Source organism: Anomaloglossus baeobatrachus, chromosome 3 (assembly GCF_048569485.1).
Source record: "Anomaloglossus baeobatrachus isolate aAnoBae1 chromosome 3, aAnoBae1.hap1, whole genome shotgun sequence".
Lineage (NCBI taxonomy): Eukaryota > Metazoa > Chordata > Amphibia > Anura > Aromobatidae > Anomaloglossus > Anomaloglossus baeobatrachus.
This window is the reverse complement of record NC_134355.1, coordinates 430904999-431049177: the sequence shown is the minus strand read 5'-3', so window position 1 is coordinate 431049177 and position 144179 is coordinate 430904999. Positions and strand designations below refer to the sequence as shown.

At 46.2% G+C, this 144179-nt stretch overlaps 2 protein-coding genes and 2 non-coding genes across 4 annotated transcripts; all 4 read left to right on the top strand.

Moving 5' to 3' along the window:
- The first annotated feature begins 32535 nt into the window (after positions 1-32535).
- NCL (nucleolin) lies at positions 32536-46844 on the top strand. Its single transcript, XM_075340399.1, has 15 exons — positions 32536-32699; positions 33418-33513; positions 40028-40241; positions 41377-41505; positions 42640-42780; positions 42870-42968; positions 43534-43657; positions 43773-43918; positions 44008-44134; positions 44232-44377; positions 44961-45084; positions 45225-45355; positions 45651-45783; positions 46041-46297; positions 46383-46844. The coding sequence occupies exons 1-15, from the start codon at positions 32682-32684 to the stop codon at positions 46433-46435; spliced, it is 1938 nt and encodes a 645-aa protein (XP_075196514.1). The 5' UTR covers positions 32536-32681; the 3' UTR covers positions 46436-46844.
- On the top strand, positions 37739-37807 carry LOC142297966 (small nucleolar RNA SNORD82). Its single transcript, XR_012752185.1, has one exon. It is a non-coding gene; the product is annotated as a small nucleolar RNA SNORD82 (small nucleolar RNA).
- Positions 41927-41996, top strand: LOC142297965 (small nucleolar RNA SNORD82). Its single transcript, XR_012752184.1, has one exon. It is a non-coding gene; the product is annotated as a small nucleolar RNA SNORD82 (small nucleolar RNA).
- A 13476-nt stretch (positions 46845-60320) lies between the features above and the next one.
- Positions 60321-137678, top strand: LOC142297261 (uncharacterized). Its single transcript, XM_075341515.1, has 4 exons — positions 60321-60695; positions 118379-118474; positions 129617-129788; positions 137014-137678. Exons 2-4 carry the CDS (start codon positions 118451-118453, stop codon positions 137676-137678), a joined length of 861 nt encoding a protein of 286 aa, XP_075197630.1. The 5' UTR covers positions 60321-60695; positions 118379-118450.
- Positions 137679-144179: the final 6501 nt, after the last annotated feature.

Below are 144179 nucleotides of genomic sequence, written 5' to 3'. Positions count from 1 at the left end.
GTAACTTCTCGTCAGCCGGGCAGTCTGTACCGCAGACCGGACACGAATAGCATGAACACCATTGTCCTTGGCTACTGTCCATTGGTGCCACTACACCTTCGTATTTGGGATGCTCCGCCCCTTTTCGTGTCACCACCGTTTTCTTGGACCCCGCCCCTTTTGGATAACCACCCCTTTCCGGGCCTCTGTCCCCGTTTGGGTAACCGCCCCTTTCCAGGACTCCGCCCCCTTTTGAGCGACTACCCCTTTCCGGGCCTCTGTCCCCTTTTGGCTAACCACCCCTTTCTGGAACTCCGCCTCCTTTTGGGGTTTCTGTGGCTTCCTTGCAGTGTCTTTAGACCTGAATTCACACAGTTCCCCTTTATCTCGCTGAGCACCCTGTGTTCGTATTGGCCCCAGAAGGGAGTTCATCAACTGGTCCACTGCTGCCACATCAGTGCGCACTGACGGCTCCTGCTGTCCACGCACAAGTAACTGGTACAGCTCCTCCATAACATCCATTTGTGCGCCCTCCATGCTGAAACAAGAAAACAAACAGGAGGGGCGCTCCAATGGGTAATACCCGGTGGTCTAAAGAGGGGGGGGGGTTAGAGAACCACTAACCTTTCCAGGTTGTACCGCCCGTACAACCAGGATCTCCAGCCTGTGGTGTATCACTGCTCACCAAACAGGGCCCCGCATTTCTGGGTTGGCCTGGAACCTCCAGTCACTGGTCTCTCGCCACTGCAGCACGGAACCCCGCAGACCCGCAGATTCACCGCCAGCAGCTGGAGTACGCTGTCCCTGTTCGTGGACCCACCGATCCACCGCCAGCTGCTTGAGTGCGCCAACACGATTTTCGTGGACCCGCCGATCCACTGCAGACAGCTTCGAAAATTGTTTTCGTGGACCCGCCAATCCACAGGCAACACTTCCTTGCAGTGTGTAGACAGCAGAAAAAAAAAAAAAAAAACAACCTTCGTGGACCCGGCTGATCCACAGGAACAACACCTCTGCAGTTGCTAGACGTGCTGCCTGGATTGCTGCCCGCTATCTAGCACCATATGTGAACGTTGCTTACCGCAACCCGGGGGTTTTACTCGCTTGCAGCGGTGCAGGGTAGCTTAGGCATACACAGGCAACACAGTCTCTCTCAAAAATGCAGCAATTTATTAGTAACCAACATAAACTGCCCTTCCAAAACACAATGAAGCCTCTCCTGGCTTAAAGCAAAATATAACATCCACATACCGTGGGCTTCCAGTCCAATTAAGTGTCCATAGTGGATTCTCCACACTCTGGCTCCAGCCAGCGAACACAAGTCACTGTGGTTGCTTCCTGCAGCCTCCAGCCCTCTCCAGCCAGGCTGCAGTATTTTTCCCCAGTCATCACCGGGACTGATTTCCAGGAGTCTCTCTTCAGTCTTCACACAGACTGAGATCTCCAGCACACATCCTCCATGTGCAGCACTCTCAGGCTTCCCCCTGTTTCTAAAACTAACAGTCTCTTAAAACCCAACCGGATACACCCACAGGTGGAGGTATGTGATTCTCCAGCTCTGTCCATCACACTGGTCACAGTTTAAAGGGAACCTAACCCTTAATTACAACCCAAGTTCTGTGGAACTACAAGTCCCACCGTCACACCTTCAGTTCAATATCACAGGGGGATCCTTCTCCACTGCGACCATCCACAACATTGGTGATCGCTACCTCACAATATATTTAATGTCCGTATACAACAGTCTGTCTCCCTTACAGGATCTATATAGAGCAGTCTTAATGTCTCCTATGTGATGTGTATACAGCAGAATCTGTGTCTCCCATGTTATGTACACAGCAGTCTCAATGTCTCCTATGTGATGTATATACTACAGTAGTCTTAGTATCTTTTATATGATGTATAAACAGTTGTCTTGGTGGCTCGTATGTGATGTATATACAGTAGTCTCAGGGTCTCCTATGTGATGTATACTTCACACCTCCCACTGCTTGAGATCTATAAACACTGCGTGAGCAATTATGAATTTCTCACTCTGTATGCAGTGTAATACACATCTGTGCTCAGAACTTACTGCTGAGAGCAGTTCTTTTCAAAATCCATCGCAAAGTGTCAATTGTGCTCCAGACTGATGGAAATCTGTAAAAGCGGTTGCAAGTAGCATCATCAATACCACTTAACCTCATACATCTCACCAAAAAGTAAAAGTTTCATCCATAACATTAGCGCGAGTTAGTTAAATATTTGACTAAATAGCAGAGTAAATTTCAAATTGATAATTTTGTACGACCCCCAAATGATGGTATAAATATCCAAATGGCCTCTGGCAGAAAAAAGGTTCTTCGCTCCTGCTTTAATGCCTTGTCAGCAAATAAGAAAAAATAGAAAATTTGTATCAACTCAAGAACTATTATTGATTTAACTTTGCTACAAGTGGAAGAGGTTTTAATAACTCCATTCACATTTATTGCACAGTAATTTGTTGAGCATGTTGGAGGCAGAATTTTCACATAAAATCCACAACTTCCAATGGCTCAACCTGACCTAATAGTTACAGCAGATTTAAACATGAGAAAATATATAAGGCTGCCTAGTACCAGGAGCATAAATGTAAGTTTTATTTATATATTCAATTTCAACACAATGGAGTTCTCAGTGTTGACTACTTACATGTTTCAGACAATCCATAGCCCTAAAGACATTTGCACACAAACATACAGTGCCTACAAGTAGTATTCAACCCCCTGCAGATTTAGCAGGTTTGATAAGATGCAAATAAGTTAGAGCCTGCAAACTTCAAACAAGAGCAGGATTTATTAACAGATGCATAAATCTTACAAACCAGCAAGTTATGTTGCTCAGTTAAATTTTAAGAAATTTTCAACATAAAAGTGTGGGTCAATTATTATTCAACCCCTAGGTTTAATATTTTGTGGAATAACCCTTGTTTGCAATTACAGCTAATAATCGTCTTTTATAAGACCTGATCAGGCCGGCACAGGTCTCTGGAGTTATCTTGGCCCACTCCTCCATGCAGATCTTCTCCAAGTTATCTAGGTTCTTTGGGTGTCTCATGTGGACTTTAATCTTGAGCTCCTTCCACAAGTTTTCAATTGGGTTAAGGTCAGGAGACTGACTAGGCCACTGCAACACCTTTATTTTTTCCCTCTTGAACCAGGCCTTGGTTTTCTTGGCTGTGTGCTTTGGGTCGTTGTCTTGTTGGAAGATGAAATGACGACCCATCTTAAGATCCTTGATGGAGGAGCGGAGGTTCTTGGCCAAAATCTCCAGGTAGGCCGTGCTATCCATCTTCCCATGGATGCGGACCAGATGGCCAGGCCCCTTGGGTGAGAAACAGCCCCACAGCATGATGCTGCCACCACCATGCTTGACTGTAGGGATGGTATTCTTGGGGTCGTATGCAGTGCCATCCAGTCTCCAAACATCACGTGTGTGGTTGGCACCAAAGATCTCGATCTTGGTCTCATCAGACCAGAGAACCTTGAACCAGTCTGTCTCAGAGTCCTCCAAGTGATCATGAGCAAACTGTAGACAAGCCTTGACATGACGCTTTGAAAGTAAAAGGTACCTTACGGGCTCGTCTGGAACGGAGACCATTGCGGTGGAGTACGTTACTTATGGTTTTGACTGAAACCAATGTCCCCACTGCCATGAGATCTTCCCGAAGCTCCTTCCTTGTTGTCCTTGGGTTAGCCTTGACTCTTCGGACAAGCTTGGCCTCGGCACGGGTGGAAACTTTAAAAGGCTGTCCAGGCCGTGGAAGGCTAACAGTAGTTCCATAAGCCTTCCACTTCCGGATGATGCTCCCAACAGTGGAGACAGGTAGGCCCAACTCCTTGGAAAGGGTTTTGTACCCCTTGCCAGCCTTGTGACCCTCCACGATCTTGTCTCTGATGGCCTTGGAATGCTCCTTTGTCTTTCCCATGTTGACCAAGTATGAGTGCTGTTCACAAGTTTGGGGAGGGTCTTAATTAGTCAGAAAATGCTGGAAAAAGAGATAATTAATCCAAACATGTGAAGCTCATTGTTCTTTGTGCCTGAAATACTTCTTAATACTTTAGGGGAACCAAACAGAATTCTTGTGGTTTGAGGGGTTGAATAATAAATGACCCTCTGAATAAACTTTTCACAATTTAAAAAAAAAATTAAAAAAAGAAACAACATTCTTTTTTGCTGCAGTGCATTTCACACTTCCAGGCTGATCTACAGTCCAAATGTCACAATGCCAAGTTAATTCCGAATGTGTAAACCAGCTAAATCTGCAGGGGGTTGAATACTACTTGTAGGCACTGTATTTCAAATTCAAATGGAAGAAGATGAATTACAAGTCATTGAAGTGTTGTTTCAAAAGTTCAAATATATATATATATATATATATATATATATATATATATAAAAAAAATCAGTTTTTCTTGACACAAAAATACGTGCTTGCATTTCCCTGCTCCTGTGTCAGCACCTCTGTCAGATACCGATGCTCAAGTCTTAGCAAAGCATTCACAGCAATGCAGGTAGAGCCTCTTCCAATGCTTTGATTGGCAGAGTTTGACAGGATTGCTAGTTGTAGAATCAGTTTTGTTAACGTCTACCCAATCCTATATCTGAAAGAATCCTTCCACCCATGCCAGGTATATTCTATGTTGATCTGTGAGGTGTGGTGTCCCAGACTATCTGGTGAAGTTGTGCTTATTGCTTGGAGTTTACCCCTGTTGTTTTGTACTTCCTTCCTGATCTTATTTTTCCTCCTGAATCTCTTATCGTCTTTACCTTTGTGTGTGCATGTTGTGTGACAGAGTTTTGGTTTTCCCTTGTCTGCCTTTGGTTTTCAACACACTCCTGTCCCGTCCCTCCCTGGGGGGAGGGGGAATCAGATCAGGACTGGTCAGGCGCAGGGCTAAGAAGGAAACTTAGGCCTCTCCACATCAGGATTATTCCTCAGGTTAGGGATATCATAGAGTCCCCTAGCTTGAGGAACAGCTTAGGAGCCCCAGTTCCCCTCTAACCCATAGTCCTTGTGACACAGATACTCCTTTGAACTGCTTCTAGTAGTGGTTGCTTAACCAGGTGACAAACAGAAGAAAATGGGGGAGCACAAGTTCCCATCACGATAATCAGTGGAGGTCACACACCGATTTAAAGGAAACGTATCATAAAAATGAATGTTTTGGGGTTTTTTTAACTGTTTTACTGCCAGTTATTTATGTATATCTGTGCCTCTGGTATCTCACTCATGTCACTCTAACGTCTAATAAAGCATTCCAGGTCTTGACTACAGAGGCAATTCTTGTCTCATCTTGAGGTGGAAACTGCAATTCAGGACGCAATTTGGCCAACATTAGCCAGAACATATCCCGAATACCTGTGGCTAATGAAGTATTCGTATGATTTATACAGCTGGAATGTGTGCCTGCCAGGCACGAGTGGAATAGTTATCCGCCCATGCCTTATAACCCCTTAAATGGTGCTGTTAAAAAGGGTCAGCGCCATTATAACTGCGATTGCGCTGAAACTTTACTTACAGGCCGATACCGAAAGTCACGTGACATGATCACATGACTTCCGGTGGTTGTCATGGTAGCACAGGGTCATGTGATGACTCCTGTGCTCACATGACTAAGGTCCTGTAAACAAACAGAAGAGTACTAGCTGTTACAAGAGATGTTCATTTCTCCCGATCAGAGCGATACAGCACTGATTGGGAGAAATGAATGAGCGATCAGACTGCTGATCGTTATAGTCCCTTAGGAGACCTTGTAAACAAAAACAAAAGTTAAAAAAAAAAGTTTTTTTTTAAAAAAAAAACCTAAAAAGTTCAAATCACCCTTTCGCCCCATTGAAAATTAAAGGGTTAAAAAAATAAAAAATACACACATATATTTGGTATTGCCAAGTGCAGAAACGCCCGATCTATCAAAATATAAAATCAATAAATCTGATCGGTAGACAACGTAGCGACAAAAATATTCCAAACACCAATTACATTTTTTGGTTGCCACAAATTTTGCGCAAAATGCAATAACAAGCAATCAAAACTTAGCATCTGCGCAAAAATAGTACGGTTAAGAGTCAGCTCGAGATGCAAAAAATAAGCCATCACTGAGCCACAGATCTCGAAAAATGAGAACACTAGGGGTCGCGGAATATGGTGCAAAGCGTACACCACTTTTTGATCTTTTTTTAACCCCTTAGATAAAAGTAAACTTATTCAAATTTGGTGTCTACGAACTCACATCGACCTGAGGCATCACACTGACACATCAGTTTTACCATATAGTGAACACTATGAATAAAATATCTCAAAAACAATATTCCAATAGCACTTTTTTGCAATTTTTCCGCATATGGAAATTTTTTTGCAGTTTTCAGTACACTATATGGTAAAACTCTTGGTTTCATTTAAAAGTACAGCTCCTTACGCAAAAAAAGAGCCCTCACATGACCATATTGACTGAAAAAAAAAAAAAAAAAGTTACTTGGATGAAGAATGGCGAAAAAAAACCCCGGAAAGCGCAAAATCGGCTGGTTGTGAAGGGGTTAAGGTATTCTTTTCTTACATTTGTGAAAAAGCATACGTTTTCATTACTCCCACTGTTAGACGCTAGAGGGAGCAAATCTTCACATTTTTCCAGCGAAGCAACATTAATGTGACCTGCAGAACAATTAGTGCAAATGTGAAAACGATCTTAACTCATTCTAATCGTGGCCAAAACTTTTGAAACTGTCACAAGTGTAGGTTTTAACAAAGTGTGCTGCTTCAGTGTCTATTAGTTGGATGTTTCTATAGTTACTAAAAGTACAATTATCAGCATTTCATATGTTTTTAAATCTTTAGTGACAAATACATCAGGTTTATGCAAACACTCAATATGTACAGTGTTGACCCTTATTTTTCAAGACTTCTGCAATACACAGAATTGCCCCAGTCCTTTGCAATCAAATCACTGTACTTACTGCAAAGTTATTTTCTCTGATAACGCTCCCTTCAGACTGTTTGGGACATCTGAAAGAATGATTGTCCTGAGAAGAAAAGTGGAGCACTACTATGAGTCCTGTGTCATGCCATTCATAAAGGATCCTGAGACTGTTTTTTTTTTTTTAAACAATAAATTTTTTATTAAGTTTTGTACACAATACATAACTAAACCATTCTTACACAACAAAAAAAAAAGACAAATTACACAGTAGGAGGAAGAAAAGAGGGAGGATAAAGAGAGAAGAAAAAAAAAAAGGGGGGGGGTGGGTATTGCCACATGGTGTCAGTCCCAGGATTCCTAATAGATTAATGGGAGATATTGGTCAGGAGGGTTTTTAAAAAAAAAAAATATTGGGCTAAGAGATTTCATCTAGATCCATGAAAGGGGTCATGTAATATAGTAGACAACTACTTAGAGTAGGATGGTAGCATAAGAAGAAGAGGACCAAAGAGACCATTGGGCCTCCAAAGCCATAGGGCGTTGAAGGGCCTGGGAGAGGGTGAGTTCATACAACCTACAGGTATTAATTCTATTAATCACCTCCTGGAGAGACGGTATCGTCGCTTGATTCCACAAGGCGGTAATACTTTGGCTTGCAGCAGTAAAAATAAATGAGCAAGTCCATTTAATCTCTTTTGGGAGATCTGAAATTCCAATATTAAGGGGAGCCATAGCCAGGTCAGGAGGGACTTGAACATGCGTACATTTGGCTATTAATCCAGCAGATAGAAAAATTAGGGTATACTTACATTAGCGTATACAGCAAAAAAAATACCTAAAACATAACCTTTAATAAGTCTCTTAAAAAAGAGGTTCACTTTACCTCTGTTAAAACCAATATCTGTCACAAAGACTGTTGTCCTGTGGTACCCACTTCTTCTAATAAGGGATCAATGCACTCTGTTACAGAATATATATAAAACTGACCACCAGGCCAAAAAACTCGGTACAGAATCATAAATTGACAACACACCGGGGAAAAATTAGGTAAATATCCCCACTGATGAATTTGTCTATACAATTATGCAGTAGTCCTTTCAGACAGTTGTGCGGGACTAATGCAAATTAATAAGTGACCAGTTGATTGAATGTCACATATAACACATTTCTGACCAACAAGCACCAGTGGTTCAGAACAAACGTGACAATGCTCACAAATACCCAACCTTCATCAGAGCATTGTGCATATAGAAAGATTGGAACAATCTCACCGGTTCTGGTGCATTCAGTTTCCACAATTTCCAAACAGACAGTTTCCCATCATTATAGGCATCTCCACAGTCCCTTTCACTCTGGATCTGGGATCCCTTTAGATTGGGGTCACTGTCTTTCCCAAATTCTCCTTCTCCCGACGCGTTTCATATGTCCCATAATCATCAGGGGAGTTAGAATGAGGAGATACAGGTTCCTGTTATGAAACCTTTCATGGGTTCACTATAAATAAAGCAAAATTGGAAGGGAATAAATGGGGGATATAGGTACAAATAAACCCCTTACAAGAGGCTTTCCCAGTAAAGGAACAATAGAGAGCAAGTGACTTACCAGACGGTGACAGCACGCATCATCCAGCACACCGCTGTACACAGTCACCATGTTTAAATAGTCACCGCTCTTTTGCCAGCGTGTGACGTCACGTCCGCACATGCGTTCCCCGCCTCCATGTTATGCGGTGGAACGCAGCAGTGGAACGCAAGGTCCCTCAGGAAGTGACTATCACTCGCCCGGCGCCTCAGTGACATTCCCATGCTGGGACGTCCGAGTAGAACGCACGTGCGTTCACAGCGCCCGCCTCCATGACATAATGAGAGCCGAGACGCCTAAGTGGAAGGCAGATGCATCCCTAGTGCCCGCCCTATTCACAGCATAGCAACATCGCTCTGCAAGCGCTTTACTGCACATGCGTGAAGTTCATATTTAAATGAACAGTGCTATCTATATGCTGTAAACCGCCCTATTAATATGCAGTAAACATAGGTAGAAAGCAGGGCAGATTTACTACCAGATGACATGTGCAGGTTTATAAAACCCAGGGAATCATTTAATCAATAACTGGATCTTTTTAGGAAGTAATAATCCCAGAGAAAAACGGAAAGGGATTGGGGGAGGGGAGGAGGGGAAAATGTTGAGGACTAGGACTTAGCCTCCACAATTTTTATTAGAGGACTGTTTAAAACCCATACTGGAGAGACATGGCCTGAATAATTTTAATAGGTTGCAACCAAGAGGGAACTCAGAAACCGACATGAAGCAGTTGTTTGTACTAAATAGAAAAAGGAAGAAAATTCTAGCAACTCCACCACCGACTATTCTGACTAGAAGGGGACTTTCCCTACCTAACTGCGGAGGTTGGCACCCTAAAAGTGCGGTGTTTGGCGCCCCCGCTCATGCGATGGCTATCCCTCCTAACTACCAATAGACCTCCACCTACAGAAAGGGTGCATAGGATAGGGTCTCGTTCAGACCAAGAGGATAAACCGTCTTTAGCCTAAATATCCATCTCGATTCCTTTTGAAGAATTTTTTTTGTCACAGTCACCCCCTCGTTTCAGTGGGGGGAAAATATCAATTCCCTGAAAGGACACATGACCCTCGGCCCCTCCATGAACAATGGTTACATGATTTGCCAGCGGAGTGTCATTTCTCAGTCTTATATTCCTTAGATGCTCTCCTATTCTCCTTCTGAATTCCCTCTTGGTTTTGCCTATATATTCCTGCCCATAGGAGCATGTAGCTTTGTAGATAACCCCTTTGTAGATATTTCAGCAAGACAATGATCCAAAACACCGCTCCAAATCTACTCAGGCATTCATGCAGAGGAACAATTACAATGTTCTGGAATGGCCATCCCAGTTCCCAGACCTGAATATCATTGAACATCTGTGGGATGATTTGAAGCGTGCTGTCCATGCTCGGTGACCATCAAACTTAACTGAACTGGAATTATTTTGTAAACAGGAATGGTCAAATATACCTTTATCCAGGATCCAGGAACTCATTAAAAGCTACAGGAAGCGACTAGAGGCTGTGATTTTTGCAAAAGGAGGATCTACAAAATATTAATGTCACTTTTATGTTGAGGTGCCCATACTTTTGCACCGGTCAAATTTTGATTAAATTCGGATTGCACATTTTCTGTTAGTACAATAAACCTCATTTCAATCCAGAAATATTACTCAGTCCATCAGTTATTAGACATATGAAACTGAAATAGCTGTTGCAAAAACCCAAATTGTTATAAAGAAAAAAGGTTAACATTAATAGGGGTGCCCAAACTTTTTCATATGACTGTATACTCACTGAATATTCACTGCAGTGAGCAGCTGGAAGCAGGGGACCGCATCGCTGGGTGAGTATACAGGTGTGTGTGGGGTTGAGAACCTGGAAGCCGGAGCACCTAGAGGGCTCATCACAGTTCCCAATGAACTCTGATGAACCCGTGAAGCTGTAGCGTGGGTGTCGCAAGGGGGTCATCAGAGTTCATTGGAAACTCCGATGATCTCCTGGAGGTCACTGTGCTTGCAGAAAACTCACCTGTCCCTGTGGTGATGTCCTCAACGGTGCTGTGCCCGGCGCTGTCACCGCGATGCTCCGACTTCCAGGTCCTGAGTGCGGTGAATAATCGATGAATGAGCCGGGGTCAGGAGCGGGAGGCAGCAGGGCCGAAGAAAGCAGGTAAATATGGAAAATCTTTTTATTTCACAGACTCGTGTTTTCTCCGGTACCTCTCACATGTATGCAAACAGGTACCAGAGAAACGCAATCAGGCCCTGTAATGGCGTCACACAGCTGCAGGGGGCAGGGAGGGAGCGCGTGGTACCCGATGTAACTCCAGTACCATTCGCAGTTACAGGCTTTTCTCTGCGCTGATTCTAGGTACCAGACCCGCTCTAGTTATGTTTGAGCTCCACACGGAGCCAATGTCGGGAGCTCCACAATCAAGTGTCTGCTCTCAGCAGCAGGGGCGGACACTGACAGCTTGGGACCCATGTGCAAGAAATTGTATCTGGCCCCCCTTCTATGGCAACAAAGCTGCATATAGTATAAATACACACATATGTGTATATATATATATATATATATATATATATATATATATATATATACACACACACACAAACCTATGTATACACACACACACACACACAAAACGCACTATATACATATATACACAATCCCCGTACACTGCATCACTACACCCCTATATACTACACCTGTAATATACATCACTACATCCCCATATACATCACTACACTCCTATATACTACACCTGTAATATACATCACTACATCCCTATATACTACACCTGTAATATACATCACTACATCCCTATATACTACACCTGTAATATACATTACTACACTACTATATACTGCACCTGTAGTATACATCACTACATCCCTATATACTACACCTGTAAAATACATCACTACATCCCCATGTACATCACTAGACCCCTATATACTACACCTGCAAAACTACATTCCCATATACTACATCACTACACCCAAATATTAGTCACCAGTTACCCCCCATTGTCCCCTCTGGTTACTAGTCACCACACTTCTCCCTCCTCAGGCACCTCCGTACGGGCCCCCGTCCAGATGCTTCTTCTCTTGTACAGGTCCCCGCCGCTGCTGTTCTTGTGCGGGCCCTGGCTGCTGCAGCTTCTTCTCCTGCCGGGAACTTTTCAAATGACACACACGCGCGCCGTACTGACGACATCAGGGCGCGTGTGTGTGTCACAGAGAAAGGTGCCGGGCAGGGAACAGAGGACAGATTCCTGCAGGATCTCTCCTCTGTTCCCTGCCCGGCACACAGCGTGTGAGGAGGGCAATCTGACCGGGAGCCTCCCGGAGCCTGGAGCTCCGGACAACAGGTCAGATTGCCCTCATCACTGATTGGCCAGCAGAGGACGCCCTGAGCCAGGCAGGCCGGTCACAGAGAGTAGGCGGGCCAGATGTGGCCCGCGGGCCGCCCCTTACCCAGGTCTGCTCTATTCGATCCTGTGACACATTACTTGAGCTCACCAATATACAACTTGCCCCCCCAAGATAATATAAAGGCTGTTATTTGTGCATGCATTGGAGCATGTGCAGTTAACACTTTATTTGGTCACAGCATAGGGCCGGATTATGTCCCCGTTTTCCTATGCCCTCTGGGTGCTCTATTCCTGTGTGTTTTGTGCAGTAAGAAACTATGCAGATAAATATAGATGATATGTCAGCCTCCTCTAGGGAAAAAAGGTGTTAAAAGAAATTACTCAACAACTTTAAAGGGAAAGTGTTGTCCAAACAAAATTTCAATAACTGAAAAAATGTAAAGTAATAATGTTTTGTTTAGATATTATTTGTTTTTAATTGAGCAAAATATAACAAAAAATTAAAAAGTTTGATTTTTTCCACTCTTAAACACTAGGGGGAGCAGCTGCTGAAATCCTACAGAAATCCGACTGTAGAAATAGCCTGGATTACAGCTGCAGTAAAGTGGGCAGAATCTGCTCTCCTGTGTGTGATGTCATAGCTCCCCCTCCCAATCTGGGTGTTTCCAAGGGATAACAGAGAATGAAATTTAGGATCACAGTGCGGAGCCATTTTGCTGGTGACTAGAAATGTCTAAAGTGTCACCGAGGACAGCAGACAGTATCACACAGGATAGGATTAGATACACAGCTCTGCAAACAGTATCACACAGGATAGGATTAGATACCCAGCTCTGGAGACAGTATCACACACAGGATAGGATTAGGGTGTTATTGGAGACTGTAGTAGCAGCGGCGGCGGGGGAGGGGAGGGGCGCCGGTAATCACACACTGCTTTGCATGCACGCCCGCAGCAGCTGCAGCAAGGAGAGTGGAGGGGGTGTTATTGGAGCATTGGAGACGGTAACAGCGGCGGTGGTGGGGGGAGGGGAGCCGGTACTCACATGCTCTGCATGCACACAAACACACACAGCTCTGCTGCATGAATGCCGGCAGCGGTGGGGGGAGAGCGGGGCTGGGTAGAGCGGGGGGAGGGGGTGTCATTGGAGATGGTAACGGCGGGGGGAGGGTAGGCGGTCCGGCGCCCCATACTCACACATCCCGGAGGTTGACAGGGGTAAAGTGGAGCAAACAGCATGGCTGTGAGCTCCACAATCATGGCGCTGATCTCCTCCCTCTGCTGTGATCTGGACAGCCCAGGGGGTGCGTCCAGGTCACAGCAGACGCCTTCTCTAATGTTACTAAATGGGGTCGGAGCTCGACTATCAGATTCTATGCCAAGGGGGCGGCCATAAAGGAGGTGAGAAACTGTCGACAGACACCAAATCCAAGATGGCAGCCCCCAGTGCCTTCAGTAAATTTAGAATTAAAAACTAAATAAGCAGTGATTTTAATTTTGTATTAAAAATACTTGATTTAATAATCACTATTATTAATACAAACAAAAATCCGCAACACCCTTCTTTTAAGTTTTTCACATATATTTCATTTTAATAAAAACCATGACATAATCACTTTAAAAATTATTACATTCATTTATCCAGTAAAGGACACCGAAATTACTTGGTTCTTTGATCACTCAATGAGTGCTTTCTTTTTTCCAGAGTGAGTTACTTTTTCAATTACACACTTTTGGGATACAGTGAAGGAAATAATTATTTGATCCCTTGCTGATTTTGTAAGTTTGCCCACTGACAAAGACATGAACAGTCTATAATTTTAAGGGTAGGTTAATTTTAATAGTGAGATAAAATATAAAACATAAAATCCAGAAAATCACATTGTATAAATTATATAAATTTATTTGCATTTTGCAGAGAGAAATAAGTCTTTAACCCCCTACTAACCATTAAGAGTTCTGGCTCCTACAGACCAGTTACACGCTTCTTATCAACTCGTTACCTGCATTACAGACAGCTGTCTTAAATTGTCACCTGTATAAAAGACTCCTGTCCACAGACTCAATTAGTCAGACTCTAACCTCTACAACATTGGCAAGACCAAAGAGCTTTCTAAAGATGTCAGGGACAAAATCATAGACCTGCACAAGGCTGGAATGGGCTACAAAACCACAAGTAAGATGCTGGGTGAGGAGGAGACAACTGTTGGTGCAATAGTAAGAAAATGGAAGAAATACAAAATGAGTGTCAATCAACATTGATCAGGGGCACCATGCAAAATTTCACCTCGCGGGGTATCCAGGATCATGAGGAAGGTGAGAGATCAGCCTAAAAAAAAAACACAGGGAGAACTTGTTAATGATCTCAAGGCAGCTGGGACCACTGTCACCAAGAAAACCATTGGTAATAAATTACTCCGTAATGGCTTAAAATCCTGCAGTGCCCACAAATTCCCACTACTCAGGAAGGCACATCTGCAGGCCTGTCTGAAGTTTTCAAATTAACACCTGGATGATTCCGAGAGTGATTGGAAGAAGGTGGTCAGATAAGACAAAAATTGAGCTCTTTGGCTGTGTTTGGAGGAAGAGAAATGCTGCCTATGACCCAAAGAACACCATCCCCACTGTCAAGCATGGAGGTGGAAACATTATGTTTTGGGGTGTGTCTCTACTAAGGGCACAGAACTACTTCACTGCATCAATGGGACAATGAATGGAGCCATGTACCGTAAAATCCTGAGTGACAACCTCCTTCACTCCGCTAGGACATTAAAAATGGGTCGTGGCTGGGTCTTCCAGCACGACAATGACCCAAAACATACAGCCAAGGCAACAAAAGAGTGGCTCAAAAAAAAAAGCACATTAAGGTTATAGAGTGGCCTAGCCAGTCTCCAGACCATAATCCCATAGAAAACTTATGGAGGGAGCTGAAGGTCCAAGTTGCCAAGCGACAACCTCAAAATCTTAATGATTTAGAGATGATCTGCAAAGGGGAGTGAACCAAAATTCCTCCTTACATGTGCGCAAACCTCATCATCAACTACAAAAAAAGTCTGACTGCTGTGCTTGCCAACAAGGGTTTTGCCACCAAGGATTGAGTCTTGTTTGCCAGAGGGATCAAATACTTATTTCTCTCTGGAAAATTAAATACATTTATACAATGGGATTTTCTGGATTATACTTTGGATATTCTCACTGTTAAAATTAACCTACCCTTAAAATTATAGACTGTTCATGTCTTTGTCAGTGGGCAAACTTACAAAATCAGCAAAGTATCAAATAAATAATTTCCTTCCTTGTACATAATTGACTGTATAAATGTATTGAATAGCTTATTCACTTTGGGGTGAAAAGAAAAAAAAATACTTTGTTTTTATTTGGCTGTATTTTAAGAGCTCCAACTTCTTTGTTCAGTCACAAACTACCGTATTTTTCGGACCATAAGACGCACTTTTTTCCCCCCAAATGTTGGGGGAAAGTTGGGGGTGCGTCTTATGGTCTGACTATAGGGCTGCGGCCAGGAACGAAGGTGCTGCGGTGGAGCGGGTAATCGGGGGCACGAGCAGGCAGCAGCAGCGCCTGCCGTGACCACGTGGGCCCGCTCATTACATATGCACGCCCATCCTCCCGCCCATCTCTCAGCGCAGAAGCCGGCACTGACAGGTGGGCGGGAGGACGAGCGGGGACGCGCGCATAGTAAAGAGCCGGTCCGCATGATCACCCCTGGCAACTACAGCCTGGAATGATCATGTGCGGCTATATTCACTGCTCCCCGCGCGTCATCATCAGCGCGGGGTGCAGTGAATCAGTGTACTCACCCGTCCCCGTGTGTGGAGCCGTCCACCTGCAGCACGCGATGTCTTCCTGTCTGTGCCGGTCAGCTGGTGTGTGCTGATCAGCTGATCGGCACAGACAGGAAGACATCGCGTGCTGCAGGGGAACGGCTCCACACACACAGGTCATTGCCGCTGAGAGGAAGATGATCGGTGCTGGAGGGAGTGAGGAAAAGGTGAGTATAAACGTTTATTTTTTTCTCTTTGCTATAGGATACAGGCTATATACCAGGATGGTATATGAGCACGATGGGGGCATATAGCAGGATGGGAGTATATGAGCAGGATGGATGGGGGGAATATGAACAGGATGGGGGTATATGAACAGGATGGGTTATATGAACAGGATGGGAGTATATGAGCACGATGGGGGCATATAGCAGGATGGGAGTATATGAGCAGGATGGATGGGGGGTATATGAACAGGATGGGGGGGAATATGAACAGGATGGGGGTATATGAACAGGATGGGTTATATGAACAGGATGGGAGTATATGAGCACGATGGGGGCATATAGCAGGATGGGAGTATATGAGCAGGATGGGAGTATATGAGCAGGATGGATGGGGGAAATATCAATAGGATGGATGGGGGGGTATATCAATAGGATGGGGGTATATGAACAGGATGAGGGAATATGAGCAGGATGCTGGTATATGAGCAGGATGGGGGTTTATAGCAGGATCATATACAAGGCAGGAGGATCATTACCAGGATGGGGTACCTTAGTAGAGAATTTGGGGACATTACCCCCATAACAGTGTCAGCAGCAAATCCTCGCCCCATAACAGTGTGTCATGACCACATTTTTTTGTTAAAATTTTATTTTCCTATTTTCCTCCACTAAAACCAGGGTGCGTCTTATAGTCCGGTGCGTCTTATAGTCCAAAAAATACGGTAATGCCCCATTTACATGTCTGATTTTCATGTTCAGGACCTGTTTTCATTTTATTTTATGGAACGAACACTTACATATTGGCATTTATGGGCTTTTTCACTTTTCTGATTTTGATCAGGTTTGCAGATCAAACTTCCCGATCCAAGTGAATCAGCTAGGGAAAAGAACGAACAGCCCACACATGCTGAGATGCATTAAAAAGGGCATTGCTGATTTTGCAAGTTTTCCTACCTATTAAGAATGGGGAGGTCTGTAATTTTTATCGTAGCTACACTTCACCTGTGACAGACAGAATTCCCCCCCCCCAAAAAAAATTCTGAAAATCACACTGTATGACTTTTAAATAATTAACGTGTGTTTTATTGCATGAACCAAGTAATTGATCACCTACCAACCAGCAAGAATTCTAACAGACATGTTATTTTTTTCTTTAAGAAGCCCTCCTACTCTGCACTCATTACCTGTATTAATTACACCTGTTTGAACTTGTTACCTGTATAAAAGACACCTGTCCGCACACTCAATGGATCACACTCCTCCAAGTCCACCTGAATGGTGGCGGTGGTGCTGCTGCTGTGCTCAGGGGGAAGATTGCTAGGATGTTGGAAGAAAATGTAAGTGCTAGTGCCCTGCGAAAGTATTCGGGCCCCCTTGAATTTTTCAACCTTTTCTCACATTTCAGGCTTCAAACAAAGATAAAAATTTTAATGTTATGGTGAAGAATCAACAACAGGTGGGACACAATTGTGAAGTTGAACAAAATTTATTGCTTATTTTAAACTTTTTTAAAAAATAAATAACTGAAAAGTGGGGCGTGCAATATTATTCGTCCCCTTTAAGTTAATACTTTGTAGCGCTACCTTTTGCTGCGATTACAGCTGCAAGTCGCTTGGGGTATGTGTTTATCAGTTTTGCAGATCGAGAGAATGAAATGCTTGCCCATTCTTCTTTTGCAAACAGCTTGAGCTCAGTGAGGTTGGATGGAGAGCGTTTGTGAACAACAGTTTTTAGCTCTTTCCACAGATTCTCGATTGGATTCAGGTTTGGACTCTGATTTGGCCATTCTAACACCTGGATATGTTTATTTATGAACCATTCCATTGTAGATTTTTCTTTATGTTTGGGATCATTGTCTTGTTGGAAGACAAATCTCCATCCCAGTCTTTTGCAGACTCCAACAGGTTTTCTTCAAGAATGGTCCTGTAGTTGGCTCCATCCATCTTCCCATCAATTTTAACCATCTTCCCTGTCCCTGCTGAAGAAAAGCAGGCCCAAACCATGATGCTGCCACCACTGTTTGACAGTGGGGATGGTGTGTTCAGGGTGATGAGCTGTGTTGCTTTTACGCCAAACATATTGTTTGGCATTGTGCCCAAAAAGTTTGATTTTGGTTTTATCTGACCAGAGCACCTTCTTCCACGTTTGGTGTGTCTCCCAGGTTGCTTGTGGCAAACTTTAAACAACACTTTTTATGGATATCTTTGAGAAATGGCTTTCTCCTTGCCATTCTTCCATAAAGGCGAGATTTGTGCAGTTTACGACTGATGGTTGTCCTATGGACAGACTCTCCCACCTCAGCTGTAGATCTCTGCAGTTCATCCAGAGTGATCATGGGCCTCTTGGCTGCATTTCTGATCAGTATTTTCCTTATTTGAGATGAAAGTTTGGATTGACGACCGGGTCTTGGTAGATTTGCAGTGGTATGATACTCCTTCCATTACAATATGATCACTTGCACAGTGCTCCTTGGGATGTTTAAAGTTTTGGTAATCTTTTTGTAACCAAATCTGGCTTTAAACTTCTCCACATCAGTATCACGGACCTCCTCTTGTGTTCCTTGGTCTTCATGATGCTATCTGCGCTTTAAGGCTGGGCTCACACTAGCGTGTGGCATCCGATGCGAGAGCATCGGATGCGATATGCTAATAACCCCCCGCTCAGGCTCTTCTGCGTGAGACGAGTGTCATGTGACTGTGACCCGATATTGCGATCGGGTCACAGCTGTGAAGCTGAGGACGGGCGCTGCGTAGGAGAGGGAGGGGTTAATCCCCCCCCCATCCTCCATTGTCCGCCTGTGTGTATATCGCACTGCACTGGGATAACATCGGAGTGCAATCCGATGATTCTCTCACACAATCACTTAAATGGGTGCGAGAGATGGGGCTCTAGCAGAAAATCGCAGCATGTTGCGACTTTTCTCGCATCCAGATTCTGGATACAAGAAAGCATTGTTGACCTTAGGGAGATCAACATATCCACTGCGGAGACACCATCATGTGTTTCTCAACGCAGTGATTCTAGAGCATTGCCCCCTGGGAAGTATGCAAATAAGAAAGCCGCGGAGACACCACACGTGATGGTGTCTCCGCGGCTTTCTTATTTGCATACTTCCCAGGGGGCAATGCTCTAGAATCACTGCGTTGAGAAACACATGATGGTGTCTCCGCAGTGGATATGTTGATCTCCCTAAGGTCAACAATGCTTGCTTAAGTAGTCTTTTACTAGGCATTGCCCCCACTAGCCAGATTCCTACTCCACACTGATGAGGGGCAAATACCCCGAAACGGCTGTCTGTGGATGGATACCATGTTTGGTATAGGTGGTCTCCTTGACTGGAGACTGCCCTTCCCGTGGTTGTTCCTTCCCGGTGAAAGACCTGGCTAGTTTCCTGCCAGCGTTGAGAAACACGTGATGGTGTCTCCGCGGCTTTCTTATTTGCATACTTCCCAGGGGGCAATGCTCTAGAATCACTGCGTTGAGAAACACATGATGGTGTCTCCGCAGTGGATATGTTGATCTCTCTAAGGTCAACAATGCTTGCTTAAGTAGTCTTTTACTAGGCATTGCCCCCACTAGCCAGATTCCTACTCCACACTGATGAGGGGCAAATACCCCGAAACGGCTGTCTGTGGATGGATACCATGTTTGGTATAGGTGGTCTCCTTGACTGGAGACTGCCCTTCCCGTGGTTGTTCCTTCCCGGTGAAAGACCTGGCTAGTTTCCTGCCAGCGTTGAAAAACACGTGATGGTGTCTCCGCGGCTTTCTTATCTGGATACAAGAAAAGCTGACTAACTGCTCTGCCTCATTGACTAACATTGGTCAGAGTGCAATGCGAGATTTGCATTGCCCTCGTCCGTTTTTCATGCTCGTGTGAGCGTACCCTTAAGGACTCATTCTCATGACCGGTCCGTTTTTGCGGTCCGCAAAACAAGGTCCGTTTTTTTCACAGATGCATCCGTGTGGCATCTGTTCCGTTCCGTATACGGGCCGTATGACATCCGTGTGCCTTCCGTTTCTTTTTTTTTGCGGACCACAAAACACAGAAGCAGCTAGATAAATAGATGGATAGCCAGATATAGAGTGATAGATAGAGGGATGAATGAATGGAGGGATAGATAGAGGCATAGATAATAGATGAGAGACATATATAATGTCCCACTCCCCAGCATTTTGTAATCTTGCACCCTTTAGTGCCTTTCATGTGGCACTAAAGGGTGCTTAGCCTTGTATTCAGCCCAAAATATAAATAAATAATTAATTAAAAAAAAAAAACAATGTGGGGTCCCCCAATTTTTTGTAGCCAGCTCGGGTAAAGCAGACAGCTGCAGCTTGCAAACCACAGCTGGCAGCTTCAACTTGGCTGGTAATCCATAAAAGAGGGCAACCCACGCTGTTATTTTAAATTAAATAATTTAAAACAAAAAACGTGGGGTCCCCCTAAATTTGATCACCAGCCAAGGTAAAACGGACAGCTGTGGTCTGATATTCTCAGACTAGGGAGATCCGCGGTTCTTGGACCCTCCCCAGCCTAAAAATAGCAGCCTTCAGCCACCTAGGATTACCGCATCCATTCGATGCGACAATCCCAGCATTTTACCCGGCCCTTCCCCACTTGCCCTGATACGGTGGCAATTGGCGTAATAGCCCGGATACGGTGGCAATTGGCGTAATATAGGGTTAGTCACAGCCCACAGCTGCCACTAAGCCCTAGATTAGTAAAGGCCCCATATGACCAATCTGTAAGTGAAAGTAAATCAATAAAAAAATCCTTTATCTGAAACACCAGACCATGGGAACCTCCAGCTGTGACAGCAACTAACCTGAATGACGTTATCGCTCATCGCAGCAAAGTCTCTGCCTGAACCTAACAGTGGACAGTCATGTTCCATGATCGGACGCTTGGCTTTCAGTAATGTACCAGAGCTGGAATCGCTGTGGGACCTTGTGTGGATTACGTCGGACCTGCAGGGGTGTTTTGGGGGTTAATTAAGTGGTGAAAGGGTGTTTTTTTTTGTCTTATTTATTTTGGGTGTTATCATGGCTGGGTATCAAAATTGGGGGACCGCACGCTGTTTTTTTTTCAAATTATTTAAAGAATTAAAAAAAAGCCGCATGCAGTTCCTTTTATTTTGATACACAGTCAAGATAAGTGCATGGCTGGGAGCTGCAGCCTGTAGCCATAGGCTTTATCTATGCTAGTATCATAGTATGGGGGACCCTACAATTTTTTTTTTAGATTTATTTTTACTGTACGATATAGACCCTCATTCAGAGTCTGTGATTGCAAGCGTCAGACATGGTCCTCAGGATGGGGGCGTGTCTTACTGCAACCAGACGCTGGTGGGCAAAGAAAGCAGTGCATATGCATGAGCCTAATGAGCGGCCCCGGAAGTGAATGGGCGGCCGCGAGAGAGCAGTTACAGTTGCACCAGAGGCTCGGTAATATTAAGTGCCATTTGCTTTTTTTTTTTATTTCCTGAGTGTTGGACCATTAGCCGGAATTCCCTGAGAATTCTGGGCCCGGCTACGGCACTCAGATACTTTTGAAACCATGCAGTTCCGGACTTTTACAGTCCAGGTCCACCCATCACTATGAGGGAGGAGTATTTTTATTTTTTTTACTATCTGATCAGTTGGGGACCACTTTTATAAGAGGAAAACTTTTTTAATTTCAAAGGGAACCCATCAGGTGCAATATGCCCTCTAAACCATGAGTAGTTCTGGGTGCATAATGCCAATCCCTGCCTAACCATTCCTATATCTAGTAGCATAGATAAAGAGATCTTTAGAAAAAGTATTTTTAAAGATCTTTTATCATATGCTAATGAGGCCAGAGACTAGTTGCAAGGGCGTTAGTTCCCTTGGCTAGTCTGCCCCGTTAGCATGTAAGCACGCCCCTGTGGGCATGCTAACATGCTAATGAATGGGCAGCGTCACAGGTATGGTCGATCTCCAGTCGTGTACACTATGAAGCTGGGTGTACGCGTCCCGGCTTCAAACTGGTGTAGTGCACATGACCGGAGGTCCAGGGAGGTTCTGATTGTGCACACGGAGCAGAAAACCAGCGGTGGCAGCAGGGTTGAGCCTAAAATGTATGGGCTGCTTCCAGGTTACTGGGCGTGATCAGCTTGGTGGTTGGTGGCCGTGGCAACGTTTCCTCCTGTTCACTATAATTATGCAATTAGGGGCTTCAACCCCCTGCACCCCCCCGCTCGGGGGTCTTACCCCCAGACCCCCGCTTTTATTTTAAACAACTCCATGCCCATGTGGACTTAGGAAAAGAATGTTTATTCAGTCTGGAAAACATTGAGCTGCATTTTGAAAACGCCCACATCACGTGACAAATTACATCATACCGGGAAAGAGCCCATACCTTCTAGCATTTACCATGGCAGCAGAGGTGAGCACGATCATGCCTCTGACGCTGCCCCTTTGGGCATGCTTACATGCTAAGGGGACCAACTAGCCAAGGGAACTAACGCCCTTGCAACTACTCCCTGGCCTCATTAGCATATCATAAAGAACCTTTAGACATACTTTTTTTTAAAGATCTCCATCTATGCTACTATATATTGGGGCAATCATTCAGGGATTAGCAATGTGCACCCAGGACTGCTCGTGGTTCTGAGTGCATATTGCACACGACAGGTTCACTTTAAGATTGCAGTGAAGATATTGAAATTTTATTAACTTAAAATAACAATAATCACTAATATATGTAAAAATAATTTTTACCCTGTTAAAGGTGTCAAAAGCCTTAAAACTAAGGGGTGAGGGGAAAGAAACCTACACAGAGGGATGGATAGTTTATTTAAAGAAATTACACCTATTAAAGTTGTTTTCTATTGTTTTTTGACTCCGCTGGTTGGCATACTTGCAGTCAAGTGCTGACTATCTTCTTCCTACTTCTGTGTTCCTGCATCTCTCAATATCTGCATACTCGCTGTCATGTGCCAACTAGCTTTTCTTCCTGCATCTCTTGATGATGATTGAAACAAGCAGGCGAAGAAGCTAGATTACAATCTATTAGCTTATTAGGAGAATAATGCAGAAACGACACTCATAGTGTCATCATAGCACGAGCGGAGAAAGTACTGTCTCTAGATAGTCATGTGATGCTGTACTTATGCAACATGTCATTAATATCAGAGCACGGAGCAATTACATGGTTGAGCATTAAGAATCAAAAGGGAGGTGTGTAAGTGTACATATACAGGTGTATCTAGGCTTTCCGACGCCCGGGGCAAGAATTCAATTTGGTGCCCTAACCCTTCCCAAGGCGGTTTGAGTAGTCATCATGTTACTGCTCATTCATATGTGATTGGCACACTGACAGTTACGTGACGATGAGCCACTCTTCAGAATTCTCTCAATGATCTGCAAAAAAAAACCCCAGAGAAGCAGAAAGAAAAGCCAGTTGTCACATGACCAAAAGTATGAAAATTGCCTATAAGTGGAGTGGACATGTGATGACTGCTGGAACTAACAAAGAGTCCTGACATTGAATATATTACACAAAGATAGGATTGGGCATGCTACACTAATTAAAGGGCTTGTCCAGGTTTGACATGAAAGTCTGCACTCACTCTAGGTAACTGCAGGTTTCTGAATTCTCACAGCCTGCACACTGTACACTTTTAGGATTCTCCCTTGCTAGTGGCGAGAGTGGATGATCATGTGAGCACAAGTATGCGATTTTGCATACCTCTGGCCACAACCTCCCAACAGAGGTTAGACACCTTAGGAGAATTCAGATGATGCCCCAGTTCCACAGTAGCTAACCCTTGCCTCTCAATAGTAAGGTAATTAGGATAGAGGACAAACAAATAAACAGGTATAGCAGTCAGACTGCTAGGGACAGAAACAGAGTGATGCAAAAACACGCAATAGAATTTGAAAGGCTGGAAAAAATGATGACGCTGACATAACAGCAACCAAATTATTGGTTATTTAATGGGTCGGGGAAAGTGCTGGCCGTGGCCATCTCTGGCTGTTTTATTCCGGCCAACGGACCGAGACAGCTGAAGGGCTAAAAACAGTGGACCGCACTATGCCCTTCCCCACAGCCCTATGTCACCGCTATCCGCAGGATGAAGATAGTGATGAATACATTGATGGAGGAGGGGCCGCCGGCGCCTTTTTCTACCAATCATCATGTGGAGCTGTGGTGAGGAACTGCAGAGAAGGGAATGTTTTTTTTTCTCATGTGTATGAGCACATAGAATAGTGTATTAGAAGGCTATGCAGGGTCATAAAGTATATAGGACGCTATGTGGGCTACATGTATAGAAGAGGCGAAGTGGGGGTCAAAGTATATAGAAGGCTAAGTGGGGGCTAATACTCTATATAGGACGCTATGTGGAGCTCACGTACAGTATATCACAAGTAATTATACCCCTCACATTTTTGTATATTTTTTTTTAGATCTTTTCATGGGACAACACTAAAGATATGACACTTTGATCCAATGCAAAGTTGTCAGTGTACAGCTTGTATGAGGATGGAGTCATACTTGCATGTGACTTGAGCAAGGTTTGCATCGCCCAGACAGGCCGGCGGCTCTCCTGACAGGAGCAGGTCAGCGTCATGTATTTCTATGCAGCTGACACGCTACTGTTAGGAGAGCCGCCAGCTGGTCCAGCTTAACAGTGTAAATGTGGTGTGCCGGCTAAATAACATAACAGAGCCATGTCTAAACCGCTAGCAAAAAAAAAAAAAAAGTGAGTACACCCCTAACTGAAAATGGCCAAATTATACCCATTGTATCAATACTTTGTGTGGTCACCATTCTGTTTCAGGATGCCCCACAGACAATGGGTTTAGGTCTGGAGACATGCTTGTCCAGTCGAGCACCTTTACCCTCTTTCTTTAGCAAGGCAGTGGTCATCTTGGAGCGGTGTTTGGGGTCGTTATATTGGAATACGGCCCTGCAGCCCAGTTTCCAAAAGCGAGGGGGATAATTTTCTGCTTCAGTATAATCAGTCGCAGTACATGTTGTCATTCATGATTCCCTCAAAGAACTGTAGCTCCCCACAGCCGACAGCACTCATGCAACCTCAAACCATGAAACTCCCACCACCATGCTTGCCTATAAGGCTATGTGCCCACGGGACGCTCGTACCTGCGGATATATTCGCAGATACGGCCGCATGTTTCCCGCAGCTGCCCGCCGGCATCCGCAGCTATTTTTAGCTGCGAGTTTCCAGCGGAATAGCTGCGGGAAACATGCGGCGTTTCACGCGATTTACCTGCGGACGTCCCGGCCTCTATCTCCATAGCGGAGGGCCGGGATCTCCGCAAGTAAATCCGCATGAATAATTGACATGCAGTTAGGTGCGGCTGAGGGATCTCCGCAGATTCCGCAGCCGCACTTTCTGCAGCGTGGACACAGACACTCCCCATGTCCCATAGGGCAACATGGGGAGTGCCTGTACATGCTAGAACCTGCGGATTTATCTGGAAAATCCAGAAAAATCCGCAGGTTTTCCGCGGCAAACTCCGCAGCAAAAAGCTCCCGTGGGCACATAGCCTAAGCAAGACACACTTGTCTTTCTACTCCTGACCTGGTTACCACCACAAATGCTTGATACTATCTGAACTACATAAGTTTATCTTGGTCTCATTTCCAGGGAATCATAGGGCACTCAGCTGATAGGTTCTTCTAAATGTTTAATAAAAGTTAAGTTTTAATACTATCCCATAGTGAGAATCTCATGAAACCACAACACAGTTCCAGGAATCAAAGTCCTTAGTCTGCTTGTCTTCTGTAAACTGTTTGCAGGCTTTCTTGTGCATCATCTTTAGCTTTCTTCTATGACAGCCGTGCAGACCAATTTGAGGCAGTGTGTGACGTATGGCCTAAGCTCTGACAGGCGGACACCCACCCATTTGACCTCTGCAGCATTGCTGGAAGCACTCGCACGTCTATTTTGAAAAGAGAATCTCTGGATATGACAATGAGCATGTGCCCTCAACGCCGTTTTTGGACGACCATGGCAAGGCCTGTTCTGAGTGGAACCTGTCTTGTTAAACTGCTGTGTGCTCTTAGCCACTATGCTGTAGCTGTTTCAGAGTGTTGGCAATCTTCTTATAACCTGGGCCATTTTACATAGAGCAACAATTTTTTGGATCCTCAGCTAATTCTTTGCCATGTTGAACTTTCAGCAACCAGTAGAAGTGTGTGACAGTTATAACACCAAATTTAAAATAAACCTGCTTCCCATTCATACCGGAGATAATCTTTATTTCTATAGCGCTATCATTCTACACCGCTCTTGACTATCCTCTGTAGGGACAAATGAGAAGGTAGAGGTGGGAGAAGTCATTGAACCTGTTTTTCTGTCCCAGCAAGGGTCAAGGAAGACAACGTCCTGCTGTGCTGTCACAAGTGACATACACTGCAGAATGGCAGCAATAAATAAAGGCTCTATGTGTATGCCTTCTTCGCGTTCTGTTAGGGACTTCTATTTGAAGAAAGAAGGGGATATTAAAAAGATTGACATTGTTGAATAAATAAAAATTAGTTTGCCTCATCATATTTAACAGTCCTGTATAAATTCTGTTTTTCGAGCATCAGACACCCTGAACAGAGACAAGAAGTACCAGTGTTCTGTTAAAGTACCCTTAAAATGAACCATTTGCATTGTATGTGCAGGAAAGAAAAAAAAAAAAAAGTGATCCAGCAACTCAACTAAAAATATTTATATTGTGGATGAGTTGCTGGATAACTTTTTTTTTTTCCTGGATCTTGCTGTGCTACAGCATTGGACAAGGCGCTCCTTCCATGCACCATCCAGACCTTACAACCCACATCTATCGGGTGAGCAGAGAATCCCCCCCCCCCCCCTTGCGTTGTATGTCCAGTCTGAGCTGTAGACAGCATAATACAGACAAGCTGAGCAGAATGATAGGCAGGGTGTGTTGGAACAGATATAGGACAAGTTATTTTATTATTAGAAATCAATGGTGTATGCACGAGTTTAGTGGCCAGGCCAAGTAGCGATAGACAGTTTTACATATTGACCAACTATTCTCTACCCTTGAGAAAGTCACATTGTGTGGTGATACGTGTTGGACTGCCTCCCTCTCCTCTTCCAAGCCTCATTCATTTTTTTCTGCTGCACACAGACACCTCATAGATCCTACTTACCGATGTAGTATTTACTATTTGTGACATTTCTGGTGTGTGTTATTTAAGACTTTCCAGCTACCACCACTGGATTAGTTTCATCCATGGTGGAGCCAAGCGATTGTTCATTTCCCTGGTATTGTTTAGTGACATGTGTCTTATATTGATCTATATATATATATATATATTAAGTCTCCTTTGCTGACTTGAATGATATTTTATCATGTCCCTAATTAGAGGTTTGTATTAATAATTCTAGTGCATGTATGTATGGGTACCTTTTCATTGGCATTGTATATGGAGTTTCTATTGTACTGTATCATAAGTGCATATGGAGGGATGCATTTTCTAGCCTAACATTTAGGCACTAAATATTTTTAATTTGTATTGCTCTTAACTTATGTCAAAGTTTGTCGTCTTTTTGGGTGATCCCTTTGTGTCTGGCACATCTCTTTCCTTTAGGGGAGTAATGCCATCCGTTGTTCTTTTCCTTTTAAGCGCTAGATTAGTAGTCGGAAGCGTGAATGAGACCCCCACTCATTGTTAATCTGTAAAATAAAAGAAATAAATACAACCACAGAAAAAAAAAATCCTTTATTTGCAATAAAAGACAAGAGCACCCTCTTTCACCCATTTAATAACCTCAAAAGTACCTCTCCGATGTAATCCACATGAGGTCCCACGACGATCCTGGCTCTGCTACATCTAAAGTGACAGCGAGCGCCCATAGATCATGACCGGATGCTGTAACTTCAGGCAGAGAATGTCTGAGGCGCAGCGATGAGTGGTGACTCAGGTTAGTTACAGTCAGTGCTGGAAGTTCCCATGGTCCTCCACCTGTGTCCGCAGATACCTTGACCTGAGGTTACTAAGTATAATGAAGTCACCTGAGGTCAACTTACCTGCGGTCACAGTTGGAGGACAATGGGAACCTCCAGCTGAGTGCAACTAACCTGAGTGAAACCGCCGCTCATCACTGCGGCTCAGACATGCTCTGCCTGAAGTTAGTGTGCATCATGTTCTATAGCTGCTCGCTGTCATCACTTTAGATGTAGCAGAGCCAACCAGGATCGTCGTGGGTCCTTGTGTTGATTACATCAGATCTTCGGGGTATTTTTGAGGTTTATAAAGGGATGAAAGAGGATTTTTTTGTCTTTTATTGCAAATAAAGCATTTTTTCAGTGCCTGTTTATTTCTCTTCATTTACAGATTAGTTATGGGAGGGAGGGGGGGGGGGAATCTCAGACACTTCCCATTACTAATCTAGGACTTAGCTGTGAGCTGCCATTAACCCCTTATTACCCCGAATGCCACCACACCAGGGCAATTGGGAAGAGTCTGGTAAAGTTCCAGGATTGTCACATTTAATGGATGCAGCATTGCTAGGCGGCTGCAGGCTGCTGGGGAGCCCAATAAGCATGGGTCTCTTCAGCCTGAGAATACCAGGCCCCAGCTGTCCGGCTATATCATTGCTGGGTATCAAAATTAGAGGGGGGGTGGGAAGCACGACTGTTTTTTAAATTTAAAGATAATGAAAAAAAATCTACACTGTTCCTCTTATTTTGATACACAGCCACGATAAGAGCAAGGCTGGCGGCTGTAGCCTGTAGCCGTATGCTTCATCTGTGCTGGATGTTATACGGGGAAGGGGGGACCATGCGCCACTTTTTTCTTATTTTTGCACCATGATCGTGACCACAGACAGGGTCTGTGATTGGTTGCAGTCAGACACGCAGTCACACAGGCTGAGGGCACGTCTGACTAAAACCCATCATAGATCATGAGCAATAATAAGCGGCCTTGAGAAAAGCGTGAGTGGCTGTGAGACAGTGTTACAGACGTTGGAGACTTGGTAAGTATAACACATTTGCTTTACTCTTATTTTCTTTATTTGTTTTATTATTTCCTTGAGTTGCCGGACCATTACATAGGGTTCCCTGAGAACTCCGGGCCAGAGTACGGTACCAGGATACTTTTGAAAGCGCACAGATCCAGACTTTAGGCTGCGGCCACATGGGCATTAATGTGAGTCAATCGCATGACCCTCAGCTCCCGATGTGCTGCAGTGTAAGCAGAGTGTCATGCCACTGTGCTGTGATCACAGCACTGTCACGGATAATGGGGGGCGGGCACTGCAGAGGAGAGGGAGTAATCTCCCCCATTGTCAGCTAATGCAATTCTCACACAAGCGCATCGCAAGACACCAGGCTCTGCCTCCCACTCTGCTGGAGTATAAGCCGAGTGTCATGCCACTGTGATGCGATCATGCGATAGCACCACAGTTGTGAAAGAGTGCGCGCACGCTGCAACGGAGAAGGAGGGACTAATCTCCCCATCTCCTCCATTGTCAGCTGATGCGTATATTGCACTATACTTCGGTGTAATGTGAGTGCAGTGCGATGTTTCTCTCCCACCCATTGACTTGTATGGGTGCAGGAGAAAATGAAATTGGCGCCCACCCACAGCATGTTGTGATTGTTTTCTCGGTCCGATTTAAAAATCAAAAATAAAAAAATACGCGCATGGGAACAGCCCCGTAGCGTAACATTGGTCCCAGTGGAATGCTTTTTTTTTTTTTTTTTTTTTTAATCGCATTCCACTCGCTCCACTTTTCTCGCCGTGTGTCCTTAGCCATAAAGAGACAGCTTCCAGGACATAGATGTTTCTTTGTATCTATTTCTTTGCATTAGTAGTTGGTACTTGTCAGATTTTTTTTTTTTTTTCTTTTTCCAGCATGCATTGTACCTGCCATAGTTCTGTGGCTTCACTGTCCTGACCCGAAGGTTGTTCTCATTACGCCTGTAGGAGCGTCCGATTTTTGCCAGATGCGACATATTTAGCCCATGCGGCGGCCGGATGGAACGTTGCCTGGCACGTTTTTTGGTGCGGCCAAAAAAAAAAAACCGCATCACGCTGGATCCGGCGCGATTCACAATGCAAGCCTATGGACGCCAGAAGCGGCGTCCTGCGGCAAAAACCGCATCCGGATGCTGGAGGCGGTTTTTTGCACTGCGCATGCTCAGTATCAAGCCGTATCCATCAAAAACCAGACGGGCCGCATGGAAAAACTTATGCAACGGATCCGTTTTTTTTCGTTGCATAGGTTTTTGAGCTGGATTGTGCCGCTCAGCACAAACCGGATGTGTGAAAGCAGCCTGAGGCTACTTTCACACATCCAGTTTGAGCAGTGCGGCTCAATCCGGCTGTGAAACCTATGCAACGGATGCAGCGAAAACACTGCATCCTTTGCATAAGTTTTTACATGCGGCCCATCCGTTTTTTTCCGGTTGCGGCACGCTACTGAGCATGCGCAGTGGAAGAAACCGCATGCGGCGGCGCAATGCGGTTTTTGACGCATTGCACTGCATCCGGCGTCCATAGGCAAGCATTGAAAAATGCGCCGCAGCGGCCAGATGCGGCGCGATGCGTTTTTTGTCGGAGCAAAAAATGTACCAGGGAACTTTCCATCCGGCCGCCGCATCAGCTAAATCTGCTGCATGCGGCAAAAACCGGGCAGAACGCAAGCCCATGCGGCGCCAATGCAAGTCAATGCTGAAAAAAACGAAACCAGCGGCAAAAAAAAACAAAACTTTCGTTTTTTTCAGCAGAGCGCCGGATTGTGCCGCACTGCTGCAGCCGGATGTGTGAAAGTAGCCTAATATGGACAGCCTTTTGCTCCATTTTTGGAGCTCTACATCTCAGGTAAAAAATATCAGGCTTGCATGTGCTAGGGCAGGCCCTTTTCCTATTGGAGCCTCAGCAAATGGACTAAAGCTATGTGCGCACGTTGCGTACAGTCACTGCAGAAATTTCTGCAGCGATCTGAAGAGCACGTGCTCTTTAAATCGCTGCAGAAATGTCCATAGTGAAAAAAAAAAAAAAAGCCGATTCCATGCGCTCTGCCTGCAGCTCCTGCCATAGACAGAGCAGGAGCTGCCGGCAAAGCGCACGGAAAAAGTGACATGTCACTTCTTAGAACGCAGCGCTTCGGCAGCAGCCGAAGCGCTGCGCTCTAAAACGCCACGTGCGCACAGCCCCTGCACAATCTCCATAGACTGTGCAGGGGACGCAGGACGCATGCAGTTACGCTGAGCTACAAAGCGCAGCGTAACTGCATGTATTTACGCAACGTGCGCACATAGCCTAAGGTGCTGTGCTTCACCCTCTGCCCAAAAGCCATGCCAAAAATATGTATTTCATTCATCTTAACTTGCATGCCATAATAAATTAATCCATATTTTATTTTTTTTTGCTAAAATGGTACATGCCCATGATCAGGGTTATGTGGCAATCTAGATGAACATACATACAGCGGATATGAAACCTGCATCACATAGAAAGGAAGCTTGGTGGGCAGATTTCTAGAAGTCCCATCCACTGTGCTTGTACTGTACACTGCAGGGTTTTGCAAGAAGAAAAAAAAACACGCTGTGTCCAGTACATTACTAATCCAGATCATGGACACAGACCCTAGGTTTTGCTAGATACATAAGGAAATAGGATTCATATCCTTTATGTAACAGCTGATGCCTCATCCTCACCTAGCGGCTGCAGTGCTGGACTCTGGGATTACTATATAGGCAAACATCAGAAATTTACCTCAGGATCAGCAGTGTCCACCTGCTGAGGAGAATCAAGGATAAATACCGCTCGAAGCAGACCTGTGAGATAAGGATACGGGTGTATACAGTTGTTGGAACCAGATTACGGTTATATGGCAATGACCACAAACCACAGTGTAGTCACTAGTTATTAGGTAGTTATTAGGCACCAGAAAAGAAAAAGACAAATCCGATGCGGACGGTACTGCAGTCCCGGACCATGCCTGCCGGGCTCACAGGGCTGCAGCTTCCTGCCCACGGCCCCCCATTATTACAGCCACATGTTGCACTTTTTTCCCAGTGAAATCGTCACCGTCCTGAATGGAAACTTAGGACACAATTATAGTGCATGGTTTGTGCGGCGCCATGACTCTGTGGTAGTGGAGATATATTCCCTACAAAAGCAGGACTATAGGAATAGAGAGCAGTGACAGGAGATGGCAGCACTCCCACATCCCCGAGTAACGGCCGGCAGCGGAGTGTCCTGGGGGCACCGGACTGTCCACACTATGGCCGAGCGCCCCAGCACAGGAACCTCAGCAGTTACCTCACACCAGACGGGGTTACAGAGGACCACACAGACCCATAGTCAGACCGGCGCTCTCCTGGAGCAGGCCCTACACCTACTGAAGCCACAGCCGTAACTCGCGGCACTTCGTGGAAATCTGCTAAAGAGTATAGTACACACGTGGGAATCCCCCACCGGGCGGCCATCTTGCAGTCAGTAAGAACCACATGGTAAATAAGCCCAAAATGGCCACGAACAGCGTCGCGCTCGGCTCGCCTATAGGTCCCTTACAGACTCGCACCCTCATTGGTTGGAGGTGTGCGTTCCAAATCGGATCTCTCGCCTGTCATTGGTCACACGTTCGCACAGGATGAGACGCGCAGAAAGAGTTGGAGGCGGTGACTATTTCGTTCCTCCGCCACAGATTGGCTGGAGGTGAACACGTGACACGGAGCCTTTATTAGCGCCTTCTCAAGATCCCCGCCGCCACTCGGTTTCTTGTCACAGGCACTTCGTGTCCTCTGGAACAGCTCAGACACGTGATATCTAAATCCACGGGAACAACACATCGACTGCCGACATGGTGAAACTAGCCAAGGTAAACGCATGCGCGGAGGGAGCTAGCATTTAAATATGTAATTAATGTCGCCTGCATTTATGTGCTTTTGTCATAAATTCGTGCACATCTGTGCAGTCTGTACTCGGCTGGCTGTTGGCCGTGACTGTACACTGATTGCAGCGGCTCAGGGAGGGCGCAGCGCTCCGTGGCCTGGTTGCTCGCAGCTACAAGAAAGGAGTTTGGTAGTACGCATGCGTGTTTGAGAATACCGCGCGCGAACGCTGACGTCACTGGTGTGTAGCGGTGGGCGCTCCGGGCTCGGGGGCAGCAGTGCAGAGGTCGCCTGTGAGTGGTGGCTGCCGCCGTGTGATCGCGCCCACGGAGCCGGAGATTCTCGGACGAGGTGTGCGCGGCCCTAACGGCGCCATTTTGTTTTCCCGCGAGCGGAACTTGTGCGTGTAGTCCGCTGCTCTCACTTCCGCCCCCACGCACTTTGTGCACGTGGTGCTCGAGTAAGTGGGGTGTTCCACGTGGCTGAACAGGGCGCTCCCACAGGTGTCCTCAGTGGGGGTGCTCAGGCCGGCGCTGCATACCGTCTCCCCCACGTGTTGTGGTGGCCGCTCCCAGGTCCTGTCCCACAGTCTGATATGGCGTGGATCACTGCAGCTCGGTGGGTGCGCGACTCCTCAGTGGGCTTTTTTTGTTGTGTATATATTTTTTTTTTTTATTTGAACTATTTTTTTTTCTTTTCTTACAGGGAGCAAAAGCACAAGGCAAACCTAAGAAGGCCCCTCCCCCCAAGCAGGAGGAATCCAGCGAGGACGAGGAGATGGAGGAGAGTGAGGACGAGCTGGTGAGTTCTGCCACTTGTTGCTTTGTGAAGTGGGTTTCCACTCAATTGTTCCTTTGCTATTTAACTCTTAAACTTTGGACAACTCCATCTCAGTCCGTATGTTTCCCCTGTATAAAATAATAAAACTTACTCCGGTCCCATTCCTGCGGTGTCGGCACCATGTGCCGTGGGGTCACTTACTAGTCTGATGTCACGTGGTCCCGGCATATACTTTCCTTTCCTCGCCTTACGCATATATGGATTAAGGAGAGCAGCAGTGCTCACTACCTCCGAATGTAAAGAAAATGTCCGAAGGCAGCGAGGGTGGAATGGCCACTGATTGACTGGTGCGATTGCATGACACCGCACTGGGAAATGTCTCCCGAGATCATGTACAACACCGCAGGAACAGCACCGAAAAGGAGCATTAATATAAAAAGGGCAAACATACAGATTGAGACGGGGTTATCCCAGTAGTGGACAGCCCCTTTAAGTGATTATGTCCATCTGTTGCATGTGATATGGATCAGATTTGTTTTTACAAGGAGCTAGCAGAGATCTGAAACAAATTTAAAATGAGTTTCACTTTTAGACCGCAATTAAAGGGTACCTCAGGTCCACTATGCCCTCCAACCCAGCGGCATTGATATCTGGATGCCCAAATTCCCTCCCTAACCAGCCCTATATAACACTACTCACTAATATGAATGTTTAAAAAAAGGCATTTATAAAGCGCGCTGTTCCTATGCTAATTTGGGCCTGTGACTAGTCAAAGGAGCGTTTCCCCAGACTAGTCAACCCTCTTTCCATGTTACCAGGTCTCTACGTGTGATAACGTGATTTCCACAAGACCACCAATAGCTCCTGGAAATTTTGTGCATGCACGCTGCTCACTTGGGCCTCGTCAGTGTGCCTGTGAAGCAGGGTGGACGCTTCCCGGGTTCATTAGGCACACTGCATGACCAGAAGTTCAGAAGACTTGCGTATACGTCTTCTGAATGTCTGGTCATGCACAGTGTGCCTAAGGGTGGTTTCACACATCTGGCATTTTGCTGGATGCAGCGCAATACGGTACAATGGCATTGTGGCAAGCTTTGGTCACATGCTGTCATGTGACCGGAGCTTGCCACGATGCCATTGTACTGTATTGCACTGTACTGGAGTGTGCCGGATCCAGCAATATGGCAGATGTGTGAAACCAGCCTAAGGAAGCCTGGCTTCAGTAGCACACTGACTCAGCCACAAGATTTCCAGGAGCTGGTGGTGACGCCGGTTCGTTGAAATCATGTTGGGCTATGTCAGTACATTGCAGTTTTATTGTAACCATAAAGTACCATGTGGACATTGTTTTTGAACTGCGTTTTTGCTGTTAAATCGGTTTCACACATCCGGCTTTTCGCCGATTTGGGCGCACACCAGTACAGTGTATACAGTACAATGGCAGCGCCACAACTTCTGGGTCACATGCTCCGGTCGCATGACAACATGTGAGCGGCGCTTGTCGCACTGCCATTGTACTGTATACACTGTACTGGCGTGCGCCGAAACCGGCGAAAAGCCGGATGTGTGAAACTAGCCTTAGTGTTTTTTACCCATTGGTGATAAAAAAAAAACACCAGAATTGACATGCTGCATACTTATGGTTACCACAAAAACGCAGCCAAAAAAGAAACGTACGCACAGCAAATCTGAAATATCATACACTTTGCTAGGGAAGGAAAAGCATGCAGTTTGTGGTGACTAAAAGGTCATTACAAACTGCAGCACGTGCATAGGGCTTTATCACGCCTGCAGGAGCAGACTACTGTAGGGAATTAACGCCCTATCGACTAGACAAGGCCCTAATTGGCATAAAAGTAGCGCACTTTATAAGTCGTTTTTATAACCCCTTTACGACCTTGGATGTACCTATACCAGGTCTGTCTCTTTTTTAATGTGGGTTCACACTGCGAGCCCACGTTTTTGCCCCCATGTCAGCTAATCCAGATCCAGAGATCCACCTGTTAACTAGTTAAATCCCACTGTCGGTCTGTGACATTGAGATTTAGCACGCTCCAGTGGGTAGCCTGCCATTCCCTGCTGCCTTTTGGTGCTCCTCTGCCGCCATCACGTGCCTGTCATGACTCCAGTCACTGTTAGGATGAGGCCACACGGGGATTTGGAGACGTGTTATCAGTAGTTTATAGAGTAAAAAAACACTTCACATTTTACTCAAATACCTATAAAGACAAAATCTGACAATTTTGCAGTGGTCTCTTAATTTTTGTCAGAGCTGTATATACGTTTGGCATCTATGAACTCACTCACCTGAGGAGTCATATTGCCAGCCGAGTTTTACCACATGGTGCTCAGGGTAAATAAAAACAATCGTGCAATTGTATTTTCTTTCTTTTTTTGCAATTTCACCACACTTGAAATTTTGTTCCCGTTATCCCGTACAAAATATGGAAGAATTAAGTCATTCAAAAGTACAACTCATCCAGCAAAAAACAAGCACTCGTATAGCTATATTGAAGAAAAATAAAGTTATAGCTCTTGGAAGAAAGGAAGCAGAACTGAAAATCGATAGGTGGTGAATGGGTTAATTAAACATTGATATTAGCGAATAGCAGCATACAGGGCCGGTTAGGCAGGGAGTTTTGGCATACACGTGAATGCTGCGGGGTTGCAGGGCATGAGGGATCGGACATTTGGGAGATCACAGCAGTTGTGATGTGTTTTCAGTTTGGAATTTTTATTTAATACTGTTCTCTGAAGCCAGAACTAGATTTAAGGGAACCTGTCATCAGAAATTGAGCTTTAAACCTAAAAGATTCCCCCTCTGCAGCTCGTGGGCTGCATTCTAGTAAGGTTCCTGTACTTTGTGCCCACTTTTAAACCAAATTTAAACACTTTATAAAGTTGTACCTTTTTTGTCTGCAATTCTTGTAAATCGTCCATGGGGGCGGTCTCTGTTGTGTCCGTTACTGTCCCTCCTTCTGGTTTACGCCGTCCCCCATTACTTCATTTCATAGATCAGGACGCCGCCCACTGCGCCCGAGGTCCCATGCACGCGAGGACTGCTGGTGACGTGGTCGCAGGCACGATATTATGGGTGGCGCTGTGAATGCATCACAAGTGCCCGCCCATAATACCGTGGCCGCGCTCTCCCCTTTGCCTTCTGCGCAAGCGCTGGCCAAATGATCGACGTCACCTTTCCCATCTTGCCCTGCAGCAGGAAATAGATGGGAGGAGCGGATCAGGCAACCACAGGTTACGAGGCGACGCTTGCGCAGAACGCAGGAGGCAAAGGGGAAAGTGCGGTCAAGAGGTTATGGGCGGCACTTGCTGATGACACTCACAGCGCCGACCATAACCTCGTGCCCGCGCAAAGCGTCACCAGCGGTCACACGTGCACTCAGTGCACGGCACCGCTACAGTCACACAGTGCATGCGCGGGACCAGGGGCGGCGTCCTGAGGTTTGAAATTCAGCATTCGGGGGCGGCGTAAATCGGCAGCAGGACAACAACGGACATCAGGCAGCCCGCCCCCATGGATAATTTTCAAAATTTGCATACGAAAAGGTACAAGTTTATAAAGTATTTATTTTGGTATAAAAGGGGCCACAAAAACTATAGGAAGCTTGCTAGAATGCAGCCCAGGAGCTGCAGAGGGGGGAACATTTAGCTTTATAGCTAAATTTCTGATGACCGGTTCCCTTTAAGGGAGTGGGTATACAGGACAAAAATACTTTTGCTTCAAAAGCAGTTTCAAAGTATCTGAACAAATCCTTAAATGTGTACCTGTACGAGGGGTGAGTGCAGTAATCACTGTGGCTATAACAGAATTCACAGGGGCATCACCTGCCAGAATAATCTGCTACACCTTTGTGTTTCTAGTGCAGAATTGTCACAAAACCTGAAGGGTTTCCTTATGCCAGTACAGTGAATAGCAATGCTGAAGTCTCAGGCACACGTTGAATATTTTCTCTTTGCAGACCTTTATCTGTAGCATGTCAATTCTTCCAGTATTTTTGCTATTGATTTCACCCATGCTAATGATTGGGGAAGAATCTGTACCAGAAACATGCATATTTTAACCGTTTTTCCTGCTAAGTGATGCAGAAATGTCTGCATCAAATACTTGACATGCGCATATATCCTAAACTTCTCCAACATATAGAATTGTAAAAGACCTTTGACCACTATATGGTGTCTTGACCAATTCCATCATATGAGCAGGTCCATGTACTGCATCTGAAAATACAGCACAGATGATGATTTTTACTATGGGACTTAATGCTGATTTCATTGATGATCTTGTTAACTGATGTGCTGTACGTTTGTCATTGGTCATGAGGCTCCATGTCAGTGCAGTATAATCTGCAGGGGTCATGTTATAGAGCAGGGGAGCAGAGTAGATTAGTATATTTTGTGAAAAGTTTCAGTACATTTCATCCTGCCTGGATTTGTGGTCCAGTGGGCGGTCCTATAAGTTGACAGCTATCTCTGTACACTTATACAGTGGTACCTCGGTTTTCGTTAATCTCGGTTATCGTTGGTTTCGGTTTTCGTTGATTTTTTGTTTTTCCCCCCACTAAAAAGTTGCCTCGGTTTTTGTCTTTGTCTGCATGCCCGCATGGCTACGCTGCTATGTTTGCAGAAACAAAGGGCGATCCATGCATTCTCCTGCTGTGGCATTATTTGAGGGTCACTCCGCTCGTCAGTTTAAAAACCTATGTACAAAATGTAAGCTAAAATGTATGTATGCTTTACATTAGTGTTTTATATTCATTTAATATTACTTTTATATTTCTTATTGTTTTTAGTATTAAACACTAGCTTTCCTATAAAATGTTTTTGTTATGTATTTTAGTGTCCAAGACAAATTAATTGGATTTACATTGATTCCTATGGAAATAATTGCTTCGGTTTTAGTCGGTTTTCATTGATTGTATTCAGATGGATTATCAATGAAAACGAGGTATCCCTGTACTATCACTAATAGACCACCCACTGGACCGAAAATCCCAGCATAAGCAAAGGTTTAATTGATTAAATCAAAGATATACTGAAACTTCACACACAACTACACAGCAGTCTACTCTGCTCCCCCTCAATAACGTCCCTACAGACTGGACAGCCTTTTAATGTTGATGGGTTCCTTTTTAACCCCTTAACGACCGCGGGCCGTAAAATTACGTCCTAAATGACATAATCTTACTGCCCGCGGTCCTCCGGCGGCAGCATGCCGCGATCGGCACACATCTCAGCTGATTTTCACAGCTGAGATGTGTGCCTGCTAGGCACGAGCAGAATCGTTATCTGCTCGTGCCGATTAACCCCTTATAATGGTGCTGTCAATACATGACAGCGCCATTATAAGCGCAATCGCGGTAAAGTTTTACTTACCGCCGAAACCGGAAGTCACGTGACGCGATCACGTGACTCCCGATAGTTGTCATGGTAGTACAGGGTCATGTGATGACTCCTGTACTACACATGAATTGGTTTCACTTTCGCTGTGCCCGGGGCACAGCAAAAGAGACAGCGTATCTGCTGTTTACAGCCTTCCAGCTGTGATCAGCAGATACTGCAGAGCGATCGGAATGCTGATCGCAATAGCCCCCTAGGGGGACTAGTAAAATAAAAAAAAAAAGTAAAAAAATAAGTTTTAAAAAATTAAAAAAAACCAAAAAAAACCTAAAAGTTCAAATCACCCCCCATTCGCCCCATTAAAAATTAAAGGGTTAAAAAAATAAAAAATATACACACATTTGGTATCGCCGCGTTCAGAAACGCCCGATCTATCAAAATATAAAATCAATTAATCTGATCAGTAAACGGCGTAGCGGCAAAAAAATTCCAAACGCCAAAACGACGTTTTTTTGTCGCCACAACTTTTGCGCAAAATGCAATAAGAGGCGATCAAAACGTAGCATCTGCGCAAAAATGGTACCGTTAAAAACGTCAGCTCGAGACGCAAAAAATAAGCCGTCATTGAGCCTAAGATCCCGAAAAATGAGAACGCTACGGGTCACGGAATATGGCGTAAAACGTGCGCCACTTTTTTCGGACAAACTTCCGATTTTTTTTTAACCCCTTATATAAAAGTAAACCTATACATGTTTGGTGTCTACGAACTCGCACTGACCTGAGGCATCACACCCACACATCAGTTTTACCATATAGTGAACACAGTGAATAAAATATCTCAAAAACCATAGTGCTATCGCACTTTTTTTGCAATTTTTCAGCATTTGGAATTTTTTTGCCATTTTCTAGTACACAATATGGTAAAACTGATGGTTTCATTTAAAAGTACAGCTCGTTCCGCAAAAAATGAGCCCTCACATGACCATATTGACTGAAAAATAAAAAAGTTACGTCTCTCAGAAAAAGAATGGCGAAAAAAAACGGAAAGCGAAAAATCGGCCGGTCGTGAAAGGGTTAAGCACTGTATGGTTTTTGTTTATACTGCATTTGATCTTCAGAGGAAATCCACAAATTTGTCAAATAGACATTTTTGTTCTTATAATTGGTTACCTTTCAATAGATGGAGGTTCCTGTGAAGACTCCTTCTAAGAAAGCAGCTACTCCAGCCAAGGCAAAACCAGGGAAGAAAGCTACCACTCCGGCGAAGGCTGCAGCCACACCTGGGAAAAAGCGTGCCACTCCTGCAGGAGCCAAGAATGGTAAAAAGGCAAAAAAGCAAGAAAGTGAAGATGAAGACGACGAAGATGATGATGAAGACGAGGAGGAGGAGTCTGGTATGTATTTTGAAAATAGTTTAAATTTGAACATTTAACACTAGAAGTCCCAGGAATTTCGAGCTCCATAGGGTTCCAATGGTAGAAATGTTAAATGACCCCTCTCTGGGACTTCTAGTGTTAAAGGGAACATGTAATGTACAAAAAAAACTCCATTCACCTGTAAATTTGGGATTAATCTGCAGGTTATAGCGATCTGAACCTTGCTGATGCCCCCACTACCTCCATGTGCACGCTGCTTTTTTTATGATGCAGATTGTTGTGTAAAACTGCATGTCTGTCTTTCTCCCAGCAGTCGGAGAATTCACTTTTGCTGTGCGCACGTTGCTTTTTTTTTTTTTTTTTTTTGCGCCTGCAGTTTTGGGTTGACAAACTGCAGCATGTCAATTCTTAGTGCTTTTTTGTCTTGCGTTTTTTATCCATTCCAGCCATTGACTTCACAAAAAAGACGTGTTTTTTGTTGCGCTATCTGGCACAAGGTGTGTTTTCTGCCGGAAGGTGAAGTTTAGTTAACATACTGCAGCGTGTGGACACAGCCTCACTGCCACGCTACTGGAAGGAAATTAACTTTATTCCTTCTGGCAGCGTTCAGTTACAGTTAGAGGGGTGGCACTATTTCAGTCATTACTTAAGTATACAGCTAGCAGCAGCTGTAACTGCGCCCTGACACTGAGTGACATCTGGCTCTGCATTAGACCCAGCTGTCAGTTGGGGGCGGAGTTACAGCTGCTTCTCCCTATACATTGAGCAGTGACTGAACCTACAACAGCTCCACCCTATGACTGGAAGCCAAGCGATGCTGGGAGGAATAGTCCATTTCTTCCTGGCCAGCGGGGGCTAAGTGCAGGTGCCAGGCTGCTTCAGAATGCCGGAGTTACACTTGCGAGAGACTCGCATGAGTAGCACATCACCCGCCTAAGCCTGCAGCTCTCGGGACTGGAGTGTCTCGGCTGCATAGAAATACATGGCAGTCGACCCGCTCCTCTCGAGTGTGCAGCTGCGCCAGGTGATGTAATGTGAGATTCACACCAGTCACTCACAAGTGACTCCAGCCTAACCCTATATCTGCAGGTTAGTAGCATGGTTTTAAATGCCAGGTTTCCTTTGATCTCACATCCATGTTTTTCTCCTGTAGAGGAAGAAAAGCCTGTTGCCAAGAAGCCAGCTGCCAAAAAACCTATAGCTAAAAAGGAAGAATCTGAAGAGGAAGATGACGATGAGGATGACGACGAAGATGACGAGGAGGATGAGGAGGACTCTGAAGGTATGATTTATAAATGCACTACAGCTTGTAAAGACAAGGGCATCTTTATTACCTTCCATTTTAAACATATTGCTATGCACAGTTAGTGGTTTAAGTACATATAAATGCGGTGTCCAATTTTCTTAAACTGGAGAAGCCCTTTAAAAATGCCTGAGCAGGTACTTGGTGCCCCAGTCAGTGTTCTGGATCCAGTGGTAATGTGAGCTGTCTTAAGTCGTGTCGCGCTGCAACTGACACAGAAGGCATAGTAGTGGCTGAGCAGCACTGGCCCTGGGGTACGCAACTACTTGCTCAGTTACATTAAGTATGTAAAAAAGTATTTTACCTTCTGTTAACTTTGTTAAAAAAAAAAGTTTAAGGAAACCTATTTGTCTTAAAACTGCATGTAAACTTGACTGTAGTTTAAATAAAATCTCACCATAGCACAAATGATGAATATTTTATGGGACTTAATACTGATTAACCCGTGATGAAATATTTTACTGATGTGCTATTTTGTTGGTTAGTAGCCACTGATATTTAATAAAACATAATAAACTCATCTTTATAGTCGTCTACGTCTGAGTGTCTGCCCCCAATAGGCGTATACCCCCGAAAATGGTGCACAACAGACCACATGGTGACTCAATGGGCCTGTCGGTGCATATGTCCAAATCCTGTTTTGTGGGCGGTTTGGACAGAAGCCCTGACAGAGCCATTGAATGGGGAGAGGAACGCAGTGTGAAAACACTTTTTTTTTTTTTTTTCTTTTTTTTTTTTCTTGGACTAGGTAACCAATGACCGGTTCTACTTGGAGATTGGGGTATGACATAAAGGCGCTGGTCAATTGCTATTGCTTTTTTTTTTTTTTTCGCCCCCATTTCCCTGCCCTCTCTTAACAATGATTTTTCCCCAAATCGGAACATTACTAAAAAGCTCTCCTGTACATGGCCAATCTCACTGCATATTAGGCTTAATATTCAGTGTGAAAATTGCAATTTTATTTATTGGTTGTGATTACCATTTTAATGCATATCATGTAGCTGATCAATGGTTCTGGACTGCTAGAGGCAATAATAATTAGTTTGCCAGCAAGGCCTTCACATTTACATTGTTTGACTTTGTATGCTAACCAAATATCAAACTGTAATGCAGGTGATGAAGAGGCAGCAGTGGCCCCTCCTGTAGCTAAAGGAAAAAAAGCTGCTGCACCTAAAAAAGAAGACTCTGATGATGACGACGAGGAGGAAGATGATGATGATGATGAGGAGGAGGATGACAGCGATGAGGAGGAAGGTGTGTAATAAAATTCTTTACTAGCATGGTTGGTTTTGTTTTGTTTTTTATTTTGTTTTCCCCATTCTATTAAAATCTTTTTCATTTAGTACCTGTAAAGGAATCTGGAAAGCGCAAAAAAGAAATGCCATCAAATAAAGGTGCTCCAGAAAAGAAGAAAAAGACAGAAAAGACCGAAGCATCTGAAGGTATTAATCCTGAATAATTTGATATTGCACATGTCTGCAGTAGCAGAGTTTATGTAGTGTAAATGACAGGTTTAGTGATTGTGAATTATGCCCAGAGTGTGAGCAAATGTAATTTTATTACGGATCCTCTGCAGCTGATCATATACTATGTGACCTGCTGTCACTAAGTGGACCAGGTCACTGCTGTAGCCAGTATTTAGCTGCTGTAGTCATGTAGGAGGATGACTTATGATTAGCTGCAGGGACCCAGCAAGGAACAAGATTGCAGTTTTGCCTAAGATGGTGGCCACCATGAAGAAATACAAAACAAATTACCATTGTTGGGTCCAGGAAGTGTTGTCATAAGTGGCTTCCATCATTGCTGTTCCTATTGATCTGAAGCACAAATGGCAGGAATGTTAGAAACTGGATTTCACAATTGTAGATTTTAATCTAAACTAGTAATATGCCGATCTAAACCTGTAGACCCGCTAGTGTCCATTTGCATGTGCCCACACTTGCTTTTCCCATTGTTGACATGACCAAAAGCATATTTTTATGCAGCGTTTCTTTTTCTCCTTACCAGGCCTATCAGTCTTTGTTGGGAACTTGAATGCTGCTAAGGACTTCAATGAGCTAAAGGTTGCTCTGAAAGACTTTTTCTCTGAGAATGACCTAACTGTGCAGGATGTCCGTGTTGGGGCTAAAAGGTAGGTGTATTGAGCTTAGGTAGTTTTTTTTTTTTTTTTTTTTTTTTTATTATTTATTAATATTATTTATTATTATTATAAGACCAACTATAACTGCCTACTATTTGCACTCTAGGAGATTCGCCTATGTAGATTTCTCCACTGCAGAAGAGGTTGAAAGGGCAATTAAACTGTCTGGGGAGACTGTTCTTGGTTTTGAAATTAAAATACAGCTGCCAAATAACCCTGATGAAAAGAACAACAATGCCGAAAATCGGAAAGGTATTTAATTTGTCGGTTTACATGTTGTATGTACTATCTGTTTAGTTTCTCTCAACTAACTTGTGTGTGATCCCAAATTTTCTGTGCAGAAAGGGATTCTAGAACTCTATTTGTGAAGAACCTGCCTTATAGCACAGGTGCTGAACAGTTGCAAAAGATCTTTGAGAATGCCAAAGATATTCGCCTTCCTGTTGGAAAAGATGGGTCTAGTAAAGGGTGAGTTAGACAGAAAAAATAACTCCATTTTGTAAACTACAAGATGCACACCGTATATGATAAATATTTGCATGCTTAATTCTGTGCTTTAATTTAGGATTGCATATATTGAATTCAACACCGAGGGGGAGGCAGATAAAGCCATTGAAGAGTTGCAAGGATCAGAGATTGAAGGCCGTGCAATGGTTATTGATTTCACTGGAGACAAGAGGCAGAATGCTGGAGGCAGAAGAGGACCAGGAGGTTGGTGTTGACTTGTATATATTAACAAGATCTAAAGCAATAGTGCTATGTAGGTGCTGGGAGAAAGTGCTGCAAGTACAAGTGTCTGTAGTCCCCACGTGCAGAGTCCGGGGTCCTTCACTAAAGACCCTTTTAAATTATCTATATGGCACTGTCAGAAATTGGTATGTCAGACTTGCGGACAGGTTTCTGCTAAAGCTCTGTGCAGGGGGCTGCTGTCCTCCACTCGGGAAGTTCAGATAATTGCTCACGGTCAGCTGGAAATGATGACAGTTGAAAGAATCTGAATGCTTTTGTTGAAATCAATTTAGATAGTCAAGTTCTGATCCTGCTGACTTAAAGCAAAATTGTTGTTCCTTTTTGATGACAAAATTGAGTGGATCTGGAAATCCTTAAAGCAAAATAAAATACAAACCTCTGTTCTGTTTGAAATGCATATTTCATTTGAGAATTCTTGACACATCTGTCTGGTATAATGTTTAACACCAGTTGCAGTAAGCTAAACTTTAACAATGTGAAAAATGTGTACATGGATGGGAATTATCTACTTAATTTTATTTTTTAAATATTTGTCTCCCTTAAGGTGATTCCAAGGTGCTTCTTGTGAACAACTTGTCTTACAGCGCTACAGAAGACAGTTTGCAGGAAGTCTTTGAGAAGGCAACGTCTATTAGAATACCACAGAATAACCAGGGAAAACCTAAAGGGTGAGTATCGTGCTGCGGTTGGTAGTTACTGCTTGTCAGTTGGTTTACATTCCCAAAGATCTAGGTCTGATCATCGTTTTGCATAAATTGACAATCTGTATTTGTAATCTGAAATTAATGGAACTTTCCTTATTCCACAGGTTTGCTTTTGTTGAATTTTCATCTGCGGAAGAAGCAAAGGATGCCTTAGACTCTCTTAACAACACAGAGATTGAAGGCAGGTCAATACGTATTGAGATCAGCCAAGGAGGTGGTCCTCATGGTGGAAGAGGTAAATTGTCTGCCCTAATGACTTGGCCTTGTTTATTTATCTGAACTGGTTCAGCTGGTGACATTGTTTAATATCCTTATTATTTTACAACCACTTTGAGGCAGATAAAATCTTTTTGCTTGCAGTTAAGCTCTGTTTTCACATTGATGGCTAGGAGTTTCTGGGTAGTGTCAGCTGGCAAACTGTAGCTAGAGAACCATGTTGCATTACAGCAATTACAGATGCTCTGACTGTATCAAACTGTTTTTACACAATCCCAATTTTAGGGTTTCTAATCTTTCTGAAATTGTTTTAGGAGCAACTCAATCAAAAACACTGTTTGTCAGAGGTCTTTCTGAAGACACATCGGAGGAAACCTTAAAAGAAGCATTTGATGGTTCTATTAATGCCAGAATAGTAACAGACAGGGATACTGGGGCATCAAAGGGGTAAGTGATGTAAAAAATTAGCAGATGTACAATTGTCTTAAATGTTTAAACTCAAGACCTTCTCATTGAGCTCCGTCCAGCCAATTTATATTGTGGCTGTTGATGGATTCGCAAGAGAAGAATAAAAAAAGCATGTTTGGTTTTGTGCCCCTCAAGTGAGGGTTGAATTCCTTGCGTGCAACATGAGAGCTAGAGTAAAAGGAATTATATAGCCTTTCATTCATTGATTTAATTTTCTATCTTGTAATTGTCCACAGGTTTGGTTTTGTAGATTTTTCTACAGCTGAAGATGCTAAAGCTGCCATGGAAGCAATGGAGGATGGGGAAATTGATGGAAACAAAGTTACATTAGACTTTGCAAAGCCCAGAGGAGATGGTGGTCGTGGTGGATTTGGCGGCAGAGGTGGTGGCCGAGGTGGATTTGGCAGAGGTGGTGGCCGAGGTGGATTTGGCGGCAGAGGTGGTGGCCGTGGTGGATTTGGAGGAAGAGGTTTTGGCCGTGGTGGATTTGGAGGTAAGCTTATTGCTTATGAAAATGCACTTATGAAAATGCCCTATTTGTGTTTAGACAAAATGACTGATTTGTGTTTCATTTTTAGGTAGAGGAGGTGGAAATATGGGACAAGGAAAGAAGAAAAGGTTTGATGACTGAATGGTTTGATTCCTCTCTCCAAGCCTCAAGCAATCTCCCTTTACTGAAAGGACTCTGAGGGTAGGAGGGGTGCTACTTGTTCCCTTCCCTGTGCCCCTCCAAATTAAACTAGCATTTGAAGAGCCTTCGGTGTGGACATTCCAATGTGGAGATGAACCTTTTTCCTGTTGACACCTGGACATTGTCATTTCATGGAATGTGACTGTATCTTACGGACTTTTTTTTTTTTTATTATTTTTAAAGGAGTGTGTGTGAGACCCCGTATTGAATTTGTCAACTTGTGTTTTACCTACTGTACATTTATATTTTTTCCCTCCAAATCCTGTAGTATTTTGCTCTAAATGCAGAATGTTCTGGTTTGTGCTTCAGCAGCTTGTCTTCAGATTAAAGGACCTCATCTGGTTATGTATTTTTAGTATAAATGTTTTCATATATTCTGCTGTTAAAACAGTTCAATGTATCAATTTATCATTTTAGTTAGCTCGATTGATTTAAAAATATTAAATGGTCTACAAATTGTCCTCTGCTTAAAGGAGTAATCTCATCTCTGACACGTATGAGGGGCATCTGTGGGACCCATATTTATCTCAATCAAGGATCACTCACAGCTTTTAAATAACTTTCTATTGATCTGTGAAGTTACACAAGTGTGTTCTCATAAATTATCTTAAGATACAAAAAAAATAAAACTGAATATCTTGTCAGGGAGTTAATTTTGAAATGCTGTAAGCTGCGGACTGCAATAGTATACGACCAAATGCAGCAGCATAGGAGGTGTGCTAGGTATGGAATATGGAACTTACTGCTATGTAGACTCTGCCAAAATAAAGGTACTTGGTATTCAAGTTGGCCAATTTGTTTGCTGACCCACCCTAACACCGCATATACCACATCAGGGAAGGAAACCTATGCTATCAAACCTATCACCAGGGCCTACAACTCTAGAGGGCAGGGAGGATCTAGTTAGAAGTGCTCCATATTTTCCTGAGTGTTTAAGGCCTGTTTGACACACCTGAGTTTTTCAGTCTACTTGTACAGTGAAACACAGCAGTGTAAAACCAGCTTTAAGTTGTTTTTTAATCACAGCTGAATGCTGTCTGACTTTAAAATTTGTAGGCCTCAACCCTGAAGAGGCAAGTTTAATAGTGTAGGTTCTCTTACAATCAGATAAATGGGTGGTGCACAAATTGGCCAACTGCTACCTCTATTTTAACAGTAGTGTCTAGAACAGTAGTGCAGTTGCTAATTCATATAATTGATGATCCCACAAATCATTTTTTTTTAATGCTCATTGTGCTGCGCTGTCTGAGATGAGAATACTCCTAAGTGATCCAGTTATAAGATACTCACACATTGGGCTACTTTAAAAGTTATGGTGGTGCACTTCTTAAATGCAATTGCTCACTTTGTTTTGCCTGTGTTCTATGGATGCAGAGGCTATTGTAAATAAAGCGGCTGTCCAGTCATGGCCAAAAAAACTAATCAAATTCCATACCTATCACAGGCTACGTGCCTACATTTTATGTTCTGGTTCCATAGTGTATTTCGTTCACCTGCAGTTCTAACGCCTCTTCACTAGGGAATCGTGTGACTAAAGGATATCCACAAGACTGAGCTACATGCTACACATAGAGGGCAAAGACTAGAAAAAAAAGCTTTAAATGGTCATAGTAATACCACTTTAATAAGGTGCAGCCTGGAGAGTTTAGATTTGCACATTGGGTTGAATTCATCAAAGATTTCACCACTGAATTTTTGCACAAAAGCTTTTAACATGCTGTAAAAGTTAAGTGCAACTTAGTTGCGCTTAAAGCCTGCTTTACACCTTACAATTAAGCATACGATATCGTATGCGATGTGACACGCCCCCATCGTATGTGCGTCACGTTAAATTTGTCGACCGTGTCGCACAAACTATTAATTGCCGTCACATACGATCTCTATGTGGGCAGCGAACGTCCACTTCCTGGAGTGGGAGGGACGTTTGGCGTCACAGCGACGTCACAATGCGGCCGGCCAATTGAAGCGGAGATGAGCGGGACCTAAACATCCCACCTTCCTTCCGCATAGCCGGCGGGAGCCGCGGGACGCAGGTAAGATCTGTTCATCGTTCCCGAGGTGTCCTGCAATGTGTGCTGCCTCGGGAATATTGAACAACCCGACGTGCAATTAAACGTGTATGCGATGAACGGTTTTACGTTCAATCGCACGTAGCTGTCACATGCTAAAACACCACTAACTATGCCGGATGTGCGTCACTTACGTGACCCCGCTGACACATCGTTAGATATGTTGTAGCGTGTAAAGCCCACTTAAGGCTTGGGGCTACACAGGGATTACTGCGATCCCCTCGCATGACACTGGGCTCACGCTGGCAGCAGAGCTGAGTGTCATGCAAGTGTCCCTGCAACTAAAGTCAGATTGTGCAAGCGGACCTCAGCTGCGGGGAGCAGGCCAGCACTGAGGGGAGGGATTTATTTCCCGCTCTCCTCCGTAGCTGCCTATTGCCATTTCCCCCCCCCCCCTCTCTCTTCCCCAACACTTGAATGGGTGCGAGAGAAACAATGATTGCATAACAATCGCGGCATGCTGCGATTGTTTTCTTGCCCTAATTAGGGCTGAGAAAATAATAGCTCATGAGTGCTAACACAGGCTAATCTTGGTCTGAGTGGAATGCGATTTTTATCGCACGCCACTCGCACCGATTGTCATGCCGTGTGTCTTGGGACTAAATTCTGAGCTTTAGTGTTTTCATGCCAGTTTGGGCAGAGCTGGGGTGGGACACCACACTCTTCTAATTCATGATTAGCTGTTGAGTTCCATAATCCAAGTCTCACTCCAGTACCTGACCTGGAATGAGTTTTGTATTATGGAACACATCAGATAATCATTAATTTGGTTTCTGGCGTAGCATGCTACTTGTCAGTTGCTCCAGGTGCATGGAGTGGTGCAGCTTTCATGAATAGGGGGCATCTAACTTGCACCCCCATCAAGACTGCTGTGAACTTTCATGGTCTTAATAAATTTGGCCCATTGTGTTAAACATTGTAGAATACATTTTTTATGCATGGGTAAATTCCTACTTTTGTGTAATCTAACAGTTTGCACCTGTTCACACTTAGGCTATGTGCCCACGGGGAAAGTGTCCTACGGCTGTAGCCACATGAGATTCCGCAGGAGCTCCCAGAAATCTGCAGCACAACTTTGTTTCCATGCTGCGGTGGTATTGCAGAATGTCCTGCGGATATGCTGTGGTCATTCTGCATTGAGGATACAGTACCATAGCTTGGGCACTGCATCCTCAATGCAGAACAAGTGCTGGAGTGATTGGAGAGTTCATACTTCCATCTCGCAGTACTTTACTCTCTGGCTATGTCTGTCTGCACTTTGCAGGAGAAGGTGGGTGGGCATGAACTAGCTCTGGCTGGCACATGACTGGAGCTTGTGCAGGCCCTGCCCACCTCCTGCTCCTAGCTCCACTGCGCTCCTCCCGGTGTATTCTATCAAGGCAGTTAAGTATGGGATTGTGCGGAAAAATCTGCAGGAATAATTGACATGCTGCAGATTTTTCTGCAGGGATTTAAAGCCGCATTATTTCTGCGAGAAAAAACGCAGCATGGGCACATTAGTGCCGAAATGCCATTGAAATGGCTGGGGGACTGACTGTACTGTGGATTTTTTTTTTTAAAAAAAATCTGTGGAATGTCTGCAAAAAAAGCAGCAAATTCTGCAGCGTGGGCATGTAGCCTTAGAGATACTAGTCAGTTGTTTTTGTTTTTTTTTCTCTTAATTTCTAGGCTGCTGGTTTTGGTGCAGAATTTTTTTGTAAAAACTGTGTGTTTACCAGAATGGGATATGTGACAATTTTCTGCAGTGGGAAATTTTACCCAAAGGATTCCTAAATTTTAAAGCCTTTGTCAGAAAGGTGTCATGACTGGGAGGGGTTTTAACAAGTTGATGTAGTTAATGGTGATTATGCTGGTATAGCAGCAGCAGCAGCAGAAGCACTGATGGGAGTTTGGTTTAACGGACAGCTCTTGCATTAAAAGCCCTGATTGATCCCAGCGCCATCCCTAGCAGTTTGTCTCCTAGGTGGTCTGATCAATTGTAATTGTGGTATTTGGAGGTTGGAAAGAGCTTTCTCTTAACCCAAACAGACATGATTATGGGAAAGTGATGGTTATCATAGCATTTGGATAGGGAATGTCTGGAGTTTGCCAGGTACGGTGATTTGCAAGGTCATACTACAGGTGGGGTATAGTGGAAGTCTTGTCAATGTATTAGATCACCAATGGGATAAAAGTTGAAGTTACATATAGAGGCAAAGTAAAACAAACTAAACGTAAAAAAGAAATTTCATTAAACCCTTATGACCTGGCCGGTACAACCTATTTGTCGGGTTCTTACCTACCAAGGACGTACTGGTACATCCTGGTAGTCGTGGGGAGAAGGTGCTGTGTACCTGTGATTGCTGCTGGGGACTCTGCTTACCTGAGAAATGAACATCGTAAAAATATAAATGGCAACTCTTCATCATACAGCTGAGAAAAGTGATAAATAAGAGATTTAAAAAAAAAAAAAAGAAGGGGTGGCATCTCTCCATAGCCCCAATGTGTTTCCTGTTCCTAGGAGTGGATACCTACGCATTGTGCTTCCTAAGGAAAGTTCTCCAGACCTATCTGGATCTCTCTTGGTCACGCATAAGAGGGGATAGATGCGGTGTCTGCATCTCCTTGTAGCAGCTGCCTCCATCCTGGAGGCTGGGCCGGAAGGGGATGTATCTACAGCATGCACCGGCACTCGTCCCCTGGGTCATTTCCGGCGAATATGATGTCACAGGCCAGGGGTGCGGTATCCTGATACTTCCGGGTGGATGTAGTCAAAGGAGCTGCATGTAGTGCACAATATACTTAAAAGGACACAACCAGTGGCGCCCAGTCACCTGTGGACCTGCACGCCGACCCGAAACCCTCTCCTACCGTGGTAGTGCCAGGATAAATGATGGGTGAGTGCCTACTCTGTATTGCCATACTCATGGCCTTATTATTGTATTTTATTTAAGCTAGGAAAACAACTAAAACAAAGCATAAAGAATTTGCTTTGTGCAAAAGAAAGTTAGACGGAGTATGATAAAAAGCTATGCCGGTCTTGTATTGAGAAGATGGTGGCAGAGGAATCCCCCTCTATCTTTCAAGAGAGAAAAACTGATCAAAGACAGGGTTAGGGCGACAGAAAAGAAAGTAACCAAATTAAGGCCCATCCCCGAAGCAAACAACTGCCTTCAGATGTTCACTCTGAGGACGAATCAGGACAAGTATTACACTCAGAGAGGTCAGAGTCAGGCTCCTCAGATGAGGAATACGGCCGCTCATTTTTTTCGGCAGAGGATACCAACAATCTCCTGAAAGTAGTCAGGCTTTTGGCAGAGGATACCAACAGACTCCTGAACGTATTCAAGCTAACCATAAGGGTTGAGTCCCCTAAAGAGCCTAGATTTATACAGGATGCCATGTTCGGGAACTTGGAGGAGCAGAAACAGAAAGTGTTTCCAGAACATGAGAACTTACTGGCACTGATTAAAATGGAGTGGGAAAAAACCTGTTAAAAAAAAAAATTACCATCCCCCACTTTAAAAAGGAAATATCCCTTCAGCGAGGATCTATGTAACACCTGGGAAACATCCCCCCCTAAGATTGATGCAGCTTTAGCCAAAGTATCCAGAGGTGTGGCCCTCCACTTCAAGGACTTGGGATCCCTAAGGCTGCTTTCACACATCCGGTTTTTGCTGTGCGGCACAATCCGGCTCTTTGCAGAAAAAACGCAACCGTTTTTTTTTTTTTGCCGCTAGTTGCATTTTTTCCGCATACACTTTCATTAGTGCCGGATTGTGCCGCATGGCCTTGCGTTCGGTCGGTTTTTTTGCCGGATGCGGCGCTTTTTCTAATGCATGCCTATGGATGCCGGATGCGGCAAAAACCGCATCCGGCCGCCTCATGCAGTTTTTTGCACTGCGCATGCTCAATAGCGTGCTGCAACCGGCAAAAACTGGACGGGCCGCATGTAAAAACTTATGCAAAGGATGCGTTTTTTTCGCCGCATAGGTTTTAGAGCCGGATTTAGCCGCACTACTAAATCCGGATGTGTGAAAGCAGCCTAAAAGACCCATTGGATAAAAAGAATGACCCGTTCCTTTAGGGAACATGGGAAGTGGCAGCGTGGTCCTTCAAATCCAGCATAGCAGTGACATGCACTGCTCGAGCTATAATCACCTGGCTCAATGAGTTATGTTCTCCCATAAAAAATAAATGCCCTAAAGAACAGCCACTAGAGGCACTACTCATGATTCAGAAAGCAACAGCGTTTCTACTGGATGCCTCGGTGGAGAGTGTAAGGTTAGTCACTCGTGCATGCGCCTTGTCCAACTCCAGCCGCAGGGCTCTATGGTTAAAAAACTGGGCAGCGGACTTTTAGTCTAAAGTAAAGCTCTGCTCTTTCCCTTGTCAGGGAGTTTCTGTTCGGGCCTGCGTTGGATGAGATCTTGAAAAACCTGCAGACAAAAAAGGGCTTCTCCCTACCAACGATTTAGGAGGTCCTTTCGTGGCTCAGGGAGGAGAGGACATAGAGGGGGCCGAACAAAAGACAGATCAATGGAGGGGTGTGCCTGGATGGGCAAGGATAACAAAGGGTTCCTATTCAATAAGGCTCACTTTAGGGGGAATCCCAGATATCAGCAATGACGCCAGGCAACAGGTGGGAGGGAGGAAGATTGAAACTCTTCAATCAGCATTGCGCTCAACTCCCATCATCCAGATGGGTAATAGACACACTATCTCAGTGCCTAAGACTAACTTTTTCCTCTCTCCCCTGACGAAGGATAATAAAAACCCGAACAATCATAAACAAGCAGGGGGTGTGAAGGCCCAGGCTATGAATCAATTGTACATATAATAAGATAATCTGTGTTTGTATAACCATTGCTTAAATGCTATCATGTATACTAGGATGCATCTTATGGAATGTATTATTGAAACTAATTATGCTAAGTTGAACAATGCAGACATTCAAGAGACCACCTCAAACTGGTCCCTTGAGTGTCAGTAACAAGCTGCTGACTTACATGCATAGACTTTTGCTTATCTCCAGGTGCCTTATCAAGGACAGTATAGTCTTGTAGGAGACTCTAGCCAAATAAGGAAATAAGTAAAACCAAGTTAGATAATTGTTCAATAGCAATACGGATGTACTGATTGAACTATATAACTGTGTTGTTTTTTTTTACAGTACACGGCTTAGAAGAGCACTGTGCTTCTCCCAGATAGAGATACGTCTCTGTGTGGTCATTTTTCCTAATTCATATACATCTGTGCAGATCTGATTTGGAATCCTCCGAGACCCGGAGGTCTACCCCAACAGCTTGGTGCCCAAATCTTGGGGCCCCCATAAGGAGCACCCTGAAAACCTGGACACCCCGATACCCGGATTACTCGGACCAGGACCTCCCTCCGCTCCAACCGGACTGATCATCCCACAACCCCGGTAAGTGTTACATACTGTGTATTCACTGACCACAAGGTTGTTCTTGGAGAGGAGGGGGTGACAGGCCTTGTGTCCTCATCGGAGTTAAAGGTACTCGATAGTGACTCGGTGGTGGTGCCCGCTGGGGGCCCGGTAGGCTGAATCCCGCCCTGTCATGTGGATTTCAATTGTCACAAGGGACGAATGAGGCAATAGCAATGGCCACCTTCCCCTTAGTCCTGTATACATCTGTAGCACAGACACAGGCTGGTTCTATGGTGACTGTCAAAAATCCACGCCCCAAGCCTATGCTGAGAAGACTGCTGTAAGAGGGTACTAGGGTATACATGAACCGCTCTGTGGGAACTGAGGTGAAGACATTGGGAAAGGCCCGAGAGCGTGACTAGCATGTATCTATATATTGTAGCGTGAAACGTAAAGTTTCCCTGGGAGATCCCTCGATTTAAGATAAAGGTAGACAGATAATCTTATTAAGGGGGGACTCTGAAGGCCCAGGCTATGAATCAATTGTCCATATAATAAGATAATCTATCTTTATATAACCATTGCTTAAATGCTATCATGTATACTAGGATGCACCTTCTGGAATGTATTATTTTTTATTTTTTTTTAACTTCGTTTTATTAACAATTTCAAACATGGTACAACTGACATTTGCCATATAAAGATAGCTCAGTATATAGATAGTAATATTTAAATATAACAATAAACAGTCATATAAAGTCCATAATATCTTTAGCAGTTAAGATAGAACAATGTTATTATCCATACTACTTATCATTTGCATATATATCTAATTTTATATTGAGCATAAGAACAGCTCTATCAGCATGACCATATTTTGAAAACAAGATAGAAAGAGGAATAGAAAAAGGAAGAAAGAAAGAACAACAACAGCCACATTGCATTATTATACCTCAATATACCATTGGACAGTGTTTCATATCCCAACATCTAACGGGAACCACCATTATCCGCATAATCTCCCTCAAACCTCCGCAAGTGTGTCTGGAGAAGAATTCCACAAACCCCAGATTTTGTTAAATTTTCCCGGGCACCCCCTATTATAATATACCACCCGCTCATAGACTATGGTTGCATTGACTAGTTTAATCCAGGACCGCACAGTTGGATTCGAATCTCCCATCCACCTCAGAGCTATTAATTTCCTAGCCAGAAACAATGCCTCTCTGAGGAATATTGTCATGTAATGATCCCAGGACTCTTCCTCCACCACCCCAAACAGGCATATCAAAGGGTCACACAAAACAGGAATCAACACAATCGATGTCAGCAGAGATGTCACTCCCCGCCAGTACGAAGATATATTGGGACAGCTCCAGATCATATGTATGAAATTTGCCCCTGAGAGATGACACCTTGGGCACTCCGATGTACGAGAACGGCCCATACTAAATAATCGAGTTGGAGTAAGGTATGCCTGGTGGACAATGTAGCATTGAATCAACTTATTATTAACCGAAGGGGATACCGCAGTCGGAGATTCCAATATCTCTTCCCATTCCTCTCCCTGTAGAGAGGGAATTAGAGATTTCCATCTATCCTGGGCTGGCAAGGGGTCCGACTCCACCCCCACCGACAACAGGTAAGTATATATAGCTGAGATGAGGCCTCGAGGTCCTTGTGATTTTAGAATACCTATCATAGGAAGTGATGATATCAATTTCCTCACTCCAATTTTCTGTATGTGGGATTGAATCGCTGTGCGAATCTGCAGGTATCTAAAAAACTGTGATCTTGGAACATTATATTCAATCTGGACTTGTTCAAAGGACTTGAAGGTTGTGGTTCCCGGGACAAAAAGATCACCTAATGCACTGACGCTGTGAGTGGCCCAGAATTGCGCCGAGTGGTGATCTCTCAGAGTATGGAAGTAGCTATTCCCCCATAATGGGAGTTCCGCCACCACCCCTTCGAAGTGTACCACCCTCTTGGCTTGTTGCCAGACTAATCTTACCAACCTGAGGAGGGGTAATTGCCGTGGTGTTCTCAGTCCTTCTGATTCGAGAAAACACACTAAACAATCAGTCCCAGCCGCGTGTGCCAAGTGACTCTCAGAGTTTGGCAGCTGACATCCAGGCATCCAAGTCTCTAGTGCCCTAAGCTGTCCCGCGAGGTAGTAGAGGAAGAACTCCGGTAAAGCCATCCCTCCCAGTCTTTTGGATCTCTGTAAAATGGATAACCGAAGTTTGGGTCTGGATTTCCCCCATATGAAAGAAGTAGTAAGAGAGTTCAACATTGAGAAGAAGGATTTGGGTACTGATACTGCACTATGTTGTAGTGTATAACTAAGCTTTGGAAGTAAAATCATTTTGATTAAATTTATTCTGCCAACCACTGACAGGGGTAGCTTGCTCCACAAGTTATATTTAAGTTTAACGTGCTCCAGAAGTGGTGTTATACTCGTCTGCAGGTCTAGTGTATGGTCTTTCTGTATGTGTATTCCCAGGTATTGAAAGCTAGTTACCACTTGCAAAGGTGACCTACCCTCCATTGAAATTCCAGACTCATGCATTAATGGCATCAAAGCCGACTTATCCCAGTTGATGCGTAGTCCCGAAAACTCCCCAAATGTATCTATAGTATCTATAACCACCGGTAGAGTCTCTTGCACTCGATCTAAGAAGACAACCATGTCATCCGCATACAATCCTATTTGATCTGTTCGGTCGGCTATAGTGATTCCAGTGATCTGTGGATGAGAGCGGATTCTAATTGCCAAAGCTTCAATAACTAGTGCAAACAATGCTGGAGACAGAGGGCATCCCTGTCTTGTGCCCCGATTCAATGCGAAGGGTGTAGACATAGCACCATTGACTAGTATCCTGGCTGTCGGGGACCTATACAACATATGAATCCAGTTACTGAATTTAGGCCCAAAAGCGAATCTCTGGAGGCAGGCAAATAAAAATGGCCATTCTACCGAGTCAAATGCCTTGGCCGCGTCCAGCGAGGCCAAGGCCCACTCGTTCTCTTGGACCAGTGTGCTATATTGCACTATGGACTGGACCCGTCTTATATTTATAGAGGTGTTTTTCCCAGGCATAAATCCGGTTTGATCTGGGTGAACTATACTCAATATGACTGAATTAGGCCTGGACGCCAGTATTTTGGTAAAGATCTTGTAATCCACATTCACTAGGGATATAGGACGGTATGAACCGCAGTCTAGTGGGTCTTTACCCTCCTTCCTCAGCACAACTATATGTGCTTCGTACAAGGAGGCAGGTAGAGAGTCGCCGGCTGAAAATTGTGAGAAAACCTCTAAAAGAATCGGGGCCAATACGTCACAATATTTACTATAGAATTCTATGGGAAGGCCATCTGGACTCGGAGATTTCCCCTTAGCCATATCCGAGATGGCAGTAATCACTTCATCCAGTGTGATGTCCGTCTCCAGAGACCCCCGTTGTGATTCACTCAAAGTGGGAAACTCCAAATCCGACAAATATGTCACACAACTTTGAACTCCATGAGGATTTCTAGATGTGTATAGGGTTTTATAGTATTCACAAAAGCACTCTAAAATATCCTCAGGGGATGTAGCTATTGAGCCATCCATCCTCCGTATACCCAATATTGTATTTGAAGTGTTGTGTTGCCTAACCAAATATGCCAATAATTTACTGGATTGATTTCCAAGCTCAAAATATGATTGTCGGGTAAAGAACAATTTGCGTTTGGACTTGGTCTCAGAGTGCTGCATATATAACCTATATGATTGCATCCAGGCCGCTCTATTTCCATCGGTTGGGGCCGATATATATATTGCCTCTAAGTCCCTAAGTCTCCCCTCTACTATATCATCCTCAGTTTTAGTCACTCTTTTAAGATATGTTATGGTTGAAGACAAACACCCTCTAAGGTAGGCTTTAAGAGTGTCCCACACCAAGTTAATATTCCATGGTTTAGGGTGTGCTTCCAGGAAATCCTCTATTTGGGACAGAGTTCTATCACTTTGATCTATTAGTTTCAGCCAAAAGGGGTTTAACCTCCAAAAGGGTTTACCAACACCTTGGTTAGTCTTCATAGTAAGAATCACTGGGCTGTGATCTGATATGCCCCTGACCCAGTGTACCACATCATCCACCCAGGTTGCGATATTGCTCGACCCAAAAATATAATCTAGTCGGGACAGCGTGCGTCTAGTAGAAGAATGGCATGTATATTCTCGGGTGTTAGGATGCCGGAGTCGCCAAAGGTCAATCCACCCACCTCCCTCCGCGCATTGGTGCAAATCAGTCAAGTGTGTGGCCGAATGTTGTCCCCCTCCATCCATCCGAAACCTGTCCTGCTCCTCATTCATCACAAGATTAAAATCCCCCATACATAACACATACGCATCTGGATAATTGAGGGCAAAGCTCATTGCTTGTTTAAGAATGGAGATGCGAGCTGGCGGGGGGTTGTAAATACATAATAGCACATAATCTCTAGAGTTTATAGACGCATATATAAACACAAATCGCCCCTCCGGGTCACGCCTCACCACCTTCACTTCCCAACGGATATGTCTATGGACCAATAGAGAGACACCCCTGGAGTAGCTGGTGTGGAACGCATGTGCCGACCATTGTACCCACGGTTTGTTTACTATTCTGGCTGTGTCCCGTGTGAGGTGAGTCTCTACCAGTACCACCAGTTGGGCCTTGACTTGCTTAATTTGGGAGAATACCTTAATACGTTTTTTGGGCGATTTAAGGCCTCTGACATTCCAGGTCATAAATATTAGCTCTGACCCCATATCACATAGATCTTTTTATAGAACCAGGATCCCAGGTATAATACGCTTTCTGCCCTGCAATTAAGTGTGGTTAACCCTCCAACAGTAATAAGCCTGTCCCTGCAAAGAAATAAAGTTAATGCAATTGCAGCTGTAAACATATAGAACCAATATCGAACTTCAGGACCTTTCCGATAAGTCCTGTAAAACATTTCAAACATCAATGGGGATACCACCACTGAATACAGTGTCCTGGTATAGGTGGTATAAGGGTGCACAAGATAGGGCTCCCATTTCACAAGAACCAATTCCTGGCCAATTCCTCCATCATTCGAGGCACGGGGAAGTCCCATCTGTCTCCAAAGGGGGCTTCAAGCAACCATGGAAGAAGAGGGTCGCCAGGGGGCACAGAAAATGTCACTTAGGAAAGTAATCTCATGGCTTCTGCCCCTTAGGTTTCGGGTGTACCTGTAGCCAGTCCTCAGCCTCAGCAGGTGTAGTAAAAAACAGAGGCGACCCTTCATGCACTATGCAGAGCCGGGCAGGGTACAGCATAGAGTAGATGATGTTCCGCTCCCTTAATTTCTTCTTCACCTCCATGAAGTGGGCCCTCTGTTTCTGGAGGTCCACCGAAAAGTCCGGAAAGATCGAGAGGGCAGCATTATTGAACTTGAGTGGGCTCTTCTGTCGGGCCAGACGGAGTGCTGTGTCTCTATCTCTGTAGTTGAGCATCTTTGCTAAAAAGGGACGTGGTGGCGCGCCTGGAATAGGAGGCCTTGTTGGAACTCTGTGCGCCCTCTCCACCGCAAATGTCGAGGAGAACTCATCTCCGAGATTACATTTCAGCCACTCCTCCAGGAATTGTTCCGGATGCTGACCTTCCGAGCGCTCTGGCAGTCCTATGATTCGTATATTGTTTCGACGCATGCGGTTCTCCAGATCGTCTGCTTTCTGGCGCCATGCATTTGCCGATCCGGCCATTGTGGTCATTTTTGTTTTGAGTGTTACAGTTTGATCCTCAAGTTCAGACACTCGCGTCTCGACTTCCGCTGTTCGGGCCCTCAAGGATTGCATGTCCTGACGCAGGAGGCCCACCTCTGAATGTACCTGCTCAATTTTCCCTGTGAGGGAGCTGTTGCTTGTAGAAATTGCTTGTAGAAGCTGTTCATACACCTGCCTCAGGGTTAAATCATCTTTATCCTCTGACCCGTCATCCAATAGTGCCTGACCTTTTGGGGTGGCATTTCTCTTGGCTTTAGGGGCATCTGCCTGACCACCCCTTGCGAACTCCTTAAGTTTGTCAATAGCTCCACTTTGTTTAGGGGGACTCATATTGATACATTGGGGATTTGCTGATTCTGCACCCTTCTCTTATCGTGCCCCCGTGCGTCTGAATCTGTGCCTTTATAATGTATATTTAGTAATATGTCTGTCTCCACTTCCTCACCACGTCCAGAGAGCCGGAAAACAGCCACTTATATGGTGGATAATAAGAATGAAGGGAGTCCCAGGGCAGCACAGCACTCAGGGTGTATTTATCAGGATGATGCAGGCCTGTGCAGCGTGGGGACTTCAATATGTGTCACTTATTTGTTTTAATGTGTCAGGAAAAATCTGCAGGGCCCGTTTTTCAAGGCACACACTCCAGACCCTCCAGCACTCTATGGGTTAAAGTCTTCCACACTGCAGCCGGCCCCCCTAATGTGCTGCACACTGACTGCCAGTTACACAGCTAAGGGAGAATTAACTTCCCTGTGCTCACCACTCCCGGGTCTTCACCTCTGGCCATAAATCTGTCACTCCTCACTGCTCTCCGGAGTCATGCTCTGCTGCTGACTGTGGAAATGCATGCTGTAGGGAAGATGGCTGCTGCTCCACACTCTCCAGCTTCAGGAGATCCAGCAATGCCGTGCAGGAGTCAGAGAATAGCTCCAGTGGGAATCTGCAGCGTCCAGATGGTGTCTCCTGTCACAGCAGCAGGTCAGTGAGTAAATGGGTCAGGTAACCGGGTGTAAATGGCCAGGATAAGATCAGGATTATAGGAGCTCTCTTCCCATGCGTCCTCTCTGGTTGGCTACATCGCCCCGCCCCCCCTGGAATGTATTATTGAAACTAATTATGCTAAGTTAAGCAATGCAGGCATTCAGGAGACCACCTCAAACTGGTCCCTTGAGTGTCAGTAAGGGTACTTTTACACTTGCGTTAGTCACAATCCGCCGCTTTGGAAAACAGTGCAATCCATTAACGGCTTGCACTGTTTCCTATAGACTTGTATGGACGCATTGCGACTAATGTGTCTGTGTTGCATCCGCCGCGTGACGGATTAGTCGTGGAACAACTAACCGTCGGGAGGCAGGAACGCAGCATGTAGCGTTTTTTTGAGCGGCGGAATCCCGTTTTTTTCCACTGCCCATGCTCAGCTCTAATGTTTAATAATTGAAATCAATATTTCTCTCTCTCTTGGCAGCCGAACGATCAGCTGATCGCCCGGCTTTTAAGTGCAATCAGCTAATCGCCCGGCTTTTGAGAGTGATCAGCTGATTACCCAGCGGCCGCCTTTTGAGAGCGATCAGCTGAATGCCCGGTGGCCGGCATTTGAGAGCGATCAGCTGATCGGCCAGCTTTTGAGAACGATCAGCTGATCGCCCGGCATTTGAGAGCCATCAGCTGATCGGTCGGCTTTTGAAAATGATCAGCTGATCGCCCGGTGGCCGGCTTTTGAGAGCGATCAGGTGATCGGCCGGCTTTTGTGAACGATCAGCTGATCGGCCAGCTTTTGAGAACGATCAGCTGATCGCCCGGCTTTTGAGAGCAATCAGGTAATCGGACGGCTTTTGTGAACGATCAGCTGATCATTCACAATAGGCTGCCCCCGGTACAACTGTAAAAAAAAAAAACGGATCGTTGTCTTGCAGCATTTTTGCAGTCGGTCGCTCTCTCTCTGTCTGTCTGTCTCTCTCGGTCAGTCGGTGTCTCTCTCTCGGTCTCTATCTCTCTCTGTCGGTCGGTTTCTCACTCTCACCCCCTTTCTCATACTCACCGATCACCAGCACGGCGCTGCACAGATGTCACAAAGCTCCGGTGGCTTCTCCTGCTTTTGAAAATGCTGGCCGCTCATTATTCCATCTTGTATTTCCTGCTTCCCCCGCCCACCGGCGCCTATGATTGGTTGTAGTCAGACGCGCCCCCACGCTGAGTGACAGCTGTCTCACTGCAACCAATCACAGCCGCCGGTGGGCGAGTCTATATCGTGCAGTACAATAGATAATTTTAAAAAAATGGCGTGCGGTCCCCCCAATTTTGATACTAGCCAAGATAAAGCCACAAGGCTGGTATTCTCAGGATCGAGAGCCACACGTTATGGGGAGCCCCTCCCAGCCTAAAAATATCAGCCAGCAACCGCCCGGAATTGCAGCATCCATTAGATTTGACAGTCCCAGGACTCTATCCGGCTCATCCCGAATTGCCCTGGTGCGGTGGCAATCGGGGTAATAAGGAGTTAATGGCAGCCAATAGCTGCCACTTAGTCCTAGGTTAATCATGGCAGGCGTCTATGAGACACCCCCCATGATTACTCTGTAGTGAAAGTAAATAAACACAAACAACGAAAAAATCCTTTATTTGAAATAAAAGACAAAAAAACACCCTCTTTCCCCACTTTATTAACCCCCAAATACCCCTCCAGGTCCGGCGTAATCCACATGAGGTCCCACGACGCTTTCAGCTCTGCTACATCGGAAGTTGATAGGAGCGGCAGTAGAACACCTCCGCTCCTATGAGCTCCACGCAGCAACTGAAGTGAATCGCGCTGTCAGCGGGGACGTCACTGAGATAGTGCCGGTGTGTGCGGTGATGATGGGTGCGGTAGTGCCGGGGTGTGTGTGGTGATGATGGGGGTGGTATTAAAAAAGCAACAATAAGAGGATAATGTCCTCCAAAAATCAAGTATTACTCACAGCAAGTTGGGCTGCAGTGTGTACATCGCCCTGGCCAAAAACTGATGCTCTAGCAGGATACAGCTAAACCCCCACTAAGTGGAGGCACCACAGGTGCAGGAGAAGCAGATCACACACACACCTTCATGGAATGGAGGGGAGGTGACTGCTAGATGATAAAACTGCACACAAGTGGCTTGCATAGAGCGCTGTTCACATGCAGATGACACAGTCACAAACCCGCAGCCTATTAGGTAACGCCCTTCTATTAGATCAGGCGGGCTGCCAAGCCGTACTCCACTGTATATCATGCACGGACAGACACTCTACAATGCAAGGCCCAACAGAAAGGGGCCTGGCTGTATCCTGTACAAACAAAAAAATATGAGGTTTTTGTTGGTATTTATGGCCATAAAACGTAAGCCTACACCCTCGTCAAGGGACCTCATGTCTGTAGGTCCCTACACTAAATATAAAAAAAGCAACAATAAGAGGATAATGTCCTCCAAAAATCAAGTATTACTCACAGCAAGTTGGGCTGCAGTGTGTACATCGCCCTGGCCAAAAACTGATGCTCTAGCAGGATACAGCTAAACCCCCACTAAGTGGAGGCACCACAGGTGCAGGAGAAGCAGATCACACACACACCTTCATGGAATGGAGGGGAGGTGACTGCTAGATGATAAAACTGCACACAAGTGGCTTGCATAGAGCGCTGTTCACATGCAGATGACACAGTCACAAACCCGCAGCCTATTAGGTAACGCCCTTCTATTAGATCAGGCGGGCTGCCAAGCCGTACTCCACTGTATATCATGCACGGACAGACACTCTACAATGCAAGGCCCAACAGAAAGGGGCCTGGCTGTATCCTGTACAAACAAAAAAATATGAGGTTTTTGTTGGTATTTATGGCCATAAAACGTAAGCCTACACCCTCGTCAAGGGACCTCATGTCTGTAGGTCCCTACACTAAATATAAAAAAAGCAACAATAAGAGGATAATGTCCTCCAAAAATCAAGTATTACTCACAGCAAGTTGGGCTGCAGTGTGTACATCGCCCTGGCCAAAAACTGATGCTCTAGCAGGATACAGCTAAACCCCCACTAAGTGGAGGCACCACAGGTGCAGGAGAAGCAGATCACACACACACCTTCATGGAATGGAGGGGAGGTGACTGCTAGATGATAAAACTGCACACAAGTGGCTTGCATAGAGCGCTGTTCACATGCAGATGACACAGTCACAAACCCGCAGCCTATTAGGTAACGCCCTTCTATTAGATCAGGCGGGCTGCCAAGCCGTACTCCACTGTATATCATGCACGGACAGACACTCTACAATGCAAGGCCCAACAGAAAGGGGCCTGGCTGTATCCTGTACAAACAAAAAAATATGAGGTTTTTGTTGGTATTTATGGCCATAAAACGTAAGCCTACACCCTCGTCAAGGGACCTCATGTCTGTAGGTCCCTACACTAAATATAAAAAAAGCAACAATAAGAGGATAATGTCCTCCAAAAATCAAGTATTACTCACAGCAAGTTGGGCTGCAGTGTGTACATCGCCCTGGCCAAAAACTGATGCTCTAGCAGGATACAGCTAAACCCCCACTAAGTGGAGGCACCACAGGTGCAGGAGAAGCAGATCACACACACACCTTCATGGAATGGAGGGGAGGTGACTGCTAGATGATAAAACTGCACACAAGTGGCTTGCATAGAGCGCTGTTCACATGCAGATGACACAGTCACAAACCCGCAGCCTATTAGGTAACGCCCTTCTATTAGATCAGGCGGGCTGCCAAGCCGTACTCCACTGTATATCATGCACGGACAGACACTCTACAATGCAAGGCCCAACAGAAAGGGGCCTGGCTGTATCCTGTACAAACAAAAAAATATGAGGTTTTTGTTGGTATTTATGGCCATAAAACGTAAGCCTACACCCTCGTCAAGGGACCTCATGTCTGTAGGTCCCTACACTAAATATAAAAAAAGCAACAATAAGAGGATAATGTCCTCCAAAAATCAAGTATTACTCACAGCAAGTTGGGCTGCAGTGTGTACATCGCCCTGGCCAAAAACTGATGCTCTAGCAGGATACAGCTAAACCCCCACTAAGTGGAGGCACCACAGGTGCAGGAGAAGCAGATCACACACACACCTTCATGGAATGGAGGGGAGGTGACTGCTAGATGATAAAACTGCACACAAGTGGCTTGCATAGAGCGCTGTTCACATGCAGATGACACAGTCACAAACCCGCAGCCTATTAGGTAACGCCCTTCTATTAGATCAGGCGGGCTGCCAAGCCGTACTCCACTGTATATCATGCACGGACAGACACTCTACAATGCAAGGCCCAACAGAAAGGGGCCTGGCTGTATCCTGTACAAACAAAAAAATATGAGGTTTTTGTTGGTATTTATGGCCATAAAACGTAAGCCTACACCCTCGTCAAGGGACCTCATGTCTGTAGGTCCCTACACTAAATATAAAAAAAGCAACAATAAGAGGATAATGTCCTCCAAAAATCAAGTATTACTCACAGCAAGTTGGGCTGCAGTGTGTACATCGCCCTGGCCAAAAACTGATGCTCTAGCAGGATACAGCTAAACCCCCACTAAGTGGAGGCACCACAGGTGCAGGAGAAGCAGATCACACACACACCTTCATGGAATGGAGGGGAGGTGACTGCTAGATGATAAAACTGCACACAAGTGGCTTGCATAGAGCGCTGTTCACATGCAGATGACACAGTCACAAACCCGCAGCCTATTAGGTAACGCCCTTCTATTAGATCAGGCGGGCTGCCAAGCCGTACTCCACTGTATATCATGCACGGACAGACACTCTACAATGCAAGGCCCAACAGAAAGGGGCCTGGCTGTATCCTGTACAAACAAAAAAATATGAGGTTTTTGTTGGTATTTATGGCCATAAAACGTAAGCCTACACCCTCGTCAAGGGACCTCATGTCTGTAGGTCCCTACACTAAATATAAAAAAAGCAACAATAAGAGGATAATGTCCTCCAAAAATCAAGTATTACTCACAGCAAGTTGGGCTGCAGTGTGTACATCGCCCTGGCCAAAAACTGATGCTCTAGCAGGATACAGCTAAACCCCCACTAAGTGGAGGCACCACAGGTGCAGGAGAAGCAGATCACACACACACCTTCATGGAATGGAGGGGAGGTGACTGCTAGATGATAAAACTGCACACAAGTGGCTTGCATAGAGCGCTGTTCACATGCAGATGACACAGTCACAAACCCGCAGCCTATTAGGTAACGCCCTTCTATTAGATCAGGCGGGCTGCCAAGCCGTACTCCACTGTATATCATGCACGGACAGACACTCTACAATGCAAGGCCCAACAGAAAGGGGCCTGGCTGTATCCTGTACAAACAAAAAAATATGAGGTTTTTGTTGGTATTTATGGCCATAAAACGTAAGCCTACACCCTCGTCAAGGGACCTCATGTCTGTAGGTCCCTACACTAAATATAAAAAAAGCAACAATAAGAGGATAATGTCCTCCAAAAATCAAGTATTACTCACAGCAAGTTGGGCTGCAGTGTGTACATCGCCCTGGCCAAAAACTGATGCTCTAGCAGGATACAGCTAAACCCCCACTAAGTGGAGGCACCACAGGTGCAGGAGAAGCAGATCACACACACACCTTCATGGAATGGAGGGGAGGTGACTGCTAGATGATAAAACTGCACACAAGTGGCTTGCATAGAGCGCTGTTCACATGCAGATGACACAGTCACAAACCCGCAGCCTATTAGGTAACGCCCTTCTATTAGATCAGGCGGGCTGCCAAGCCGTACTCCACTGTATATCATGCACGGACAGACACTCTACAATGCAAGGCCCAACAGAAAGGGGCCTGGCTGTATCCTGTACAAACAAAAAAATATGAGGTTTTTGTTGGTATTTATGGCCATAAAACGTAAGCCTACACCCTCGTCAAGGGACCTCATGTCTGTAGGTCCCTACACTAAATATAAAAAAAGCAACAATAAGAGGATAATGTCCTCCAAAAATCAAGTATTACCTCATATTTTTTTGTTTGTACAGGATACAGCCAGGCCCCTTTCTGTTGGGCCTTGCATTGTAGAGTGTCTGTCCGTGCATGATATACAGTGGAGTACGGCTTGGCAGCCCGCCTGATCTAATAGAAGGGCGTTACCTAATAGGCTGCGGGTTTGTGACTGTGTCATCTGCATGTGAACAGCGCTCTATGCAAGCCACTTGTGTGCAGTTTTATCATCTAGCAGTCACCTCCCCTCCATTCCATGAAGGTGTGTGTGTGATCTGCTTCTCCTGCACCTGTGGTGCCTCCACTTAGTGGGGGTTTAGCTGTATCCTGCTAGAGCATCAGTTTTTGGCCAGGGCGATGTACACACTGCAGCCCAACTTGCTGTGAGTAATACTTGATTTTTGGAGGACATTATCCTCTTATTGTTGCTTTTTTTATATTTAGTGTAGGGACCTACAGACATGAGGTCCCTTGACGAGGGTGTAGGCTTACGTTTTATGGCCATAAATACCAACAAAAACCTCATATTTTTTTGTTTGTACAGGATACAGCCAGGCCCCTTTCTGTTGGGCCTTGCATTGTAGAGTGTCTGTCCGTGCATGATATACAGTGGAGTACGGCTTGGCAGCCCGCCTGATCTAATAGAAGGGCGTTACCTAATAGGCTGCGGGTTTGTGACTGTGTCATCTGCATGTGAACAGCGCTCTATGCAAGCCACTTGTGTGCAGTTTTATCATCTAGCAGTCACCTCCCCTCCATTCCATGAAGGTGTGTGTGTGATCTGCTTCTCCTGCACCTGTGGTGCCTCCACTTAGTGGGGGTTTAGCTGTATCCTGCTAGAGCATCAGTTTTTGGCCAGGGCGATGTACACACTGCAGCCCAACTTGCTGTGAGTAATACTTGATTTTTGGAGGACATTATCCTCTTATTGTTGCTTTTTTTATATTTAGTGTAGGGACCTACAGACATGAGGTCCCTTGACGAGGGTGTAGGCTTACGTTTTATGGCCATAAATACCAACAAAAACCTCATATTTTTTTGTTTGTACAGGATACAGCCAGGCCCCTTTCTGTTGGGCCTTGCATTGTAGAGTGTCTGTCCGTGCATGATATACAGTGGAGTACGGCTTGGCAGCCCGCCTGATCTAATAGAAGGGCGTTACCTAATAGGCTGCGGGTTTGTGACTGTGTCATCTGCATGTGAACAGCGCTCTATGCAAGCCACTTGTGTGCAGTTTTATCATCTAGCAGTCACCTCCCCTCCATTCCATGAAGTTGTGTGTGTGATCTGCTTCTCCTGCACCTGTGGTGCCTCCACTTAGTGGGGGTTTAGCTGTATCCTGCTAGAGCATCAGTTTTTGGCCAGGGCGATGTACACACTGCAGCCCAACTTGCTGTGAGTAATGATGATGGGGGTGGTAGCGCCGGTGTGTGTCCGGTGATGATAGGGGCGGTAGATGATGGAGGCTCTCTCTCGGCTAAAGAAAACTAAAAGAATTCAACACGTTATTTCACAGGAATCCGCTGCCTTTATTATCACACTATTTACAACACATCAGTCACATGCGTCACACAACGCATTGTACATAGGTAAGGATGGTTGACCTTGAGGAGATCAACATCCAACACCGCGGAGACACCATCACGTGTTTCTCAACGCTGGCAGGAAACTAGCCAGGTCTTTCACCGGGAAGGAACAAACACGGGAAGGGCAATCTCCAGTCAAAGAAACCGCCTATACCAAAACATGGTATCCATCCACAGACAGCTGTTTTGGGTATTTGCCCCTCATCAGTGTGGAGTAGGAAACTGGCTAGTGGGAGCAATGCCTAGTAGAAGACTACATAGGTAAGGATGGTTGACTTCGGGGAGATCAACATCCAGCATTCTTGTTTTGCATATTTTCCCAGGGGGCCTTGTTCTAGTGTCACTGCGTTGATAAACACGTGATGGTGTCTCCGCGGTGTTGGATGTTGATCTGCCCGAGGTCAACCATCCTTACCTATGTTGTCTTCTACTAGGCATTGCTCCCACTAGCCAGTTTCCTACTGCACACTGATGAGGGGCAAATACCCCAAAACAGCTGTCTGTGGATTGATACCATGTTTTGGTATAGGCGGTTTCCTTGACTGGAGACTGCCCTTCCCGTGGTTGTTCCTTCCCGGTGAAAGACCTGGATAGTTTCCTGCCAGTGTTAAGAAACATGTGATGGTATCTCCACGGCATTCTTGTTTTACACAACGCATTGTGACGAATGCCGCACAACGCAAGTGTGACAGTACCCTTACAAGCTGCTGACGTACGTGCATAGACTTTTGCTTATCTCCAGGTGTCTTATCAAGGGCAGTATAGTCTTGTAGGAAACTATAGCCTAATATGGGAATAAGTAAAGCCAAGTTAGATAATTAATTGCTTAACAGCAATACAGATGTACTGAGTGAACTGTATAACTGTGTTTTTTCTTACAATACACGGGTTAGAAGAGCACTGTGCTTCTCCCGGATAGAGATACGTCTCTGTGTGGTCATTTTTCCTGATTCATATACATCTATGCAGATCTGATTTGGAATCCTCCTCTGAGACCCTGAGAGACCCGGAGGTCTCCCCCAATAGCGGCATTAAAGCTGAAGGTTCTCCTCCTGCTAGAGAAATAGAAGTCGTCTTACCGGTAATTCGGTTTCTAGGAACCCTCCATGACAGCACCACAGGAGGTTTCCTCTCCACCCTGATAGGGACAGGAAACACAGAGGTCAAAAGGCCCCTCCCCGCTTCCCTTGTCAGTGTTTTTTCAAGGATCACATTGTTATGAATGGTTAAATCTTTACTTTCAAGAAATAAGCCATTACACATATTACAGTGCCAACAAGAAAGGGAGAGAAACTGGTGCTGTCATGGAGGGTTCCTAGAAACCAAATTATCGGTAAGACTAATTTTTTCTCTCCAGTCACCCTCCACGACAGTACCATAGGAGCAGTACCAACGAAATTGTTAGAGGGGGACAACAGCCTGAAGGACTTTCCTTCCAAATGCTAAGTCTCTATTAGAAGCCAGGTTCAGTCTATTTTGACAGATGAATGTGTGGATTGACGACCATGTGGCGGCCCTGCATATTTGTTCAGTAAAGGCATTCGCTCTCTCAGCCCACGAAGTAGAGACTGATCTGGTGGAATGGGCTGTGAGTTTTAATGGAGGCGTATGCCTCGCATATGGCCCTCTTTATTCAGTTAGAAATGCTATTTTTTGCTGCTTTTTTGCCTTTGTTTTTGCCTAAAGCCTGGATAAAAAGATTAGAGTCTTTCCAACAGTCACTTGTTTGTTTAAATTACATGAGTTAGGGCAGAATGTGACACCATATCAAACAATTATAAAGACTACACCCTAGACTAGAATTTACATAACAAGAGAACTAAGGGGTAATGGTCCTGTGCGTGACCAAATAACCAAAAACACGTCAGACAAACTTCTTGCAAAAATATCAAAAGTGTTTATTACATAGTTCAGTTACAAGAAGTGAAATACAACAAGAAAAATTAGAGAAACGCATAACAATTATCAGGCTTTTAATGAGTGTCACCGATGCAAATCACATAGGGCCAACACACCACATATGGTGAGAGTATATATTAATGGACAGATACTAAATAGTTAAATAAACCCAGTATGGATGCAATTAGGTTACTGAAATATAGAAGACTATAAGCATATCTTTTAATTGTTTTTACCATACATTAAAGTACAGCCATAGGTTAAAAAGGGACTCCATAGAGAAAATCCCCTAATAGTATTCATTCCAGGGTTAACACAGTGTAAATTTCCTAAGCCTATGAGCCGGACGTACAAAATTATTCACTCACCCATAGTGGCCAGTGGTGCCCAAGAAAAATGTGCCCTGACACGCACGTTTCGATCTCTTCTTCGGGGGCCGTAGTGTGATATATGCACTTATTACCGTGTTTAAATAGCCCGCTTCAAACGCCGTCGAGACTACCATTGGCCGCAGGTGGGGCGGGACTCCGGCACAGATCCACGTCATCGGGCACTCCCGAAAGTGACGCGGGCATTTCCTGTATTGTCACACAGGATGCACGCGTCATGCCGAATGGAGGCCGGCCGATGCGAACATGGAGTGCCACCGCACATGCGCGCCACTACGGCGGCCATTTCAAATAAGGGCAGGCAGATGGGCAAAGGGAAAAATATGACACATATAGAGAAAGTGACCACCTAAGGATGTGGATCACATCACGGATATATCTAACAAATACTGCACCAGGTGTATCACAAGATTTACACAGCCTAGAGTAAAAAATGCATATTTACTCAGAATGTCAATTGGAGATTTCCACTGGAATCATATAAAAGGAAACACAAACACAGCTCCCAATATGTTCCCCCAGCAATGCCAGGAGTAAATCCAGATCAACCCCACAATACAAATTATACAGTTATATATTTTTCATATGAACATGGAATAATAAAATATAGAAAAACATAGAACAAGCTCCACATAATTCGGCTACAGGTCCTTTATAGGTTAATATTCCAGATGAATATTCCACACATCCAAGGTTGGTACACAACCCATATTCCAGTATGTCAATCAATCCCATTTGATATATGTCAATCAGTAGAGGATGGAACTCCATAAATAAACACGGTATAAGAAAACCTACAATGAAGAAAGAAAAAAACCTAGAAGACAAAAAAAGAGGAAAACACATGCACACCAAAATTAATACAAAATTAAAAGAACTACCGAGGCAGCAATTAAAATTTGTACAATCAATATGAATCTCAACCAAAAACTGAGTCTGAGGAAATTCAAAGAAATGGTGAGGACAATTTTTCACTTAGTCTTGACATTGTACCCAGCGTAACTATCCATCTGCATTCGAGGCGCACCAACGCCTGTTGGTGATTACCACCCCTCGAACCCAGGTGGCGTTTGTCAATACCCCGTACCTTGAGGGAAGATGGATTACAATTATGATGTACTCTGAAATGTCGGGGGATGGTTTTCAGGGAGTCCAGATCGACAGCATCTCTCGCCGCTAGAATGTCCCTGACACGTTCACGCGTGCATACATGCAATTGTCTAGATGTTAAGCCGACATATGACAGGTTGCATCAACACTTTGCCAGATAGATCACATAATCTGTGCTGCAAGAGATGTACTGTCTGATCACAAATTCCCTTTTACCATCCGCCGACATAAATGAAAAAGCCCTTTCAATGTTCCTACAGGATAAACATGAACCGCAAGGGAAACATCCCCATTTTGGTTTTCCAGTTTTAAAAGGAAGGATATCCTTATGCACGTAATGACTATGCACAAAGATATCCCTCAGATTCCTTCCTCTCCTTGCCGTCATCAAAGGCCGATCTGGAAAGGCATTCCTCAGAGTGGGTTCAGTCTTCAATATGGACCAATGTTTATCCAGGATGCGTCTGATCTCCGCCCACTGGTTGTTATAGGTGGATATGAATCTGATTACTGGGGTCTTGTTCTCCTTTTTAACAGGTATGGATAAAAGTTTGGTTCTGGAAGTGGCTCAGGCCCTGGAATAGCTTTGTTTGATGTTACGTGCACTATATCCTCTGTTTTTGAACCGCTGGGAGAGATCCCTCGCCTGACTATCAAAAAATTTGTCCAAAGAACATATTCTTTTGATCCTCAAAAATTCTCCCACAGGGACAAGCCCTATTGGTTGAGGATGGATGAGAAGATGTTGCATGTAACAGGCTGTTAACCGATGTCTCTTTCCTAAAGACGTCGGTTTGTACAGACCTGTCTGGTTGGATAGTGATCTTAATATCCAAAAAATCCATAACCTCTGTGTTACTCCTGAAGGTCATCCTGATATTACGGTCATTATGATTTAAATCAGATAAAAAGGACTGTAATTCAAGGTCGGTTCTCCCCCAGATCATAAGCACATCATCAATGTACTGTAACCAGTACTGCAAATGGGAAGTGGCGCAGGCACCGTCACCGAAAATCTCTCTCTCCCAGTAGCCGAGAAAGAGATTTGCATACGACGGTGCGCACGCCACGCCCATTGCAGTATCGCGTTTCTGAAGGAAGAACCGATACTTGAAAAGAAAAAAAATCTGTGTCCGGATGAACTCCAGGAGTTCAAGGATTAGGTCCTGCATAGAAATCTCCCAGCGGCTCATTCGCAGAAAAAACTTAACGGCTAAAAGGCCTTCCTTATGCTGGATACATGAATAGAGGGCCTCCACATCTGCTGCCACTCAGATAGAGCCTTGATCTAAATATAGCCCATCAATTCTCCTCAGGACATCTGAAGTGTCTCTGACATAAGAGGATAGCGTCTCAACTAAGGGATGTAAATAGTATTCTATAAACTTACAGACTGTATCGCATAGCCCTCCAATGCCAGAGACAATAGGACACCCTGGGGGACAATGGGGATTCTTATATATCTTGGGCAGCAGATAGGACGTTGGTGTTACAGGAAATTTTGTGTGGAGACCCTCATAAACCTTTTTAGTGATAATTCCTTGAGCCACTTGTTTGTTGTAGGTAATGAAGAACCGACCGTCGAACATCCAAAGTATGGAATTCCGCCTCCTTGTCATTAGACAGCTTGTCTCAGAAGGAGAGAAGGATAATGACCTGTGATTGGTGGAAGTCTGAGACTTTTGTCAGGAAGGATGGATCAGGACGAATCAGGACAAACGATGATCCTGTCGTCTAGAATCCGGAGGTACGGTTCATTGGATGAAAGAGCCTGAAGTTCGCTAACACTTCTTGCTGTGGTAATTGCTACCAAAAATGCCGTTTTCCATGAAAGCATCTGCAGACTTATAGAAGAGATGGGTTCAAAGGGTGGTTGCGTCATCCCTTTGAGAACAATGTTGAGATCCCAAGGAGTCAGATTGAGCTGTCTAGGTTGTAGTCTGCTGGCCGATGAGAAAAACCTTTTAATCCACTGGTGATTAGCCAGGTTTGTGTCAAAAAAGGAGCTTAAGGCAGAAATCTGTACTTTTAAAGTACTAGGTAAAAGGGAAAGCCTAGGCTAGTTGGAAGTTCCATGGGTGAGCAAACGCATCTACAGCTAGACACTTGTCCCTGGAGTTTAGGGAGACGTAGTGATCCACCTTGGTGTTCTGACGGGATGCAAATAAGTCCACTTTTGGTTGGCCCCATTTCTTGATCAGCATCTGGTAAACGTCCGGATTCAGACTCCACTCTCCTGGGTGGAGGTCTTGTGTGATTCCCCTGGACTATCAGGTCATCACAGGGTATTGTGCAATTTGCCCTTCTGTGCAATATCCACCTCCTCCTTGGTTATGGGTCCCCAACTACATGGTTTTGCCAACATCAGTCAATTAAAGTCCTAGGTACACTGTGCACCACACCCACCAGACACACCAATGGACGGTCTAAGTGGAATAGGGTCGCCCACCCACTTGTGGGGGGTTGGTTAAGGGAAGGTCAGGAGTGTCAGTCGTCAGTATAGTTTTGGAGTTTGAGAGTGAAGGTTGGAGCAGTGAAGTGTAGGACGTGAAGGAGAGAGGAGGTCAGGAGCCGGGCTCCTTGGAAGCAACTAGGTGGCAGACGGTGGACTGGGCCTAGTAGGAGCTGGACCCCCGATCGCAGGGGATCGTGACAAGGGGCACGGAACTGTCGAGGAGGACAGCCGGCGGCCTTGTACCATCACCGGGCTGGGACCAGGGCACGACGGGGTACGTGGACCCTAGGTCAGGGAGTAGCTTCAGGCAACCTGACAATTTACCCGACGAGGATGGAGCCTTCAAGATCGGCTCTCCACCCGCTCCAAAATCTGGGTACTAGCGCGACGAGGGGGATAGGACTTTCCACCAAAACGGTCCAGAAAGTCTCAAGCGTAAACCCTGAGAGCAAGCTCCCACAGTTAGCCACACTGGGGAGCGGGACCCGACTAGTTTTATGCTACCGGGACCAAAAGAAGAGAGAACTTAGTGCCAGTAGTAAGGTCACAGATCACCAGGCAACACCAGCGGGGATGAGACCCAGACTAGCTCCCCTCAGTGGCAGCGGTGTCCAGAACTTTGGTTTATCCAGTTGTCGGTGTCAGCTTTTTGGACTGAGTGACTCCCTTCACTCCCCACGGCACTCCCCTGAACACCAACACAGAGTCCCGGGGTATCCCCCCTACCCGTGGAGGGTTCCAACATCTGGCTGCCCCACTCCATCGCCCCGGATACTCCCAGCTGCAGCGGTGGTACTCCGTGTTACCACACACCACAGGTGGCGTCACAAACTCTAAATACTATCCCCTGTAAATAACCCCCTTCATTTGAGTGGCCGCACGACCCCCGGGTCCGGACGCCCTTTGAGCCACCGCGGATCCAGATCCGAGCAGCCTGGCTGCTGACACGGGGGCGGCACACCTGTCTGTTAGGAAGTCTGCCTGTATGTTGGCAGATCCCTTCAGATGGAAAGCTGTTAGCAATAAAAAATGTCGCTCTGCCCTGGAAAATATTCTTGCGGAGATCTGTTTCAGATCTTCGTGTTTCGTGCTTCCCTGGTGGCGTAGATGAGCAACTGTCGTCACGTTGTCGGAGTAGACCCTTATGTTGGACCCCTGGATCAGGGTAGTTGCTGCTTTGATGGACTCCTCTACTACCTTCAGCTCTCTGAAATTTGAGGAAAGGCGGCTGATGTCGGGTGTCCAGACACCCTGAAAGGTTGCCTGTGCTACCACCGCCCCCCAGCCTCTCTTGGCTGGCATCTGTTGTGACGGAGATCAGTGGGTCCTGGTGCCAGGTTACTCCTTTCTATAAGTTTTTCAGATTCAGCCACCAGGTCAGGGAAGCCTTTACATGACCTGGAAGGGGAATCCTTTTGTTCAAAGATTTGGCAAGACTGACCCTGGAGGATAAGATATGAGTCTGGAGGGGCCTTGTATGAGCTTGTGCCCATACTACTGCTTGGATGCAGGCAGTCATGGTCCCCAGCATAGACATTGCAGACTTGATGGTGGGCGACCTCTGGTCCTGAAAAGACAAGATCTTGTAGTGTATTTCCCTTTGTCTGTCTTCTGGAAGGAAAGAAGATTGTTCGTGGGAATTCAAAAGGATTCCCAGGAATGTTTTCTCTGTTGCAGGGCACAGGCCTGATTTACGTAGGTTCACCAACCAACCTAGGGATCGAAGGATCTTGAGTGTATTCTCTATGTGATCTTTTAGGAGTGAGGCTGAGGGAGCGACGAGGAGGAAATCATCTAGATATGGTATGATGCAAATGTTCAGCCTTCTGATAAAAGAGACCACCTCCACCATGATCTTGGTGATGACTCGGGGTGCAGATGGTCCTGTAGTACTGCAAATCTTAAGAATTTCCGATGGGAGGGATGAATGTGCACATGATAGTATGTGCCGTGTAGATCTATAGTTGCCATGACAAAATTTTGACCGATCAGAGAGGTAGTTGATCTGATGGACTCCATTTTGAAGCGTTTGTAGACAACATACCGGTTCAGTAGTTTTAAGTTTATTATTAAGCGGTATGAGCCATTTGTTTTTTTTCACCAGGAAGAGGTAGGAGTAATGACCCTAGCCGACCTCTATTATTGGGACAGGAGAGATCACTCCAGATCTTTGGAGGTCTCGAAGATTCGCGTGAAGTAACTCTTGGGATTCCTAGGTTGGAAGGGTGGTTACCTTCAAGCAATGTGGGGGGTAGGAAAGAAATTCTATTTTTAGACCCTCTTGGATTGTTTGTAGAACCCATTGGTTGGATGTGATCAACTGCCATTGGGGAGGGAATCCTGAAATGCGACCTCCCACCTGATTGGCATCATTTATCCTGGTTAGGGGAGACAAAGATTTTTTTGCTTTTCCCTCCTTTTGGGTAGCTCTATCGCCCAGTTTTACCTTTTTCCTTGTACGTCTGGGAGGACTGCTGGGCTGGTTGGTTCTTTGGGGGGCGATAAAACCTTTTCTTTATTAAAGGTTTCTGTTTGGGCAGGGACTTCTTTTTGTCAGCAGCTTTTTCAAGAAGATCATCTAGGGCAGGGCCAAAGACAAAATCACCTTGAAAAGGAATAGAGCACAGCTTCATCTTAGATTGTCGTATCCCTGCTCCACAGTTTTAGCCAGAGAGCCCGTCTTACAGAGTTTGACAGGACCACTGATCTTGCTGCGACACGAACGGACTCGGTGGAAGCGTCAGCTTGGAACCCTGTGGCCTTTTTCAGAATAGGAAAGGAGGTCAAGAGATCTTCTCGAAATGTACCTTGGGAGAGATGTTCCTCCAACTGTCTTATCCAGTGTGATAATGCTCTGGCCATGCAGGTAGATGAGACATTGGCTTTGAGGAGGGCCGCTGAAGTTTCCCAGGACTTTTTCAGCAAACCTTCAGTTTGTGTCCATGGGATCCTTGAGATGAGATGAATCTTCAAAAGGTAGCAATGTTTTCTTTGCTACCTTGGCAATTTGGACATCAACAACTTTTGGAATTTGCCCATAGAGAAGAATCTCCTTCTAAAGGAAATCTATTTTTCATCTCATTTGGAATGGTCAGATGTTTCTCCAGAGCTTTCCATTCCTGGAGGATGAGATTTTGGATATTCTCATGAACTGGGAACCCTGATCTCTTTTTGGGTTTTAATCCTAAAAAACAGCTGAACCTGGATGGAGTGAGATTTTTTTTCCTTTTCCATCTCCATTCCACAGGTGCGCTCACTATGGCCTCTACTAATTCCTCCATGTCTTATGAAGAGAAGAGATATTTCTTCCCCTCGGTTTTCTTCGATATATACTATGTCCTCCTCTTCCCATGCCTCGGAGGTGGAGGTTGGGTGGTCAATAGAATCGGCATCTGACTCTTCTAATATATCGATCTCCCCTTTCTTAGCAGTAGGGGGCAGAAGTGACTTGGAGAGGGAGGCTATATAAGTCTGCACCTCCTGGCGGATTAAACCTCTGATCTCATCTATCAGGGACGGATGTTCCTCCCTGATAATGTTGTTTGCTTGGCACAGTTTCTTAGTGTAAGGCAGACCTGGGCAAGGGGCGGCCCGCGGGCCACATCCGGCCCGCCTGCTCTCTGTGACCGGCCCGCCCGTCTTCAGCCGGTGCAGTGGAGCCGGGCTGCAGCGTGCCGAGCAAGGAGAGATCCTGTGCAGGTCCGCACTCCGCACAGTCAGTGCAGGCAGCGGAACGCAGGAGTCTTTCCTCTGTTCCCTGCCGGCACTAATTGTCAGTGACACACGCGCGCTCTGACGTTGTCAGTACTGCGCTGCGTGTGTCATTTCAAAAGTTCCCGCCGGGCAGGAGAAGGAGCAGCACAGCAGACGGAATAATTCATCCTGCACTGTAGGACCTGCGATGATGTCACGGCCATGTGACTGTGTGGGAGGAGACACAGGATGCCGGGCAGAAAGCAAGATACTGAATCCTGAAGGAGATGTGGACACATGATGACTGGTAATGAGAAAAGAGGGGACATGAGGGGGAGGGGGGCTGCAGGGTGAGTGCATATGTGGGAACATGGAGCTGCAGGGTGAGTGGCATATGTGGGAACATGGAGCTGCAGGGTGAGTGGCATATGTGGGAAGATGGAGCTGCAGGGTGAGTGCATATGTGGGAAGATGGAGCTGCAGGGTGAGTGCATATGTGGGAACATGGAGCTGCAGGGTGAGTGGCATATGTGGGAACATGGAGCTGCAGGGTGAGTGCATATGTGGGAACATGGAGCTGCAGGGTGAGTGCATATGTGGGAAGATGGAGTTGCAGGGTGAGTGGCATATGTGGGAAGATGGAGCTGCAGGGTGAGTGGCATATGTGGGAAGATGGAGTTGCAGGGTGAGTGCATATGTGGGAACATGGAGCTGCAGGGTGAGTGCATATGTGGGAAGATGGAGCTGCAGGGTGAGTGCATATGTGGGAAGATGGAGTTGCAGGGTGAGTGGCATATGTGGGAAGATGGAGCTGCAGGGTGAGTGGCATATGTGGGAAGATGGAGTTGCAGGGTGAGTGGCATATGTGGGAAGATGGAGCTGCAGGGTGAGTGCATATGTGGGAACATGGAGCTGCAGGGTGAGTGCATATGTGGGAACATGGAGCTGCAGGGTGAGTGCATATGTGGGAACATGGAGCTGCAGGCTGAGTGCATATGTGGGAACATGGAGCTGCAGGGTGAGTGCATATGTGGGAACATGGAGCTGCAGGGTGAGTGCATATGTGGGAACATGGAGCTGCAGGGTGAGTGCATATGTGGGAACATGGAGCTGCAGGGTGAGTGCATATGTGGGAACATGGAGCTGCAGGGTGAGTGCATATGTGGGAACATGGAGCTGCAGGGTGAGTGCATATGTGGGAACATGGAGCTGCAGGGTGAGTGCATATGTGGGAACATGGAGCTGCAGGGTGAGTGCATATGTGGGAACATGGAGCTGCAGGGTGAGTGCATATGTGGGAACATGGAGCTGCAGGGTGAGTGCATATGTGGGAACATGGAGCTGCAGGGTGAGTGCATATGTGGGAAGATGGAGTTGCAGGGTGAGTGCATATGAGGGAACATGGAGCTGCAGGGTGAGTGCATATGTGGGAACATGGAGCTGCAGGGTGAGTGCATATGTGGGAAGATGGAGTTGCAGGGTGAGTGCATATGAGGGAAGATGGAGTTGCAGGGTGAGTGGCATATGAGAGCTGCAGACTGACAGAAGGATGTGAAGGGGTGCAGAGTGTTTGAGAGGGGTACGTTGGGGTACAGGCAGGGTGAAATATGTGGGCAGGGTGTGTGACATATGGGGGTGTAGTGTGTGTGATATGGGGGTGCAGGCTGTATGGGGAGCAGGGTGTGTGACATATGGGGGTGTAGTATAATACAGGTGTGCTATATAGGGGGTGTAGTGATGTAGTATATTACAGGTGTGCTATCTGGAGGTGTAGTATATTACAGGTGTGCTATATGGAGGTGTAGTATATTACAGGTGTAGTATATGGGGTGTAGTGATGTAGTATATTACAGGTGTATATAGGGGTGTAGTGATGTAGTATATTACAGGTGTACTATATGGAGTTGTAGTATATTACAGGTGTGCTATATGGGGGTGTACTATATTACAGGTGTAGTATATGGGGTGTAGTGATGTAGTATATTACAGGTGTACTATATGGAGGTGTAGTATATTACAGGTGTGCTATATGGAGGGGTAGTATATTACAGGTGTACTATATGGAGGTGTATATTACAGGTGTATATAGGGGTGTAGTGATGTAGTATATTACAGGTGTGCTATATGGGGGTGTACTATATTACAGGTGTAGTATATGGGGTGTAGTGATTTAGTATATTACAGGTGTGCTATATGGAGGTGTAGTATATTACAGGTGTGCTATATGGAGGTGTAGTATATTACAGGTGTAGTATATGGGGTGTAGTGATGTAGTATATTACAGGTGTATATAGGGGTGTAGTGATGTAGTATATTACAGGTGTGCTATATGGAGGTGTACTATATTACAGGTGTAGTATATGGGGTGTAGTGATGTAGTATATTACAGGTGTGCTATATGGAGGTGTAGTATATTACAGGTGTACTATATGGGGGTGTACTATATTACAGGTGTAGTATATGGGGTGTAGTGATGTAGTATATTACAGGTGTAGTATATAGGGGTGTAATGATGTAGTATATCGGAGGTGTATTATATAGTGGTGTAGTATAATACAGGTGTATATGGGGGTGTAGTATATTACAGGTATATGGAGGGAATGTAGTATAATACAGGTGTATATGGGGGGTGTAGTATAATACAGGTGTAGTATATAGGGGTGTAGTGGTGTAGTTTATTACAGGTGTAGTATATGGAGGGGGTGTAGTGATGTAGTATATTGGGTAGAACTGAGGTAATTATATTAGTCCGGCCCTCTAAACCAATCCCAATTTCTCATGCGGCCCCATGGGAAAATTAATTGCCCACCCCTGGTGTAAGGGGTACTTCACACACAGCGAGATCGCTACTGAGATCGCTGCTGAGTCACGTTTTTTGTGACCTCATTAGCGATCTCGCTGTGTGTGACACTGAGCAGCGATCTGGCCCCTGCTGTGAGATCGCTGCTCGTTACACACAGCTCTGGTTCGTTTTTTTATTGTTGCTCTCCCGCTGATAAGCACACATCGCTGTGTGTGACAGCGAGAGAGCAACAATCCTGAATGTGAAGGGAGCAGGAGCCGGCGTCTGACAGCCTGCGGTAAGCTGTAACCAAGGTAAACATCGGGTAACCAAGGTGGTTACCCGATATTTACCTTCGTTACCAGCGTCTGCAGCTCTAACGCTGCCAGTGCCGGCTCTTGCTCCCTGCACACGCTAAGTTAAGCGGTGTGAGCTGGTAACTAAGGTAAACATCGGGTAACCATACCCGATGTTTACCTTAGTTACCAATGTCCGGAGCTTCCAGACGCCGGCTCCGTGCAAGCGCAGCGTCGCTTGCACGTCGCTGCTGGCTGGGGGCTGGTCACTGGTCGCTGGTGAGATCTGCCTGTTTGACAGCTCACCAGCGACCATGTAGCGATGCAGCAGCGATCCTGACCAGGTCAGATCGCTGGTCGGATCACTGCTGCATCGCTAAAGTGTGAAGGTACCCTAAGATGATGGGAGCTTCTTATGACACACAGCACACTTCTGAGTAGGGTTTTTGTCCTTCTTAGGGGCAGGAACCTTGTGTCCCTAAGAGAGGGAGAAAAGGGAGTTACTACTGTTAGTTCCCATAGGACATAGGGGAGGGGGCCTCCCCCCTGAAAGTGACCCAACCAACCTGTACCAGACTCACTGAAGCAGGGATGGTGCTGGGCTCTGCAGAAGCAGAGTTGGATGAATGTTCACCTTCCATATCAGGATGGGGCTCAGACATGATCCTACCTGGAGGTGTCTTCGGGGCCGAGTACTTATAGCGAAGTACCGGTCCCCAGCATCCAATTGAGCCCCTCCTCCCTGAGTCACATGAGGGTAGGCTGCGGAAAACCGGAGCGAACCTAGCGGTGAAAAATTAAAATCTCCCGTCATGTCCCTGCCGGCAGATCGTGAGCGCTCCTGTGGAATGCATGGAGACCAGAAGTGACGTTGATGGGACACTTCCGGGCATTCACAGACAGCATCTACCAACACGGGGAGGGATGAGGTGCCGGAGAGCTCAGGGAGGCCTCCGTCGGGGCACCACATCCAGCTTTACTCCGCAGGAGGGAGGGGAGAGGTTCCGAATCCAGGGAGATGGGAGCAGCAATGGAGGAGGAATGCAGAGCCCCCAACCTTGGCTGCCCGGCTAACAGGTAACCGCCGGTGGTATTCCGCTCGCCGGCCACGGAGCACCACAGTTAACCTCTTCATCCCGATAGGGACAGGAAAAACACTGACAAGGGAAGCGGGGAGTGGCCTTTTAACCTCTTTGTGTTTCCTGTCCATATCAGGGTGGAGAGTAAACCACCTGTGGTGCTGTAGTGGAGGGTCACTGGAGAAAGGGGTGCTAACCGAAGGTCTACAATCCGAGGTTAGAGAGGGGTGTTACAGCAGACTCATTTTGGCCAAGAAACCAAACTGGTCCTACAGGACCATAGTCAACTTGAAACCTCTGAAGCAATACATCAAAGTTGAGAGGTTTAAAATGGAGACCATAAAATCAGTTGTAAAACTCCTTTACCCTGCTTGTTACATAGCAGTCATGGATCTAAAGGAGGCGTACTACCACGTCCCTATTTACAGAAAACATCAGGGTATTGGTAGACGTCGACTGAGTCCCGAACCACCTACAGTACCAATGCCTCCCCTTTGGGATCTTCTTAGCACCAAGGATATTCACCAAGATAGTGGCCGAAATGACATCGTATATAAGAAAGTAAAGGTACCGTCACACATAACGAGATCGCTAGCGAGATCGCTGCTGAGTCACGGTTTCTGTGACGCAGTAGCGATCCCGTTAGCGATCTCGTTATGTGTGACATCTACCAGCGATCAGGCCCCTGCTGTGAGATCTCTAGTCGTTGCAGAATGGTCCAGGCCATTTTCTTCAAAGGCGATGTCCTGCTGGGCAGGACACATAGCTGTGTTTGACACTGTGTGACAGGGTCACAGTGACTGCTGAGATCGTTATACAGGTCGCTACTGCGACCTGTATCGTTCCTGCATCGTTCGTAAGGTCTGACTGTGTGACATCTCACCAGCGACCTCCCAGCGACTTACCAGCGATCCCTATGAGGTCGCATCGTTTTCGGGATCGCTGGTAAGTCGTTGTGTGCGCCTGGACCTTAAGGCTGGTTTCACACTACGTCTTTTTAACATCCGTTGAAAACGTTATTTTAACGGAAGTACGGATCCTGTGCAAATCCGTTTTCACTTCAATGCATTTTCAATGGACTCGCGTCCACCTGCGTTCGCATGCGTTTGCGTCCGTTAGACGCAGGATCCGTCCTTTTGCGTTATTTTAACATGTTTCAAAAACGCAACATGTAGCGTTTTTTTTGCTTTGTCAAAATAACGCATCTCACAGGATCCTTCACATTGCGCCGCGAGCTGCAATGCATTTCAATGAGTGCTGGATCCTGCCTAGCAGAATGCGTTCAGTTGCGTTGTAACAGGATCCTGCTTTTGTACTGAGCATGCCCAGAAAGTACTGAGCATGCCCAGAACCAGTCTCCAGTGATCTGTCTATCTCTCTACTCCCTCCCTCACCCCCTCTCTCTCTATCTCTGTCTTTCCCCCTTCCTCTCTCTCCCACCTGAGAGCTGCGGACACTCGTAACCAAGGTAAATATCGCGTAACCACTTATCTTAGTTACCCGATGTTTACGTTGGTTACGTGTGCAGGCAGCCCGGCTCCTAGCAGCTGCAGACACTCGTAACCAAGATAAATATCGGGTATCCAAGGCCGATGTTTACCTTGGTTACCAGCGTCTGCAGCTGTCAGAAGCCTCCTCCCAGTCTAGCTCCCCTCACTCCCGATCACATGACTCCAATGCCCGCCCCTAAATATCCAGTGCAGGATCCTGCAAAATAACATATGCGTTTGCATACGTTATTTGCTGTAAAAGCAGGATCCGTACTTCCGCTAAAAAAACGTTTTCAGCGGATGTTAAAAAGACGTAGTGTGAAACTAGCCTAAGACATTCTTATCTAGACAATTTCCTGATAATGGGCAAATCAAAAGAAGACTGATCGGCGGCAATCAAGCAGGTCCTGGCAATATTGACAGACCTTGGCTGGCCCATAAGCAGAGAAAAATCAAAAGTAGACCCCTCTCAACAACAAGTCTTTCTAGGAATCAAACGAAATTCAAGGCTCAACGCTGTTTTTTGCCTGAGGAGAAGAGCTTAAGGCTATGTGCGCACAGTGCGTATTTCGCGGCGTTTTTGCACGTTTTTCGGGTGCGTTTTTGTTCAGAAAACTGCATGACTTTGCTTCACTAGCAAGTTTGCTGTCGGCACACAGCGTATTTTTTTTAGTTGCATTTTTGAGGTGCCCACAAAAATGCAGCATGTCAATTATTTTTGCGTTTTTCACTGCGTTTTCCACCCATTGAGTTCAATGAGATATTCAAAAACGCAATGAAAAATGCAAATTGCAAATATAGCTGCGTTTTAGTGCGTTTCTATGACTAAAAACGCAGCTATAAATGCAAGGGGTGGGTAGTACAGTGACAAGTACAGGAAGAGGACTCCTTCTGTTACTTAAACACAGAAGCGTGAATCCTCCCGGTACCACCACCGCTGCTTCCACCTCCCGTCCGGTGCCATGGCCAGGCGGGAGGTGGAAGCAGCTGCGAAATCAATAGTGAACAGTAAAAAAAAAAAATGTCATACCTGTCTGCAGACTCCCAAGACACGTCCGCTCCCAGCTCCTCTTCCCGGTACCACCACCCCTGCTCCAGCTGTGTGCAGACTCCCGGGCACATCCGATGGCTGCAGGACCTGCCGATGATCAGCTGATGCGGTCACCTGACGCATCAGCTGACAGTAGAAGTCTCGCGGTGAGGCCGGCTTTTTACCGCCCGGCCGGCTTAAACTATCAGCTGATGCGGTCAGGAGAATTCATCAGCTGATTACCACCGGGTCCTGCACCGATCGGACGGGAGTCTGCACAGATGTGAGTAGTTGGGTTTTTTTGCACTGATGCATCACCTCAGGGCTGCCACTAGGAATTTCAGGGCCCCATACTGGCAAAGGTTCGGGGCCCCCGTGAGGCTCCACCCCAGCTCCGCCTCCACCCCAGCTCCGCCTCCACCCCAGCTCCGCCCCAGCTCCTCGAATCTTCCACAGTCCCATTGCCACTCTTGGAAAAACTTCACTTCTGCACTACAACCTCACCAATCACACATTAACCCTTTACATTGAACACCGTATCACACACACAGCCATCAGATTTTGTTTTGGCCAAAAGATTTTTTTAAGCCTGCCACCACAAGAAGGTAGACTCTTTTGGCAGGGCCCTACTCTAACCTTTTTTTTTTTTTTTTTTTTTTTTTAAATCTAACTTCTTTGGTATGTATTTTATTTTGGTATATCTATTTTTTTTTTCTTTTTCATTCTTTGTGAATGTGTCACATACAAGTTTTTAAACTAATTGAAACCAAATTTTAATAATGCAAACTTGTGGATTTAGACCTAACAACCCCTTCAAAGGGAATCTGTCACCAGGTTTTTAACATCTAATCTGAGTGCAGCATGACATAGGGGAAGAGATCTTGATTCCAGCGATTGTCACTTATTGGGCTGCTTAGTATAGTTTTGATAACATCACTGGTTAATCAGCAGGAGATTATCATTACAGGGCTACTTGTCATGCTGCAGGTAGTCCAGCATATTCATGAGGTCTGTATAATTGCTAGATCTGCAGCAGAGAAAACATTGATTTTATCACAATGAAAGCAAACAGCCCAGTAAGTGACACATCGCTGGAATCAGGGTATCTGTCTCTACATTATGCTTCTCTCAGATGGTGGAGAAAAAATCTGCTGATAGATTCACTTTAAGGCTTTTTCAGCAGATAAATAGATAGAATCATAGATAGATAGATAGATAGATAGATAGATAGATCTGTGGCGCCCCTGTGGCTTCAGTCACCACAGGGTACTGCACCTCACTTAAGGTGCAGTACTCATCTTGGATCCAGAGGAGGTCGGTACCAGTTCCACAACACAAACTCATACACACAACCAAGTTGCCCTCCCCATTGGGGACCGGGCTAGGGTCGGGTCTTAAGGTAGTCACCAAACATGGGGGGCAGCCACCCACTAGTGACAGGGAATCGGGGGAGGAGCAGCCACCAGGGGGAGTTAGGAGCTTACACAACAGAGTGTTCACCAGCAGGAGAGAACAGGAGCAGGACCGGTGTGGTTCAGAGTGCGGAGCATTAGGGTGGAACAGACTTCACCTTGTATCACCAGAATATGCAGGACAGGGGGATTGCATGTCCCTCTGACCACCACGAGATCCCGGAGCACAGTGCCACATAGGGTCCGGAGTCGTGATTACAGTCAAGTCCCACAGCGGCCCCGCATCACCTACACACGGGACAGGAGCTCACACCACACGAATCGGGATCCCCAAGCAGCTTCATGCCACGGGGAACTATCTTTAAAGGCACAACAAGGAAGGGCCCATCGACCACCGTACCGGTTCTAACCTCCGACGGATCCAGGATCGGCTGGGGCCCATCACGGCTGGAACCACAGCAGCTGATTCAGCCTTTTGATTGCCGTCGTCGCGTGCTTCGGCGCCAACGGCCAATACTCTTCTCATCATCCTCCCCGGGGCCTCGCTCCACCTGTGGGGAGCAGAACCATCCTTGCTGCAACACCATCCACCCCGAAGGACAGTGACAGCAGCGGCGGCTAATCCCTGACCACGTACCACAGGTGGCGTCACAAAACTATCATCCTCATCATTCCCCACCATCATCCAAATCCCCTTTTACTGTACACCTTGGGGCCACAAAGCCGGTCAGGGCCACCTGTGACATCCCTGACCCGACATCACCGACCCGGCTGACGAGTAACATTTAACCCCTGCGCCGTGGGAATGAGGGAGGGGGGCAGCGGCTGATGGGGGAGAGCGGTGGCAGATGGAGGGGAGGCAGCAGATGGGTTCAGTGGCGGTGGATGGGGGTCAGTGACTTCTGCAGCCAGCGGCTGAGGGGCGGCTGAAAGGAGACAGTCTATAACTTACCGATCGCTTCCATCGGCTTCCACAGACAGAGTGAAGGTGAGGGGAGCGGTCTCCGGCCCCAGATCCACAGTGATTGGACAGATAGGTCAAAAGGCCGATCTCTCCAATCAGAGCTGGGGGCGGGTGAAGCAGCGATCACCCAGCTCAAGCCAATGATGATGGCTGGATTTCAATGTTTTAGCCATTTTCAATGGTTGAAACATTACAGTGGCTGTGATTGGCTGACGAACACCACTCAGCCAATCACAGCGTCCTTAGGTCTGGGGAGGAGACACCACCCCTCCTGAGGTCAGGCAGAGGACCCCTCCTCCCCAAGTCTAAGATATTTGCAGTGATCACAGCCACCGGGGCTCCGGGGCCACGATCTAGCCATGACGTACTGGGTACATCATGGGTCCTTAAGTACCAGGGAGCCATGACGTATCCAGTACGTCATAGGTCGCTAAGGGGTTTACACATTTTCAGGCTCTAGGGGCCCGCTCCCGCTTGGGGCCCCTGTGCGACTGCAGGTGCTGCACCCTGATATGTCTGCCAGTGCAACATCCCCGCCCCCTGCCCATGGGGCCCGGTGAGCAGAAGAATGAAGGGGGAGGGGCCCGGGCTGTCAGGCCCCCCCCTCCTGCCTGCTGCTCACCGGTCCCAGTACAGGAGTCCCAGTAGTAATGCCCTGATGGCGGCCCTGCATCAGCTGATTGTATAAACAGCTTTTATACAATCAGCTGATGTGTCATCTGATTCATGTCCTTGAACCTGACACATCATCTGATCGCTTTGCCTTCCAGCAAACCAATCAGATGACATTGGATCCGGATTGGACGGCGCAGGACCCTTGACCTAGGATTACTGCGGGGGCGGGGGGATTCTTTATTTCAATAAAGATGGAGTCACTAATTGTGTTGTGTTTTTTTTCTAATAAAAATATTTTTCTGTGTGTTGTTTTTTATCTGTACTAGAAATTCATGGTGGCCATGTCTAATATTGGCGTGACACCATGAATTTCGGGCTTAGGGCCAGTTGATAATATACAGCTAGCCCTAACCCCATTATTATCCAGCAAGCCACCCGTCCCCAGGGCAGCTGGAAGAGATGGATAAAGCGCCAGAAGATGGCGCTTCTATGAAAGAGCCATTTTCTGGGGCGGCTGCAGACTGCAATTCGCACCAGGGGTGCCCAGAAAGCTTGGGCACCCTGCACTGCGGATTCCAATCCCCATCTTCCTAGTTGTACCTGGCTGGACACAAAAATTGGGCGAAGCCCACGGCATTTTTTAATTATTTCATGAAATTCATGTAATTTAAAAAAAACAAAAAAAGCGCTTCTCTATATTTTTGGTTCCCAGCCAGGTACAAATATGCAGCTGGAGGTTGGGGGCAGCTCGTACCTGCCTGCTGAACCTGGCTAGCATACAAAAATATGGCGTAACCCATGCCATTTTTTTGGGGGCAAAAACCTCCTGCATAGAGTCCTGGATGGAGGATGCTGAGCCTTGTAATTCTGTTCCCCCTGCCTCTCCCTTCGGCATACAGTCCTGGATGGAGCATGCTGAGCCTTGTAGTTCTGCATCTGCTGTCTGCTCTCCTGCATACACTAGTGGATGGATCATGCTGAGCCTTGTAGTTCTGCAGCTGTCTGCTCTCCTGCATACACTAGTGGAGAATGAAGAACATATTGAAGAAGGAAATGACATCGACCTTTTTTTTTTTTTTTTTTCAACAATCTTTAATGGCATTGTTCACTGATAAAAAAAACGCATAAAAATGCGGTAAAAACGCATGCGTCAAAATAATGCAGTGTGTGAACTTACCCTAAAAATCTAGGAAAAATTTACACAGCAAAGAATATCAGTAAGAGAGGCTATGTCTCTGTTGGGTTCCCTGATGGCTACAATTCCAGCAATCCAGTGGGCAAATATAAACACGAGGGATCTGCAATGGCAGATCTTGTCGATACAGACAACAAATCCAAACAGTGTAGACCAAATGTTCCAGGTAAGTGCGAACGTGATAAAATGTCTGGGTTGGTGGCTAGACAGGAAAGTCTAAAGGTAGGGGTTCCTTGGACAGTTGGTCATCCAATTGTGCTCATCACGGATGTAAGCCCTTCGGGGTGCAGAGATCACTTGGAAGATCTTTTCGTCCAGGAGAGATGGGACCCTGCCGTAAAAAATTGCTCTTCCAATTTAAAAGAACTATCGGAAATAGGCTCTCCAACAAGCCTTAGAACAAACCTCAGGGAAGAATGTGGTCATACGGTCCAACTACAAGACAGCGGTGGCATACCTAAACCACTAGGGGGAACCAGATCCGTGATGGAATAAGCAAGAAGGTTGTTCTGGCTGGCAGAAAAGAACAGATCATCCCTAACTGAACAATATATAAAGGGAGCGGAAAATACAATGGCCAACTTCCTAAGCCATCATGTTCTCAGCCAAGGAGAATGGTTCTTGGATCAAGACATCTTCACACAAATCTGCATAGCTTGGGGATGGATGGAAATAGATCTATTCGCCACCAGAGATAACCGCCAAGTAAGAAGATTCTTCTTCCTGGATCCAAGGAAATTCCTATATGGTGTAGACGCACTCCGCCAGAAATGGGACTTTCAGGTGGCCTGTGCCTTTCCACCATTCCATCTGATACCGGTAGTGCTCAATAAAATCCGGGACCATGCTTCACTTGGCTCAGGCGCATGTCAGTATTGGATCCCTGGATTCTACCTCACATCACCAACTTACTATCCCAAGGACCAGTCCTGCACCCCCTTATTCAGGGATTGCATCTGACAGCGTTGAACTTGAGAGGAGACTCCTTGCCAAGGGGTTCTCTGATAACTTAGTCTGTACCATGCAGGAAAAAGGGTGAAGTCTGTCAAGTACTGGGAGTGAATTATGGATCTGCACATTATGCATTGAACAGGAAGAGATACTGTATATATCCTGGATCTATACATTATATTGTGATCCTTAGCAACAGGAGAAAATTGTCAACTATAGAGTGGGAGGTTAATCATACTGATTTTGCCCTGTGCTGGGAACCACTACATGAGCCCATCATTTGATGAGATCTTTCCATATCGTATATGTCACGGGCGGAGCAGGGGACGCTGCGCTCTCCCACTGCTCGGGTCCGGCTGCCGCTGCTGCTGCGGCCGCTGCTGCTGCTCGGTGGTGGCTCGAGCGGTGGGCCGGATCCCGGGGACTCGAGCGGCGCTCCTCGCTCGTGAGTGAAAAGGGGATGATTGGTTGTGGGGGTTTTTATTATGGATATTGTCCGTGACGCCACCCACGGTTGTGGTGATTTTGGTGACACCACCGCTGCTCTGGACGGGGATCCCAGGAGCGGTGACTGGGAGCAGCTTGGTTGTTATTTCTCCCCTCCGTGGGTAGGGGGTTTGTTGTCCCGAGGCCCGGTGATGGGGTAGAGATGAATGGCAGGCAGGTTACGGGGCCTGGGGAGGTGCAGGGGCAGCACTGTGCCGCACGGCATGGAGGTACTCACTCAGCCCAATGATGAGGACACAGTTCACGGTAAAACAAGCGGCTGGATGGACGGGTCCCTCGGACGGCTGCGGTGTTGTTGCGCCCTGCAGGTTAGCGGTGACTGTCTTTTCCCTGCACCTACGCTGTCTGTACGGTTCCAATGGGTTCCCACCGGTAACCCGCTCCCCGACCTGGATATGGGCCGGAGGAGCCCCTTTTGCCCGCAGGCGCTGACCCTGAGAAACGGTTGCCTTGGCGGTGGCGGTGTCTCTCTCACTGGGTTGGACTGTTACCTTCTGTCGGGACTTGACTGTTTGGAAACCCAGGAGGTCCCCTTCACTAACGGATTTGGCAAATTCACGGCGACTCCTAGCCTTGCCGGGGTCCGAAAAGCCCCTGCCACTGGTGCTGGCTTCTCTTTGCGTACCGGTCCGGTACCGCCGGGCCACCACCCGTCCACAGTCCTTACGGTAGACTCCAATCAGCCACTCCTGCAGACGGTCACCACCGTCTGCCAACCTTGCTGTCCCGCCGCCACACACCCGGACGCTATCAGTCAGTTGCTCTGCTACTACACTCTCCTCCTTCCACTGTCAAAACTCGACTGGTTGTTTTCCCGCCTCCAGGACTGTGAACCGCCTGGCCCACCCCCCTGGTGTGAACATCAGCCCCTGGAGGTAGGCAACAAGGGTTTTGTGTCTGACCTTGATGTGCCTGCCGGGAGTGTGGGGTGTGTTGGTGTTGTGCTCTGTGGCCCCTGGCTTTTCCAGGGCGACACATATACACTAATTATCATAGTGAGAAATGATATTTGTTTGGACTCACTAAAAACTTTTCCTTAAGATAAATCCTGTTTTTCCCTTTGGGGACAGTTCCATCTGAGGGCATAAATAAGGATATTTTGAGGTTGCTGATACCATGAGGCATCTATAAGAGCAAACTCAGGAATTGGTCTCTAGCTGTTGCTTCACATGGGTGATAGGTCCGTTTGATCTTAGTCACCTAGCATACATGTGTCATATTTTATATTCACTTTTATTACGACCAGTGGTTGCCTTTTAGCCTTTAATGAGTAAATGTTAAGTTTTAGGAGTCATTATGAATTCTTTCTGATCTTTAGATTCCCTTTACTTATTCTGCTATTTTTTTTTGTATAACTTTCTTTGAGTAACCTGAAATACTTAATTCAGCCATTTCACAGACCCATATATGTAGTTTAGTTGATGTAGCCTAACATATATATTTATGAATGCCTTTGTTTCTTACTAACACATAAGTGTGTGTATATATATATATATATATATATATATATATATATCTATATAATTGCCTTATTCTGTCTGTCTGTCTGTCTATCTGTCTTGGTCTGTCTATCTGTCTGTCTGTCTGTCTTGCTCCAAAATTGTGTCCTTACGGTGACACAAAGCTGATTGGCCGCTGGGCTCGCCATGGCCCTGCCCCCCCGCACGGATTGGCCGTTCGCCCAGGCTGCGCCCCCACACGGATTGGCCGGCCGCTCGCCCAGGCTCCGCCCCCCCCACAGATTGGCCTCTCGCCCCGGCACCCTGCAGGCATTGGCAACTCGGCCACGCCCCGCCCCCCTCACGAAATGCACGCTAGCTCTGGCCCCGCCCCCCCACGCATTCCCCGAACCGATACGATCATGGAGCCACGACTACCAGGTGAGTACTGTACCCCTGGGAGCCCACATCAGCGTACGCCGCCAAACCAGCCGACACATACCCTCGCATTGCTGGGGCTGGCAGGCGTATGCTGGTGTGGGCTCCCGTGCGAGCGGGGGACGAGATGCCCTGGTAACCATGGTAGCATAGTTACCAGCGCATCAAGGTCCTGCAGCGGCGGAAAATACACACACGCACATAACAGCACACACACACACATCAGATTACACTCACTCTCACACACACCTCACACACACATCACATCGCAACCACACATCAAGGTCCTGCAGCGGCGGAACATACGCACACCACACACATAAAAGCACACACACACACACATACACACATCAGATCACACTCACTCTCACACACACATCACATCGCATCCACATACTCACAACATCCTGGGATATCGCTTGCTTCTCGGCGGCGATACTGTGCTGTGAGCTTCCAGGACCTGCCGGAGGATCACATGGCCAGAAGCATGTGGTATCTCCGGATGTTGTGAGTATGAGCGCGTATGTGCAATATCGTCAATGTGTGTGTGTGTGAGTGTATGTGATCGGGTGTGAGTGTATGCGATCGGGTGTGTGTGAGTGTATGCGATCGGGTGTGCGTGAGTGTATGCGATCGGGTGTGCGTGAGTGTATGCGATCGGGTGTGCGTGAGTGTATGCGATCGGGTGTGCGTGAGTGTATGCGATCGGGTGTGTGTGAGTGTATGCGATCGGGTGTGTGGGTGTGTGTGTATGCGATCGGATCTGTGAGTGTCGGCAGAGGAGCACGGCGTGCTGGAGGAGGCTGGGAGGAGAGAGGCTGATCCTGGGGAAGGCTGGGATGGGGAGGCTGAGAGAAGAGAGGCTGATGCTGGGGGAGGCTGAGGCTGGGGTAGGCTGGGAGGAGAGAGGCTGATGCTGGGAGGAGAGAGGCTGATGCTGGGGGAGGCTGAGGCTGGGGTAGGCTGGGAGGAGAGAGGCTGAGGCTGGGAGGAGAGAGGCTGATGCTGGGGGAGGCTGATGCTGGGGGAGGCTGATGCTGGGGGAGGCTGGGAGGAGAGAGGCTGATGCTGGAGACAGAAAAGGCTGATGCTGGAAGGAGAGAGGCTGATGCTGGAAGGAGAGAGGCTGATGCTGGGAGGAGAGAGGCTGATGCTGGGAGGAGAGACGCTGATGCTGGGGGAGGCTGAGGCTGGGGTAGGCTGGGAGGAGAGAGGCTGATGCTGGAAGGAGAGAGGCTGATACTGGGGACAGAAAAGGCTGATGCTGGGATGAGAGAGGCTGATGCTGGGGACAGAGAGGCTGATGCTGGGATGAGAGAGGCTGATGCTGGGGACAGAGAGGCTGATGCTGGGGACAGAGAGGCTGATGCTGCGGGCAGAGAGGCTGATGCTGCGGGTAGAGAGGCTGATGCTGGTGCAGCATGGGGGATGGAGCACGATGGGGGGGTGCGCAGCATGGGGGATGGAGCACGTTTGGGAGTGCGCAGCATGGCGGATGGAGCACGTTTGGGAGTGCGCAGCATGGCGGATGGAGCACGTTTGGGAGTGCGCAGCATGGCGGATGGAGCACGTTTGGGAGTGCGCAGCATGGTGGATGGAGCACGTTTGGGAGTGCGCAGCATGGCGGATGGAGCACGTTTGGGAGTGCGCAGCATGGCGGATGGAGCACGTTTGGGAGTGCGCAGCATGGCGGATGGAGCACGTTTGGAGTGCGCAGCATGGCGGATGGACCACGTTTGGGAGTGCGCAGCATGGCGGATGGACCACGTTTGGGAGTGCGCAGCATGGCGGATGGAGCACGTTTGGGAGTGCGCAGCATGGCGGATGGAGCACGTTGGGGAGTGCGCAGCATGGGGGATGCAGCATGATGGGGAGTGCGGAGTATGGCGGATGGAGCACGTTTGGGAGTGCGCAGCATGGCGGATGGAGCACGTTTGGGAGTGCGCAGCATGGCGGATGGAGCACGTTTGGGAGTGCGCAGCATGGGAGATGGAGCACGATGGGGGGTGCGCAGCATAGGGGAAGGAGCACGATGGGAAGTGCGCTGCATGGGGGATGGAGCATGATGGGGGGTGCGCTGCATGGGGGATGGAGCACGATGGGAAGTGCACACCTCCCCCCAACACACACACACACACACACACACACACACGCGCGCACACTGCACAACACACCACACACACACACACACTGGGAACCACAAACAACTGCTCTACACAGACACCCACACACACAGACAACGCTGCACACACACAACACCCAAACACCGTGGCACACACAAATATACGCACATACCGCACAATACACACATTGCACAAAACATACCTCCCCCCAAAACACACCACACACACACAAACCGCGCAACACACACACACACGCAACAGACACAGCGCTCCACAAACAACGCAACACACATACAACACCGCTCTCACCCCCCCGTCACACCCAGACAACACCCAGAACATGTACAGCGCCCTACACAAACACTTGGTAACTACACACAACAACATCTATATATATATATATATATATATATATATATATATATATATATATATATATATATATATATATAAACAAAAATCATACATGAACTACACAATATGTAAATTCTAGAATACCCGATGCGTAGAATCGGGCCACCTTCTAGTATACATATATATATATATACACATATATACATATATATATACATATACACTAGCTGTACTACCCGGCTTCGCCCGGGTTAATAACTGCTGTTAACAAAATAGAATGTATTAACAAAAATGTATTCTGTATTGGTTGCTATTGGCAGCCTGATAAATCTCCAGGCAACAGAAAGCCCTCCCCCTTGACAGTATATATTAGCTCACACATACACATAATAGACAGGTCATGTGACTGACAGCTGCCGTATTTCCTATGTGGTACATTTGTTGTTCTTGTAGTTTGGCTGCTTATTAATCATATTTTTATTTTTTTAAGGATAATACCAGACTTGTGTGTGTTTAGGGCGATTATGTGGCGAGGTTGGTCTATGTGTGGTGAAATGTGTTCAAGTACGTGGTAGTGTGTGGCGCATTTTGTGTGTGTGTTCATATCCCTGAGTGTGGTGAGTATCCTATGTCGGGGCCCCACCTTAGCAACTGTACGGTATATACTCTTTGGCGCCATCACTCTCATTCTTTAAGTTCCCCTTAGTTCACATCTGGCAGCTGTCAATTTGCCCCCAACACTTTTCGTTTAACTTTTTCCCCATTATGTAGATAGGGGCAAAATTGATTGGTAAATTGGAACGCCCGGGGTTAAAATTTCACCTCACAACATAGCACCCGGCGCTGCCCGGGATAGTAACTCTCTCTCTCTGTTTCTCTCTCTGTCTCCCCCTCTGTATATATATATCTGTCTCTCTCTCTTTGTCTGTCTGTCTCTTTCTCCATCTGTCTCAATCTCTTTCCCAGTCTGTCTATCTCTGTCACTTTCCCCGTCTTTCCCGGTCAGTCTCTTTCCCTGTCAGTCTGTATCTATCTCTTTGTGTCTGTCTCTTACCTTGTCTATGTCTGTTTCTTACCCTCTCTGTGTCTGCCTCTTTCCCTGTGTCTGTCTCTTTCCCTGGCTGCATTGTGACACGCCAACATTCCATATAAGGGCGTGGCTGCGCATTCTTCTGAAGTTCTGGCTGCACTGTGGCTCTGAGCTCCATTCGCTTTAATGGAGGCAGGTTTTTTGGCGAATAACTGTAAAGACTGCGATTAAAACTTCCCCTCAAAACATAGCCTATGATGCTCTCGGGGTCCAGAAGTGTGAGTGTGCAAAATTTTGTGGCTGTAGCTGCGACGGTGCAGATGCCAATCCCGGACATACACACACATACACACATTCAGCTTTATATATTAGATATATATCTATATATATATATCTATCTCTCATATATATATATATATATATATATATATATATATATATATATATATATATATATCTCTATCTATATATTTTAGAGTATGTGTGGGCATGTGTGTGTGTGGGTATATATATTATATATATATATATATATATATATATATATACACACATATATACACAGTGCCTACAAGTAGTATTCAACCCCCTGCAGATTTAGCAGGTTTACACATTCGGAATTAACTTGGCATTGTGACATTTGGACTGTAGATCAGCCTGGAAGTGTGAAATGCACTGCAGCAAAAAAGAATGTTATTTCTTTTTTTATTTTTTTTTTAAATTGTGAAAAGTTTATTCAGAGGGTCATTTATTATTCAACCCCTCAAACCACCAGAATTCTGTTTGGTTCCCCTAAAGTATTAAGAAGTATTTCAGGCACAAAGAACAATGAGCTTCTCATGTTTGGATTAATTATCTTTTTCCAGCCTTTTCTGACTAATTAAGACCCTCCCCAAACTTGTGAACAGCACTCATACTTGGTCAACATGGGAAAGACAAAGGAGCATTCCAAGGCCATCAGAGACAAGATCGTGGAGGGTCACAAGGCTGGCAAGGGGTACAAAACACTTTCAAAGGAGTTGGGCCTACCTGTCTCCACTGTTGGGAGCATCATCCGGAAGTGGAAGGCTTATGGAACTACTGTTAGCCTTCCACGGCCTGGACAGCCTTTGAAAGTTTCCACCCGTGCCGAGGCCAGGCTTGTCCGAAGAGTCAAGGCTAACCCAAGGACAACAAGGAAGGAGCTCCGGGAAGATCTCATGGCAGTGGGGACATTGGCTTCAGTCAATACCATAAGTAACGTACTCCACCGCAATGGTCTCCGTTCCAGACGAGCCCATAAGGTACCTTTACTTTCAAAGCGTCATGTCAAGGCTCGTCTACAGTGTGCTCATGATCACTTGAAAGACTCTGAGACAGACTGGTTCAAGGTTCTCTGGTCTGATGAGACCAAGATCGAGATCTTTGGTGCCAACCACACATGTGACGTTTGGAGACTGGATGGCACTGCATACGACCCCAAGAATACCATCCCTACAGTCAAGCATGGTGGTGGCAGCATCATGCTGTGGGCCTGTTTCTCAGCCAAGGGGCCTGGCCATCTGGTCCGCATCCATGGGAAGATGGATAGCACGGCCTACCTGGAGATTTTGGCCAAGAACCTCCGCTCCTCCATCAAGGATCTTAAGATGGGTCGTCATTTCATCTTCCAACAAGACAACGACCCAAAGCACACAGCCAAGAAAACCAAGGCCTGGTTCAAGAGGGAAAAAATAAAGGTGTTGCAGTGGCCTAGTCAGTCTCCTGACCTTAACCCAATTGAAAACTTGTGGAAGGAGCTCAAGATTAATGTCCACATGAGACACCCAAAGAACCTAGATAACTTGGAGAAGATCTGCATGGAGGAGTGGGCCAAGATAACTCCAGAGACCTGTGCCGGCCTGATCAGGTCTTATAAAAGACGATTATTAGCTGTAATTGCAAACAAGGGTTATTCCACAAAATATTAAACCTAGGGGTTGAATAATAATTGACCCACACTTTTATGTTGAAAATTTATTAAAATTTAACTGATCAACATAACTTGTTGGTTTGTAAGATTTATGCATCTGTTAATAAATCCTGCTCTTGTTTGAGGTTTGCAGGCTCTAACGTATTTGCATCTTATCAAACCTGCTAAATCTGAAGGGGGTTGAATACTACTTGTAGGCACTGTATATATATGTTCAGTGATTTTCCTTAATACAATATGTAAGCATACGTAACTTAAAGATGGCTCCTACATCCTGGACAACACCCAAGATGATGAGCACGAGGAAGAATATCCAAAGTTTGGAACAACCAATCTAGTAAAGAATATGCAAATTGCTACACGCCCCTAGCCCGACCTGCGATATTTGATTGGACTATATTTTGTCTACACCCTTTTTTTATCTAGAACTATAAAAGTTACAGTTAACAATAAACAAGAGAATTCTTTTGGCGTCCGTCATGGAAGGAAGCTCATATTAACTGATTTAAGTCTGTTATTTCTTCCCACCCGTGCACACATGACATTATAATCTGAAAACGGTCCTTAAGAGACCCTTTGTAGTCTCACCTCAACAGTGAGACAAAGGGCATGATGAGACTTTCAAAATGCTCCTCTGGTGTATTGAAAGTCGTTTTCCATTCATCCCCTTCTCTGATTCTAACCAGATTGTAAGGCTGTGTGCGCACATTGCCGAATTTCATGTATTTACGCTGCGTATTGCACCGCAGCATAAATGCATGCGACCTGCATCACCAGCACAATCTATGAAGATTGTGCATAATTCATGCGCACGTTGCATTTGAGAATGCAGCGATTTGGATGCCAAAATTTTGTTCCAAATTGCTGCGTTCTAAAAAGCAACATGTCAATAATTCCGTGCGCTTTGGATGCAGCTCCTGCTCTGTCTATGGGAGAGGCTGCATCCAAAGTACATGAAATCGGCTTTTTTTCTGCAGAAACACTGCATCCATTACGCAGTGTTTCTGCAGTGATTTGAAGCGCACATGTGCTGTCAAATCCCTGCAGAAATTTCTGCAGGGACGCGACGCAACGTGCGCACATAGCCCAAGTCCCTCTTGAGTCCAATTTGGAGAACCAGTTAGCACCCACAATCTGGTTGAATAAATCCGGAATCAGGGGGTAAGGATATGTGTCTCGGACGGTAATTTGATTCAATTTCCGAAAATCCAAACAAGGGCAAAGACCCCCATCTTTCTTCTTAATGAAGAAGAGCCCTGCCACCACGAGCAAAGAGGAGGGTCTGATATGTCAATTTTCCCACTCTCAGCAATTTAATCTTTCATTGCTTTTCTCTCTGGAACAGAGAGATTATATAGTTTGGATTTGAGTAGTTTTGCCTCCCCATCGTGTATATGACTGCCCCATTAATATGCTTCCTGAAGCAAATCATGACACCCCCTTTCTGAAAATATATCCTCAAAACCTGACAAAAATGCAGGTAAAGTCTCCATAGAGACCACAAAGATGGAAGTGTTTAAGCAGTTATCAAGACCGTAATTTCCCCACTCCATAATCTCCAAGGATTGCCAATCTACTATAGGATTACGTTTCACCAACCAGGGTAGACCCACTCCAATAGGAGTCAGAAGGCCCTCAAGGACATAGCAGGAAATTACTTCACAATACAGGGGTCCTACCCTCAGTCGACATATTATGTACAATATAGGTCAGGCATCTCTGAGCAAGTGGCGCAGAGTCAGTGGCATAGATGGAGATGGGATTAGCCAATATACTGCAAGTAAGCCCATGAGTTCTTACAAAAAGAGCATCCACCATGCTGACTCCTGCTCTACTCTCCACAAACAGAGATACTTTCTCAGTCTTGCTCGCTAGAACAACCTCTGCTGTCAGAACAAATCAAGAATTACATGTAGAAGACAAACACACACCCCGATTGTCCACCCTCACACCACCAAAGGTCAGCCGAGCCCCATATGTTCCTTCTTGCTTAGGAATAGAGTGGCAGGCTCCAATAAAATGAGTGTTTACCACAAAAAAAAGAAAACTTTTTTATGGCAGATCTCAGAGGAAACATGCGATGTAGTGGCTCACCCTATCTGCATGGGCTCCTCCAAACCCATGAGTGATGGTTCCCCTACAGATTGCGCCCCCCCCCCCCGACAATGAAGTGCTGCCTCGGAAAAGTGGTCTATCCATTCTATTTTGGTGGTGTCTATCCACACATATAGCCGAGGGCATGGCATCCTCCAAGGTCTCAGGATTTTCATAAATCAAAAAGGCATCCTTCAACCTCTCTGAAGGTCCCTGCAAAATTGGCTTCTAAGAGCCAGGTCATTCCACTTGGTGTCGGTTGCCTATCTTCGAAATTCAGAGCACTAAAACTCTGCCGACCGATTCCCTTGCTGGAGGGTACAAAGCCTTGACTCAGCCAAAGAGACTCAGTCAAAATCATCATAAATGAGACTCATGGCTTCAAAACAATCTATCCACAGACCTGAGGCAACCAAAGCCATGGGGCAAAGAGAAAGCCCAGGATTGTGGATCCCCCTGTAACAGCTAAAGCCTAAAGTACAATTTACAGGCCTCTTTGAATACCAAGAATTTGTCTCTACCTGCTGCAAACCTATCTGGGAAAGCAATCTTGGTTTCAGGCTGGACCTGCCTTCCTGCAGAGTCCCCAAAATCAGGCATCTGTGACCGATGCATCTTTTGAACTGAAATTTTTTTTAAAAAAAAAAAAATAGCCACCAGCCACAGATCAAAATGGCAGATGCACTCGCAGGATGCAGCCGGCCCCTTATGATAAAGGTAGGGGTAGCAGAATACCGATGAGACTGCTGCCAGAGAGATAGAGGGGGAGGGGCGTCTGCACTGCTGCTGCCGGAGAGATAGAGGGGGGAGGGGCGCTTGCACTGCTGCGGACGGAGAAGCTGCTTCTAAAGAACCTCTGAACTCCAGGATTCCAAGGAGGCGAGTATAATGTGAATCATGTATTATGTGCTGTCTATGTGTTATGTATAAGATGTGTGTCCTGTATAGTGTGCAATATGTAGCGGTCTGTGTGTATACTGTCTGTTTGTGTATACTGTCTGTCTGTACATCCTATCTATACAAAATTCCATATGCCTCATTATGAACGTAAACACATAGTACAATCGTTTTATTTTTATTTTCTTTACTGTGTGCGGTGCGGTGTGGGGCTATATACCATTATGAGGGGCTATATAGCATGATGGGGACTATATACCAAGATGAGGGGGGCTATATACCAGGATGGGGGCTATATATCATAACATTGGAGGGCTATATACCAGGATGGGGCCATATATACCAAGTTGGGCCATGATAGAGCCATATATACCAGAATGGGCAATGATGGGGACATATATACCAGGGTGGGGCCATATATACCAGGCTATATCCATGATCGGGGTCTCACACCAGGATGGGGTCATGATGGGGACATATACCAGGGTGGGGCCCATATATACCAGGCTATATCCATGAATGGCGTCATACACCAGGAAAGGGACATATACCAGGATAGGACCATATATACCAGGATATAGGCATGATGGGGGGTCATACACCAGGATGGGTCTATGATGGGGAGATATACATACCTGGATGGGGCCATGATAGTGGACATATATACAAGGATGGAACCATATATACCAGGATATAGCCATGATGGGGTCATACACCAGGATGGGAACATGATGTGAATATTTCAAAAAAACTGACCCGCACATCCTACAAGTGTGTATAGGTGCCAGCTGAAAAAACCTAGCAAATACAAAATGGATACAGCCGCACACTAAATGCCATCAATGTATAAGGGAACTCTGGTACTGCATTACTGCTATATGAAAAAATGAGATTTTTAGTTTATGAATTGGCCAATGCATGTAAGCCCGGAAACCAACGGCAAGGTAAATCTCAATATTCCGGGTCCCTAACTAAAATGCCACTATCTAGGTTAAAAACATCCATGTCTGGGCAGCTAGACTAAAAATCTAACTTGAAATGCCACTATCTGGAATAACCTCCATGTCTGGGCAGCCAGGACTCCTGGTATAAGGATTATAAACACAGCCTGGTTTATAGGGCGGAGTGCTCAGTCAGAAAGAAACTCACTGCTAATATTTCAAAAAGCTGACCCGCACATCCTACAAGTGTGTATAGGTGCCAGCTGAAAAAACATAGCAAATACATAATGGATACAGCCGCACACTAAATGCCATCAATGTATAAGGGAACTCTGGTACTGCATTACTGCTAGGAAACCATGGGGACCATGATGTGGACATATTTACCAGGATGGGGACATATTTTCCATGAAGTGACCCAGGATGGGGGGCCCAGGTTCAAGCTCTGCATCGGGGCCCATCAGACTGTAGTTACACCACTGGCATCATATATAGCATTCACCTATCTTCTACATTTACTCTCATAAAAAGTGCCAGCACCTTTTATTCAAGATAACTTGTGCCAACTTAAGGATACAATAGGGGCTATTAAATTTAGGGCATACGTTCTCCTATCACATTAAGGGACTATTCACAATGGTCCATACCTAACAGGGCAGGCTCTAATGTTATGCCTCTATTTCCCTGCACACCTCTATTGCAAGTGTTTTCTGGTATTACACACTACTGCTATGGCTCTGAGAGCAGTCTATAACCCTGCCTGCATGAATCTCCTGCCTAGCTTAAATTATATCTCCTCCACCTCAGAAATAAAGGGCTAGCACTATGGAGTGATAATTTAGGGGGACAGGTAACTAATATAATCAGTGTCAGGGTGCAATAGAAATGATAGATTATAGGCACAAGTCACTTTACTAAGAGGTGCAATAGAGCTAAGGATTATAGGCACTAGTCACTTTATTAATAGGTGTGGGATATTTATCAATAAGATCCATAAACAATATTAAGCTGATAATTGCATTTTGGTCCGTATTAAAGGGGTGGTTCACCTATATTTTTTTATTGTCTAGATATTATATTGAGAAACAATGTTTCTCTCAAATACCTTATGTTGGGAATAGTGCCTGTGAGGTGCTATTGCAGACCGCTGTTCCCCGCTCTGTGACCTCGGGGATCCGGTGACGTCACGTCAAGTTCCTGACACCGCAGCCAGCCGCAGTGTCCGTGAGTGATGGGCTTGGGCGGTGTTTCACTGCTCGTCACAGCCCATCAGCTTCCTCCTCCCTCACAGCAGAACGCTGCAAGCAGGAGACACGCTGAGCTGTGATAAGCGATGAAACACTGCCACAGCTCAGTGAGTCAGGAAGACTGCAGCCGGCCGCAGGGACCTGACGTGTCCGGAACTTGACGTGACGTCACCGGAGCGGGTAACAGCGGTCTGCAATAGCGCCTCACAGGCACTATTGCCAACATAAGGTATTTGAGAGAAACATTGTTTCTCAATATGATATCGATCTAAAAAATATGGGTGAACCACCCTTTTAAGTGTAAAATATTAGTATCTGAGCCCGGTTGCCTTGTAAATATTAGGACTTAGGCGGGCTTTGCACACTACGACATCGCAGGTGCGATGTCGGTGGGGCCAAATTGAAAATGACGTACTTCCGACATCGCATGCGACATCGTAGTGTGTAAAGGCTCGATGATACGATTAACGAGCGCAAAAGCGTCGTAATGGTATCATCGGTGCAGCGTCGGCGTAATCCATGATTACGCTGACGCGACGGTCCGATGTTGTTCCTCGTTCCTGTGGCAGCACACATCGCTGTGTGTGAAGCCGCAGGAGCGAGGAACATCTCCTACCGGCGTCACTGCGGCTTCCGTAGGATATGCGGAAGGAAGGAGGTGGGCGGGATGGTTACATCCCGCTCATCTCCGCCCCTCTGCTCCTATTGGCCGCCTGCCGTGTGACGTCACAGCGACGCCATACGACATGCCCCCTTAATAAGGAGGCGGGTCGCCGGCCAGAGCGACGGTCGCAGGACAGGTGAGTCCATGTGAAGTTGCCATAGCGATAATGTTCGCTACGGCAGTTATCACAAGGATATCGCAGCTGCGACGGGTGCGGGGGACTATCGCGCTCGGCATCGCAGCATCGGCCTGCGATGTTGCAGCGTGCAAAGCCCGCCTTAGGCTTCAGAAAAAAATTGTAAATTGGTTGTGCATATTTTAATTTAGAACAATAAAATTTAAATAGTTTTTGTTCACATTAGCCAGTGATCCCTCCGACTATCATCTATTTCCAAACCTAAAGAAACATCTCACGGGTACCAAATTTCACACCATTTCTGATGCAATGCGGGAGTAACATCACCCCCTTCCTCGCACCAGCCCCACAGAAACGCAAACCCACCAAGCGGCATCATCCTTTTTCACACCAGCAACCCGGCATACATGAGTAACATCACCCCCTTTCCCACGTAGTCCCATTGTGAGTAACATCACACCCTTCACCACATAGGTGCTGCGTTATGGGGGGGGGGGGGACTATCAAGTAACATCACCTCCTTCCCCACATAGCCCCGAGTAGCATTACCCCTTTCCCACACCAGCCTCACTGGAACACTGGAACACATACCATGCTAGTAAAATCACCCTCTTCCTCATACCAGCCCCACACGAGTAACATCACCCTCTTTCCCACATAGCCCACACTGAAAAGCAGCACCAAGCGAGTAACATGACCTCTCTCCCTACATAGCCCCCCCCCCCCCCCCCCCAGAAGACAGTTTCATGCAAGTAACATTATCCCCTTCCTCACACCAGCCCCACGTGAGTAACATCACGCTCTTTAGCACGTAGCCCCCCTCCCCCCACAGTCCCATGTGAGTAATATCTCCCCCTTCCTGGCAAACAGACCCATGCAAGTAACATCACCCATATCCCATATAGTCCCCTCCCAGGTCCATGTGATTAACAGCACCCCCTTGCCACATAGCACCCCACTCTCCCCCTCCTTCCCCACTCAGCCCCCAAGCAAGCAGCCATTCATGCACGTAAAATCACCCACTTCAATGTTCAGCACCCCCAATTTGCAGCCACATACAAGTACCAGCTGCCCCTTCAAACTACAATCCTCCAACATGCAGCTCTATGTAGCAACATCCTCTTATCTGTGCCCCCCAAAATACTGCCTCAGATCACTCACACTTAATCCTATACATAAAACCACACTCCTTTCCGCAGCCTGTCAGCCCAGAGGTTAATTTGTCCACAGCCTAATCTCATCACCTCCTGCATCCACAGCACAAAGCTGCTTCTTGTATCAGCTCTGAATTGGAAAAGGCCCCACCCGTTGCTGTGACATCACCCTCTCACACGGGCATGACGTCACGAGGGGTATTTTACAGTTTCATGTCACAGACACTTGGTGTCACCTACAGCTCAGTCACGTGATATCTAAATCCACCCGAAACACTAGCGACCGCTTTGCGTGGTGAAAGTAGCCAAGCAGCTTTTCTCATAAATTCGTGCACATCTGTGCAGTCTGTACTCGGCTGGCTGTTGGCCGTGACTGTACACTGATTGCAGCGGCTCAGGGAGGGCGCAGCGCTCCGTGGCCTGGTTGCTCGCAGCTACAAGAAAGGAGTTTGGTAGTACGCATGCGTGTTTGAGAATACCGCGCGCGAACGCTGACGTCACTGGTGTGTAGCGGTGGGCGCTCTCCGGGCTCGGGGGCAGCAGTGCAGAGGTCGCCTGTGAGTGGTGGCTGCCGCCGTGTGATCGCGCCCACGGAGCCGGAGATTCTCGGACGAGGTGTGCGCGGCCCTAACGGCGCCATTTTGTTTTCCCGCGAGCGGAACTTGTGCGTGTAGTCCGCGGCTCTCACTTCCGCCCCCACGCACGTTGTGCTCGAGTGAGTGCCTGAGTGGGGTGTTCCACGTGGCCGTGGAGGGCGCTTCCACAGGTGTCCTGAGTGGGGGTGCTCAGGCCCTCGCTGCACAGTGCACACAGTCTCCCCCTCGTGTTGTGGTGGCCGCTCCCACGTTCAGCCCCAGGTCCTGTCTTGTTCTGGCCACAGACTGAGGCCTCCTTCACACATGTAAGGCTAAGGCCGGTTTCACACATCCGGCTTTTCGTCGGTTTGCCGGATCCGGTGCTCTCCCATACAGTGACTACAGTACAGTGACAGCGCAACAAGCGCCGGTCACATGCTGTCATGTGACCGGCGCATGTGACCCGGAAGTTACAGCGCTGTCCCTGTACTGTATTGTCTGTACAGGAGAGCGCCGGATCCGGCAAACCGACGAAAAGCCGGATGTGTGAAACCGGCCTAAGTTCACATTTCCGCTAAAATGTATCAGTCGAAATCCGCCGCTATGGTAAACAATGGAATCCGTTTAGCGGATTCCGTTGTGTCCCATAGACTTGCATTAGTGGTGGATTGCGACTGATGACCCTGCGTTGCGTCCGCTGCGTCGCGGTCCGTCGTTTTTTGACTGACCGCCGGGCGGGGAGCAACGCAGAATGTAACGTTTTTCGGGCCGTCGAAAACAACGCACCACACAGGAATCCATCGCCATCCGTCACACTTGCAATGTATGTCTATAGTGCTGGATTCCGTCATGCTCTACTGAGCATGCCCAGCATGTTTGGTACGCCCACTGGGCTGTCCCAAACACAAACGGATCATGACTGATCCGTCAAAAAACGGACGCACAGCGGATGTAACGGACGCAACTGATCCGTTTTTTCACAGGAGTCCTGTGAAAGGAATCCTGTGAAAAACACATCAGTTGACATCTAAAAAACAACTGATCCGTTGCTGACGGACCTGACGGATTGAAAACAACGGAAGTGTGAACTTAGCCTTAGGCTGCTTTCACACCTCCGTTTTAGCAGAGCCGGCCAATCCGGCTCTAAAACTTATGCAACGGATGCGGCGACAAAACCGCATCCTTTGCATAAGTTTTTGACATGGGGCCCGTCCGGTTTTTGCCGCTCGCGGCAGGCTACTGAGCATGCGCAGTGGGAAAAAAACGCATGCGGCGGCTGGATGTGGTGTTTGCCGCAGGATGCCACATGTGGCGTCCATAGGTATGCATTGCAAATCGGCCGGATGCGGTGCGATGCGTTTTTTTTTGCCGGACAAAAAAACGTGCCAGGCAACGTTTCATCCAGCCGCCGGCAAAAACCGGACGGAACGCAAGACCATGCGGCACAATACGGCACTAATGTAAGTATGCAAAAAAAAAACCGCAACCGGCGGCAAAAAAACCTTGCTTTTTTTCTGCATAGCGCCGGATTGTGCCGCACAGAAAAAAACGGAGGTGTGAAAGCAGCTTAAGTCTCTGGTAGTGTGACTTCCATTTTCACACTTACCGTAGACCAGGACACACTGGGAATTAAAAACAATGGGCTGGGTCACATCTACGTTTTGGCATGGTCCGTGTGGAGCACACGTGTGTCCCAGACAGCGACATGTCAGTTTTCTGCCGGCAGCACGTGTGTCGCACTGATGTGATCATTGTGACATGTAGCGGAGAAAACGCGTCACATAAAAATAAAGAATTTTTATACTTCCCTGTCTCCAGCACTGCTGTCTCTGCTATTACTTCCAGGCCCGCTCATTGCATAGTCACTGCACTCACCGCGGACCTGGGAATAACAGCAGCACGGGAGACACGTAAGAATACAAGTTCATGCTGTCCGTTTGCTATCCAGATGCCACACGTATAGCACAGGGACAGCACACGTAAGGCCTCTTTCACACGTCTGTGCAAAACACAACGTTTTGCACGGTCTGTGATGAAGGTACGTACATGTGTGTGTTTTTCATGTGTCCTGTGCTATCAGACAGCATGTACTTGCCTGTCTTCCGCGCTGCTTTTACTTTTGGGTTTGCAGTGAGTGCAGGGAATATGCAATGAGCATAATGAGTGGGCCCGTACGGAAGTAACAGCAGAGACAGGTAAGTATCACAATTCTTTGTTATGTGACCTGTGTTTTCTCCAGTACGTGTTAGGCTGCTTTCACACATCAGTTTTTTGCAATCAGGCACAATCCGGCGCTTTGCAGAAAAAACGCATCAGTTTTTTTTTTTTGCCGCCGGATGCGTTTCTTCCTCATAGACTTGCATTAGCGCCAGATTGTGCCGCATGGCCTTGCGTTGCATCCGTTTTTTACCGGATGCAGCATATTCAGCCAATGCGGCGGCCGCATGGAACGTTGCTCGCAGAGTTTTTTGTCTGCGGCGAAAAACCGCATCGCGACAGATCTGGCACGATTTACAATGCAAGCCTATGGACGCCGGATGCGGCGTCCTGCGGCAAAAACTGCATCCGGCGGCCAGATTCGGCTTTTTTAATTGCGCGTGCACAGTATCATACCGGATCCGTCAAACAACGGACGGGCCGCATGGAAAAACGTATGCAACGGATCCGTTTTTTTCGCTGCATCCGGTGCATAGGATTTTGAGCCGGATTGTGCCTGATGCAAAAAAACTGATATGTGAAAGCAGCCTTACACTGATGTCACATGGATCACATCAGTGTGTGGTCTGCATTCAACCTGTACTGCCGTTAGAAAACGGACATGTCACAGTGTGGAGCACACAAACACGCGTGTGCTCCACGCGGTCCATGTCAAAACATGGACGTGTACGCAGACTGATTTTAAAGTTGTGGTTCACCAGTTAAGGGGGCTTTACACGCTACGATATCGTTAATGTTTTATCTTCGGAGTCACGTTGTTAGTGACGCACATCCGGCGTCATTAACAATATCGCAGCGTGTGACACTTACCAGCGGACCTTAAGCGACCTCAAAAATGGTGAAAATCGTTCACCATGGAGAGGTCGTTCCAAAACCAAAAATCGGTAATGGTTGATGGTCTACAAAAAAAAAAATTTCTGGCATGGAATTTAAGAACAGTTTTAGACTAATTTGAGGGTGCTGAATTCAAATCTGATCTTATAATTCCTCTATCACATCACGTTTTTGTGCTATAGGTATACAGTTAGGTCCAGAAATATTTGGACAGTGACACAATTTTCGCGAGTTGGGCTCTGCATGCCACCACATTGGATTTGAAATGAAATCTCTACAACAGAATTCAAGTGCAGATTGTAACGTTTAATTTGAAGGTTTGAACAAAAATATCTGATAGAAATTGTAGGAATTGTACACATTTCTTTACAAACACTCCAAATTTTAGGAGGTCAAAAGTAATTGGACAAATAAACAAACACAAAAAAATTTTTTTTATTTTCAATATTTTGTTGCGAATCCTTTGGAGGCAATCACTGCCTTAAGTCTGGAACCCATGGACATCACCAAACGCTGGGTTTCCTCCTTCTTAATGCTTTGCCAGGCCTTTACAGCCGCAGCCTTCAGGTCTTGCTTGTTTGTGGGTCTTTCCGTCTTAAGTCTGGATTTGAGCAAGTGAAATGCATGCTCAATTGGGTTAAGATCTGGTGATTGACTTGGCCATTGCAGAATGTTCCACTTTTTTGCACTCATGAACTCCTGGGTAGCTTTGGCTGTATGCTTGGGGTCATTGTCCATCTGTACTATGAAGCGCCCTCCGATCAACTTTGCGGCATTTGGCTGAATCTGGGCTGAAAGTATATCCCGGTACACTTCAGAATTCATGCGGCTACTCTTGTCTGCTGTTATGTCATCAATAAACACAAGTGACCCAGTGCCATTGAAAGCCATGCATGCCCATGCCATCACGTTGCCTCCACCATGTTCTACAGAGGATGTGGTGTGCCTTGGATCATGTGCCGTTCCCTTTCTTCTCCAAACTTTTTTCTTCCCATCATTCTGGTACAGGTTGATCTTGGTCTCATCTGTCCATAGAATACTTTTCCAGAACTGAGCTGGCTTCATGAGGTGTTTTTCAGCAAATTTAACTCTGGCCTGTCTATTTTTGGAATTGATGAATGGTTTGCATCTAGATGTGAACCCTTTGTATTTACTTTCATGGAGTCTTCTCTTTACTGTTGACTTAGAGACAGATACACCTACTTCACTGAGAGTGTTCTGGACTTCAGTTGATGTTGTGAACGGGTTCTTCTTCACCAAAGAAAGTATGCGGCGATCATCCACCACTGTTGTCATCCGTGGACGCCCAGGCCTTTTTGAGTTCCCAAGCTCACCAGTCAATTCCTTTTTTCTCAGAATGTACCCGACTGTTGATTTTGCTACTCCAAGCATGTCTGCTATCTCTGATGGATTTTTTTCTTTTTTTTCAGCCTCAGGATGTTCTGCTTCACCTCAATTGAGAGTTCCTTAAACCGCATGTTGCCTGGTCACAGCAACAGCTTCCAAATGCAAAACCACACACCTGTAATCAACCCCAGACCTTTTAACTACTTCATTGATTACAGGTTAACGAGGGAGATGCCTTCAGAGTTAATTGCAGCCCTTAGAGTCCCTTGTCCAATTACTTTTGGTCCCTTGAAAAAGAGGAGGCTATGCATTATAGAGCTATGATTCCTAAACCCTTTCTCCGATTTGGATGTGAAAACTCTCATATTGCAGCTGGGAATGTGCACTTTCAGCCCATATTATATATATAATTGTATTTCTGAACATGTTTTTGTAAACAGCTAAAATAACAAAACTTGTGTCACTGTCCAAATATTTCTGGACCTAACTGTATATCCCATTTTCATGAATTCCAAGAAAAATATTAGTGTGTCAAAAGTGCTGGTTTATACGGTTCACTAAGGTAAATTTAGTTTTCATTTAGTCTCCCAATTAATGTGAGAATATCTTTGTTTTCTTTGAACATGCATAATTCACATTTGTTATGATAAGAAAGTAAACAAACAGTTTTCAACGTACACAACAGTCGTGTGCAGGTACTTTTTTATCTATTGAAATTTTCAATGAATTTTGATGTTTATTGATTTTATCCTGCTGTTTTTCTGTTTGTGTTTGTGAATCAATACCTAAGGTGTGTGTGTGAGAGTGTGGGTGGGGTGGGGGGGCAGAAATTCAATGAACAACTCAGGTAGCTAACAACTTTTATCTTGTATTACTCTGCAGGATGTTTTGCTGATCTAACAATGACCTCTACATTTCGCAGAAGACAGTGCTCAAATGATCCAAATATTTATTGTACATCTGTGGAAACTTTACTGTGAAGACTCAGAGGCGCAACATTACTGACTTTGTTAAGAGGGTGTATTTTGCGTACTTCAAAGTAAAACTTGGAGACCAAGACAAGCATTGGGCTCCTCACAAAGTGTGCAAAACCTGTATTGAGAGCTTGAGATCATGGTCTCAAAGAAAGAATGTTAAACTTCAGTTTGGAGTTCCTATGGTTTGGAGAGAATCAAGCAATCATTTAGAAGACTGCTATTTCTGCCTTGTCAATGTAAAAGGTTTCAATAAGAAAAACAAACAATATTTGCAATACCAGAGTATCACTTCAGCTATTCGACCAATTGCCTATTGTGAAGACATACCTGTTCCAAGATATACTGCCCTTCCAGAAAACGTTGACACAGATCTCTCCTCATATTGTTATACTGATGAAGAAGACAGTCCAGATATTTTTCAGCCATGTGATGAAGATTGTGACAAACCAATTCTGTTTACTCAGTCTGCTTTGAATGATCTGGTTAGAGATCTTTATCTACCAAAAGAGTCTGCTGAACTATTGGCTTCAAGACTACAAGAGAATCGAATGTTGAAACCCGGAACAAGTGTCTCATTTTATCGTAACAGGGAAGCAGAACTGCGTAAGTACTTCCATTCAGATGGCCAGCTTGTCTATTGTACTGATGTTGAAGGGCTACTTCTCTTTATGGTACTTTCAGCATATGATTCAAGGGATTGGAGGCTTTTTACAGATAGTTCCAAAAGTAGTTTAAAATGTGTTCTGTTACACAATGGAAATAAGTATGGCTCTGTACCAATAGGTAATTCTGTAAAACTTAAAAAACAATATAAAAACATCAAGATTGTTCTAGAGAGGTTACAATATGATGTTCATGGGTGGTTAATTTGTGTTGATTTGAAAATGGTTAACTTTCTTTTGGGTCTGCAAAGAGGGTACACAAAACACCCTTTTTTCTGTGCTACTGGGACAGTAGAGCCACAGCAGAGCATTGGGTGAAAACTGAATGGCCTCAGCAATAGAGTTTGGCATCTGGTGATAAGAATGTCATCCATGATCCTCTAGTGGATAGGAAGAACATTGTCTTTCCTCCCTTGCACATAAAACTTGGATTGATGAAGCAGTTTGTCAAAGCTCTCAATCACAGTGGAGAATGCTTTAACTATATATGTTCAGTTTTTCCTGGTCTTAGTGAAGAGAAGAAAAAGGCTGGAATATTTGATGGACCTCACATAAGAACACTTATGAGAGACCCAAATTTTATCACATCAATGAATGAGACAGAAGAAAGAGTTTGGAATGCATTTTGTAATGTGGTGCAGAATTTTCTAGGGAATTAGAAAGCAGATAACTATGAAGAGATTGTGGAAGAGCTACTAATGAGTCTGCGAAATCTTGGATGTAGAATGAGTATCAAGATTCACTATTTACACAGCCATTTGGACTTTTTTCCAGAGAACCTTGGGGATGTGAGCGAGGAACAAGGGAAGCGTTTTCATCAGTACATTAAAACAATGGAAGAACGGTATCAAGGCCGGTGGGACTCACATATGATGGCTGACTATTGCTGGAGCTTGATGAGAGACAACCCAGAAGCTGTACATCACAGATCAGCCAAGAAAAGAAAGTTCAAATAACTGCCATTTGCCATTCATCTGTGTGCCATATATATGTGTTTTCATATTTTGTAGTTTAATTCTTTAACCCCATAGCGACGGCCTAACGTCTCAAGACATCGGAAAAACAGGGTACTTATTCTGTTCCGACGTCTTGAGACGTCAGGCCGGAAAAAGCTTGTAGCGCCCCCCAGTGACGAAAAATCTCGGGGGTTTCAGCTACCGAGGGTAGCTGAGACCCCCAAAATTATGAATCGGGGTGGTTTTTTTTGGACCCCGATAATGTGATCGCCGGTATACACCGTATACCGACATACACATAAAAAAAAAAAAATGGCAAATAATACTGATTTCTTTCTCATCTGACATGATAAAACATGTCAGATGATAAAGAAATATAATCCTCTAGTGCCCCCAAAGCCCCCGGTACCGGAAAAATTAACCCCCACCGGACATCCAAAATGGCGCCGACGTGCGCCGAAAACTGCCGGCTCTGCATTAATTTCCCTCTGATCTGAAATGATCAAACATTTCAGATCGGAGGGAAATGTCCTCCCCCTCATCCCTCTACCGGTACACCGGAGCTGTCTGGTCCCCCGGAGCACCCTCCGGTTCCCCAGAGCGCTCCCCCTTCCCTCCTCCGGAGCGTGCAAGATGGCGGCGCACAGTAGCGCGCGGCCGCATTCATCCTGCTCTTTCTGCCGCATGTGACACGTCACATGCGACAGAAAAGTTGTCCCCAGGTCCCGCCAGGTCTCCCGCCGTCACCCCCCTCAGCCCCCGGTCTTCCGTTACCTGGCTGCTGCTCCGTCCCTGCGATCACTCCGCCTCCCTCTGGAAAGCTGGCGGCGCATGTGCAGACAGCGGCTTTCAGCTGAATCCTTGCAAGCAGGGACACTGACCTTGCTGCTGTACTGTGCACCGGGGGAGAGTGAGTGCAGTAATCTGCAGCCACACTCCTCACATGGAGAGCCTGCTGTTCTAGAAAATGGGGGGTACGTTCTGTGAGCGTGCCCCTCATATTCTGGAATGAGGTTACTCCAGGTCACTCTGCCCTAGGTTGGACCGGGGCAGTGTGAGTGCAGTATTCTCAGATTACTGCACCCACACTGCTAATGGAGAGCTTGCTCTTCCAGAAAATGGGGGATACGTTCCCTGAACGTGCCCCCCATATTCTAGAAGGTCCAGAGTCGTTGAGGGACCTCCAAAATGGATTACAGCGACCGGAATTTGTTTAATTTCAATAAATTGGAGAAAGAGGAAATGTTTCGGGGAGTGTTTTTTCAAATAAATTTTTTTTGTCTTTATTTTTTTCTATTACTGACTGGGTTAGTGATGTCGGGTATCTGTTTAGATGCCGTGACATCACTAACCCGAGGGCTTGATGCCAGGTGACATTACAGCTGGTATCAACCCCGTATATTACCCCGTTTGCCACCGCACCAGGGCGCGGGATGAGCTAGAGCAAAGCGCCAGGATTGGCGCATCTAATGAATGCGCCACTTCTGGGGCGGCTGCGGCCTGCTATTTTTAGGCTGCGAAGAGTCCAATAACCATGGCTCTTCCCACCCTGAGAATACCAGACCCCAGCTGTCCGCTTCACCTTGGCTGGTGATCTAATTTGGGGGGGGACCCCACGTTTGTTTTTTTTTTTGTTTTTTTTAAAAAAAAAACGCCTGGGGAGCCCTCCAAATTGATCAGCCAAGGTGAAGCTGTCAGCTGTGGTTTGCAGGCTACAGCTGTCTGCTTTACCCTAGCTGGCTATCAAAAATAGGGGGGACCCCACGTCGTTTATTTTAATTATTAATTTTTTGGGGGGCTAAATACAAGGCTAGGCACCCTTTAGTGCCACATGAAAGGCACTAAAGGGCGCCAGCTTAGAATATGCAGGGGAATGGGACGTTATATTTGTTTGACATCTATCCATTCATCCATTGTAGCATTTTAGGCTGTGCGCCCACAATCAGGATTTGCAGCGTTTTGGACGCAGAGTGTTTTCCCTGCATCCATAGTGCTGCGTTGTGCAGTAGAAGCACAGTGGAAGGATTTTTAGAAATTCCATGCCCACTGTGCTTCTTTTCTCCACAGCATAAACCGACCTGTGGCGCAGCTTCCCGAGCCTCAGCATGTCAGTTTATGCTGCGGAGACAAGAGTGTTCTCTGCAGGTAGCATAGAGCTAAAGTCCACAACAGCCTGAACCCAAATCGTGGGCATGGGCAGCTGTGTTCTCCCGTGGACAACACTCATATCTCTGCAGGAAGGCTGACACTGTGTACTAGACGCCGTGTCGCTGGATCATGGTCACATAGCCTAACAGTGAGAAATTTGTTGCTACAGCAACATTTTTGTGAAGTACCTGTGGATTCAAAATGCTTACTATACTCCTGAATAAAATCCAGTTTCCAAAATGGGGTCACTTGTGGGGGGTTTCTGCTGTATAGGTACCCAAGGGGCCCTGCTAATGTGACATGGTGCCCGGAATTTATTTCAACATTTCCAGAATTCAAATGGTGCTTCTTCCATTCCAAGCCCTCCCATTTATCCAAACAGAGGTTTTTGGCCACATGTGGGGTATCCCTGTGCTCATAAGACATTGGATAACAAACTCTTGGGTCCACGGTTTGTTGTTGCCTCTTGAAAAAGTAAGAAATTTGATGCTAACGCAACATTTTTGTGAAAAAAATGAAAATTTTCAATATGGCAACCTAAGCTTATCAAATTCTGTGAAGTACTCTTGGATTCAAACTGCTCAATATACACCTAGATAAAAGCCTTGAGGTGTCTTGTTTCCAGAATGGGGTCACTTGTTGGGGACCTCCACTGTTTAGGCACCTTAGGGGCTTTCCAAATGCAACATAGCGTCCGCTAATGATTCCAGCCAATTGTGCAGTCAAATGGCGCTCCTTCCCTACCGAGCCCTGCTGTGCACCCAAACAGTTGATTTCCACCACACATAAGGTATCAGCATACTCAGGAGAAATTGCACAATAGATTTTATGCTGAATTTTTTCCTTTTACACTTGTAAAAAAAAAAAAAAGCTACCTGGTTGAAGTAACAATTTTGTGGTAAAAATGTATTTTTTTATTTTCACAGCTCAACATTATAAACTTCTGTGAAGCACCTGGGGGTTCACGGTACTCACCAAACATCTAGATAAATTCCTTGTGGGGTCTATTTTCCGAAATGTGGCCACATGTTGAGGAGCTTCACTGTATAGGCACCTCAGGGGCTCTCCTAATGCAACATGGCGTCCGCTATTGATTCCAGGCAATTTTGCAGTCAAATGGCACTCCTTCCCTTCCGAGCCCCGCTGTGTGCCCAAACAGTTGATTTCCACCACATATAAGGTATCGCCAAACTCAGGAGAAATTGCACAATAAATTTCATGGTGACTTTTTTCCTGTTACCCTTGTGAAAAAAAGCTACCTGGTTGAAATAACAATTTTGTGGTAAAATTTTATTTTTTTATTTTCATGGCTCAACGTTATAAAATTCTGTGAAGCACCTGGGGGTTCAGGGTACTCACCAAACATCTAGATAAATTCCTTGAGGGGCCTAGTTTCCAAAATGGGGTCTCTTGTGCGGGGTTTCTGCTGTTTAGGTACCTTAAGGGACCTCCAAATGCGACATGGTGCCCGCAATCTTTTTCAGCCAAATTTCCTTTCCAAAATTCAAATATTGTTCCTTCCGTTCCAAGCCCTCCCATTTGTCCAAACAAAGGTTTCACACCACATGTGAGGTATCACCGCGCTCATAAAAAAGTGGGTAACAAACCTTGAGGTCAAATTTTTGGAATTACCTCTTGAAAAAGTGAGAAAATTGATGCTAAAGCAACATTTTTGAGAAAATTATTAAAATTTTCAATATGACAACGTAACGTTAACAAAATCTGTGAAGTACCTGTGGATCCAAAATGCTCACTATACCCCTAGATAGAAGCCTTGAGGGGTCTAGTTTCCAAAATGGCGTCACTTTTTCAGGGGTTTCTTCTGTTTAGGTACCTTAGCGGACCTGTAAATGCAACATGGTGCCCGCAATCTATTTCAGCCAAATTTGCTTTCCAAAATTCAAATATTGCTCCTTCTGTTCCGAGCCCTCCCATTTGTCCAAACAGAGGTTTCTGATCACATGTGGGGTATCAGTGCGTTCATAAGAAAGTGGGGAACAAGTTTTGGGGTCCATTTTGTTCTGTTATTTATTCTAAAAGTGAATAAATTTGGGTTAGAGCAACATTTTTAGGTAAAATTTAATTTTTGCTTTTTTTCATTCCACATTGCTTTTGTTCATGTGAAGCACCTGAAGGGTTAATAAACTTCTTGAATGTGGTTTTGAGTACTTTGGGGGGTGCAGTTTTTAGAATGGTGTCACTTTTGGGTATTTTCTGTCATCTAGGCCTATCAAAGTCACTTCAAATATGATGTGGTCCCTAAAACAATGGTTTTGTAAATTTTGATGTAAAAATGAGAAATCGCTGATAAACTTTGAACTCTTCTAACTTCCTAACAAAAAAAAATTTTGTTTCCAAAATTGTGCTTATGTAAAGTAGACATGTGGGAAATGTTATTTATTAACTATTTTGTGTCACAGAAATCTCTGGTTTAACGGTATAAAAATTCAAAAGTTGAAAATTGCTAAATTTTCAAAATTTTTGCCAAAATTCAATTTTTTTTCATAAATAAACGCAAAAAATATTGTCCTAAATTTGGTACTAACATGAAGTCCAATATGTGACGAATAAACAATCTTAGAATCACCGGGATCCGTTGAAGCGTTCCAGAGTTATAACCTCATGAAGTGACACTGGTCAGAATTGCAAAATTTGGTCTGGTCATTAAGGTGAAAATTAGCTCCGTCACTAAGGGGTTAAGTATATTTGATTTGCTGTACATAGACTTTGTAATCTTTGTTATTCCTTGATTAAAAATATACAAAATGTAGTACCTAAAATCATGTGTTTTTATCATAAACCATTCAATATGAGTAATTTTCATCAAAAATTGAAAATATCTCGAAATCCTGATGTGATAGCCCTAAAAAGGGAATTCATATTCGTAATTAGCAGGTAAAATTTACTTAAAATATGTTTCAAAACCTTTTGCCAGAAAAATTGCGTTGACCAGTGTTATCGATGTTGTTCGTCGCTCCTTCGGCAGCACACATCGCTGTGTGTGACACCCCAGGAGCGAGGAACGCCTCCTTACCTGCGTCCACCGGAAATGCGGAAGGAAGGAGGTGGGCGGGATGTTACGTCCCGCTCATCTCCGCCCCTCCGCTTTGATTGGCCGGCCGCTTAGTGACGTCGCTGTGATGCCGAACGTCCCTCCCCCTTGAGGGAAGGATTGTTCGGCAGTCACAGCAACACCGTCGACCAGGTAAGTGCGTGCGACGCTGCCGTAGCGATAATGTTCGCTACTGCAGCGAACACACGATATCGCACACAACGGGGGCGGGTGCTTACACGCTCGATATTGCTAGCGATGTCGTAGCATGTAAAGCTCGCTTTAGTTTTCATAGGCACATCGATATTATGTTGAGAAACAAGGTTTCTCTGAGATACCTTGTGTTGTCAGTAGTGCCTGTGAGCAGTGCTATTGCAGTCTGCTCATCCCCATGCAGTCTGCTCATCTCCATGGAGTGACCACCCCTCCCCCTGGGCTCCGTGACCACTGAGATCCGGTGATGTCACGTCAACTTCAAGGTTGCATTTCACCGCTCCTGCTTGCAGCGCTCTGCAATGAAGGAGGAAGCAGGGAGATGCTGTGCGGTGAAACTTCATCCACAGCCGTCACTCAGGAAGACTGGGGCCGGCCACAGTGACGGGGTCACATGAAGGGGATGAGTTGCGCAAAATAGGGCCGCTCACAGGCACTATTGGCAACACAAGGTATTGAGAGAAACCTTGTTTCTCAACATAATATCGATGTGTCTATGAATACTAACCAATGAACCACCCCTTAAATAGGTCTATGTGTGTCCATGTCTCTGATGCATGTAAAAACGGACGTCACACATACCGAAGACATGGATGTGTGAAGGAGGCCTAACACAGACACACACATTCACCGTGAATCGAGTGTGTTACACGGATGTGTAAAAGAGGCCTGACATTGCGTGGATCGCTGCAGCTTGGTGGGTGCGCGATGCCTCTTTGGGCTTTTTTTTTCTTTGTTGTTTTTCCCTTGTGTTTTTGATATTTATTTTTTTCTTACAGGGGGCAAAAGCGTAAGCTAAACCTAAGAAGGCCCCTCCCCCCAAACAGGAAGAGTTGAGTGACGATGAGGAGATGGAGGAGAGTGAGGACGAGCTGGTGAGTTCTGCCACTTGTTAGGAAGGCTTTGTGAAATGGGGGCTTTCACTTAATTCTTCCTTCACCATTTAACTTTTCAACTTTGGACAACTCCATCTCAATCCATATGTTTCCCTTTCATGAAATAATAAAACTTACACTCCTCTCCAGCGCCATTACTGCAGTGTCAGCACCATGTACCCTGGGGTCACTTACCAGTCTGACGTCACGTGGTCCTGGCAGCTACTTTACCATCTACCAGCTCAGCGGTCTCAAATGCGGCTGTGTATATGGGTTGGACATAAAATAATAATAATAATAATAAGGATTTGGGAGGCCTCATTCTTTGCAGGACAAAGTGACATTTTTAGTAACACCATATATTTTTTTTCACTACACTTTTGGATCACTTTTTTTGAACGGTTTTCACTCATTTTCTGTATTATTTTTTTTTTTTTTTTTATAAAATTTATCGTATATGGCCTATGGCACTGTTTTATAGCTTAGGTCGTTACAGATCTATTGATAACACATGCACATTTTTGTTTATTTTAGTTGATATATAAAAAATCATTTTTAATGTAAAAAAAATATCATGCTTTATTTTGAATTTTTTTTTTTTACTTTTTATCCCCCCTCCTTTTAAGTAATATTGTTTTACAATTAGCACCATATAGTAATTTTGGCCAACCTCTTGTTGTAGTTTTCCTCTGGGGTCCTCATCTTATAGCAATGTGCCCCATCCTGGTCCTTATCTTGTGGTAATGTGCCCCGTTCTGGTGTCCTCATCTTGTGGTAATGTGCCCCATCCTGGTGTCCTCAGTGTCCTCATCTTGTGGTAATGTGCCCCGTCCTTGTGTTCTCATCTTGTGTTAATGTGCCCTGTCCCAGTGTCCTCATCTTGTGCTAATGTGCCCCGTCTTGGTATCCTCATCTTGTAGTAATGTGCCCCGTCTTGTTGTCCTTATTTTGTGGTAATGTGCCCCGTCCTGGTGTTCTCATCTTTTGGAAAATGTGCCCCGTCCTGGTGTCCTCATCTTGTGGAAAATGTGCCCCGTTGTGGTGTCCTGATCTTGTGGTAATGTGCCCCATCCTGGTGTCCTCAGTGTCCTCATCTTGTGGTAATGTGCCCCGTCCTGGTGTTCTCATCTTGTGTTAATGTGCCCTGTCCCAGTGTCCTCATCTTGTGCTAATGTGCCCCGTCTTGGTATCCTCATCTTGTAGTAATGTGCCCCGTCTTGTTGTCCTTATTTTGTGGTAATGTGCCCCGTCCTGGTGTTCTCATCTTTTGGAAAATGTGCCCCGTCCTGGTGTCCTCATCTTGTGGAAAATGTGCCCCGTCCTGGTGTCCTCATCTTGTGGAAAATATACCCCGTCCTTGTGTCCTCATCTTGTGGTAATATGCCCTGTCCTGGTGTCCTCATCCTACAGTACAGGTGGGGAACCTCCGGCAATGACCTATTCTGCGGCCCCTGGCAGATTACCAGGGACCACAGTGCTCGGGCAGTAGCCGCATCTTGCTGGCTGCTGGCCCTTTAAACCCTCTACACAGTGCAGGCCCACCAACCTAGAAGGATCCCATACATTCTAGGCTCAACCATGCATACACTGGAAGTTTACTTTGTGGTCAGGGTAAGCCTGCAATGCCCTCTCGTTCTACAGAAGAGGAGCAGCTGCCCCAGCATTCCCCAGGTTTATTTGTGCCCCCAGGCCTCTGTGTGTGCCCCTGCAGCCTCCCCAGGTCTCTGTGTGTGCCTTTGCAGCCTCCCCGACCTCTGTGTTTGCCGCACCCAATGCTGTATATACCACCAGCGATGTTTGTGTCCCCAACTATATCCGTGCTCTCTATTTATGCATATACCCCCAGAGATGTCTGTACCCCCCAGTGATGTTTATGTCCTCCAGCTTCCCTAGTGATGTATATTCCCCCCAGCCTTCCCCAGTGATGTATATGCTTTCAATGTCTACTGTGAGGTCTATGAACCCCAGCCTCCTCAGTCATGTCTATGCTCCCCAACCTCCTCATTGATGTACTATTCCTCTCGGCCCTCCCCTGTGATGTATATTCCCCCAGCCTCTCCTGTGATGTATATGCCCCCCAGCGTCTCCTGTGATGTATATATCCTCAGCAGTCCCAGGCGACACAAACCTGGTAAAGCAGTTGTGAGAAGCAACAAGATCAATATTGCGTAATATCACAGCCTCACCAAAGAGAAGCAGCTCGAGCCACCACAGTGAGTTAATTGTTTGACCAAATATAGCAGGGTAATTTTCAAGTTGTGCGGCCCCCGAATGATGGTAGAAATTATCAAATGGCCCCTGACAGAAAAAAGGTTCCCCGCCCCTGTCCTATAGTAATCGGCAGTTATCCTGTGTTGCTGGGTGTAAGGCTATGTTCACACAGTGCATCTTTTGCTGCGTTTTTGAGGTCACAAAGATGCACCAAAATCCATGCATTTCCTTCTCCCAGCAAAGTCTATGAGATTTCGATTTTGCTGTCCACACTGGGCATCTTTTTTTGTCTGCATCTTGGCTGCGTTTTTGAAGATGCAGCCTGTCAATTCTTTTTGCGTTTTCCAGTTTATTTGAGCCCTTCCATTCAATAGATTTGACTTAAAATATGCATTGGGTAAAGCGCAGTAAAAAACGCATGCGGTTTTTTATGAATTTTTGCCTCAGTGCGATTTTTGGGACAAAAACATTGCATCTTTGTGGTAAAAAAAGATGCCGTGTGTGAACATACCCTAAGTGGAGCTGATTAGCACAACTCAGTTCACTGTGTTGCGGCTGCTGCGGAGTCCTGCAGTTCACCTCCTATAGTATCTGATTTACAGTGCCTACATTAGTATTCAACCCCCTGCAGATTTAGCAGGTTTACACATTCGGAATTAACTTGGCATTGTGACATTTGGACTGTAGATCAGCCTGGAAGTGTGAAATGCACTGCAGCAAAAAAGAATGTTATTTCTTTTTTTTATTTTTTTTTTAAATTGTGAAAAGTTTATTCAGAGGGTCATTTATTATTCAACCCCTCAAACCACCAGAATTCTGTTTGGTTCCCCTAAAGTATGAAGAAGTATTTCAGGCACAAAGAACAATGAGCTTCACATGTTTGGATTAATTATCTCTTTTTCCAGCCTTTTCTGACTAATTAAGACCCTCCCCAAACTTGTGAACAGCACTCATACTTGGTCAACATGGGAAAGACAAAGGAGCATTCCAAGGCCATCAGAGACAAGATCGTGGAGGGTCACAAGGCTGGCAAGGGGTACAAAACCCTTTCCAAGGAGTTGGGCCTACCTGTCTCCACTGTTGGGAGCATCATCCGTAAGTGGAAGGCTTATGGAACTACTGTTAGCCTTCCACGGCCTGGACAGCCTTTGAAAGTTTCCACCCGTGCCGAGGCCAGGCTTGTCCGAAGAGTCAAGGCTAACCCAAGGACAACAAGGAAGGAGCTCCGGGAAGATCTCATGGCAGTGGGGACATTGGTTTCAGTCAATACCATAAGTAACGTACTCCACCGCAATGGTTTCCGTTCCAGACGAGTCCGTAAGGTACCTTTACTTTCAAAGCGTCATGTCAAGGCTCGTCTACAGTTTGCTCATGATCACTTGGAGGACTCTGAGACAGACTGGTTCAAGGTTCCCTGGTCTGATGAGACTAAGATCGAGATCTTTGGTGCCAACCACACACGGGACGTTTGGAGACTGGATGGCACTGCATACGACCCCAAGAATACCATCCCTACAGTCAAGCATGGTGGTGGCAGCATCATGCTGTGGGGCTGTTTCTCAGCCAAGGGGCCTGGCCATTTGGTCCGCATCCATGGGAAGATGGATAGCACGGCCTACCTGGAGATTTTGGCCAAGAACCTCCGCTCCTCCATCAAGGATCTTAAGATGGGTCGTCATTTCATCTGCCAACAAGACAACGACCCAAAGCACACAGCCAAGAAAACCAAGGCCTGGTTCAAGAGGGAAAAAAATCAAGGTGTTGCAGTGGCCTAGTCAGTCTCCTGACCTTAACCCAATTGAAAACGTGTGGAAGGAGCTCAAGATTAATGTCCACATGATACACCCAAAGAACCTAGATAACTTGGAGAAGATCTGCATGGAGGAGTGGGCCAAGATAACTCCAGAGACCTGTGCCGGCCTGATCAGGTCTTATAAAAGACGATTATTAGCTGTAATTGCAAACAAGGGTTATTCCACAAAATATTAAACCTAGTGGTTGAATAATAATTGACCCACACTTTTTTGTTGAAAATTTATTAAAATTTAACTGAGCAACATAACTTGTTGGTTTGTAAGATTTATGCATCTGTTAATAAATCCTGCTCTTGTTTGAAGTTTGCAGGCTCTAACTTATTTGCATCTTATCAAACCTGCTAAATCTGCAGGGGGTTGAATACTACTTGTAGGCACTGTACATCTCTCAGCTCAATGAAAGAGCTCTGTGATTCAGCTCTACTTACATCCGGTCAGAGCTGATACCCATTGATCAATGGGGATTCCAGGTGTTGCAATTCCACCAATTTGATACTACTGACCTAACCAAAGGATAGACCTGATATCTGACACTTTACATGACTGAGGAATAGATTGTAATGCTGTACAATATGGTTACAGCCTTAGAAAAATTAACCTGCCATTAAAAGTTCATACACATTTCAGCTTTCATGTGGCTAATTTATCTTAAGCATCGCCCACTTACACCATTGTAAAAAGACCCTTGACCACTATATGGTATCTTGATCCATTCCATCATATGAGCAGGTCCATGTACTGCATCTGAAAATATGTAAAATACAGCACAGATGATGATTTTTTACTATGAGACTTAATGCTGATTTCAGAGATAATCTTCTTAACTGATGTGCTGTATAATGTTTGGTGTTGTTCACAAGGCTCCATGTAAATACAGTCCAATCTGCAGGGGTCATGTTATAGAGCAGTGGAGTGGAGGAGACTAGTGTATTGTTTTGTAAGAAGCTTCAGTATAATCCGTGATTTAATCATTTAACCCCTTCACGACCGCAGGCAGTAAAGTTACGTCCTATTTTAACGTGACTTAATGACCAGGGACGTAACTTTACTGCCTAAAGTTCATTTTATTGCCGTGGCCATAGCAATGGCTTTCAAATGATGTCCCCTGCTGTTTCTTACAGCAGGGGACATTGCTTGACCCCAGGGGGGGTGGCATCGCCACCCCCTATCGACGATCATTGTGATTGGTTGTTCAAATCTGAACCGCCAACCACATCGATCGCACTGGTTTCGGCTAAAAGAATTCCTGAACCAGTGCGATCCTGTGATATCCTGCTATGAGGTGCCGCTGCAGTAGATCATAGCAGGAGATCAATCATGGCGCCCCCCAGCCCTTGCAGCACTGTTTGGAGCGATTGTGCTATGACGCGCAATTTGCTCTAATCAGCGTGCAGTGGGGCAGTCTGATCTGGAGGTGACCGCCCTCCCCAGGCTTGTGTTGGTCTGGTGAGCCCTTGTGTTGGTCTGGGGAGCCCTCCCCCACCATGTCTGCAGCATGAACCGGCTGCCCCCCTCCCCCGCTGCAACCTGCTCCCCCCACCGCGATCTGGCCCCCCGCAATCTCAATTCAGCTCCCATGCTTCTGCCTCTGCTTTTCCGGTCTCCCCCTCTCCATGTGCTCTCCCTCTCTGATGTTCCCTATCTGCCTTCACTGCGTCGTCCGACGTCTTCACTGGCCCTATCACATCTGCCTCCATCGCTGGGTTCTTCTTGGGTCTTCTGATGAGCTGTCCAACTTCCTGCCTGCTGCTCTCCTGTAATAAGCTGCCCGCTTGCTGCCTTCTATTTCTCCTGCAGTTCCTCTGGTCAGTGATCCTCCTGCTAATCCTCTGGGTACTGTGAGTATAATTTTTTTTTTTTCCTGTATCCCCTGTCCATTTTTACACCTCATACGTCCATGCGTCCCGCCGAGCGCTGATCAGTGATGCAGATAACATATCTGCATCCATGGTCAATTTTCGGGGGGACTTTTTTTTTTTTTGTCCATATCTTGCGTCGTTTTTTTTGCACCTCATCCGTGTGTGCGTTCTGCAGCAGCCGAGCGCTGATCAGTGATGCACATCACGGATCGGCATCCCTGCTCAATTTTCGGCGTGACTTTTTTTTTTTTTTTCCTTATCCCTGTCGCTTTTTGTATCTCATCAGTCTGTGCGTCCTGCAGCGGCCGATCAGTGATGCACATCACTGCACGGCGTGTGCGTTTGAAAAGTCAAATCCTTCCTTTCTGAGCCCCGCCGTTCGCCCAAACAATTACTTTTCACCACATGGGGTATCTGCGTACTCAGGAGAAATTGCAAAATTGCACAATAAATTTTATGGTGCATTTTTTCCTGATACCCTTGTAAAAAAAAAAAAAAAAAAAAAAAGCTACCTGGTTGAAGCAAACATTTTGTGGTAAAAAAATAATTTTCACGACTCAACGTTATGAACTTCTGTGGAGCCCCTGGGGATAGAAGGGGCTCAGCAAACATCTAGATAAATTACTTGAGGAGTCTAGTTCCAAAATGGGGTCACTTGTGGGGGAGCTCCACTGTTTAGGCACCATAGGGGGTCTCCAAACATGACATGGCGTCTGCTAATGATCCCAACCAATTTTGCTGTCAAATGGCAATCCTTCCCATCTGAGCCCCGCCATGCGCCCAAACAATTACTTTCCACCACACATGAGGTATTTGCGTACTCAGGAGAAAATGCACAATACGTTTTATGTTGCATTTTTTCCTGATGCCCTTGTGAAAAAAAAGCTACCTGTTCAAGTAACAGTTTTGTGGTAAAAAAAAAATGTATTCATGGCTGAACATTATCACTTCTGTGGAGCCCCTGGAGGCTCAAGGGGCTCAACAAACATCTAGATAAATTCCTTGAGGATCTCGTTTCCAAAATGGGGTCACTTGTGGGGGAGCTCCATTGTTTAGGCAACTCAGGGGGTCTCCAAATGCAACATAACCTCCGCTAATGATTCCAACCAATTTTGCTGTCAAATGGTGCTTTTTCTCTTCTGAGCCCTGCCATGCTCCAAAACAATTACTTTCCACCACATATGAGGTATCTGCGTGCTCAGGAGAAAATGCACAATAAATTTTAGGGTGTTTTTTCCTGATACCCTTGTGAAAAAAAAGCTATCTGGTTGAAGCAACAGTTTTTTGGTAAAAAAAAATTCTTTCTTTTTGCGGCTCAACATTATAAACTTTTGTGAAGCCCCCAGGGGTTCAAAGTGCTCATCAAACATCTAGATAAATTCCTTGATGGGTCTAGTTTCCAAAATAGGGTCACTTGTGGGGGAGCTCCATTGTTTAGGCACCTCAAGAGGTCTCCAAACCCGACATGGCATCCGCTAATGAGTCCAGCTAATTTTGCGTTCAAAAATTTGAATGCCGCTCCTTACCTTCCGAGCTCTGCCGTGCGCCCAAACAATTGATTTTTACCACATATGAGGTATCAGCAGGAGAAATTGCATAATAAATTTTATGGTGCACTTTACATTTTCACAAGGGAGAAAAGAGAAAGTTTTATGGCTAAAGTAACATTTTTCTGTAAAAAAATTGTCAGCCTTGGGTCCACTTCCAGAGGATACAACATTAGCCACCATGGATGTAGAGTCTCTTTACTCTAACATCAAGATCACATGAAGATGGGATTGCTGCATGCAAATATTTCCTCAAAAAAAACAATCTGGCCACGGAACCAGCTCTGCAATTCATCAGGTTTGTGCTCCCCCACAACTATTTCTCCTTTGGAAATAATATATATCAACAGTGTATGGGCAGCGCTTTGGGAAGCAAAATGTCACCACAATATGCTAACCTGTTTATGGCTAAACTAGAGGAGGAATTCTTGGAATCTTGTGCTATTAAACCTGTAGCATACTTCCGATACATTCATGATCTGATAATCTGGACAGGCTCAAAAGATGATCTGATCACCTTCCACAACAACTTCAACAAATTCCACCCAACAATCAAACTCACCCTCAACTTCTCCAAGTCCCAAATACATTTTCTGGATACAACCATATACATCAAAGACAATACCATACAAACGTCAGTTTATCATAAACCTACAGGACGTCCGACATATCTGAAATGGAACAGCTTTCATCCAAAACACATAGAAAATCCATCATCTACAGTCAGGCTCTGAGGTACATCCGGATCTGCTCAGACAATGAGGACAGAAAACTACATCTGCTATCCCTGAGAAATACATTCCTACAACAAGGACACCATCCACTGGTAATAGATGAACAGATCCAAAGAGCTACAAGGATCCCAAGAAGCAGCCTCCTGGATTACAAACAGAGGGAGGATAACTAACTATAGGTTACCGCTTGTGGTCACATATAATCCCCACATGAGCATCCTAAGGAAAATTGGTGATGATCTTCAACCCATATTCCACAGGGACATACTGGCACATACTGAAAGTAATATTCCCAGAATTACCACTTCTCTCCTACAAACAGCCCCCTAACTTAAGAAATCTCCTTGTTAGAAGTGTCCTCTCATCACCATCAGAGACTGGCACATTCCCCTGTAATGGCAAGAAATGCAAGACCTGTACCCACATTTTACCAACAAATACGGTCCACATAGCCAACACAAATCAGGACTACAAGATCATGGACCTCTTTTCATGTACGTCCTTCAATGGTATACATAATACAGTGCACAAGATGCCCTGGAGGAACATTATATTGGGGAAAATAAACAAAAACTACAAACAAGGATGAATCTACACAGGCACACAATAAAAAATGAACTGGACACGCCTGTGGGAAAACATTTCTCTAGACAGGGACACAGTATGACAGATTTAAAAGTACTAATACTGAAAGGTCATTTTAAAGATGATAGAGAGAGAAAAATGTGGGAATTCAAACTGATAAGGATGTTTGGATCTTTAACAAAAGGACTCAATTTAACACCTGGTTTTATGACTCACTACATGGACACACTTCACACCTCCACCAGAAGAACCTCAGAAGTGATCTGAACAGACCACTTCCAACTCATCTGCATTTCTAAGAAAAAACTTAAGTTGATTTTCTTGGCTTATCTTTAGGAGGCATCATCTTTCCCATGTCCTGTTCTAGCATTCATTTAAATGTTGTCATTTGGTCTCAGTAATTGATTTGTAATTTGCCCGAAGAAGGAGCCTTTATGCTCTGAAAGCTTGCTAATATAATTTTTCTGGTTAGCCTATAAAGGTATCACTCCTAATATACTTTTGTCATTCTTGGATCATAGTATTTCAATTGATCTGTAAAAAAGTAAAATTTTCATTTTTTCCTTCCATATGGCGTTGGTTCTTGTGAAGCACCTAAAGGGTTAATAAACGTCTTCAATGTGGTTTTGAGCAGTGTGAGGGGTGCAGTTTTTAGAATGGTGGCACTTTTGGGTATTTTCTGTGCCTTAGGGGTACTTTGCAAACTACGACATCGCAGGCCGATTGCTGCGATGCCAAGCGCGATAGTCCCCGCCCCCGTCGCAGCTGCGATATCTTGTGATAGCTGCCGTAGCGAACATTATCGCTATGGCAGCTTTACATGCACTTACCTGCCCTGCGATGTTGCTCTGGCCGGCGACCTGCCTCCTTCCTAAGTGGGCGGGTCGTGCGGCGTCACAGCGACGTCACACGGCAGGCAGCCAATAGAAGCGGAGAGGCGGAGATGAGCGGGACGTAAACATCTCGCCCACCTCTGTCCTTCCGCATAGCCGGCGTGGGCCGCGGTAACACAGGTAAGCAGATGTTCCTCGCTCCTGTGGCTTCTCACACAGCGATGTGTGCTGCCGCAGGAACAAGGAACAACATCGTACCATCGCTGCAGTGAAATTATGAAAATAACCGACACTACACCGATGATACGATTACGACGCTTTTGCGCTCGTTAATCGTATCAAAAAGGATTCACATACTCCGATGTCAACAGCGACGCCGGATGTGCGTCACGTTCGATTTGACCCCACTGACATCGCAGCTGCGATGTCGTAGTGTGCAAAGTACCCCTTAGACCTCTCAAATTCACTTCAAATGTGATGTGGTCCCTAAAAAAAAATATGATTTTTTTGGAAAAATGGGAAATTGCTGATGTACTTTGACCCCTTCTAACTTCCTAACGAAAAAAAAAATTGTTTCAAAAATTGTGCTGGTGTAAAGTAGACATGTGGGAAATGTTATTTAGCAACTATTTTGTGTGACATAATTCTCAAATTTATAGGCAAAAATTTCAAAGTTTAAAAATTGCCAAATTTTCGCCAAATTTCCACAAATAAACGCAAAAAATATCGGCAAAAAGTTACCACTATCATGAAGTACAGTATGTCACGAAAAAACAATGTCAGAATTGCCGGGATCCGTTAAAGCGTTCCAGAGTTATAACCTGTCAAAGTGACACTGGTCAGAATTACAAAAAATGGCCCAATCATTAGGGTGTTTTAGTGGCCGGGGGTGAAGGGGTTAAACCCTTGCTTATTTTAGGATTTTTGGTCCGATGGGCGGTCCAATCAGTGATTGGGCATCTTAAGGCCGCTTTACACGCTATTATATATATAACGATATCTCGTCGGGGTCACGTCGTTAGTGACGCACATCCGGCCTCGTTTGACATATTGTAGCGTGTAACACAAATGAGCGACTGTGAATGAGCTAAAATACTCACTTTATCGTTGCTCGTTGACACGTCGCTCAATTTAAAAAAATCGAACGTCCTTCTGTGCTCCGGTTGTTCATCGTTCCCGAGGCAGCACACGTCGCTCCGTGTGACACCCCGGGAACTATGAACTGCAGCTTACCTGCGTCCCGCCGGCAATGCGGAAGGAAGGAGGTGGGCGGGATGTTACGGCTGCTCATCTCCGCCCCTCCGCTTCTATTGGACGGCCGCTGTGTGACGTCGCTGTGACGCCGAACGTCCCTCCCCCTTCAGGAAGAGGATGTTCGCCGACCACAGCGAGGTCATTCGGGAGCTAAGTGCGTGTGACGGGGGTTACCGAGTTTGTGCGACACGGGCAAGAAATTGCCCGTGCCGCACAAATGATGGGGGCGGGTGCGATCGCACATGCGATCGCAAGAGAAATTGATACGTGTAAAGCAGCCTATACACTTGGTTATCTTTCAATAGATGGAGATTCCTTTAAAGAACCCTTCCGAGAAAGAAACTACTCCAGCCAAGGTGATACCAGGGAAGAAAGCTGCCACTCCAGCCAAGACTGCAGCTTGGAAAAAGTGTGCCACTCGTTCAGGAGCAAAGAATGGTAAAAAGGAAGAAAGTAGAGATGTGAAAGAGGAGTCTAGTATGTATTTCATAAATAGTTTAAATTTGGAAAGCGTTTAAAGGGAATCTGTGATATTAAAATTGCTATTAACCTGCAGATATAGGGTTAATCTGCAGATCAATAGTATTCTGAACCTGCCCGGTGCCTGCACTGAGAGCCCTGCCGGTGGGAGAAAATTAAAGAAATAGGCCATCAATGATAAAATATTGGCCATTTTTAGGATAGGTCATCAATGCACCCCCACCGATCAGCCGTTCTTGGTGCTGGGGGTGGTAACAGGATGCCAGAAATGCTCAGTTCTGGAGCTGCCCGTCTTCTGGTAGCAGCCAGGTACTGCACATCCGCCTCCTATTGATTTGAATAGGAGGCAGATGTGCAGTAACCAACGGCAGCCTCTAGGATAGGCCATCAATGTTAAAGTAGTGGACAACCTCTTTAACTTTATTCCTCCCAGCAGCGTTCAGCTTCCAGTCGTAGGGGTTCAGTCACTGCTTAGTGTATAATGAGCAGTGACAGCCGGCTCTGCATTAGACTTTCTGCCCTTAGAGCTGATAGGAAGGTAGACATTTTTTCTCTATCGTTTCATTGGGGGACACAGGACCATGGGTTATGCTGCTGTCACTAGGAGGCTGACACTAAGTAAACAGAAAAAGTTAGCTCCTCCCCAGCAGTATAACCCCTGAGCCGGAGGCGGGCTCAATCAGTTTTTTGCTTAGTGTCGTAGGAGGCTGATGTGGGCCGACTGGGCCCCCTTCAGCCACTTGATTTTTTGCGTATATTTTTTTCTCGGCGACGCTCGTCGCTCTCATCTGTGGTAATTCTCTTTTTCTGCAGGTATCGTTTCTCTACCTCAGCTCTCGCAGCCCGGGTGGGTATCACTCCCCTGGGTCGCAGAGGCTCGAGTCGTCGGGCCCTTTCCCCCGTCCAATTCCACGGTACCACTCCCGGGTTGGAACGCGGGGCTGAACCTTCCTGGGCACCCCCTATTCACCCTGCGGTATCACCCCAAAGGGTGCAAGGGGCATACAGCAGGGACTGGACCTCGCAGCGCGTCTGGATTGTATGATGGGGCCCGCAGCACTGCTACACTACAGAGGGGCTCCCTCCCCCCACCAGCGTCCACCTCCCTGCCTGCCTCATTCTTCTCCTGCTGCCCGCAGCCATCCCTCCGGTGTGCGGAGCACACGGACACAGGTACAGAGCTCCACGCCTGTACACTGGCAGATGCGACGCCGCCGTTCAGGTAGGACACCCTCTCCTACCTTCTCCCGGGCGGATGCAAAATTTAGGCCCCGGTCCGGGCCTACTCACCGGGCGCCCCGGCCACGTCCCCATCCGGCGCTGGAGTCCTTCACCACGCATACAGGGCTCGGCCGGTACCCGGACATCGCTGCCGCGCCGCCGCTCCCGCAGGCAGGACCGCCGGTCTCTGCTTTCTCCTGCGCCGGCTGCTTCAAATTTAGGCCCCGGCTTCGGCCCTGTCTCCGGCGTCCCAGGCCCGCCCCCCGCCGCATCGCTATTGGCCGCCGGCCGCTCCGTCTCCGCCCTCCACTCAGCCCCAGGCATCACAGTGGGGGTGGTGGATGTTTTTTCCCGCTCTCCTGGGCCCGCCTCCAGCCTCCTCAGCGTTCATTTTGAAAAAAGAAAAAAAAAAAAAGAAGGGAGTATGGCAGACTCCCGGTATGCGGTTTGCTGATGCTGCAGCAGCCCGTATATCAGGGAAGAATAGACCCAAGTCTTCCATGATTCTTAAATACAGTGGGGTTTTTATCAGGGGTTGGAGTTTTTTACATTATATATTAACCCCTTCAGGTACTTTTTCGGCACATAATGTCAGATAGTGTTGACAGCTACCGCAGCCCCTGGCTCCGCACGCCCCTGTATCTCGCCCCTGCCGGCTGGTTAGCGCCCTGTCTCAGGCCATATATTCCCTCGCTGACGTCCCTCGGGTTCGTGCACATGCGCTGCGTCCCCCGCCGACGCTCGGTCATACCATCCACAGAACGGCGCAATCCCCTCGGGGAGACGAGTCCCGTACAGGGACCTTTTCCTAGGCTAGAAGCGGACCCGCCAGGTCTCGTCCTTCGTGGCCCCCCAGTTTTCCACCTTATTCCCCAGGTCCAGACTGCCCTGTCTCCGGTAGTCTTCCGATCTCTCGGGTGATGGCCCAGGCTTTCCACCTCCGCTGGTCTCCGAGCAGGACCTGGATGTTTTGGCGCATGACGAATAGCCCGCTAGAAATGGTGAGTCAAGCCGTAAGGCTACGGACAGCCCTCTTCTCTCCGTGCACGCAGGTCTCCTTTAAGACATTTGGAGCGGACCCTTGATGTGCTCAGGGGACATCCAGAGTTCGCCGAGTTACCGCGTGATCACAGACAACTACCAGACACGACGTTTACCAGCGGTAAGCCATGTCATTGTCATTATTCCCTTCTCCAAAGGGGTTTCGGAGAGAATGGGCATGCTACACTGGAGTCGCGGATTGATCACAGACATCTACCAGACATGGCGTTTACTAGCGGTAAGTCGTGTTATTGTCATTATCATTCCCCCAAAGGGCTCTGGAGAGAGGGGGCAGTCCACCTTGCAGAGACGAAGGTGGCAGGCCCCTGCGGTTTTCAGTGGACATCCAGTTCGCCGTGTGACTGCGTTATCACGGATAATCCCCGGACACGATCTTTACCAGTGGTAAGTCCTTTTATTTGTCTTAACCCTTCTCGAAAGGAAGGGGCATGCTACCCTGTAGTCTTCCCGCCTGTGTCCCTCCGGACTTTTCGTCCCTAACGTGACGCCCCTCAGGGACTCAGCGGACACCATACGCAGCGGACCACGTTCCACCTATGCTGTCCCAGGACTGGTTATCATCTCCATTGAGTACCCTGTCTGCACAAGCCTGGGGTCTGCCTGCTGCTCGGCCTGAGCCTCTACCATCAGTGTGTCCACCCGTCGAGACCTCTGACTCGGGATCAGGATCGCAGATTCGACATCTAGGAAGTCGCTGACTTCCCTTCCGACTTTAGGGAACGCCCCTCTGGAGATAGGCGAGTCCAGTGGCCCCCCTAGGCTACGTCAGGGTAGAGTACATCTCTCCCCTAGACTACGTAAGGGAAGGGTACATCCCTTTCCCTGCATCGGCCCAGATGCATCAGGATCGTCCCCTCACGCTAGGTCCCAGCCCGTTCACGCCGCACCCGTCAGGGAGCCTCTATCCCTCCAACAGCCCCTCCGCCTTGCGTGGCAGTGGACCGTTCCAGTTTTTCTAAGAGCGCTTGCAGGGATCACTGTCCCTGCGCACCCTACTCTACAGAGCTGCTAGGTTCTCTACGCCCAGGTACGACCGGGAGGCCCAGTGTTCTCCCTTCAAGGATCCTCGCTTTGAGGTTTAGACCGTCATCTTCACTTTTTCGCTACTAGGGTAGCTGAGATACCGGAAGGAGTCCTCCCAGACCCCGGCCCGGTCCATCATCCCTTAGGCACGGTTTTCGAGCCCGTTCACGGGTAGCTTCTCCTCACGCAGGAGTAGTTTCCTTCCTGGCACAGAGTCCCGCGTACCCTTTGCCACCCGCTCCCGTTTTTTTCCATCGTTTTTTTGGCTATGCGAGTCCTCGGCAGTCTGTGGCGGTGATAGCGACGATGCACTTACCAGTTTTCATCCCTGACTCTCCAGCGGACCACACTGAAGAACGGAGACAGGAAGGTTCCGTCTTCGCGGGTGATCCGCCAATCTCCTCATAGCCGTCCAGTTTTCGCAACTGTCCCTTGGGAAGCTTCCCTTTTCCTCCTCTGGAGGATATTATCAACCGTCACCAGTCTCCCGTGCTAGGGTATGCTACCCCACCATTCCTCGGCACGGTCCCGAGGGACACCCCTAGAGCGTTGTCTCCCCTTCAACATTCCGGAAACCAGAGCCATTCGGTTAGCCCGGTTACAATTTCTTCTCTGGGTCGGGGTTGCCCAGTCAGGTTCCAGTCGGACCATGCCACAGCGGGACGAGTCTCTTCACTCGCGAATCTCGGCAGTACATTCCTAGCATGGACGTTAGACGGCCGTTTTTTCTCGGTAGGAAAGACCTCCCTTAGGAAAAGGGCTCCTCAACAGGGAAGTCACCAGCCAGATCCCTGGCGAAGGAAGACCTCCAGTCGTGGACCTATTGATCTTCCGATCCAACTTTCAAGTCAATGGTGCTTCGAGTGTGCCACCTGCTCTGGACTAGGTGACGACGCCCTCGACCGGTCGTGTAGCCTGTTCAGGCTCTCCTGCATCTTCCCGCGGCTTCCCATGATCTCGAGGGTTCTCAAGATGGACCAAAGCAACAATGCCTCTGGAGTGGCCCAGGCGAGCATAGTTCGCATAACCTACTCAACTCCTCGCGGAGGCCCCGTGGCTCCTTCCCGACCGCCAAGTTCTTCCTGTCGGGGCCCCTCTCTTCTACCAGGACTCAGAAGTCCCAAGTTCGACGGCCTCACCAGTGGATTCCGGGTGCGGCCTCGGTCAGGGCTGTTGACAAGAGGATTACAGACAATGTTGAGGGCCGGGAATCCAGTTTCCTCCAGGATTTATTTCCACTCGGAAAGAGCTCCCCCGTTGGTGTGAGGACCACATCTTCCCTCCTTCTTGCTGGCATTCTTCCAGTCAGATCCGAATGCGGTCCTCTCGCGCGTCCCTGTATCGGCCAGGTGTCGGCCCGTTTCGTTTTCGGGTTTTCGGAGTCCTTTCACTTCCCGTCCTCCAATCAGGGCCTTCGCTCAGAGAAGCGTCCATCTGGCTCGGCTGGATCATCGTTCACTAGAAACGTGGGTCCGTAATCCAGTGATGGGTTCATTTCAAGGTACCTCTTTTTCCCGGCTCCCACCTGTTTTGATAGGTGGGCTCCTCGTGGCCATCTCGTTGTTACAGACGGCATCAGGGCGGACAGCCCTCTTGTCGTTTTTTCCCCCCCTTTTTTCCGGCTCCTCCAGCAGAACAAGGGGGAGCTCCGGCCAGAACCCTTCGTTTCTGTCCAAGGCAGCTCACTGTTTCCTTCCAGAAGAGGTGTTTAGTTTTCGGTTTCGGTTCTAGTCTCCTCTCTCAGCCGGAAAGGGGCCTAGTTCGTTCCAGAACTGGTACGAGCCCTCAGTCTTTCATGTCTGCAGGACACCTCGTTTCGGTTACACCGACAGTCAGTCCATCCCTCCACCCGTTCCCAAGAGGCGCATGCCGGCGCCAGGGGCCAGAATTTTCACATGGATCCATTCCTCCATATGTGAAGTCTATCGCATGAAGGGCGGACTTCCGCCGTGGTCTACCGAGCAAGGGGTACCCTTTGGACGATTGGACTCCAGACGTCGACCGACCAGGTCCCCTGCGCCGCCACCCGATCTAGTCGGCATACCTTTACTAGTTTCTACCAGGGTCACACCCAAGCTTCGGCAGCGGCCAGTCTTGAAGTAAGGTTTGCGGGTGGCAGTGGCACACCTGTAACAACGTAGGTGCTTTGTAGGTCTGGCGCAAGCCCGACAGGGGGAAGCGGTTGCCTTCCTATCTCCGGTGATGGTTTTTCTTCCCACCCAGGGACTGCTTTTGGACGTCCCATGGTCCTGTGTCCCCCAATGAAACGATAGAGAAAGAAGGATTTTTGTGTACTCACCGTAAAATCTCTTTCTCTGAGTCTTCATTGGGGGACACAGCACCCACCCTGCTTGTGTTATTTGTTATATATTACCTGTCTGTTACCCCAGTGGCCATATCCCCAGGCCACTGGTCACACGACTATTGGTCATAGTTTTTACCTTGTTTTATCCAGGATTGTTTGGTTCTCCTCCTACTGCTTGTGCACTAAACTGATTGAGCCCGCCTCCGGCTCAGGGGTTATACTGCTGGGGAGGAGCTAACTTTTTCTGTTTACTTAGTGTCAGCCTCCTAGTGACAGCAGCATAATCCATGGTCCTGTGTCCCCCAATGAAGACTCAGAGAAAGAGATTTTACGGTGAGTACACAAAAATCCTTCTATTTGACTTTTGCACACTATAAAAGGTGAACTGAACTGCACTAAGTTTTTGTTTTTACATTTTTATTATTTAAGTAACTAAAATATTATAGAGAAGGGAGCCTTGTTCTCCTGACGGGACTAAGGGAAACCAGATTTACATTCTAAATAATCACTTCCCTTACAGCTCCACGATATCTGGGGATATAGCAAATAAATATGGTAGGTACGTAGGGATCTACAGATCTCAAGGAAATTCGCAGTTTAAATCAACATATATAGTTTTCAGGTGTCAATTAAAATTTCTACCTTCCCTATCACCTCACAGGGCAAAGAATCCGCATGTTTGCTACTGTAAAGGATGTTAGGCAAATAATAGTTTTCTTCTAAAATCACTCTGAAAATATCTGAAATAAAATGTGATGCAATTTGGTGAATCTGCATGCGTTATAAATCCTGTATGTGGAATTTTAATCTACTCTAATGATTATGCTTTCATATTTCATGCTTGACCTACTTCCACATATAGAAATATCCCATTCATTTATACTGTACTCATGAATTCCTAAAGAATGCAACATTTGCCATTTTAATAGAACAATGGTTATCCCTATATCACAAGACATGATCACATACAATGTAACACAATTATGCAGATGAGTTTACATAGAAATGACTTTCCACTAGAGATTAATATTAGACATTTAGGTTACATAGATTGAAAAAAGACCTTCTTCCACCAATTATATATTTTGTCACTAAATCATTTACACCCGACAATGTTGTGTGTACTGAGAAAATCATCCAGCCCTTTTTTTAAAAGTTGATAGTTGCTTAAAATTATTTACACTATTCTAAAGCCAAATTGGTTCAGAGATTAAAACAGCTGAACTTAACTAATTTTGTGGTGCTGAAAACTAATTTGATGCTTAAATTTGCTGATTGGCTCAAGATCAAGCTCATTCAATATCCAGAGGAGGTTGTAATTACCTATGACATCTTTCATGCAGGCTTATAGAAAAATGACTTCGTTATTATTTCATCATCATTATTCCTTTATTTGCTAATTTATTACAGCATCTGTTTAGTCTATTAAGACTTCAGTAGTCTATCATCTTAGGGTGACCAATCAAAAACACCAACTCCACTGTGATAATGTAATCCTAATTACAGTTGCATCACCTACTTTCAGGAATGCTCTTCGTGTAAGGTATACAGTTTTAAGATTTCTTAGCAAATTGACGTTTCTATATGTTTTTGTTTGTTTGTTTTTTTCAGATATGCCCCGTGCTTGCATTAACAAAGCAGATAGTTTTTGCTACATATGTGGAGGAGTCACTTTTGCGTCACAAAGGCGAAACTTGACTAAAATGATAAGGAAAGCCTACAACCTGTATTTTGGCTACAGAATAGGAGATCAGGGCAAGAGTTGGGCTCCACATATATGCTGCAATAGATGTGCATCACATCTTACTCAGTGGTTGCATGGGAAGAGGCAAGCTATGCCTTTTGCAGTCCCAATGATCTGGAGAGAGCCAACCGATCACTCTACCAATTGCTATTTCTGCATGGTGCCCCCCATTAGAAAAGGTGTTTCAAGGAAGAAGAAGTGGACTTTGCAGTATCCAAACATTCCATCTGCAACACGCCCAGTACCACATACGGTAGAACTCCCGGTTCCAAAAGCACCAGAAACATTTTCAGATGGGTCAAGTGAGGAAGAAGAGGGCGCTTGGTGTCATGAAGCATTTTCCTCTCACGACCCAGACTCTCTGTCAGCAACCTCAACTGAAACTCACCTTATAACACAAAGTGAACTGAATGATCTTGTTAGAGACTTGGATCTGCCCAAGAGTAAAGTTGAGCTCTTAGGTTCCAGGCTACAGCAGTGGAATCTCCTAGCGGGCGATGTTGATTCTTCTTTAAATAAATTCTTTAAATAAATTGATTCTTCTTTGTTCCGCAAATGTGATAAAGATCTTGACTGATACTTTTTCATAGGCTATGATCTTGTGGCATGTAACAACAGTTTAACCCCTTCACGACATTTGACATGTTTACGTCATTTTGTGGGAACTCCTTCCCGACCATGATGTAAACTTAAGTCAATGGCATTTATGCATGCACAGGAGATGTAAACCCACGATCTTCGCCGGGAGCTCGGTGTGGAGAATGTACAAACTTTTTTGCAGGTGTTATATAGGGACTAAGTAGAGTGAAAAAAAATAATGGCGCCCGGAGCGGCACATGCGCAGATGGATCTCTCAGCCAAGGGCTCCATCTGCGCACGTGCTGACTCCTGGAGCGGCGCGTACGCAGATGGAGCTCTCATCCAAGAGCTCCTTCTGCGCATGCGCTGTCTCCCGGTGCCATCATTTGAAACTGGGAGAGCGGACGCACAGGGAAACCTGCCGTGCAGCCACCCCTCCCGCACAGAGAGGCACCCAGCTGCCGCCCGCACGCAGGTACAGGCACCCAGCTGCCGCCCCCACGCAGGTACAGGCACCCGGCTGCCGCCCGCACGCAGGTACAGACACCCGGCTGCCACCCGCATGCAGCCACAGGCACTCGGCCACCCGAACACACCAGATCGCCGCACAGACAGGCCCACCAGGTAAATCTATATTCGGATTTTAAGACGCACCCCTCATTTTCCTCCCAAATGTTTGGGAGGCAAAGTGCGTCTTATAATCCGAAAAATACGGTAAATACCTAGAAAAGACCCAGGATGGGTGGCATTATTACAGAATTGGAGGACAGTGCCCCATAACAGTGTCAGCAGCAGATTCCCCTCCACCATAACAGTGCATCATGACCATATTTTATATATTTTCATATGACAACACTGAAGATACAGTGTAAAGTACTCAGTGTACATCTTGTAGAACAGTGTAAATTTGGTGTGCCCTCTAAATAACTCAGAAACTGGGGAAGAAATAGTATATACAAGGCACCAAAATGACCTGAAAGGTGTGGAATGTTATGTAAAAAGTTTATGAGAGGCAAATTATGGCAAAAACTTGTATTTATTAAAAAAACTAAGGTGCATAGAAAAATATAAAATAACTTAAGTCCAAAAATAAACAATAGAACACAATCTTCCACAATCTATTTTGTATGACAGTACATGTATCAAACATGCATGTGGTGCCAGTCCCTCCCCCTTGACTTTTCTACTGTAAATAACTCAACACACAGAAATTAATGTATAAACTGCTGGCAAAAAAGTGAGTACACCCCTAACTGAAAATGGGCAAATTGTGCACAATTAGCCATTTTCACTCCCCAGTGTCATGACTCATTAGTGTTATAAGGTTGCAGATGTCCTAAATTTGGTGTTATTGCTCACACTTTTTCATTCTAGTTACTGGAAGTTCAATATGGCATTTCACAGCAACAATATTCTCTAAAGATCTGAAAATGAGGATTGTGATGCTACATAAATGTGGCCTAGGCTATAAGAAGATTGCCAACATTCTGAAACTGAGCTGCTGCACAGCAACCAAGACCAAACAGCGGTTTAACAAGACCGGTACAGCCCTTGCCATGGTAGAGTGAAGAAGCGGAGTGTACATGCTCAACGTCTTATCCAAAGGTTGTCTTTACAAAATAGACTGAGTACTGCCAGCATGGCTACAGAGGTTAAAGGGGTGGGGGAATCAGCCTGTCAGTGCTCAGGCATATGCTGCACACTGCATCCAATTGGTTTGCATGGCAGTCGTCTCAGAATTAAACCTCTTAGGCCTGGCAGCACTGCGGGAGCTGAGTGTCATGCGAGTGTCACTGCGACTGATGTCCGATCATGTGATCGGACCTCAGCTGCGGGGGGTGGGCCGCACTGAGGAGGGGTAGGTCGGCACTGAGGAGGAGCTGGTCGGCGCTGCGGAGGGGAGGGAGGGATTTATCTCCCTCTCTCCTCAGTAGCCGGCTATTTCCATTCTCGCCCTGCACTCGCGGTACACCGGTGTCTGTGAGTGCAGTGCGATTTTTTTCTCTCACCCCATAGACTTGAATGGGTGCGAGAGAAACCAGGAATGCATTACAGTCGCAGCATGCTGCAATTGTTTTCTCGGTCGGATTAGGGCTGAGAAAATAATCGCTCATGGGTGCTGGCACATAGGCTAATATTTTTATGTTATATCATATGATATGTTTTATCGCATTCCACTCGCCCCGATTTTCATGTGAGGGGTCTTAGGCCTTATAAAGATGATGCACAAGAAAGCCCGCAGTTTGCTGAAGACAAGCAGACTAAGGACATGGATTACTGGAAATATGTCCTCTGGTCTCATGAGACCAAGATAAACTTATTTGGTTTAGATGGTGTCAAGCGTGTGTTGCGGCAACCAAGTGAGGAGTACAAAGACAAGCTTGTCTTACCTACAGTCAAGCAGGATGGTGCAGCAGCGACCCTGTCTCCTGTGACCCATTCCACCCCCTACATCGAGCCAGGCACATTTTTACTGTAAAGGTAAGCTTTACACGCAACGACATCGCTAACGAGATGTCGTTGGCGTCATGGAATTCGTGACGCACATCCGGCCTCGTTAGCGACGTCGTTACGTGTGACACGTACGAGCGACCGCTAACGATCAAAAATACTAACCTAATCGTTGATCGTTGAAACGTCATTCTAATCCCAAATATCGTCGCTGCTTTTGGACGCAAGTTGTTTGTCGTTCCTGAGGCAGCACACATCGCTACGTGTGACACCCCAGGAACGACGAATAGCACCGTACCTGCGTCCTCTGGCAACGAGGTGGGCGTGTCTTTCATGCGGCTGATTTTCCGCTTCTATTGGACGCCTGCCGTGTGACGTCGCTGTGACGCCCCCTTAAAAAAGAGGCTGTTCACCGGCCACAGTGACGTCGCTGGGAAGGTAAGTCCGTGTGACGGGTACTAGCGGTATTGTGCGCCACGGGCAGCGATTTGCCTGTGACGCACAAACGATGGGGGCGGGTGCGATCGGGGGCGGGTGCGATCGGCAACGACATCGCTAGCGATGTCGCTGCATGTAAAATGGCCTTTAGATGCATCCCCACACACTTTCCTCACAAATTTGGAGTAAAAAAAAAAAGTGTCTTATAGTCCGAAAAATACAGTATATAAATCTGGTATCACTATAATTGTACTGACCTGAGGAATAAATCCGCCTTATCATTTATACCACAAGGTAAACAGCGTAAATAATAAAGCCTATTCTTCTAAAGATCGCAGAATGGCTTTGTTCACATACATCCTGCGCTTTATGCTGTGTGCTTACAATAGGTATTATGTGTAAGTCTCTGAAAAATGTGATTCAGGCAAATTTCCCAATGGAAAATTCACTGTAATGAGACATATGAAGGCACTTTGAACTTCCGTCTGGCGGTGTCAATCTTTTTATGTCTTTTTAGGTGTGCACAAAAGTGCTGTAAACATTTTTGTGCTCCTTTTGAAAAGGACACCTGTTAACAGTGGCCAAAAGGAGTCCACAGTAGCTGTTGCTTCATTAGTGAAAGGATCCATCAGGGATTTCACCTGAATCATGTATTTTTAGATGTAGATGAAAACGATAATGTAAGTGCTCAACATAGAGCAGACGATAAATGTAAACTGATCCAAAATGTTCTGTACTACGAAATGATCTCCAATAGCATTCAGTTCAACCCACAAAAAAACAATTCCCTACTCCGGTCCTTCATTTGTTAATGAAAATATAGGAGCTTTCCAAGTTACTGGTAGCACAAAGGTTCTGGAAAAGCGCCTCTCCAAAAAAAGAAATTTGCAAAATCTGGCCTCCCAAACCCACATGGCCCCCTCCCTTCTTCATTATGTAACACATTATAGGGCCCTTTTTTACCTATTCGCCTTCTCAAAATTGGAAATATGGAGCTAAAACAATATTTAAGTGGTAAACACTGCCCAATGGTATAACATTTACTGACACACCTGGGGTCAATATGTTCACTGCACCCATAGTTGAAATTGATTAAGGGGTGTAGTTTGTAAAATTAGGTCATTTTTTGGGGGGGGGGGGGACAGCATTTCTGGCTGAGGTCAGAGCCTACCCGCTTCCTCCTCCGTCGCTGCACCCGTTTGCTCGGGACGTGTCTGCTCCACCTGTGTCTCTAAAGGCTGCTTTACACGTTACAATTTCTCGTGCGATCGCACCCACCCCCATCGTTTGTGCGGCACGGGCAATTTCTTGCCCGTGTCGCAGAATGCTGTAACCCCCCCGTCACACGTACTTACCTTCCAAACGACCTCGCTGTGGGCGGCGAACATCCACTTCCTGAAGGGGAGGGACGTTTGGTGTCACAGCGACGTCACACAGCGGCCGGCCAATAGAAGCGGAGGGGTGGACATGAGCGGGACGTAAACATCCCGCCCACCTCCTTCCTTCTGCATTGCCGGCGGGACACAGGTAAGCTGCAGTTCATCGCTCCCGGGGTGTCACACGGAGCGATGTGTGCTGCCTCGGGAACAATAAACAACCAGACGTTCGATTTTTTTTTTAAAATGAGCGACGTGTCAACGATGAACGAGAAGGTGAGTATTTCAGCTCGTTCACCGTCGCACGTAGCTGTCACACGCTACGATATCACTAACGATGCCGGATGTGCGTCACTTACGACGTGACCCCGCCAACATCTCATTAGATATATCGTAGCATGTAAAGCCCGCTTTAGGAGGTAAAGCGGAGCAGAAGGACTCGGTGGAGACCTCACCAAGCTCTCTGGCAGCACCTCCTCTCTTTATCACGCTGGCTGTGGACGTGGGGGAAGTGACATTACGGGCGCTTCATCGACGTCACTTTCTGCACCATGTGTTCTACAGTGGAACGCACGTGAGCCCCACAGCTTTGCTGTGGTCTGGCGCTCGCCCTTTGCTTGGGTCCTGCTCTCCTTGACCATGAGAGGAGGTGGAGTCACCCACCATGTGCTTTTTTTTTTTGGCGCTATGATCCGGACGTGTTTAAAAGACCCAAAATTAAGAGCACCCTCATAGACTGAGGATGGAGGGAGATTGCTCTACCTGCCCTGCTTCTGCAGAGCCCAGCGCTGTCCCCGGTTCAGTAAGTAAACTGCAACTTTAAGGTCGGGAAGGTCGGGTTAGGTGTATGTCATATCAGACTCTTACATATGTAGGAGTTCTCACCTCCCTTGGGACAAGCATTTACGGCCTCTTCTCTCCCCCTTTAGGGAGACAAACCTGCACCCAAGAAGGAAAAAACTTCAGGCCGCAAGTGCATTACGTTTGCCAAGAGGCTTCCCCAAGGCCATGAGAAGAAATTATGCCAGTCTTGCACTGATCAAGTAGTCAGGGAGGAATAGCCCTCCCTTATTGAAGAACTAAGAACACTAGTTCGCCAGGAGGTGCAATCCTCTATGGCAGCCCTCTCCCACCCTCCCATCACCGCAGCCCCTGCACCTAAAAGGAGAAAGTTGTTCCCTGTTGAGCAGTCGTATTCAGACTCATTAGATGGCCCATCTTCAATGCTGGATGATATTCTAGAGGATGAGGAATTTACATCAACAGCAGAGGGACCTGGTAAAAAGTATTTCTTTGCAGCAGAGGACATGGAAGAACTACTGGGAGTAGCATGTTAGACTATGGGGGTAGAAGAAGAAAGAGCGGCTAGATCAGTACAGGAGGAGATATTTGGAGGCCTCAAAACCAGAGTAAGATCGGTTTTCCAGTCCATGAGAGTATCTGAGACCTGGTCCTACAGTAATGGAAGGCTCCTGAGAAACACCTGGCAGTCCCTCCGGAGTTAAAGAACAGATTTCCCAGATTCTGACTCTGCCGGTTGCTAGGAGATTCCTAAGGTGGATATCCCGGTGGCCAGAGTAGGTAAAAAGACTACTCTCCCGTTTGAGGACTCTTGTCAACTTAAAGAGCCTATGGATCGTAAGATGAAGAGCCTCCTCAGAAAGTCCTGGGAGACAGCAGCAATGCTACAAAAGACCAATGAGGCCTCTACTTGCATAGCCAGCTAATTATTCTCATGGTTGGGTCAGCTCCAGGAACACCTCAACCAGGGCACCCCAAGAGAAGACCTCCAGGCTTCCCTTCCGCTTACTCACAAGGCCACAGGATTTCTGGCGGATGCATCGGCTGAGTCAGTCCGGATGGCTGCAAGTGCTGCGGTTCTGTCAAATTCTGTACGAAGGGCCCTGTGGCTCCGTCTCTGGAGCGGGGATGCTGCCTCTAAAGTAAAGCTCTACTCCATACTTTTTTGTGGAGAGTACGTGTTTGGTCCAGCTCTGGACAAACTCTTTGAAAAAACTACTAAGAAGTTATTTCCTGAACAGAAGCAAACCAGAAATTTTTTTCGTCCCACTCAGAACCAGCCCTCTCAGTTTAGAGGAAAAGGGAAATCGAGTCGGTGGAGTTACCCAAAAGGCACCAAAGGCAGAAACATCTTTATGTCTAAGAGAGCCGATGATCAGACCCGACAT

Coding starts and splice junctions, on each gene's coding strand:
- NCL (XM_075340399.1), top strand. Junction 33,514..40,027: donor AGGAGAGTGAGGACGAGCTG/GTGAGTTCTGCC, acceptor ACCTTTCAATAG/ATGGAGGTTCCTGTGAAGAC. Junction 44,378..44,960: donor AGGCAGAAGAGGACCAGGAG/GTTGGTGTTGAC, acceptor GTCTCCCTTAAG/GTGATTCCAAGGTGCTTCTT.
- LOC142297261 (XM_075341515.1), top strand. CDS start 118,451: ATGGAGGAGAGTGAGGACGAGCTG. Junction 118,475..129,616: donor AGGAGAGTGAGGACGAGCTG/GTGAGTTCTGCC, acceptor ATCTTTCAATAG/ATGGAGATTCCTTTAAAGAA. Junction 129,789..137,013: donor AGATGTGAAAGAGGAGTCTA/GTATGTATTTCA, acceptor TGTTTTTTTCAG/ATATGCCCCGTGCTTGCATT.